This window comes from Muntiacus reevesi, chromosome 3, assembly GCF_963930625.1.
Source record: "Muntiacus reevesi chromosome 3, mMunRee1.1, whole genome shotgun sequence".
Classification (NCBI taxonomy): Eukaryota; Metazoa; Chordata; class Mammalia; order Artiodactyla; family Cervidae; genus Muntiacus; species Muntiacus reevesi.
The window spans coordinates 108,422,262-108,547,154 of NC_089251.1; the positions used below are offsets into that span (position 1 = coordinate 108,422,262).

The window sequence follows — 124,893 nt, forward strand, 5'->3', positions numbered from 1 at the left end:
GGGAAAGTGCAGAGAATCGAAGCTCAGGAGGGCAGCAGAGGCCAGATCTTGTTCACTTCCTCACACATCACACACTGCCACTGGCAATGGAAAACATGAGAAAGTTTTGCACAGAAGAGTGGCAAGAATGGGTTTGCCCTTCAGAAAAATCATTCTAGCTGCAGCTAGGGAGAATAGTTGGAAGGGGGTTGAAAATAGAGGAGACTCATTAGGAGGTTGTTTCAGTAAGCAGGATGTGGCTTGGGGATGGTCTAAATAATTGCAACTAATATTTTGAGCTCTATTATTTCATTTAGTCTTTGCAATTCTGTGAGGTAGGTATAATTACCCATCACTTTACAGATGGGAAATCCAAGGAACAGAGAAGCTAAGTAACTTGCCCAAGGTTACATGATAAGTGGGGGGCAATACAGAAAGCAGGTAGACAGATTTGAGAAATATTTAGGAGGTCGCAAGGTAATGACTGGAAGACTAATTATGCAACTGATTTTCATGCTTCCTTTTGGAAGGGTGGCTTAAGGAGCAGTTTTCAAATACTGAAATACAAGTTTCTAGCATGGATGACTAGACCATGACTGAGTTTGGAAGTACAGAAGAAGCAGGTGAAGGGTGATGGTGGTGATAGAACAAAGTGGTAGATTCAGTTTCAGGTCTGCCTGGGTAATTTCTGAGTGATGTCTAGAAGGCAGCCATAGGGGATGCTATGAAATTCAAAGTGAGATTTTGATATCATCAGCCTCAGTCTCTCCCAAAGGGAAAAACAAAAGCACCTTTGAAGAAGGTAAAAATGAAACAGACTTTGTGTACAAACCGTTTAGGAAAACAGATAAACACAATGAGATTCACCATAAAACCATTTTAGGTCATTACAGGGTAATTTTCTTCAATCCATTTTACTCCTCAGTTGTTTTTCACTAACAGCCTTTTTATCTTGAAGTCTCCTAGAGATAAGGCGGTCCCAGTCGGCAGCTCCTCTACTGTACAGATATGGGCATCTAACCAATGCTTCAAAGAGTAAGTTTCTCCTGAGGCACATAATTCCTTTTTCAGCAGGAACACTAACCTTTGAAACACTATGGAACCATTTAACAAATTATCATTTCAATGGACTCAGTGGAGTCCTAATGGCCTAGAAGCACAACCCTAACCAAGGGCTAGCCACCTAGAGAAAATTCAGAGAAGGAAATGGGCCTCTATTAGAATAATGGTGAAAGATTAACATATTAAATACCCTGAAGGAGAGGTGCCAGGTCAATTTCTCCAGCATTTTCCTTGAACTTTCCTTTCCAGAGATAAAAAATGCTGAATGTGTAGGAAGGAGAAAAAAAGTTTTAAGAAATGTTTATGCCAACTGCTTGGACATCCAGTGGTTAGATTCTGAGCTTTCACTGCCAAGGGCACAGGTGTCATCTTTGATTGGGGAAGAGCCCAGAAGCCATGTGGCACAGCCCCTCACCACTCCCCCCCAAAAGTCTGACAATTTATAAAATCTCTTTCAAGTCTTGGCTATTGGGTAAATTAAAATTTTTCTTTCATATTTGCATTTTCCCCCAGTTTAAAGCATTTCTACTCCCTACCTCTGTCTAAATTGGTCTTCCATTAAAAAAAAAAAAAAAAAAAAAAAGACTTCCTAAGATAAAATTACTTGTAAGAAATTTGAAGATTGTGGCCATAACCTACTAGAAAATAATCACTGCCTTAGGCAGACTGTGAAATTTTGTCATGAATTGAGAGCCTTTGACTATTTTTAAGACATATCTCTGTTCTGGGATCCTAATACTAATTTAGTAGAAACTGTTTTAGTATTAACAGATACCCAAAAATATCTCCTTCAAGCAATATGGCCTCCCCTCATTTTTTCCTTTTGGTTTTTTTTTTTTTTGCTTTTGTTTTCCTTCCCCAAAGTTAATGAGTTACCCATACCAAATATTTCCATGTTGCTTTGCCATCAGCCTAATCTTCATAGGAAATGCCCAGGTTTTTGCATCTCCCCAAAATATGGCAATATCCAAAAGGTTGACCAATATGTGAAGACACTTCCCAGGTTCCCACAAGAACATCTGTACAAAGGCATCAATATAAAAAACCAATTGTGCCCAATTTTAATGAATCCGATGAAAAGTTGTTTTGTGAATTGGTGCTGAATTACTAAAATAATTCTCCGCTTTTTGATTTTAAAAATTTTACTTTTAATTACAGAATATTGTTGTTAGAATAATACAGATGTAGATAGACACTAGTATAACTGTGACCAATACCAGAAGGAAAACTGCGCTACATACTTAATTTGTTCACTCACTCTCCACAACCATAGAAAACAGGCACAATGTGTTCAGGGTATGTGCAGAAGCAGCCAGAGACTTGGGAGCAGAAGGCATGCAGAAAGCTTTAGCAAAGAGAGACTGACGGATAACTTTACACAGAGTTCAATGCAGCAAATGGGCAACAACTGGCAGGAAGAGAGGAGATAGAGCTGGTCTGGCCCTCTGCCCTTTTAACTTCCCAACTGGAGTGTACATGTCTGCTGAGAAGGCTGGGGCACTTAGAAGCCAAAAGGAGCAGAAGGAACAAGTTGGGGGTAAGGCAGGAGAATAAAGAAGGAAAAGCAGGTAAAATGCAGTTAGGTCATGGAGATGATATCTTCTCTGGCCATTCCAAAGCTAATGCCCCTAGCAGCTCACAGAAACAACAGGAGAATTTTGGTATTCATTAAAACCATCAGCAATACTGATATGGGAAAAAGACACGTTTGACTTTAGTCATCAAGAACATGTAAGTCATCCAACAATTAAAATAGGAATACTAACAGCTAGATTTCGTATAGAACAAAGAACATGCTCCCTGCCCAAATCTGTATTTAAATAGGAGTGACAACATAAAGACATCTACTTGGTGGAGTATTTCACTGTTACTTCTGAGGTTGTGTTACTGCAAGGGATGCAGACCCACAGGGCGGTGGATCACAGGAAATCACTATAGTACACTACCCAAGAAAGACCACTGGCTCTTTTAACACCAAGTCCCAAAGAGTTATGGCAAAAGTTTTTCAAATGTTACAACACTCACAATAAAGCACAGTATTTGGGGCAGACTCAAGAAAAAATATATTCCTTACTCTAGCCCCCATTCCTGGACATTGATTCCCTCCCACTCCCACCCCCAAATGCTTGGATATGCATCAACATTTGGGATATTTCTTAATTCCTATTTGAACTGAGATAAGGAGAATTGACATTACTGGGCTTAAATTGGGTCAACGCTGACATAAACAGGTTAAATTTGTAAGCTGAGAGAATGGAAATACATTCCTATCTAGGTTTATTAATTCCTTGTGACTAGGGCAAAGAGAAGATCATTCAGTCTGAGACTAGGACAATCAACCTATTTGGTAATTATCTCCAAGACTAATACATATAAACAAGTGCTTGGTTCTGTACAGATCTTTCAGGAGAGTGCACACAAGAGCACTAGTGTTTAAATTTTTTTCATAAAGAATGAACAAAAGGACATTTCTCACGTTGGAGTTATGTCGGTTTTTCTGTCACATGATCAATATCACCCAAGAGCATGCTAATTCAGTGTGAATTCAGTTTCTGCTATTGGAAAAACAACAAGAATACACATTTCACTGTACATACACATGCCCTTATGCAAGCTAAGATAAACACTGGGATGTGGCCCTTATCAAATCCTAGAGTTAGCAGTACAGGGAGATTTGATCTTAAAGGGTAGAGGGAAAAGAACACAGAAACGACCTGATTCCTTGGGAAGGAACTCTATGCTTCCTTCCCCAGTCAATTCCACTTGCTCCTTATGCTCCACCATCACTTATGGTCCTAGCTTTCCTTGAAGATATTTTCCCTACAATATTCCCTACATTGATCCCCAAAGAAAATTCTTAAATTCTGATCAATGGCAATAACAACAGTGGGTATCTCTTGCTAAAATCACCACTGTTGATGAGTCCTTGGTCCCCAAATCTGTGTCTCATTTTTCCTTTCAATCTGAATCTTCAGTTAGCTTTCACAAAGAGGAAAGCTTTAAAAAAAGTTAATTAGAAACAATGAGGAGAAAAGCGATGATCATTGCCTTCACCGTGCAGAATCCTGCTCTCAGGAAGATAGAAAGATACAAATGCATGAGCAACTCAAGGAGAAAGCCCTTTGAAGGGAAGATGTGTGTGCCCAGCTACTATGGTGAGTGAATAGGTGTGGCAATTCAGGCAAAGTCTCTGGTTGTTTTGTTCCAAAGCAGCTGTGACCACCCTATCACAGTTCAACATTTCTCCTAGTATAGCTCTTTGGGTCAAGGATGGGAGAAATTACTTTGAAAGATTTACTCCATTTCCAGGCCTGAGCATTTACCAGCATTTATCACCTGGTCTTCAGATTTCCAGTTATTTGTGAGGCTGACTTTGATTAAATAATTCGCTAGTACTGAGGGAATACAAATCACTATTTTGCAAGAGAGAATATTCCCAAAGCCATGGGTCAGAATTTCAAGTGGCTTGTCTTCTGTGATATTTTAAATGGTGACCCACAAGAAAGAAATTCAGCACAGTAAGAGAAGCTTCAGTCTTGACAGAGCTCTTTGATACAGAATACAATTGTACCTTCAAATGAATCATTCCCCATTCATAATTACAGGACTTAGTCAGTGTGCACTCTTTTATGTTTAATAAGAGCTGAGCTCCGGCTGAAACTCTTCTCACATTCTGTACATTCATAAGGCTTTTCTCCTGTATGAACTCTTTGATGTGTGATGAGGTTGGAGCTCTGGGTGAATCCTTTTCCACACTGCACACACTCATAGGGTTTCTCTCCTGTGTGGGTTCTCTGGTGTTTAATTAGGTCTGACCTTTCACCAAAGCTTCGCCAACACTCGTTGCACTCGTAGGGCTTCTCTCCAGTGTGAATTTTCTGGTGTGTGATGAGGTGAGAGCTCCGGCTGAAGCTTTTCCCACAGGCATTACATTCATATGGCTTTTCCCCAGTGTGGGTTCTCTGGTGCTGAACCAAGTGTGAGATGCGGCTGAAATTCTCCCCACATTCATTACAGTGGTACGGCTTTTCCCCCGTGTGGGCTCTGCGATGGCGCACAAGGTCAGAGTTCTGACTGAAATTCTTCCCACACTCATCACACTTGTAGGGTCTCTCCCCTGTGTGGACGCGATAGTGTTTGATGAGATCAGATCTCTCACTGAAGCCTCGCCCGCATTCGTTACATTCATAAGGCTTCTCACCTGTGTGGGTCCTCTGGTGCTGAGCTAGGTGAGAGCTCCGGCTGAAGCTTTTCCCACACTCCTCACACTCGTAGGGTTTTTCCCCACTGTGGGTCCTTTGGTGCTGGATGAGGTGAGACAGCCGGCAGAAACTCTTCCCACACTCATTACATTTGTGAGGCTTTTCTCCAGTGTGGATTGTCTGATGCTGAATGAGGTGAGAGCTTCTTCCAAAACTTTTCCCACATTCATTACAGTCATAGGGCCTCTCCCCAGTGTGTGTTCTTTGATGTTGAATAAGGTGGGAACTCCGACTAAAGCCCTTCCCGCATTCATAACACTTATAGGGTCTGTCACCCGTGTGAGTTTTCTGATGCCGATTAAGGTCTGAGATCTGACTAAAGGCCTTTCCACAATGAGAACATATATGATATCGGATGCTTGTGTGGACTTCTTTGTGGACAAGCAGATCTGTGACTTGCTGGAGAGGATAGCTTACCCACTCTTCTGCCGTTAAATCTCCCCATTGTCTTTCTGATCTATCCCTGTTGTCAAAGGCCTCTTCACTTTCAGGATTTTCCTCAGTATTACCAACAGGTCTTTCAGATGCAGTCTCAAATTCCACATCTTCACTAATCTCTTGCTTTGGATTCACCTCGTTTTCACTCCTGATTTCAAAATCTGTAATCAAGGGTAAAGAATATTATTGGTAAACACACACAAAAATGATCTACTGTGTGCTGGGCACTGTGCTAAGTTCTTTATGTAAATTACCTCAACCACCCTCAGCACCAGACATCATGATGATTTCCACTTTATGAATGAGAAATCCAAGGTCCACAGAAATGGTTCACAAAAGGTTAAACAGTAGTAAATTGTGAAGCTAAGATACAAATCCAGGTGTCTGATAAAAGTTAATGCTTTGAATCACTACAGTTAATGGTTCTTTATTCAAATTATATACGTTCCTGGTGTTTCAAAAGAAGAAAACCAGAAATAGAAAATATAAAAGACTCTAGGAACTTCCCTGGTGGTCCAGTGGCTAAGACTTCAAGCTCCTAATACAGGGGGCCAGGGTTTGATCCCTGGTCAGGGAACTAGATCCCACATGCTGCAATTAAAACCGTGTGCCACAACTAAGACCCAGCACAGCCAAATAAATAAATATATATATATAAAAGAAAATATAAGACTCTAAATTAGAACTTCTAAAAGCAAAGAGCCTACATATTTTGTATGTGAATGCATGTGTGTGTATATTGTATGTTCTTGTCAAGTCTTCATCATTAGCATTATTTAATATCCACTAAGCACCTACTAGGGGAAAAAAATGGACTTACTGGGTTAGCATGGAGAGAAAAACAGATTTTTATCAATATATAGCAAGTCTCACTTGACAGGAAAAATGACTGCCAAATGTTACTTGCTGCTTTTCTGTGGCTTTTTTTTTTTTTTTTTGTACTTTTTTTTTTCTGCCTCACCATGCAGCTTTTGGGATCTTAGTTCCCTGACTGGAATTGAACCCATACCCTCTGCATTGGAAGAGCAGAGTCTTAAGCACTGGACTGCAAGGGATGTCCTCCTCACTGGCCTTTTAATGCAAACAGAAGTGAGACAGTTGGAGAAGGCAAAAAAGATGCCTGGTTCAGAATGCTTTTGGCATTGACTAGGTAAAGACTTTAAAAGAAAATCAAAATACACAAAGTCACTGTGTATAAGAAACTTTCTACCAGTCACGTCTTTTCCAAGTTGTGTCTCTTGGTACACTTTTTATAAAGAGGTTACTAGGTATTCTGGGGGAAAAAGGTCCATGGACAAATTAGTTTGGTAAATGGTGCATACAACATCCTCTTCCTAGAAATTTTAAATGCCCTGATACCAGATTATAGGTTCTGAGGAGTCTGAAGGTAAAAAAAAGTCTTGTAAACATTATTTAACCCATTCCCAAACTTATTTGGGCAAGAAACTTTTTTTTTTTTTTTGGTGTTTCCATCTTTCCAACAAGCATTCCTTGGGCTGGACCACTGACGTATAAATTCACATTTCTTTAAGATTCTCATTTCTTGTTTTTGTTGGGTTAAGTGGAATACTTGGGTTGCTGACTACAACAGATCTGGGTAGACAGAGTCATTTCTAGTTGCATTTCTAAAGGAAGGATTCAAGAAAGTTGAGACATCAGAAAGAGTCCAGGTTAAATAGGAAACCCTTCACAGTTGCCATTTCTTTGTTAAAAGCTATGGGGATAAAGCTTTCAGAAAAAGAAATAATCCTAATGAATGGCAGAGAACCTAGTGAACCATACATGGTTGCTAACTTCTGTCAAGTCCTGACAGGAGACAAAGTGAGTCAAAAGACTGTTCAGCTCAAGAACAGCTTATTCTAGTTGTACCCAGACAAAAGGGTATCTCACAGAAAAGACAGGTTTGCAGGCCATTAAAAAAAAATTAGCTTCCCTCTTTAATAGAATTTGTGATCTCATTTAGTTCAGGATTCTCCTGGAACAGCATCTGACACACTCAAAATCTATGATCAACTCTGAAACATCTCTAGACAAGTACCTACTGTGGATAAATAAAGGACCCGAGGCAAAGCTAGGGCTCTGAAGCCAAAACAAACACAAAAAGGTGGCTTTTGCCCTCCTGTCAACCTCGGTCAGCACCCCTTCATCTTCTAGTAAAAGCACCATTTACAGGGGCATTTATAACCTGGCAAGTACCATTATGTCAGACCTGTTTGGTCAGTGATCTGTACAAACAGGCTGGAGAATGGCAAATGATTCAGGGCACAAGAAATCTGAGTGTTTCTAAAATGCACAGAAACAATCTTTCATCCTAGACGATATGACCTTGATATTCCCTCACTCAAAGATCTGCCTGAGGACTCAGCCCACACCAAAATCCAATTAGGTGCTTTAAAAATCAAGTAACTAGGTTGTGTTGAAAGAGCTAAGGCATTTTTGACAGTCTCAAAAAACGTGGGGTGGAGAAAGAGAATTCTTACCTAATGAGACAACATTTCCATAATTCTCCTGCATAACATCCCTGTAAATGTCCCTTTGTGTGGGGTCCAGAGGTCTCCATTCTTCCCGGGTGAGGTACATGGCCATATCTTCAAATGTCACAGGTGCCTGAAATCACACATTGCTTCCTCAATACTTGGTATCTAGGAAGTTAGTACCAATTTTTCTTCTTGAAACGAGAGACATGGCTAGAATTGTTGAGAAGGCAAAAGGCATTAGGTCTGATATGTAGAATCCAAAGGAGAAATAAGTAAGCAACAAAGAGATGTGGTTCAGGAGAGAGCAATTTATGAGCAGATTGCTTTGGTCCCATGGCCGGATACCCCTGCCCTCCTCTTAACAGTACTCTTCTCAGAACACATCGAACATTTACATCATTCCATACCTTTACCTACAACGTTCCTCTTTTCTTGGAGTATCTTCCTCGGACTACTGAAATCCTACTCTTCCTTAAAACCCTGTTCCAGCACCAGCTGTTCCTCAGTGCCCTCCCCCCCTCCCCTCCCCGCCGCCCATTCCGCGCTCTGCTCCACTCCTCCCTCCCACACCTCAGAGAGAATACTCCCACTTCTTGGTTCCCACAGCACCTTGCTCCTACAGAAAATAGTGCTTTTATCACGCTAGTTTCATGGCTAACCGCATGCATCTGTCTTCATACAGACTGCGAGCAGACAGGGAGGGCACGTTCCATCCATCTTTGTCTCCCTAGTATTGAAAGGCAAACAGCAGGTGTTCAATAAATGCTTGTTTGTGGCTATACTGTCCTGATACTGGGTCTCTGGAGGCAGAATGGCAAAGCAAGCGAATTACTAATCCGGGGGAATTTCCCATAGGGATTTGCAGAGCAAAGAAACGCGGGGACGAGGTGGTTAAGCACAGGCAGGGTCCGAGAAGCCACCCCCGGCTTACCTGGGACCCAGCCATGAGCAGGGTGGCTGCCATCTCGGGCTCAAGGATTCGCCTCCCAGGAGAGACAGCAGGAAAAGCAGCTAGCAGACAGCGCTAAAGGAGGCGAAAAGCAGGGCGTGAGGCACAGAAACAGGCCCTGCCCACTCCCCGGGGCTGGAGTTCTGGCCGCCCAGGCGGGTGGGGAGGGCCCTGAACCCGGGCCGGGTCACTCTCCTCCCTGACCCTCGAGCGCGACCCGCCCTCTGTGTCTCCGCCACCAAGGGGTGGAGGCTGCCAGAATTTAATAAGACAACCCCCTGGCTCGGTCCCTCCCGGACCCGGGGGTCAAGCCGATGCTCTCTCAGGGAGGAGGCTCTCAGCCCAGCCCACAGAACGCCTCTGCTCCTCCATGGCGAGGCTGGGCCCTTTCCGGCAGCTGCCTCGGCCAATCAGCGAGCGAAGCTCCCAAAGCACTCTGCCAATTAGATTCCGAGTATTAGGCCCGCCTCCCGTAGCCCGGCGGAGCCCCTTTAGCGCGCCTGCGTCCGACCCCGTGGCCTGTCGGGAGTTGGAGTTCCATTCTGTCGTACAAAGGCCAGTCAAGAGGCCAAAAGCCACGGAGGGAAAGAACAAAAGGGTGAAGAAAAAAAGCGCGTCCTCCTAGCCAGGGCGGAGTATCTTTCACTTTCTTCTCTTGGAGAGAGCAGCCGGATTAAGCCGGAGAGGTTGCCCTGCTTCTCCTCACACCCCTAGAAGTTTATCTTGAGTCGAGCTTAAGTTGAGGTTAACTGCGACATTGGGCCTGATATAGGTGCTGGCCTGTGTTGGGTTCCTCTGGGATTAGCTCTCATCTGACGACCCGGACTTGAGAGGAAAGCAGCAGCCGCCCACTCCCCTGGGGAGACTCGGCGGCCGCGCTGGAACTTTGAGCTCCACCCACGCACTACATCTCCCAGCAGCCACCGCGGCATTCTCACACTGCTTCGCAGACTACAACTCCCAGGAGGCACCGCGCAGCCCGTCCGCAGGAGAGTGAGGTCCGCGGCACGGCCCGGCTGGGTCCCGGCTCCATCGCTGTTAACCCTGTAGGGATATCCGACCGCGTCCTTAAAACAGGCTCCCCTTGAGCGGCCGGCTGATTTGCGCCTAGCGGAGGGGAAGCAAAAGCCGGAGCGAAGTCAGAAGCGAGGGTGGGTTATAGGGCGCGTAAGGTGGAGCGAGCCGGGCCCGGGGGTTCGGAAAGCCTGTCCTTGTTATCCGCGAGGGCTTGCCTGCTAAAAGAGTTCCTGGCGGCCTCCCGCGTCGATGGGATCGTGGGCCTCTAACGGCCTAAGCCCAACGGGCTCTCAGGATGTTACCAGCCCTTGACTGACTTAAGGCAGGAAGCCGAAAACCCGAATTGAGAAGCAACAGACTCACCTCCTGACCCGCAAAAGATGCGTTAGGTCTCCGGCTTCAAAAGATCCAGGAGGCCTCAAAACAGATTTCAAATCCGCAGGCAGAGTTCTCTTGAGACTGCGGACGTTTGGAAAGATTCTAGGGATCACCGGCAGATCCTGGGTATCTTAGACCTGCAGGTAGATCTCGAATCCGTAGACATGCAGGCAAAGCCCAGAGATGGTAGGCGGTTCCCAAAGACTCACAGAATTCCCGAAACATCAGACTCTCAGGCAGCTCAGAGAAACCACAGGCTCCTAGGGAGTTCTCTGAGACCACAGCAACTAGCCAAAAAATACCACCAGGAGCTAAGCTGCATTCAACTGGAGCTCTTCCGAACGGAAGGACTTGAAGCCTTCCCTTTCCCCAGCCAGGATGAGAAAATGAGACAATGGAAGCGGAGCACTAGGGAGAGCAGGCATTCTGCGCGAAGGAGAGCTCCGAGCTCGCTGTAGCCTTGGAGAGGGAAGTGATGGAAAAAGAATATAGCAGCTTATTAGGGACTCCCACCCTCTTCAAGTTATAAATATCCCCAGAACCTTGGCCATGTGCCCAGAAGCCTGTTGTCTCTAACTGTACAGGAGACTTCTCTGCCTGGGCCGGGAAAGGGGCTTTTCTTTTGTTTTGCAGATATGTCCACCCACCAAGTGACTTGAATTTTTTTCATCAAACGTGACTCTAGGCTACGCTTTTATTAGTGAGTGTCCTGTTCCCAGTGCCCAGTTATTTATGGTTAATTACTCAAGTGTTTAGAAAGAACTCAGGACCCTACCCAACCAGGAGGCAGACACCCCCACTCCCCACTGCCAACTGTGAGGTAAGAAATTTTTTAGATACCACAGAATTGTACCATCCCTCCCCCATCTAAAATTAATATGGGAACCACACACACAAAAACATAGAATCGTAGAGGAGCCCCAAGAGGCGGTGTCCTGAGTGGGGGAAGTGTGTGGGCATCAAGGTCAGACAGACCTAGGTTGGAATCCAGGCTGTGGATCTCTTTGGAAAGTCATTTAATCGCTCCAGGCCCGCTTCCCTTTCTGGTGAAATTGGGTAATCCATACCTAAGGTGGTGGTGAGCAGTAAGATGATTTAAAGCACTCTATACAGAGAGAGCACTCAGATGATCGTTGATATTACTATTAATCCTGCCTTTGGTGGCAGGAGAGACTTTCAGAAAGCCTGTGGATATTTTCACTGGCTCAGAACATCTGAGAAGTCAGAGTGGCTGGATAGCTGTGGAGATCTGCTGACTTTATTATCCAGAGTGTTTCTGCTGAAAATCCAGAGGGAGCTGGCAGTTGAGTCAGTTTGTTGAGTTCAAGAGAACTGGCGTATTGAGCCAAGTAGAGCATAAGTATTTGGGGCTACCAAAAACTCAGCAAGGTGAGGCCTCACGCTCCCAGGGAAAGCTCTGGGACAAGGAAGAGAGAGATCAGCTCAGAGATTGCAGGTTTCTAACTGGGTCGAAGGTGAGGTGAGTGCCGAGCCCCTCGGCTCAGTGGGGCTCCCTTTTCATCCCTTCTCTGACAGATTGCTTTGAAAACTTTCTTAGGCCTTTTCTTTCCCCTTGTTGCAGAGCTTTAAGTCCTTCTTTGTCCTCTCGCCCGCTGTTCCTTTATTCCTCAGGCCTGCCTCGGGGCAGGACGACTCTCCAAGCCCAGCTTGGCTGCTTGCCTCCTCCTATGAGTAAGTGCTTTTCTCTTTTCACCTGGGACCCTCTGAGGGTTGAGAAGAAGGGGGGCTGAGAGTGGATGGAAAGCAAGAGTGCATTTGGTGCCCCTGGGGGGGTGGGCAGTGGGGAGGAGGGGGAGGAAAGACTCTGGGTGAGGGCTTTCCTGTTGCAGCCTTCAGCTGGACTCTGAGGGTTGGGGTCACTGGAGAAGGAGGTGGCTTCCTGCCCCATTGTTCAGGACTTCATTGTTTTTCATGAATACGTACTGTGGGTGGGTTTTCAGTAAGTAACTTGGAAAGCTGTGTTTGTTCCCATTTTTCAGCATGCAATCAGCGCCTACTGTGTGCAGAGGCAGCAGCACAGCCTGCCACTGGAGAAAGGGGCCAGGAGAACAGTTTCATTACAGTCTCCAATTTAGGCTTTTGACAGTGTCTCCAAATGGGGTTTTACATTATGTCACATCCACTGACCAATTTGATCAAAGAGCCTCCTTGCATATCCTGAAGCTTGTTTCTTATTAACAGACTGCTATGCCTACTGAGCACTATAAATTATTATATCTTAATAAGTCTTTAATATATATAGTATAATGTATAAATACAATATATATTTATACAAATATAAATAATATAAAAGTATATTTTTACACTTTAATAAATTATATATATTTATTCATATATCTTAATCCTATAATTATCCTGTGAGCAGCACAATTATAATTTTTTGTATCTGGAAGCATTCGTTTGCAAGACATTGAAAAAGATGCCTCAATATTTGTGATCTTGTTATCTCTTCATTTTGAAATATACCAGGAACATGAAAAAAATAAAAATCAGTGATCTAAAATCCTCTTTACCCGTGCTGGGAGCAGAGATAAAGCCTCATCTTAGCACAAGGAGCTGGGAGCGTGGGGGACACGTTGAGTTACAGACAGTCACTGCAGCCCAGACGCGAGAGCACTTTGACGCGAACTAGTCTGCTCCAAAGAGGGGCGGACTCACAGCTTGGGGAGGTGGGTAGGGGAGGAGTCTTCACAGAGGAGGCCACGGCGGAGCTGGCTCGCAAAGACCGTAGGAGTCTTGGAGGTGGAGAACGAGGGAAGGGAAAGCATTCCAGTCTTCCAGAACAGCATGTGCGCAGCCACGGAGGCGTGAAAGGACAGAGCGTGTTTCAGAATGGTCAGGATTGGGTCTGGTTGGAGGGAAGGACGTGGGGGTGGAGTGGCAGGGGAGAAAGCAGAGCAAGCACAGTCCCTGATGTGCCTTTGCCCGCCCGCCCGCCTCTGGCCCTGGCTGTGACTCAACGATGCTGGTGACAAGGTGCAGATGGGGTTGGGGGTGGCCTGGGGTGAGAAGAGCAGATTGACTCTGCGGGGGCGGGACTGGGAAGCTCTTTCTGACCTCTTGCATTTCAGCTGGTTTTCTCCTGAGTGTCAACACTGAAAAAAATGTAAACAATTGCTTTAAAAATGTGCCACAGGCTTATTTCGTATTGTTTAATCTATTGACAGGCATCAGGCCTGATCTGTCCTGTATCAGCTCTGCGCTGGGAGATAGAACACTGCCCCTCAGTGATTGCAAGGGTGTCGTGAGGATTACATGTGAGAATGGCTGCAAAACGCAGGGGCCCAGAGGAGGGCCCTGGCACATGCTGGCCACGATGGTCATGGGGCAGGTAAACGCATCACAGATGCGGTCTCAGGTGACACCATACTTCAGAGTGACTCCGAGTGTGCATGGGGCCCCGAGTTCAAGTCCAGATTCTGTCTCCTCGAAGCAGATTACTCTCTGAACCTTGGATTTCTCAGTCTGTAAAACCAGTATAATAATACAATACATAGAAACATAAAGTAGAATAGGGCTTGCCAGGGACTAGGGAAGGAGGAAATGGGGAACTGTTTAATAGGAATAGAAGTTTAGTTTTGCGAAACGAAAAGTTTTGGAGATTGGCTACACAATAGTGTGAATGTTCTTTATTACTGGACTGTATGTACATTTAAAAATGGTTAAGATGGCTAATTTTTTGTTATGTATATTTCCCCACAATTTTTTTTTGTTTTTGCACACAACTTCATTTAAGACCCACCAGTTCTCAACCCACATGTTTAAAAAAAAAAAGTATAATAATAGTAACCTAGTTCAGGGGGTCTGAGGGTTAGTTGAGACAATATAAAGTACCGCCGCCCCCCCCGCCACCGCCTCATACTCACACCAATAGCTAATACTCACTAATTGGGTGCTTTGTGTCAGGTGTGATTCTAATGAATCCTCACAACGACCCTATGAGCTCAGTGTTATTATTTCCATCATTTTACAAATGAAGGATGAAGGCATGATATTTACATAATGTGCTCAAGATACTCAGCTAGTAAATGCTCAATAATTAATAGATAATATTGACACTGTCCCGGGATGGGGAATACGTGTAACTCTATGGCTGATTCATGTCAATGTATGACAAAACCCACTGAAAAATTAAAAAAAAAAAAATATTGACACTGTCATACAAAGAAATGATCTTTGTCATGGTACAATGCGGTGTAAAAATTATTAGCATTTTATAGTACTGTAGAAGTTCTGAGGAGCCATATCTTTCAGCCAGGGGATCAGAGAAGACTTCATAGAGAAGACATGAGCCTTGAAGAAAATGTAAGATTTGGACTGGGATGGGGGTGGGGTCAAAATAGGCAGCCATAGTTGGGAAGGTCCATTAGGTTTGCAAGAACAGGACAAATACCTCCCTTAGGCTGGCGTAGCATAAGAGGCAGCAAGGGTGGAAGATAAACCACTAAAAGATAGGAGAAGAGGAGCTTTTCAAGTCAGACCAAGGACAGCTGGTGAAAATCCACTGAAAATGAGGGACTGATGCTTAGAGCCATGCATGGCTCATGCAGTTAAGGTAGGGGGTGGTTTTGTTGTTTTTTTTTTTTTTGGCCATACCGCACAGCCTATGGGATCTTAGTACCCTCTCCAGGGATTGAGCCTGTGCCCCCTGTATTGAAAGCCCAGAATCTTAACCTCTGGACTGCCAGGCAAGTCCAGGTGGAGAGTGTTTTGAGTTGGGAGTGTTTTGAGTTGGGAGTGTTTTGAGTTGCGTATGAGGCCTTTGCATCAATCCCCACCCCCGCCAAAAAAAAAAACGTGAGAGAAAATGTTGATGGTGGCAGTGGAGAGAAGGAATGGGTAAGGGAGACTCTAAAACTGATAAGATGAAGAGGGCAAGGGGTTAAACCACGTGTTCCTGACAACAGTGAATGCAAAGCCCACGTGGTAAGGAGCACAGCTTGACCAGTGTGGCTGGAGCACAAAGGTCGGGGAGAGGCCGAGGCCAGCACTGCAGGACGTTGTGGGCTCTGCCACAAGCAGTGGGAAAACATGGAGGGCTCTAGACAGAGATGATGGAGTGGGGGGCTGCAACATGATCAGATCTGCAGTTTCAAAAAGCCTATTCTGGTCACTGCAGTGGACAGCATGCCTTGGAGGGGGTCCCAAGTGGATACAGGAAGCTTGGGAAGGTCCTGATGCCTGCTGACTGACAGTCCGAGGCCTATTCATGCTTTTCTGTGTCCTCTTGTGAACGTAGATGTGAACTGTATAGATATGGGAACTGGAGACGACTTGTTCTTCTGCTGTTTACTCTGACTCATCTTTGTAAACAGTAAGGTTATTGAGGGTGGAGATTCAGTTTTGTGTTTTTTCCTTTGCTGTAAATCCCTGACACCAGAAGCACAATGGATATTCAGATGGAAAGTGAGTACTGAAGATCACCCAGGCTACCATCTTTAAATAGCCCCAAAGTAACATTTATTGACATTATTGTATTAATAGTGGTTGATATTTTGTTCTGCATTTTTTTTGTTGTTGTTGTTTAATCCATTTTGGGCCACCTGAGCCACCTAGGAAACCCTCTGCTTTTGATTTGTGGACATTTGGAAGAAGGCTGAGATATTGCAGAGAAAAGTCTAGGTATCTCAACCATGACTACTCAAAGTGTGATCTGTGGATCAGCAGCATTGGAATCACCTGGGAGCTTATTGGAAATGAAAAAAATCTCAGGTCCCAGCCCAGACACACTGAATCAGAATCTGAATTTTAACATGATCCTCAGGGGATTCCTACCCATATTACAGTTGAAGAAGTACCTGGGTATCTTAAGCAATGTCCCTCTGCCTTTTTGCGGGTGACACTCATACCTCAGGCATGTATGACATCCCCCTATCCCATCTGGTGTGGAAGTCTGTGCCTGTGGGTTTCTTTCCCTGCCAGGCTGAGGGTTCCTGGAAGGTGGGGGCAGAGCACTGTGTCTGGCCCTGCATCTCTCAGCCTCGAGCACAATGACAGGAAGCAGAAGACCAGAGTTTCGGTCTTGGATCTGATATTTATGAGCTTTGGGTATTATATCTTCTGTGAGTGAATTTTCCATCTTCCCAAAGGACCCATCCCAAATCTGACTGCTGAAAAGCTGGAAATGGTGGCAGGTACACGGTTTATTTACAGGCTTCATCTATTGGAAGAGGCAGTTGGATAGAAAGAGGAAAGTGATAAATTCCAGAATGGATGACGCCAGGGCACATAAGAAACGTGGGCTGAAGTTACCCCAAAAACTGCCCTAAGAGAGAACCCCAAGGCAGATGGAAATGCTCTGAAGCAAGCATAGGACCACTCCCATTTTTAACAAGGAAGTAAATGACTCAGAGAGGCGAAGGGACTCGCCCAGGCTCCCAGGAGTTCACAAGCTCCTGCGTGTTCAGTCGTTAAGTCGTGTCCTACTTTTTTCGACCCCAGGGACTGTAGCCCGCCAGGCTCCTCTGTGCATGGGATTCTCCAGGCAAGAATACTGGAGTGGACTGCCATTTCCTCCTCCAGGGGATCTTCCCGACCCAGGGATCGAACCCGCGTCTCCTGCATTGGCAGGCAGATTCTTTACCACTGAGCCACCCGGATAGCCTCTTTTTGTTTCACAAGCTCTTACGAGTTAGTTATTTCAGGAAACAAGTGTCCAGGAGGCTCAGCCTAGGGCTGCTGGAAGGCCAGGGACAGTCAGAGACTGAGACTCAGGACAGATGCACCAGACCTGCTCCCAGGGCTTTTTCAGAAGGTTCCAGCTTCGCCTAAAGTTTCCTATTGGCTTAAAAAGCAAGCCAGCTTCATCGTGGGAGAAGCACAAGAGGGGCCTTGTGTCCTGCAGACTTCCTCTGTAGCTCAGGCCACAACAGAGCTGTGAGGAGCGCATTGCCTGGGCCTGGACGGGTTCCAAGGCTCAGGATCTCCCGGGGACCGCCAAGCTCAGGCACTTCTTCACTCAGAAACCCTGGGCTCAAGATGATGTGTGGCCTGTCTGGAGTCCTGAGAGCCCTGCACCCAGATCAGCTAGAACAGGGAAGAGCAGAGTTTGAGAAGAGATGATGGGCGGGGAAGAGATCTTCCTACATGGCGTGGAAGTCATGTCTGCCTTAGCCAAATTTGACGCCGTGTGCCAACTGTTCTGCACGTGTGACTCACAGTGGAGTGGGTAAGATCTGAGTCAGTCTGGTATTTTTCAACTCAGAAAAGGCTGAGAGGTTCAGATGTGAGGGAAGGGACTCAAAGCAAAGGTCTGCCAGCTACTGCAATATACTGCACCTTAGCTCTGGGGCTCTGAAGTCTTGAGTTTCTGCAAGAGGCCTGTCTACGTGGACTTAGAACCACACCCCACTTAGCCTCCCCGATTAGTCAGTGCCCATCCGTGTGCTGCTGCTGGGCCGGGCTCAGTCGTGTCCGACCCTTTGTGACCCCATGGACTGAATCCCACCAGGCTCCTCTGTCTGTGGAGTTTCCCAGGCAAGAATACTGGAGTGGATTGCCATTTCCTCCTCCAGCGGATCTTCCTGACCCAGGGATTGAACCCGAGTCTCCTAAAACTCCTGCATCAAAAGGGGGATTCTTTACCTACTGAGCCACCTGGGAAGCCCATCTCTATTGATAAATGATTATTAATTTGCAAAAGAACTCTCCCTCTGATCCCTAATGCCCCATTCAGAGTTCAGCATTTCTCTTCATTTTCATTTTTATTTTTCTCCAGTTTACGAAGGGCTTGGTGTCTTCTCTTTATTCTTCCTCACCTTGTTCACTGAAATCCTGGTTGGTGGTTCTGTCAGCAGAACTACAAAACCAAGAAGGCAACAGCATTTTAGAACTTTCTTTGCGCCACTCAGAGGGTAAAGGCACGTGGAGGGGACGTGAAAGGGAAGGTGGGGTCTGGAGCCACGCAGGATTGTGTTCATTCACTGTCGTGTCTGACTCTTTGCGACCCCATGGACTGTAGCCCGCCAGGCTCCTCTGTCCATGGGATTTTTCAGGCAAGAACACTGGAGTGGGTTGCCGTTTCCTCCTCCCTCAGCCCAGGGATTGAGCCTGCGTCTCCCACGTTGGCAAGCAGATTCTTTACCACTGAGCCACCTTGGAAGCCTGGAGCCACACAGACCAGTCCAGATCCCCGCTCTGTCACTATTAGCGGTGCAACCCTGAACAAATTACTCATCTGTAAAATGGGATCATAATGCCGATCCATGATGAAAAAGATAATCAAGCAATGAATGGAAATTTGATGCCGGACATGTGGTGGGCGCTCAATTTATGATCAGAAACATCACCATGACTATTCCTCATAGCTTGGTTAGACAGCAGGCCTCCCACATGGCAGCGGACACTACCTGGAAATTTTGTCCAAAGCCACGTAGCTGCCACCTCTAGTGGGACCTGCCTCTCCAACTTTCAAATTCCAGTTTCTCTCCAGGAATCAGGGAGGAGGAGCTGGGTTTGGAGCATGTAGAATGTCTTTTGCCCAAGAGTAATACTCACAAAAGTTACCGTTTATTGAGCACTTACTCTGGGCTAAGCAGTATTAACACATATCAACTCATTTCATCCTCATAGCTACCCTGTGAGATAAGGACTATTATAATACTTGCATTTTCACAGGTAAAGAAGCAGTTCAGACAGGTGAAATGACTTGCAAGCTCCCATAATACTAATAGGTAACAACTGGGAATAACAAGAATGGCGGTTTCTATGTACCAGGCACACATGTGCTCAGGCCTTTTTTGTGTGGTTGTACAGGTTGTTCACAAGACAGCCTCCCCACAGGGGCAGGTTGGGCCTGAAGCTCCATCCCTGCTGTTTCCCAAGTTCTGGACCCAAGTGCAAGGCTACGTCTACCTGGAGGAAGAACACCTTTCCCTAATTTGACAAAGATACCATTTGAGCTGTCAGAGGCCCTGTTAATTTTTTACATGTATTACCTTCTCTAATCCTCAAAATAGCTCTGTGGGCTATATTCCTACCCTTGTTTTATAGATGAGGAAATCCAGGCCTAGAGAGGTCAGGGCATTTGGCAAAGTCACTTTGTGAGTGATAAAGCTAGGATTTGAGCCTGACACCCAAACCCATGCTTGAAGCCAGTAGGCCATTATCCTGGCTTCACCTCTAAGTGCTCAACAGGTGAATGAAAGAAAAAAATACACAATCATCTGACTTTTTACCCTAAAAAAACATGGCAGTTCTTATGAGACCCCGGGGCTGTCAAGGCCCTTCATAAAGTCACAGGTCAATCGATCAGGAATTTGGAGCACTGTCTTTTCATGCTCTAAACTTCGAGGCTTTATGCTCGTTAACCATTTCAGCAGCTCAATTTCCTCATCTGAAAGTGAGAGTAATATTATGAAGGAACATTTCTCGTAGTTGTTGCAAAGCATGTGTGCATATGTAATAGTCCTCATAATCAGCCCGGGAGAAAGGCATTAGTATCACCCTTTAGCTCAGGGAGGTGGGTGACATGCTCAGGGTCACAGTGAGTAGGGCAGAGGAGACGGGAAACCAAGGCTCCTGACTCCCAGTCTCATGCTCAGTCCTCGATAAGTACTTGGCAACTTTTGAAGCACCCTGCCGGCTGCCCGGTGACCCAGACATCGCACAGCACACATGCAAATCAGATGGCACTGGAAGGGGACATTAACCATGTGACCACACTCGGGTGGTTCAGAAGATGAGGCGGGCAGGAGCACTCCCGGAGGAGCCTTTGCTTGGCTCCCACGCCTGAAAACAAAACCACCGCCTTTGTGGGAGCTGGGGCTGCCTGGGTTACAGCCTTGGGTAACGTAAGGCTTTCCCAGAGCCGCCTTAGGAGGGAGGACGACCTGGGTGCATTTGAGAGCAGTGCCCGTTTGACAGGGCTCAGTCGTCCCCACCTCCCTGGCTGTGGCTGGGCTCAAAGGAAATAGCATCTGTGGAAGCACTTTGCAGAGAGGTGTGGTCCAAGTGCAGAGGGCTATTGTTTTTCCTTCCCCCTCCACCCCCGCCACCAACCCCGGGGATCTGTGTTCAAATGACAGACTTGCCCATCCTGTGATAAAATGCCGGCTGCTGTCCCCACCCCCTCTGGGTGCTTTCCAAAACAAAAACACGCACACACACGTGTCCTCTGGCTTTGCCTTCCCAACAATGCACCACTATCTCCAGCTCTGCAGACCTGCTGTGTGCAGGCTGGCAAGCCCCCCTCCCCGCCTCCCCTGGTTTGGGACTGTGGGCCTACTACTCCTTAACTGAGGATGACAGGGGAGGAAGAAAGATACAGACATACAGACCTTCCAGCGATTGCCACACTCGTTGCATAAGACAAAGGTCGTCATGGGCTCATCAGCGCTGCGTGTCTGCACCTGAGAGAAAAAAAGAGAGCGGGACCACTCGTGAAGTCACCCGCCCTGCCCTTGGACCTGCCATGGCTCCCACTGCAGAAGTCGGTCAAATCGCAGAGGCTGGCCCCATTATTCCCACGCCACGTTGGCAGTACCCTCATCACTGAGCGCTCCGTTCTGTGTGCCTATGTTTCCCTCTCTCCTCACAGGCCCATCGGCTCCCTTCCAGGATCTCACTGGCTCAGCCTGACCTCTGCACTCTCACTCTTCTTGTTGATCCTTCTGAACTGATCTTTATTCTCTTGCTTCAAGACTCATCGCCTACAGGAAAAATGAACACATCCTATTGGTTGTACCTCTCTGATCAGAACTGAGTGAGCTGGAAGCACTCTTAGGGATCATTCCGTTTCTTCTTCATTTTACAGGTGGAAGAACGGAGGCCCAGAGAGGAAAGAGGATTTGAAGGTCATGGGGGATATTTAGTGTTGTTTTCTGGTTTCTCATCCCTTTAACTAGACCGTTCAGATGCCGAAACCAGGTCTGCCCCAGCAAATCCCAGGCATTTCTGGATTTAACAACTCCTGTTCTGATTTTCTGCAGCCCACCCTGGATGGCCATGACATGTAACAAGTTGTGGCTTTGCAGACTCTCAGCTGTGAACGGTGTCAGCTGGTGTCTATGGGGTGGGAGGGAGTCCCCTGGCTAATGAGTGTGCCCAGCCACGGGCCAGGAGGACATGGCACAGCACAGCCTTGTCCCTGCAAAGCAATGACACCCCAGGAGAGAGAATTCTGCAGAGAGCAGGAACCTGCACACGCATCTTCGGATTCCTGAGTGGGAACTCTCCGAGGGACTCCTGGAAGGCAGGGCCGACCACTGTATTTCTGCTGCAGCCACACGCCCCCAGCGGCAAGGGGCTTGACAAGCAGACGGGGGAATGAATAGAGCTCTAGAATAACAGCGCACTAATCCAAATCCAAGAATATTGGTGTCTCAAGGGTATAACCTGTGTAACCCAGATCAGGAGGCCAGGCCAGGGCAGTGGTCTTCACCCTCAGGACTCAGGGCTCGGTCCCTTAGGCTTTACCACCAAGGTGGCTGGACTACAGGCAGGAAGGTCTGCATCTGGGTTTATTACTCTCTCTGCCACTAACCGTCTTTGCCGCTTTAGACAAAGCCTGTCCCCTCTGGAACTTCAGTCCCCCTGTGTGTGAAATGAGTAAGCAGAGTTTTTATTGCCAAGTTCCCTTCCAATCATCTGTGACTCTGCAGAAGTTCTGGGCCCCTTTTAGGTCTGGTCCTTCTTATTCTGGCTGCAGGTCAGATCCTGGTGGCACCTCACAGACATAGCTCTGGGTGCTTCTCTCTGCATCTTTTCTAGAAGCCACAGATGTATCACGCTGGTGAACCAGGACGTGCCCCTCTCCGCAGCCTAGAGTTCTAGCCCCTTCTCCCTGCCGGCTGGTCCCTCAGCTCCTTCCGGTCCCCGCCCCACGCCATGCCTGGTTATAGGTGCAGTTCTTCTTCCTGCATTTGCTGCACTGGAAGAGGTCGGTCGTGGTGCCGCCTGTCTTGGCCATCTGGTGCTCGCGGATGGCCTCCTGGGTCATGGCATTCCTCAGTTCCCGCAGCTCATCACTGGCCATTTCCTACAGAAAAAGGAGTGTGCCCTTCAGGGCTAGGGAGCCCCCAGGAGCCCTACCCCACACCTGGGTTTCAGGGAGCTTGAACAGAGGAAGGGGAACATTCTGGACTGTGTATGAGGAACTGGAGGGAAGCCTGGCCCTGTCCCAGCTGGGACAAGGCTTCACCGGAGGAGTCCCCGTTCTGCCTCTGGGTAGCAGGTCAAACCCTGGGGCTCTGATCAGGCCAAGTACAGCAGGGCAAGTGTGGGAGAGCACAAGACAAACAGCTTCTGCCCGGAGTCAACAATCTCGTGTACATTTCCTCAGCTCTGGCGCTCACGACGCCCGCCAAGGACCTCGGGAACCTGCCTGAACTTTCCTGCTTAAGCTTATTTGACCACTGACCCTGTGATCTGTGATATTCCCCTGGTCCTTCCGGGCTGGACTTGACTCAAAGCCTGTCTGAGCTAGTATCATCGTTCAGCCAGGCCATTCTGCCTGGTGGGAACCTTGGCCTCACATCTACACAACTTACAGCGGCTACCCCACCCAAGCAGGACCTGAGGTTCCCGGGTTCACGCCACTGACTGCTCACTGGTGATTGCATCATGGAACATCTTTTTCTATAATGTTCCTGCAGAATGGAGCCTCCCATCTCCTGTCAGCTCCCTGTGGACACTCAGTCTCTGCATTATCTAGGCCCTACCCCCCCCCCCTTTTTTTTTGTCTATCTCCCTAGCCATCTGATGTGCCTTGACCTTCTTCCAGAAGACAGAAGGACACTCAAGCTGGAGAGAGCTCTAGTTAGCCTCGGTTTAGGGGGAGGAAGATGGCTGAAGCTAATTTTTTGGGGGAGCTTCGGCACATAGCATGTAGAATCTTAGTTCCTTGCCCAGGGATTGAACCCATGCTCCCTGAAGTGGAAGTGTGGAGTCCTAACCACTGGGCTGCCAGGGAATTCCCCGAACCTAATGTTAAAGGAGAATCTGGGGGTTCCTTGGTGGTCCAGTGGTTAGGACTTGGTGCTTTCACTGCTGTGGACAAGGTTCAATCCTTGATCGGGGAGCTGAGATCCTGCACATCCTGTGGCATTTACCAAATTAAAAAAAAAAAAGAGGATTTGGCACTGGCTAAACATTTTAATTACTACCATTTAGCATGACCCCTTAAACTGTGGAGAACAGAGTTGGCCCGAAGGTCAAACAACTTTTGTGTGCCGATTTCTGCGTTATAACCAATTGTGTTTCCTGATAAAATGCAGATTCCCATGAATCCAAAACTCTAAGGGTAGGCCCTGGAAGATGCATTTTTACTAGTGCCCCCAAGTTATCCTGTGTACACGAATGCTTAACTCCCACTGTGTCAAATGCGAGGACTAGGTCCTAACCAATGGCAGGGGTATATACAAAACAAGTCATCATGCTCAGTGGTATCCGACTCTCTGCGACCCTGCAGACCATAGCCTGCCAGGCTCCTCTGTCCATAGGATTTCCCAGGTAAGAAAGCTGGAATGGGTTGCCATTTACTTCTCCAGAGGCTCTTTCTGACCCAGGGATCGAACCCACGGTTCTTGCAGCTCCTGCACCGCAGGTGGATTCCCTACTGCTGAGCTACCAGGAAAGCCCACAAGTCAACCCCGGGCTATATAAGCAAAGAGCAGCTGACTTTAATGTTGGGGGACTTTCCAGAGCATAATATATTTGCTCTTTCAAAGTGTATTGGATATCAATCTCTTGAAGGCTTTTCATAGCACTGATGTGCTGGTAAACTGGCTTTGGCCGCAGAGGGTGGTTTATTTGTAGCATCTACCAGTTTCCATGGTGTAAACACTCCCACCACAGCCTTTCAAGCTACTAATGTGATGGAACTGAACGCAGAGTTGGGAACAGCTACACACAATCAGCTCTCTGGAGCTGGTAGGCAGGGACAGCCCACCACTGCCTCTAAGCCCTGTGAACTAAGATGTGATTTGGTTCCTGTCTCCAGGTAATGACATCTAGTCCAAGAGCCAAGCATTCACCTAAGATTGCAAGATAGTGTTGTTGTTCCATCGCTCAGTGGTGTCTGACTCTGCGACCCCATGGACTGCAGCACACCAGGCTTCCCTGTCCTTCACTATTTCTGGAGTTGTTTCAGACTCATCCATTGAGTCGGTGATGCCATCCAACCATCTCCTCCTCTGTTGTCCCCTTCTCCTGCCTTCAATCTTTCTCAGCATCAGGGTCCTTTCAGATGAGTCAGTTCTTTGCATCAGATGGCCAAAGTATTGGGGTTTCAGCTTCAGCATCAGTCCTTCCAATGAATATGCTGGACTGATTTCCTTTAGGATGGACCGGTTGGATCTCCTTGCAGTCCAAGGGACTTTCAAGAGTCTTCTCCAACACCACACTTCAAAAGCATCAATTCTTCACCGCCCAGCTTTCTTTGTAGTCCAAGTTGTTATTTTTATTATTGGAGCGAGAATGGTCCTGTATTTCTTTTAATTATTATTATTTTGGCTGTGCTAGCTCTTTGTTGTTACGAAGGCTTTTCTCCAGTTGTGGTGAGTGAGGACTACTCTCCCGTTGCGGTGCCTGGGCTTCTCATTGCAGTGGCTTCTCTTGTTGCAGACCATGGGCTCTAGGGCGCACACAGGCTTCAATAGTTGCGGTTCCTGGGCCCGAGGGCACAGGCTCAATAGTTGTGGCCCACGGGCTTAGCTGCTCCTTAGCATGGGGGAGCTTCCCAGATTAGGGATCGAACCTATGACTTCTGCATTGCAGGCGGATTCTTTACCACTAAGCCACCAGAGAAGCCCCGATCCCATATTTCCTATAGAAATTTCCTGCCTGGAGCAGAAGTTGACCCCAAGAAGGCGGCCCCCTGGGCCTCTGCTGCCTGGGTTGCTGGCGGGGGCCCTTTGGCAGCTGGCACCGGCAGTCCCTGGGGAGGCCTGGTGTGGGCCTGGCTTGCTGTCCTTGGCCTGGTCAGCCTCTTCTTGGGCCTGCTGATCACCTGATTCTCTTGCCCTGTTCTAGTGAATAGTCCTTGGATGGGGCCAGAGTTGGCCGGTTGCTCTGCTGAGACGTCTGGGGCCTCTGTCCTAATTCCGGCACCCAGCTCTGTTCCAGCCTCCGGCTTCTGGGAACTTGCCAGGCTTGGCTCGCACTCGTGGCTACACCTTGCTGCTGCTTCTCCAGGGCCTGGTTTCCCAATGTCGCTGCAGCCGCCCGTAAGACACTCTGATGAGGGCATTCTAACGACACACACGCACACAGAGGCCAAGGACCCCAGGGCCACAGAGTGAGGGACAGACGGAAACGCAGGCTGGGTTCCCATCTAAGCTGCAGCGCCACCTCACAAGAAAAGAGGATACTCTGTTAAGCCAAGTTGCATGTGTAACCCTGGGTATATGTTGTTAGCAGCCTAAAAAGATCAGACATTTTAAATTAATTAAGCAAAAAGCCAATTCTGTTTATCTGTGCCAGATTCCCCATTTGTATCCTAAAGCCGGTGGGGGGGCGCTTCCCTTGTGGCTCAGCTGGTAAAGAATCTGCCTGCAATGCAGGAGACCTAGGTTCAATCCCTGGTTTGGGAAGATACCCTGGAGAAGGGAAAGGCTACCCATTCCAGTATTCTGGCCTGGAGAATTCCATGGAGTTGTATAGTCCATGGGGTTGCAAAGAGTCAGACCCAGCTGAGCGACTTTCACTTTCAGGACTTTTTGTTGTTTTGGGTATTTGAGGAAAGCAGTGAACACAATTCTCAGAAAAATGTTTGCATACATATTACATGGGGCTTCCCAGGTGGTGCTAAGTGGGTGGGGGGCTTCCCTTGTGGCTCAGCTGGTAAAAAATCTGCCTGCAATGCAAGAGACTCAGGTTGGATCCCTGGGTCAGGAAGATCCCCTGCAGGAAGGCATGGCAACGCACTCCAATATTCGTGTCTGGAGAATTCCATGGACAGAGGAGCCTGGCGGGCTACTTTCCATGGGGTTGCAAAGAGTCAGACACGACTGAAGCGACTGAGCAAGCACCGCACACATTATATAACACACACACCACATACCTACGTACACTATACATTAACTACACACACCACACATACAGATGCTACCTCACACACACCACACACCCACCCCACACACATGCACTACATCTCACACACCGCAAACACACAGAGGCACATCCAGACTCCAAGACATGTCTCTGCCCCTTCTCTGGGCCTCTTGGATTTAGTGGCACTTAAGCTGTGCCATCGCTGTGGGCCTTCAGGGAATCCCCTGAGTGCTGGCAAGAGCTACTCATACTTGAGGGTGTGCAAAGGTCTTTCCAAGACAGACTCTGAAATAAACAGATCTGGGATCAAATCCTCATCATCACTTATGAGTTGAGTGTGGGTGGCCTCAGTTTTCTCAGCCATAAAGTGGGGATAACATTTCACTGTGATGAGGGTTTCATGAGCTGGCTGGTGAATGGGCCTAAGTTCAGTTCAGTTCAGCCGCTCAGTCGTGTCTGACTCTTGGCGACCCCATGGACTGCAACAAGTCAGGCTTCCCTGTCCATCACCAACCTACAGAGCTTGCTCAAACTCATGTCCATACTAATTCTGGGGAGGGCTTTGTCTTAACCTTTTAAACACTTTAGATGTGTTAACTCATTCTGTCCTTCATGAGATAGCTGTTATTCCCAATTTACAGATGAGAAAACTGAAGCATAGAGAGCTTAAGTGGCTGATCTAAGATCACACAGCTCACGGCATAGGCAGAAGTCAAATCAGGGCAGTTTGGTGTAACCGCCGAGCTTCTAACCATTGCATATACTCCCTCAAACAGGCCTGTTTCCTTTTCCTTCCCTTACTGACCGCTTCATACTGGGTCAATCCTTCCCTCCTGTTAAGTTCCCACAGGGGCTCCATCACGGCAGCCACCATCTCTGTATGAAACATATTTGTATACATGTCTGTTATTCTCCATAGAGTCAGGGACTCCAGTTCAGGCTTGGGCCCAGAGCTGGGGAATGGGATGTAGGACTGAACAAGGCAGAAGAGGGAGGCAGAGCACAAAGCAGGGAGGAGGGACTTCCCTCGTGGTCCAGTCGTTAAGAATCTGCCTTCTTATGTGGGGGACACTTGCTCCGTGGAAGAAAAGCTATGACCAACCTAGACAGCATATTAAAAAGCAGAGACATTACTTTGCTGACAAAGGTCCGTCTAGTCAAGGCTATGGTTTTACCAGTAGTTATGTACGGATGTGAGAGTTGGACTATAAAGAAAGCTGAGCGCTGAAGAATTGATGCTTTTGAACTGTGGTGTTGGAGAAGACTCTTGAGAGTCCCTTGGACTACAAGGAGATCAAACTAGTCCATCCTAAAGGAAATCGGCCTTGAATATTCACTGGAAGGACTGATACTGAAGCTGAAGCTCCAATACTTTGGCCACCTGATGCCAAGAGCCCACGCACTGGAAAAGACCCCGATGCTGGGAAATATTGAGGGCAGGAGGAGAAGGGGGAAAGAGAGGATGAGATGGTTGGACTGTGTCACCGACTCAATGGACATTGGTTTGACCAAGCTCCGGGAGACAGTGAAGGACAGAGAAGCCTGGTGTACTGAGGTCCACGAGGTCACAGAGAGTTAAATCCTCTGAACCTCAGTGTCCTCACCTGTAAGACTGGACATGATAAACTTTTCTCCCTCGGTTGGTGTGAAGCTAGAACCGGCCCATGCGCCTGAAGCGATGAGCACGGAGCCGAATACCTGGGCGCTGTGTTCACTGTTCTGACGGTGCAGAGGTCCTGAGGGATAGGGCGTCCGAGATGGTCCCCCGCTAAGGAAGCCTTGGCTCATCGCTGCTTCACAAGCCTCCGCCTCTTAGACTGGAGGGGCCCGGGCCCCGCCCTCACCTCCGCCGTCATCTTGGCAATGAGCCCCGCGGAGATGGCCCCGCTGAGCACGTTCCGCCTCAGGCCGGGGTTCCTGGGGTCCTTGAGGTTGCTGATGCGGCTGCGCACGCGGTTCCGGTACTTCATGTCGGTGCTCTTGAGCTCCTGGTAGATATGTGACACCGTCAAGGGCCAGCCAGCCACTCACAGAGGGCCCGGAGGACGGGGAGCCCCAAGGCCACCTCTCCCTCTCCTTGGACTTGGCTCACCCCCACGTGCTCGAGTGAGTACCCTCAGCTTGTACAGGGGTCAGGCCCCTTCACGGCCTCTGACTCCCCAATCAGGGTCCTCACGCGGGCATGTGGGATCAGTCACATATCGGGGATAGGAAACAGCTTTCAAGGTGAGATCGGGTCATCACAAGCACTGTGGGGCCAGGGACCCCAGGAATGGGCAGTCTGAGTTTGTCTGAGCCTCCTGTGGGACCTCAGGTGAGCCCAGGACCTCTTTGTGCCTCGGCTTCCCTCTTCATAAAATACAGGTTGTCATGAGGATTCCCTGAGCTAAGCTGCACACTCTACTAGCGTGGTGGTCGGGGCGTGTCAAATGCTCAGCCTTTAGGGGCTAAGATGATAGTGATGACGATGACCCCCTAGTTTGGAAGGGCTCCTGGACACTTTAAGTCCAGCTGTCAGAGGAGAACATCAGATTGGGGGCCACGTGTCTAAGGCTCTAGGAGGTATTACAATAAAGAACGCATTGGCTTTTGTTTCATCTGGTGTTTTCAGCATATTAGAACACAGACCAACCTCCCCTTCCCCTCTTTTTCTCTAGGAATACCTATCGCAGAACCCACTTTGGGACTTGCTGGTCAGTTAGTTTGCTCATTAATAGATGAGGAAGCTGAGGCTCAGAAAGGGTACAGGCCCTTGCTCAAGGTCACAGGGCGCATTCCCGGCAGAGGCAGGGCTGGAAGCCAGACTCCCTCCTGACGGTAACACTCTCTTCTCCACTCACCCGGCAGGAAGTCACCCCTGGCCACCGACCACAGGGAGTTCTCTGTCCAGAAGCTGCATCCCAGATGGGCCTCCTTCCTCCTCCATCTCCACCCCCTCCTCCCTTCTCTGGAAGAGTTCAAGGAACACAGCCGCATTTTCTTGGCCTCTGCGAAGCCAAGAAGAATCAGGAAGATGAAGCCTTTTCTGGGAAAAACCCTATACGAGAAAGAAGCTGTGGGGAATGTGGAGAAACGGACACAGCTGGCTAGCTCCAAGTGGTGGGAGGGAAGGTGGTGGTGTTTATTTTTTCGGTTCATCTTGTTTGTATAGTACAATAAAATGTGAGAAGGAAGAATATGCTCTCATGCACTTGAAAGCCCCAGTATTTGTTTAAAAATCTTCTGTGTTTGGGATCCTTGGAGGTGGAGATGTGCTTGATAAGTGGGGACAGCAGGGCTGAGGATCCTTTCGTCCGCGTCTTCCTTAGTCTGCCTCCTTTCATCAAGGTTGCAGAGGAGGATGAGGCAGAGCACACCTGGGCATCACTGACCTCCCACCTCCACTGACCTCCTCCCCACCCTGACATGAATGCGCGAGAGCCCCACGGCTGCCATGTTGGTCCAGGGTCGCTCCAAAGAGGTCCTACCTTTTTGAGGACATGGAGCATTCAAGCCCCCAAACTCATCCTCCCTCTGACCTCCCACCACCTACGAACAAAGAGCTGAAAGGTTGTTGGTGCAGCTCTGATGGCCTTTCCTTCAGAAGAGAGTCACTCAGAGGATGGAAGGCCAGCAGTGGAGACTGTACACTGGCCCATTCACCTTGCGTCCCAAACTGGGCTTGAAGGTGGAGGGACCTTCTCAGAGGGACAACTGTTCGGGAGAAAACAAAGATGAAGCTCTGATAGTTCTGATGCCTTGTGTTCTGTGATCCTGAGTTAATTAGAAATTTTGAAAATGTACTTGGAGAGGTATTAGATTAGTTCAAGAAGTGCTGGTTAAAAACTAAGTGATGGTGGAGGGAAACTCCCAGGAGATGTGTTGGAGGATATTAGGGTGGTTCTTAGGCAAGAGATGGAGGGAGGCAAACCTGTTTTCTGAGATTGGCCCCTGTACCTTCCCTAGCCTGCTGAGCCACTAGATAGAGCCCAGGAGGCCAGGAAAGGGCCTTAATGGGACATTCACACCCCTGTTCCCTGGGGAGTTCATCCCCACCCTCCACACTTCTTTGATATGCAAAGCTTTGTCTCCAGTAAAAGGAATTCTATGCATTCCTTCAGAGCGGCACTGGGTGGAGGCCTTTTTTCTCTCAAGGCCGAAATCTTGGGACTTCCCTGGTGGTTCAATGGTTAGAACACCATGATTCCACTGCAGGGGACCTGGGTTCTATCCCTGATTGGGGAACTAAGATCCAGCAAGCTCAAGGCATTGCTAAAACAAAACAACAAGTAAGTGTTAGTAAGCAACTGTTGGTCACTCAGTCGTGTCTGACTCTGCGACCCCATGGACTGTAGCCTGCCGGGCTCCTCTGCCCGTGGGACTTTCCAGGCAAGACAACAGAAAAATCTTTCAGTTCCACTGGCCGTACCACACAGCAGTCATCTCCTCTGTCTATACAAGGCTGCTTTCAGATGGTGGGAGCATGGGGCAGAGGGGAAGAACTCAGGACATGGAATCCAAAGACTAAAGTTTTCAGTTCAGCTTTGACATTCAGTAGTTTCTGAGCCTGTTTCCTGTTCTGTAAAATGGGAACAACAGCCCCTGCCTCACAGAGATTGTTGTAAGTGTTAACACAGGTGGTTCCTCTTCAGCCCCTAAGTCTTGTCTGACTCTTGGTGACCCCGTGGACTGCAACTCGCCAGGCTTCGCTATCCTTCACTATCCCTCGGAGTTTCCTCAAACTCATGTTCACTGAGTCTATGATGCCAATCAATCATCTCATCCTCCGTCATCCCCTCTCCTCCTGCCCTCAATCTTCCCAGAATCAGGGTCTTTTCCAGTGAGTCAGCTCTTTGCACCAGGTGGCCAAAGTACTGGAGCTTCAGCTTCAGTATCAGTCCTTCCAATGAATATTCAGGGTTGATATCCTTTAGGATTGACCCGTTTGATCTTCTTGCAGTCCAAGGGACTCTCAAGAGTCTTCTTGAGTACCACAATTCAAAAACATCAATTATTTGATGCTCAGCCTTTATGATATAACTCTCACATCCTTATGTGACCACTGGAAAAACCACAGCTTTGATTCTATGGGCCTTTGTTGGCAGTGACGTCTCTGCTTTTTAATATGCTGCCTAGGTTTGTCATAGCTTTTCTTCCAAGGATCAAGCATCTTTTAATCTCATGGCTGCAATCACCATCCTCAAGGATTTTGGAGCCCAAGAAAATAAAGTCTGTCACTCTATCCACTTTTTCCCCTCTCTTTGTTATGAAGTGATGGTACTGATGCCATGATCTTTATTTTTTGAATGTTGAGTTTTAAGCCAACTTTTTCATTCTCCTCTTTCACCTTCATCAAGAGACTCTTTAGTTCTGCCATTAAGGTGGTGTCTGTCTGCATATCTGAGGTTACTGATATTTCTCTTGGCAATCTACAGAGATAGGAAGTGTCAACTGACCAAGACACAGGGCCTGGTACATACTTGGGGCATCAAAGATGGGAGCTGTTATTGTCAGAGGAAGAAGAGAGGGAAGGCTGAACATGAGGAATGCTGTCCTCTATTTCTGTCTCACTTCCGCGATGATGTCACAACCCAGACCTGTCCAGACACAGCCTGTCTGAGCCCTCGGGTTCTTTCTTTTTCGGCGGTTACAGCTTGCAGGATCTTAGTTCCCTGATAAGGGATTGAAGACAGGCCCTTAGCAGTGAAAGCATGGAGTCCTAACCACTGGGATGTTCAGGAAAGTCCCAGCCCTCAGGTTCTAGAGTCACACTTCCTGGGTTCAAATCTCAATTCTGCCAGTACCATTAGCTGATGAGCCTTGGCAAGGCTTTAGCCGCCCTGAGCCTCAGTTAACCTCACCTGTAAAATGAGGGAAGCTTCCCTGTGCGATTGCTCTCAACATGAAATGAGGTACTGCTTGTAGACAGCCTAGCCCACTCACTGTCCCGGATCCGCTGCACTTGGGACACGTGCTGCTGGACAGTCTAGGCACCCACAGCCCTGGCACAGCTCAAGGATATGATCTTCAATTTCTGATGCCATCTTGTCACAGTTGACTCCATAGTCCTTGTAATCATCTAAAAGAGATTTGGGAAACATAGGCATCAGTTGAAGATGACCTTGGCAGTGAAGCCTGTTTGTACCGAGGAGTCTAGCATCTTGTACCGCTTTTGTGGTGTGGAGAAAAACCACCTCTCCCAGATCTTGGGAAGCCCTTCCCTCCCCAGTCGCTGGCTCAGGCCCTCTCACCATCAGCCTTCAGGGCCGCAGAGAGCATCTCCACGCACTTGTCCCGGACGGAGTCCCCTGTGAGATAGCAGGGCGCCAGGAGGCAGACGGAGGGGGCGAACGTGGGGCTCGAGGGGCTGCTGGGTGTTCTGGGAGTCTCCGCTTTTGATTTGCTGCTGTTTGATCTGAGGATGACAACCAGTAACAGACATTTTGACAACAAGAGAAAAAGCATTTTGTTGAGCACCAGTCTGGTGTTTTCATCGATGATCTCCTTTAATCCTCATAAAAACTCTATGAGGAAGGTGCTATTTTAGGCACTTGACATGGATCATCTCATTTAATCCTCCTAACAATCCCATGAGGTCGGTACTATACTTATCCCCACTTTAGAGTTGTATTTTAAAGTGTGTTTTAGAGAGAAAGAGAGAGAGATGTACACATCTGGAAACCAGTAGAACCAGAATTGAAACCCAGGTGGGTGAACTCTGGTACCCAGGCACTTAGCCAACCACTCTGCTTTGCTGAGAGGTTGCAGAACATTGGTTGATGCCAATAACTCTATCATCCACCATGCTAGCTGTTCTCTCTTATCTGCTCTCATAGAACCATCTGTTCACTCCTTCAATAAATAATAAGCATCTATTCTCCAGGTACTGTGCTGAGAAGAAGGGATAAAGCAGACAAGTCAGAAAAGTTTCTTCGCTCAAGGAGTTATGCTGCTGCTTCAGGCGTGTCCGACTCTGTGCGACCCTATAGATGGCAGCTCATCAGGCTCCCCCGTCCCTGGGATTCTCCAGGCAAGAACACTGGAGTGGGTTGCCATTTCCTTCTCCAAAAGGAGCTATAGTCCAGTGAAAAGTGAATTTACCACCACTTAATTGGCTTTTACCATGTGCCAGGAACTGTGCAAGGCCCTTTAGAAGCATTTTCTAATCTGGTCCTCAAAGCAGTCCTTGGAGGTAGATACTGTAATCATCACCATTTGCAGATGAAGAAGCAAGAGAGTTACACCACTGAGATCTGCCTAAAGTTACATCGCTAAGATCTGAACCCAGATCGATCTGATTCCAATGCCTGTGCTCTTAACTCCTATGATATACCACGTAAGAATCATCCTGTTTTGGTTTGGGCTTAAAAGGTCACAAATATATACGCACTGGAGGGATAACCGTGTTTCCTAGTCAGTTCAGGCTGCCGTAACAAAATACTATAGGCTACAAGACTTAGCAGCAATTCATTTCTCACAATTCTGGAGACTGGGAAATCCGAGATCAAGGTGTCCCTTAATCTGGTTTCTGGCCAGAGCTCTCTTCCGGGCTTTATGTAGCCACCTTCTTGCTAAGCCCTCACATGGTGGAGAAAGAGCAAGCGCGTTCTGATGTGTCTTTTATAAGGACGCTAATCCTACTGGATCAGGGCTCCATCCTTATGACCTTCTTTAACCTTAATTACCCCCCTAAAGGACCTGTGTCTAAATACAGTCACGGTGGGGGGCTGGGATTTTAACATATGAATTCTGGGGAATCACAGACATTCAGACAATAACACCATTTCAAAAACTTTTTTTTTTTTGGCTGCACTGCCTGGCATGCAGGATCTCAGTTCCCCAACCACCGATTGAATCCGCAGCCCCTGCAGTGGAAGCTCAGAGTCTTAACCACTAGACTGCCAGGGAAGTCCTAACACCACGTTAATAGCAATTATCTCTCTTAGATGGGATTATAGGAGATTTTCATTTTCCTCTTTCACATACATATTTTCTAAGTCTGCTATAAAGAACATATCTACTTTTGTCATGAGAGACACCTTTTGTTTGGTTTGTAATATTTGATAATCATGAGCGGTGATGGCTCAGACAGGAAGCTTCCTGTCTTCCTGTTCTCCAGCAAAAGTGGAGGCAGCCTGAGTGTCCAAGGCTTCCCAGGTTGGCATGGTGGGAAATCCACCTGCCAGTGCAGGAGACACAGAAGACGCAGGTTCAATCCCTGGGTCAGGAAGATCCCTTGTAGAAGGAAATGGCAACCCACTCCAACATTCTTGCCTGGAGAATCCCATGGACAGGGGAGCCTGGCGGGCTACAGTCCACGGGGTCACAAAGAGTCAGACAAGTCTAAGTGACTGAGCACACACATACAACCTGAGTGTCTGTCCATCAATAGATGAATCTATCAGCAAACTGTGTTATATAATACAATGGAATATTATTCAGCTATTAAAGGAATGGAATTCTGAAACATGCTACAACTTTGAAGACATTATGATAAGTGAAATAAGCCAAATACGAAAGGACAAATACTGTAAGCTTCCACTCATATGAAGTCATACGAAGCCCCTAGGGTAGTCAAAGTCAGAGTCAGAATGCAGAATGGTGTTGGGGGGAAGGGAGAATGGAGAGTTATTATTTAACGAGTATAGAGTTTTAGTTTCGAATGATGAAAAAGTTCTGGAGATGGATGGTGGTGATGGATATAGAACAATGTCAAGATACTTAATACTAGTGAGCTGTATGCTTAAAAATTATCACAATGAGTAAATTTTATGTTATGTATATTTTACCACAATAAAAAAAATCTGCATAGTAAGTTCAATGAATAAGAGTACCCAGAAACCCTGAAATAAGCGATGGTAACTAACCTGTTTTAAATACTGGGTTGGCCAATAAGTTCATTAGGCTTTTCTACAAGACATAACTGAGAAATCCAAACGAACTTTTTGGCCAACCTCCTATTTGGCAAATCTTTTTTTTGATGTGGACCATTTTTTAAAAAGTCTTTAGTGAATTTGTTACAACACTGCTTCTGTTTTATGTTTTGGCTTTTGGGCCACAAGGCATGTGGGATCCTAGTTCCCCAACCAGGGGATAGAACCTGCATGCCCTGCATTTGGAAGGCAAAGTCTTAACTACTGGACCGCCAGAGAAGTCCCATTTGTCAAATCTTAGTTCATTTGAAATGATGAAATATCTTTTTTATTTTCTCACACTGCAGGGAAAAGAAAAAAGGTTAAAGTGGGGAATTCTCTGGTGGTCCAAACTTTAAGGACTTTGCACTTTCACTGCTGAGGGTGCGGATTCAATCCCTGGTCTGGGAACTGAAATCCCATCAGGCTTCGCGATGGGCCAGAAAAAGGGTGGTGGGTTTGAAATGGTAAGTTTTGTTATATATACTACTTTGAAGTGAAAGTCGCTTAGTTGTGTCTGACTCTTTGCGAGCCCACGGACTATACAGTAAATGGAATTCTCCAGGCCAGGATACGGGAGTGGGTAGCCTTTCCCTTCTTCATATATACTACTTTACCACTATATAAAAAAAAGAGTGAAGTGCTGATACATGTAACCAAAAAGACCAGGCCGAGGCTCAGACTCCAACTGCTTATGGTCCCTTTCGGTTCCTGTGACCAGGTGCTCGGCGATGCAATGAGAGCATCACCTAGATTCCTGGTGGTGGTCCCAGGCCAACTGGCATTAGCATGTCAGGCCTTCCTGAGTGGCATAAGAAAGGTCAAACAGGTCATTCTACAGTGTAATTTGGCCCAAGAAATTCAGCAAGGGATGGGGGTTGGGAGTTGGCCACCAGAGGAGTGGATGGGAAAACAAATCCTCGGCAGAAATTTGTGGATGCGTGGAAGTCCATGGTTTGTAAGGGCAGCTCTGAAGGGCTTGGGGGCACTTGAAGGGTGAGGCCGAGGGAGCTGGGGAGAAAGGATTTCTGGCCAGACTCTGGGGCGTGTTAAAGATGCTAATAACAAAAGCCATCATTTACTGACTGTTTGCTATTTATTCCACTCCGTAACCCTGAGAGTCATAAGTAACTGGCCCCATTTTACATATCAGGGGATGGAGAGATAACTGTACAGCTCTCCCTTTCAGAGCTGTTTCCACACTACTCTTGGGGTCAGGGCCAGTCAAGACCTCTCTGCCTCCTTCTCTTGGCTCTTCCCATTCTCCTCTTTCAGTAGCCCATCAGGATCTGCCAGTCAGCCCTTGTGCTTCCAAGGAAAAACTGACTCATCAGAGTCGAAGAAGTGAGAGTCACTTCTTCCACTCCACCACACTGACCCCTTGTGGAAGGGCCCAAAGGACTGCTGTGTTTCCCAAAACTCCAAGGGGCACCATCCTCATTGTCACCTGGGTACCTCTTGAGTTGTACAGTTCACAACCTGGGCAGCTGTCCTAGGCAGCTCTGGAGATATGGATGCACTTCTTTCCTTCAGGAAAATGGTGCTGGACTTCTCAAAGGTCAAGCCCAAGAAAACTGTGTCTTGGAGTGAGGCTGGCTGAGTAGCCCAAGCTTCCCAGTGTTAAAAAACCTGGGGTGGGACTTCCCTGGTGGTCCAGTGGTTAAGAACCAGCCTGCTAAGACAGGAGACACAGATCTGATCCCTGCTCCAGGAAGATTCCATATGCCGAGGGACAACTAAGCCCATGCGCTACAAGTACTGAAGCCCCAGAGCCTGTGCTGGGCAACAAGGGAAGCCACTGCAATAAGAAGCCCATGCACCATAACTAGCTCTCCGTAACTAGAGAAAACCCGCACGCATCAATGAAGACCCAGCACACCCAAAAATAAACAAATAAAAATTTAAAACCTGGGGTTACAAGATAATCCCATTGTTCAGTGTGAATTCTGCCACCCACCTCCTTGTCCCCCAACTCCTGCTGTTTTGGACTGACCTTGACACAGGGGGCTCTTGTCGCCATGGATATCCTTGGGCCTCTGGGAGTTTTGTGTTCTCTGGAGCCGTGAGGTTCCTGAAGGTGGCTCAGTGCTGCCACAGAGTGGGGTGGTCTGAGGAGGGAAGGCTCTGCCCTCTTAAGGTTTATTATTTATTTTTTGCCTCGCTGCAGTTTGCAGGATCTTAGTTCCCCAACCAGGAATTGAACTCAGACTCATGGCATTGGAAGTCCTGAGAACTAACCACCGGGTGGCCAGGTAACTCCCAAGGTGTACATTTTGAATTTCCCCAAATTTTGTCCAAACGGATTCCCTAGTTTTATTATTTTTTAAAAATTCAGTTTGAACTTCACCATTCTAGATTAATTCGCCCTGGATTTTGCCCAGCTCTGCCTCACAACTGGTGGCCTGGCAGCAGGGCCCAGGGACAGAGGAGCTGAGATCCAACTGGATCTGTCCTGGAGTCAGATTCCAGGAGGAGTAAAGGTGTGGGTGAGGGAAGGCTGGGAAGGGGGTAAACTCGCACGTCCAAGGGGCTGCCTGCAAACCAACACCAATCTTCCCACACCCAGCCCTGGCCACGGGCTCTCACCTGAACAACCACAGTAGCCCCCAAGCTGGTCTCCCTGCACACCACCCCCGAAAATCTACAAAAACCCACAGCTGATGCCATCACTCCCCTGCTTCTGATTCTCTAACAGCTTCCAGTCATTTCCAGCGTAAAGTCAAACTCCTCACCATGGCCTCCTATCCTCCCCCCAGCATCTGGCCGGGGCCTCCCCTACCGACTTAATCTCACCCCTCACTCCCCTCACAGGTCCCTGAAGCCCCCCATCCTGCACTGCTGCATTCTGTTTCTTAAGCACACCCATCTCTCCCACCACAGGGCTGGTCCCCCTCCTCCTGGAAGGCCCTTCCTCCTGCAGATTTTCTCATGATGGGTCCTTTCCTGCTCGGCAGGTCTCAGCTCCAATGTCACACCCTCAGGGAGGCCCTCCTGGACCATCCCAGCCAAGCCAACTCTCCTGCCCTGGAACTCTCCAGCACATGACCCAACTTCTTTCATTCACAGCACTTATCCAATCTATAATTAGCTTGTTTGCATGTTTATAAACACTGTCTGCCTCCATCTCCAGATTACAGGTTCCAGAGTACCAGGACCCCATCTGCGGGTTCACCCCTGTCTTCCAGCACCTGTGACACGGCCCTAGGTAGACACCTGATGAATCTTTGTCAAATGAATGAACAGATGATGAATTGAGGGAGTGGGCCACAGAAATGAAAAGCACATCCAGGGGTCTAGACAGCGCTGACTTGGGCAGGAGACAGATCCTCTTTAGAAAACCAGCTGCCCCACTTCTCTGGGATTAACAGAGGGCCCTCTGAGCCAGCATCTGTCAATTCCCACAGCCTGGACCAACCCATCTCCTACAGCTGGGATGGAGCCCAGATTCTTCCTGGTGTTGCTCCTCACTGGCCTGTGTGCCCATCACCACATCCTCAGCGTCTAGGACTCACCAGTGGAGAATCAGGGACGGAGGAGTCAGCCGCACACTGCTTGGAAGCAGGCATAATAATAACATTAATAAAAGTTGTCATTTTGGGGGTAGTATATTTAAGAAGAGCCCAGGCTCCAGAGGAGAAGGGGGCAACAGAGGATGAAACAGTCAGATAGTATCACCTCTACTGGATGATATGGTTAGATAGACTCAACAGACACGACTCCAGGAGATAGTGAAGGACAGGGGAGCCTGGCATGCTGCCGTCCATGTTCTTGCAAAGAGTCAGACACGACTTAGAGACTGAACAACAACAGGTTCCAGGGCCAGACTTGCAGATTCAACCTCTGACACCACCACTTTGTAGCTTTTTGACCTAGGATGAGTTCCTTAACTTCTAGGTGCCTCAGTTTACTCATATGTAAATAGAACAACAGTGCTCACCTTATAGAGTTGCTTAGAAGATTAAAGCATCTAAGAGAATTCCAGCACCATAATAATTTACACAGATGGCCACGTTAAGTGTGAGTACTCTTACTCAGCATTGTGCATCCACCGAGCACCCATTTGGTTTAGGGATGGTGCTGAGCATTTCATCACCTCATTGAGTCTCAGAGGGACCTTGTGGGGGTCATAGTTATCCCCAACTTACAGGTCAAGAGACTGAGGCTCAGAGAACTGAATTTACATACTCAAGGTAATCCAACTTGCAAACGGCAGAGAAAGACCACACATCTAGGTCTGTCTGCCTTCCAAATTCTTTTCAACACATCTCACTGTTCCTCTAAAAGGCGGAGAGCTTTCCAGAATCCCCTTTCCTGGGCCAGGCTAGGCTGCCTGTTGCATTTCCCCCCTCACCTCCCTGGCAGGGCACTCTCAGCCTTGGTTCCTCCTCTTGGAGAGGAGCTGGCTGGCTGGCTGGGATTCGTGTCTGGGTGGCAAATCAGGCAGCCAGGCTCATTTTGTTTTCAGCGCACGTGAGTGGGAACTGTGCCAAGCTGCAGAGAGGGCATCATGAGCGGGGGTGGGGGTGTTGGATTTGTCAACAGCTTCCTTCTGCTCCCCGGATGTACCAGGGTCAGCACCAGCCTGTGGTCTGACATCACCAAGCTCTGAAAAAATCCTCACTAACCAGGTCTGAGCAGAGTCACCTGGAGGCCGGTCTGGCTGCTCCTGTGCGCCACCTCGAGGGCATTTTGGTTACTTGCACCACCAAGCCAGCCGAAACTGCTCGGGTGAAAGCAGAAGGGCAGCTGGCAAAGCGGAACCTTCTGCCTGTCACACGGGTGCCCTTCGTGGTCTGTCTCCTGATACTCCTGCTACAGTTCCTCAAGCACCATGCTCACTCATACCACCACACCTCTGCACGTGCCATTCCCGCTGCCTGGGATGCCCTCCACTGGCTGGTCGACCAGGCAATCCATCTTTCAGTTCTCAGCACAAATACTCTCTTCCCTGAAGTCTCCTTGAACTTCTCCAGTCATGTTGAGACACTGTGTTCCCATTATGCAATAAGAACTTCAAAGAAGCAAGCATTTTGGTGTCTCTTTGCCTAGCTTTGGCAGTCACAAACTGATGGGCTACACATGAGTTTTGTTTCAGCTGCTGTGTCTTAGGAAAATAGGAATACGTTGCTAGTACGTAAAACTGGGCATTTCTTAGGAAAATCTAGTTGGCCAGCTTTCCTTAAAAAATTGGAAGGGATGGTATGCTGGGTCTCATATCCATAAAGCAACCACCAGCTGGGGCTGGGTAGTGGGTGCCCCCTTCAGATGGGCAGGTATTCTCCACTAGTCACCCAGTGTGTCCACATGCTCTCGACCCCTGGAAGATGTTGAGTTTGTAAGGAGGTGCTCAACAAATGTGCTAGCTGGGAAGCTTCCCTGGTGTTCCAGTGGCTGAGACGCCTCACTTCCCATGCAGGGGGTCCCAGGTTCGATCCCAGGTCAGGGAGCTAGATCCCACATGCTGAAACTAAAGATCCTGCATGCTGCAACAAAGATCAAAGACCCTGAAAGCCACAACTAAGAGCCAGTGCAGCTAAAAATAAAATATTTAACAAACAAAACCATGTGTGCTTGCTTAATGAATGAATGCATGAATGAACGAATGAGTGAATGAATGGAAGACAAAGATGAAATAGAGGTGAAGAGTGCAGAAACAGTCTGAGTGGTGGAGAAAGTGAGTTTACAAGACCTGCTTCTCTCCCTCTGGGGGTGCCCACCCCCAATACTGAACCAGCAGGAAACAGCACAGCTGTTGGAAGGACAAACATACTCTGCCTGACCAACCCTCAGAGAAAGAAGGCATTATGGAAGGCAGACAACAGACTTCCAGGTCACAGGGCACAGCAAGCAGAGGAGCCTGAAGGTATAAACCCTGAAACAAATGTCGAACGTGCTTATTATAGCATCAAACCCAGAAATGGGTTACAGGCCAGCGTTTCAATTTTGGATAAGACAATCCTTCTGGACGCAGGGCTGTCCTTCACATTCTGGGACATCTAGCATCTCTGGCTGCTGCCTACTAAATAAATGCCAGCAGTGCCTCTCCCTGCCCTCCCATTATTACATTGCAGTACAGACTGTGTCCCTCGGGCAAAAATCCACATGCTAAAGCCCTAACTCCCAGTGTGATAGTATTTGGAGGTGGGGCCTTTGAGAGATTATTAGGTTTAGATGAGGTCAAGAGGGTGAAGTTCCATGATGGGATTAACGTCCTTAGAAGAATAAGAGAGACCACAGGGAATTCCCCGGTGATTAGGACTCCAGGCTTCTACTGTCAGAGGCACAGGTTTATCCCTGGTAGGTAGAACTAAGAGCCCACATGCCGCATGGCACAGCCAAAAAAAAAAGGAAGAGAGACCAGAGCGTGAAATCTCCCTCTCTCTCTCTCTCTCACTGTGTAGAGAGAGTGTAGACACAGTGAGAAGGTGGCTGCCTGCAAACCAGGAAGTTCAGTTCAGTTAAGTTGCTCAGTCGTATCCAACTCTCTGTGACCCTGTGGAACTGCAGCACTCTAGGCCTTCCTGTCCATCATTAACTCCCAGAGTTTGCTCAAACTCATGTTCATCGCATTGGTGATGCCATCCAATCATCTCACCCTCTGTTGTCCCCTTCTCCTCCTGCCTTCAATCTTTCCCAGCATCAGGGTCTTTTCCAAAGAGTCAGTTCTTCACATCAGATGGTCAAAGTATTGGAGCTTCAGCTTCAATATCAGTCCTTCCAATGAATATTCAGGACTGATTAGTTTAGAACCAAGAACTATGCTGGATCCTCAATTTCGAGGCATCACCTGTGGCAGACAATGCCAAATGACCATCGAACTCTCTTCTCCCCTGATAGGATGCAGCCTCAGATTCATGCTCCAAGCAGAGAGCCTCCACTCATTGGCTGGAGCTGGCACTCAGCTGCCACGGTGGGGATGTTCAACACAGCTGCCCCATCAACATCTCAGGCCTGTTTAATCTTCATAAAACCTTAAATGACCTAACTTTTGAGCCCCTTTTTTTCTTTCCAATGTCAGTTTTACTGGTGCATGCGTGCTTAGTTGCTTCAGTTGTGTCCAACTCTCTGCGACCCTACGGACCATGGCCTGCCAGGCTCCTCTGTTCAAGGGATTCTCCAGGCAAGAACACTGGAGTGGGTTGCCATTTCCTTCTCCAAATCTGACCTAGTCTTACTGGTACATTAGGCCTAAAAGATTGAGGGCAGGAGGAAAAGGGGATGACAGAAGATGAGATGGTTGGATGGTATCACTGACTCAATGGACATGAGTTTGAGCAAACTCTGGGAGATGGTGATGGACAGGGAGGCCTCGCATGCCGCAGTCCATGGGGTCGCAAAGAGCTGGACACAACTGAGCAACTGAACAACAACAAAAACGCCCAAAATAACTGGGCAGCTTCCAAACATACTCCTCTAGAAGTCAACACACTTACCACTCCTTCCAGTCACCAGAGCACCCAGTATGGCTCATGGATCCTAATCACCTGCCTTGATCCACCTCTAACCTACTTCCTGGCCTGGCCTGCTCCCCCTTTGCTCTGATTCTTCCACTCTGACCTCTGACCTCCCTCCCGGGCCACAACTCACACTCCTCTATCCGCAGTCTCTCCTTGGTGATCTCATCCAGATTAGTGGCTTCAAATGTGAGCTACACATTAATGATTGAAATTTGTATTTCCAGCCCAGGCTTTCTTCCTGAATTCCAGCCTGGTATAACCTACTGCATATTCAATTTCTTCACCTGATGGTTTGTACACCCATAAATCCAACATATCCAAACCTGAATCCTTGATCTCCCACCTCTAGTCTGATTGACACAGAGTCTTCCCCATACCAGTTCATAGCATCTCCATCCTCACAGACACTCACGTGAAATGTCTTGGAGGCATCCTGACACTTATTCTTCTCTTGTACTCCACATCCAATCTGTTAGGAAATCCTGACAGCTCTCCTTTGAAAATATATCCAGGGTCAGGACTTCCCTGGTGGTCCAGTGGTTAAGACTCCAGCTTCCACTGCAGGGGGCGTGGGTTTGATCCCTGGTTGGGGAACTAAGATCCCACATGATGAAGTGTGTGGCCCCCCTAACATATATACCCGGGGTCTCCCACTTCTCCCCACCTCTGTGCTGTCACTCAGATCCAAGCCACAATCACAGCTTCCCTGAATTATGGAAACAGCCTCCTGGCTGGTCTCTCTGCTTCTGTCTGTGGCCCTGACAACCTAGCACAGTAGCAAGAGGGATTCTGATAAATTCACTCCTAGAAAGCCCACGCTCAGTACCCTCCAGGGGTTCCTGTTTCACTCCGTATCCCAACTCCCACCTTCACTTCTTCACTCCAGACCCACTGGCCACCTCGCTGCTCCCCGACCCTGCCAAGCACACTCCCACTTGCAGGCCATCTGTTTGGAGTGACCCCAATGTCTGCCCAGCTTACTCCTCATTTCTTTCATGTTTTTGCTCACAGGTCAACTCTTCAATGAGTGCTCTCGTGACCACTGCAGTGACCACCCATTCCAACTGCCATCCCCCCCGATTCTGCCCTATTGCTTCCCACAGTATTTATCATCTTTTGAACCATCATATAATTTACTTGGGCTTTCCTGGTGGCTCAGTGGTAAAGAACCTGGCTGCCAATGCAGGCAGATGTAAGAGATGTGGGTTTGATCCCCGGGTTGGGAAGATCCCCTGGAGAAGGGCATGGCAACCCACTCCAGTATTTTTGCCTGGAGAATTCCATAGACAGAGGAGCCTGGCGGGCTACAGTCCAAGGGGTCGCAAAGAGTCAGACACGCCTAAGTGATTAAACAACTACAATATTTACTTATCATATGTATTACCAGTTTCCCCCATTAGAATACGGGGCTTCCCTGATAGCGCAGTCGGGAAAGAATCCACCTGCAATGCAGAAGACCCTGGTTCGATTACTGGATCAGGACGATCCGCTGGAGAAGGGATAGGCTACCCACTCCAGTATTCTGGCCTGGAAAATTCCACGGACTGTATAGTCCACGGGGTCACAAAGAATTGGACACGACTGAGTGACTTTCACTTTCACCCATTAGAATAAAGGCCTCACGCCTGCGAGGATTTTGTCTCTTTTGTTCACTGCTATATCCTTGACACCTAGAATACCTCTTGGCACACAGTAGGCCCTCAATAAATATTTGATGAATGAGTGACTTGATAATTTAGGGTCAATACCAGTTCTGCCCCAAACCCAGAGATCCCAATCCAGGCACAGGCTCTCAAGACCTGTTTCACTGGATTCAACTTGACTTTGAAAATATTCCCCAGAAAAAACAACAACAACAACAACAAAACAAACAAACAAACAAAAGAAAATGTTCCCCAGACATCAATGGGATAACAGCAATTGGTCAGGCACCCCATCGAAGGAACCATACCTCTGATTCAGAGGCCTCTGATTCACCACCCCTGCCAGCCTTACTGCGTGAGTCCTAGAAACTGGAGTCAGTGCAACATATGAAGCTTCCTCCTTTCCCCTGCCTCGGGATTCCGCCAGTAAAACAGAGAGACACGCGCACATGCTGAGCAGGACTTCCGGGGCGGAGAGGCCATGGCTTCCTTTACCTGTCCATCGACGGTCTTTTTGGAGAGGAGGTGGCTGAAGACTTGGAGTCCACGGAGTCTCTCCTGAAAGGAAGAGAAACTGGAGATGAGATGCTTTGGTCGACGAGCATCAGTGCTGGCCTAGAGAGATCAGAGTCTGGGGAGGAAGTATCCCGGAGCCAGGCCTGCTGGGCTGGGAATGACTAAGTCCATCTGGACCCCAGCTGCCTGGGAGGGGAGCCCCAGGAGGTGCTGGCTGGTCCCCTCACCTACCCACCATCCAGTGAGGTAACAGGGGGGAAGGAGACCAAGATCTGCCAAGCACCAAATACGCGTCAGATGTGGTTCATGTGTTATGTCATGTGTCACTAATAACTAATTCTCAGCAGGCCCTTCCTCCTTGCTGTCAGGCAGGCCTTGGCTAGCTGGAACCAATGGATTGGAACTCCTTGGATGATCAATTCTCATGAGGAGCTGGAGTAGATCAGCCTCAGCCTCCCCTGTGGGCACCTTAAGAGGAAGGGAGAAGCAGGTGGGCCTCAGAGCTGCCAAGAACTGGGTTTAAATCGGCAAGTGAGAAAGGAGGGTACAAACTTAGATACATGCTGTGTCTGAAGCCAGGCAAGAGAACTAACGCCTAGGAGAGGAAAAGGTGAAAAGAAAACACATCCAAATGCTGAGTGAGTGAAGTCACTCAGTCGTGTCTGACTCTTTGTAACCCCGTGGACTGCAGCCTACCAGGCTGCTCTGTCCATGGGATTCTCCAGGCAAGAATACTGGAGTGGGTTGCCATTCCCTTCTCCATTTTTGAAAGTCGCTCTTTGCAACTCCATGGACTATACTCCATGGAATTCTCCAGGCCAGAATACTGGAGTGGGTAGCCTTTCCCTTCTCCAGGGGATCTTCCCAACCCAGGGATCGAACCCAGGTCTCCCGCATTACAGGTGGATTCTTTACCAGCTGAGCCAGAAGGGGAGCCCAAGAATACTGGAGTGGGTAGCCTATCCCTTTTCCAGCAGATCTTCCTGACCCAGGAATCGAACTGGGGTCTCCTGCATTGCAGGTGGACTCTTTACCAACTGAGCTCTGAGGGAAGCCCATAACCAAATGCTAGCCGTAGTGATATCAGGGTGATGGGATTAGAAGTGAAAAATTCCTCCCCACCCCCATTCTATGAAATACATGTAGCTACATTCTTTTTAGGGCTTCCCATGGTGGCACAGTGGTAAAGAATACACCCACCAATGCAGGAGATGCAAGAGACTCGGGTAAGAACCCTGGGTTGGGAAGATCCCCTGGAGTAGGAAATAGCAACCCACTTCCGTATTCTTGCCTGGAAAATTCCATGGGCAGAGGAGCCTGGTGGGCTACAGTTCATGCGCTCGCAAAGAGGTGGACACGACTGAGCGCACATACACACATCCTTTTTATTGTGTAGAAGGTATTTCCCCCTTTCATTGGTTTTGTCACATTAATCTGCTTGTAAATTCTAACCCCTATTCCCCATGTCACTTACCCAGCTCTCTCTCTCTTTCTTTTCCCTTTAAATCATTTATTTATTTCTCTTTGGCTGCACTGGGTCTTTGCTGCTGCACTCGGGCTTTCTCTAGTTGCAGCGAGCAGGGGCGACTCTCTAGTTGTGGTGCGCGGGCTTCTCACTGCAGTGGGTTCTCATCACTGAGCACCGGCTCTAGGGCTGCGGGCTCAGTAGTCGTGGCGCATGGGCATGTGGGATCTTCCTGGGCCAGGGATCGCACCCATGCCCCCTGCACTGGCAGGCAGACTCTCAACTAGTGGGCCGCCAGGGAAGTCCCCAGCTCTGCTTTTTAATTTCAGCGAAGGGGTCACCATCTAACAGACCACATAATTTGCTTACTTACTTTATGCATTGTCCAAGCAACCTGCCACGTAAATTTCACAAGCGCAGAATTTGGTGGGCTTTGTTCCCGGGGGTGGACGCTGTCTATGCTGAGTCCCCATCATCCCTTGGGCACTCCTCCCAAATGCCCTGGGACTCAAGGACTTCCTTCTGCAAGATCCCCTGGGGCTCTGCCTGTCTCAGCCAGCGCCAGCAGGCTGGTGGGCAGAAATCGCAGGGGAGTTAACAACCCCAGGAGCAGTCCTCAACCAAACAGGTGCGAACAGATGGGCAAATACTCCAGCTTCCTCGGCCCTCTAGTGGGTCGACTGAGGTGTATCCTCCACCGTCTCCAGCTGGATTTAAGCCCTGGCTTCCCTTGTAGCTCAGCTTAAAGAATCTGCCTACAATGCAGGAGACCTGGGTTCGATTCTTGGATTGGGGAGATCCCCTGGAGAAGGAAATGGCCACCCACTCCGGTATGCTTGCCTGGAGAATCCCATGGACAGAGGTACCTGGCAGACTACAGTCCATGGGGTCGCAAGAGTCGGACAGGATTTAGTGACTACACCACCACCACTCAGGCAGTAACCTGCTCAGGAACACACCCCGTGCCCGTTCCCCTCCCCTCCCTGCCCCACTTCCTCTCTCCTCTGTTTGCATTTCCTGAAATCACTTCCCAAATAAACCTCTTGCACTTAAATCCATGTCTCAGGGTTTGCTTCTGGGAAGCCCAATCTAATATACTCAACTCAACTGACTTCTCCTAAGTGAACAGAACAGTGCCTGCCACAGAGTAGGTGCTCTATAAATATTTGTTGCTGAAGGCTGTGAAGTCAAACAGTAAAGAAATGATTTTTTAAAAAGTGGAAAAAGAAACCTCCCCAGAGGTAAGAACTGTTTACATCTAAGATCTTTTTCTCCATGCATACAAACATACGTGACATTTACCACTCCAAAAAGGGAGGCAGTGACATGCTTCCCAGGTGGCGCAGTGGTAAAGAATCTGCCTGCCAATGCAGGAGACGTGGGTTTGATCCCTGGGTCAGGAAGATCCCCTGGAAAGGGATGACAACCCACTCTGGTATTCTTGCCTGGGAAATCCCATGGACAGAAGAGTCTGGCGGGCTGCAGGCCATGGGACTGCAAAGAGTCGGACACGGCTGAGCGGTTGAGCTCGGCAGAGAACACAGGGCAGTGACAGGAGCTGTAATCCCAGCCCCGCCCCAGGCAGGTCATCTTCTTGGAGCATCAGCTCCCTCATCTGTCAAATGTTGGAAAAGGACCTGTGTTTGTGGGTTGGCTAGAAAGAAGACTCTAGATCATTAACATCCCTACTGCAGTTCCCACCAGGAAGAGCTCCTCAATGCTCCCTAATCCTAGGTATCTGATTTCTTCTTTTCCAGATAATAATAAGGCTCTTGCATGGTTTTCCAGCTCCCATCTCATCCTCCACGTGGCCTGGGGGACAGCGGGTAAGAAAGTTTCAAGTGCCAGCTCTAATGATCCCGTGGACCTTTGCCCCCAGCTTAAACACGGGGGGAGGCAGCAGGGGGGGGGGGCAGAGACCTTCCTTTGCATCCCCCCTCCAGTCCCACACTGGGCCCTGGGAGCTCCTCTGTGGGGTTCCCCCCTGACTGCCCCACGGGGATGGACAGGTCCAGAGCTGGGAGCTGAAATTCTTGCGGTGGGAGAAAGGAGGGGAAACATGATCTCTCCTCTCCCTGGGACTCCCCATTTTCTGGCCTTTCCTCATTGTTTTTCTTTTTAGAACAAACCAGAAAAATTCTGCCATTTTTTTTGCAAAGGATCATTATGAAAACTATTCAGGAACACACACAAAAAATGCCTAGAATACATTAGAAAGATAAATAAACAGGGATGTAATTGTCCCCTGTGTCTACAGGAACAGTAAAATTATGTAAGTAGATCAGGACTGGAAGGGAAGAGGAAAAAAATACAAGCTGTTTCCTTTTTCAGAAGCAGCACACTGTAGAGAAATATTTTAATTCTTATTTTAAATTTTAGTAATGTGGTTACAGTATTTATATAATAATGTGGTTATTGTGTTTATATATGATAATAAATTGTCAATTTAGAAAATTAAAAAGAAGGGAAGTTTGCCAACAGAACTGACAAAGGACCCCTGTCCACTGGATTCTCCCAGTAAGGTAGGGGAACAGCCACCCCACACTCTGCTCAGCCATGGAGACAGCTTCATCTCATAGCTCCAGCTGTGAAAAGTGAGCTGGCATCAGCACCAGTTAGCATAGTTAACACCCCAGGATGCTGTTAAATGTAAAATGCTGGTTATAAAACAGTATTATAGTGTGATTCAAGTTCCTAAGAAAATATAACTCTATTTATATACATATGTTCTTAAAAAGATGAGAAAGATATACATCAAGATGTTAACAGTGATCATTTCTGTTATTTTCTTCTTGTGTTTGACTTTCTAAATTTTTACTCTAAATGTGACTCACTGCTGGAATAAATATATGATGTGAAAAGGCTACAAAGTAGTATATGGGATTTAATTCCATTTTATTAATACAGTAAGTATTTCATGGGTAGATGCACAGGAAAAAGCCTAGAAGGATATATCCATATATACACATATTGGGAATGGCAACCCACTCCAGTACCTTTGCCTGGAAAATGCCATGAACGGAAGAGCCTGGAAGGCTATAGTCCACGGGGTCGCAAAAAGTTGGACACGACTGAGCGACTTCACTTATCACTTACTTATAGTTATATAAATTTTAGGGCTTCCTAGGTGGCTCAGTGATAAAAGAATCTGCCTGCCAATGCAGGAGATGTGGGTTTGACCCCTGGATTGGGAAGATCCCCTGAAGGAAATGAAAACCCATCCAGGATTCCTGCCTGGAGAATTCCATGGACTGAGAAGCCTGGTGGGCTACAGTCCATGGGGGTCATGAAGAGTCTGACATGACTGAGGGACTGAGCTCTGCAAATAAACTTTATTTAATGAGATAATGATGTTCATTTTTCAGGTCACAATAGTGAATCTCACAGTCTAAGGATGTAAGTGATTAAGTTTGGCCTAGAAATTTGCTTTCTGCTTTCCAACTGTCCCCTTGGCCATACCTGTCATCTCGGTAGGCCTTTAAGGAAACCCCTTTGCTGATCATTCCGGGGGGATTTGGGGATGGAGCAAAAGGAAACACCCGTGCTCAAGCTGCCATCTGTACGCAGATGTCTACACTCCCTATTCCACAGGCTAGTTCCATGGTCCATTTGGTCTCCTCACCCAAGAGTTCAGCCTCTAGTCTTTCAAATGTATGTCACAAAATCCTGTTCTTTCATTTATTTGCCAAGGTATTCAGAAACAAACTTCCCTGGTAGCTCAGATGGTGAAGAATCTGCCTGCAGTGAAGGAGACCCAAGTTCAATGCCTGGGTCAGGAAGATTCCCCTGGAGAAGGAAATGCTAACCCACTCCAGTATTCTTGCCTGGAGAATTCCATGGACAGAAGAACCTAGCAGGCTATGGTCCATAGGGTCACAAAGAGTCAGACACAACTGAGCAACTAACAATTTCACTTTCAGAACCAAACAGGTGCTCCAGACATGGCCAGACCAGCCAGAGCATGAAATTTCCGCAGGGGATTGCACTGGTACAGCTGGGCCTGGCAATGCTCAGCAAATGCTCACTCCATGCCAGGCACGGGGGATCACAGGATCCCTGGAGGCCAACCTTTTAATCCCTTTGGGAAAACCAAACACACCATGTGAAACACTAAATGCCAACGAGGATTCTCCCAGTGGGATACAACTGCAAAATTAGCAGAATGAAAGGAATGGAACATTCAGAAGATTCCAGAACCACGTGACAAGTACTGCATCTTAAAAAGCAGACGATAGCATTGACGATAACTATAGGAAACTGAGAAAAATATATACCAAAACATTAGTAGTGATTATTTTTGGGTGGTGGGAATGTGATTTTTTTCATACTTTTTAAATATTTTCCATTATTTCTACAACAGATTATTTAGTTTTGGCTACGCGGGGTCTTTGTTGCTGGGCGTGGGCTTTCTCTAGTTGAGGCAGGCAGGGGCTACTCTCTAGCTGTCGTGTGCAGGCGTCTCATTGCAGTGGCTTCTCTTGCTGCGGAGCATAAGCTCTACGGCACAAGGGCTTCAGTAGTTGCAACACATGTGCTCAGTAGGCGCAGCACAGCACGTGGTCAGCAGTTGAGGGTTGTGGGTTTGAGAACTCAGACTCAGTACTTGTGGTTCACAGGCTTAGCTGCCCCGAGGCATGTAGAATCTTAGTACTCGGATCAGGGATCAAACCCAAGTCCTCTGCATTGCAAGGCAGACTCTCAACCATGGACCATCGGGGAAGTCCCAGAATAACAGTACTTTCAAAAAATAAACAAGGGTGATAAAAATATGTTACAGGGTTTCCCTGGTAGTCCACTGGTTAAGAATCCACCTGCCAACGCGGGGGACATGGGTTTGATCCTTGGTCCCGGAAGATTGGGACAGAGCAACTAAGCCTGAGTGCCACAGCTACTGAGCCTGCACTCCAGAGCCTGAGAGCTGCAACTACTGAAGCCCGTGTGCCTACAGCCTGGGCTCCGAGACAAGAGAAGTCACCGCGATGAGAAGCCCAAGCACCGTAACTAGAGCACTGCCCCCACACGCTGCAAGTAGAGAAAGCCCATGAACTGCAATAGATCCAGTGTAGCCGGAAATAAATTAATTAAATAAATACAAATTTTAAAGTTTAAAATGTTGGTATATCACAAGTCACACTCTAACTACCCAGGGCCATCGGTTACTATTCAGTGTCATCTAGTCTCACTCCCTTATCTATTAGATGACCTCCTCCCGAAGGAATTAAGTGATCTGACTAGTCATGTAGGGAATAGGTAGGACCAACTAATATGTCTGTGAAGGCTTTTATCTACTTTTACGGAAGACAATGGCCCCCCACTCCAGTACTCTTGCCTGGAAAATCCCATGGACGGAGGAGCCTGGTAGGCTGCAGTCCATGGGATCGCTAAGAGTCAGACACGACTGAGCGACTTCACTTTCACTTTTTACTTTCACGCATTGGAGAAGGAAATGGCAACCCACTCCAGTGTTCTTGCCTGGAGAATCCCGGGGACGGGGGAGCCTGGTGGGCTGTCGTCTATGGGGTCGCACAGAGTCAGACACGACTGACGCGACTTAGCAGCAGCATGGATAAGGCCATTTGGGTCTATAGCAAGTCATGCATTGGGGCTTCTCTGGTGATCCAGTGGCTAAGACTCTGTGCTCCCAATGCAGGGGCCTTGGGTTCAAATCCTGGCCAGGGACTTAAATCCCATACACTGCAATGAAGACCTGGCGCAACTAAACAAATAAATATTTCTAATAAGTCATGCATTTTTTGAGACCCTGGCTGGGGTGGGCAAGGGGGAACAGACACAGAGCTGAGGCCTCAGCAGAGGTCTGGGGGTCTGACAAAGATGGGGCTCCCACTCTGTCACATGATGGCTGTGTGACCCTGGGAAAGGCCCTGCTCCCGTCTTCAGCTTCCTTATCGCTGAAGGCGATTTTGACTAAAAAGCCAAGAAACACTCCTTCTCTGTGGACAAGTGAGTTCCCAGCCCCGTTTACCTGGAACCCTGAAGAAGGTGGCCCATCAGCTGTATTCCTAGGTGACACTGTGTCTAGAGCAAATGAGCCCTGATTGGTAAACTGTGTCTAGATGGGAGAGGACTATGAAAGAACTATCAATGATTTATGGAAAAACCACAGTTTTTTGGGGGCCACCCCGAGTATTGTGAATCTTGTAACTGGTCATTGCCCTTGCTGGAATTCTGGAGCCCTGGTTTATGGGACTTAATCAATTGGAGGATGTGGCGCAAGTTCCCGCCCTTGGTGGTCTCCTTCTTTGCACCTGGGAATGTCGTCCGGGTGGGCAGGAGAATAGCTCTGGACACAGCCTGGTCCCTAGGACACGGGTCCCCAACCTCCAGGATCTAAGGCCTGATAACCTGAAGTAGAGCTGATGTAATAATAATGGAAATAAGAGTGCACAATAAATGTAATGTGCTTGCATCATCCTGAAACCATCCTCCTCTCCCCTCCTGCCACCCCACCACCCATGGAAAAATTGTCTTCCATGACACTGGCCCCTGGTACCAATAAACGTTGGGGACCACTGGCCTATGAGAAGTCTTGGTGATGAGAAACACCTTGGTGATGTGTTCTCATCACCGTGGTGATGAGAAGTTGCCCTGCTAGCACACTGCATCTCCCGTCCCTGCATCCTTCGAGGTGAAGCCCTGCCAGGGACGGCCTATTTGAGTTTCGTGAGTCAGTCTGGTGGGGCCAAGAAGGCTCCCAGGAAAAAAAAAAAAAAAGAAGGCCCCCAGAAGGGACACTGTAGAGGGAAATAACAATACCCACCTCCTGGTGTGTGAAGACGAAAAGATGGTATATAAACAGAAGTGCTGTCAGAGGAAACGATGAGCGTCAGCCCCCTTCTCGCCATCCCAGAACAAGTACCTGTCTTTGGGCTCTTCCACCCGTTTTTTCCTTGGTGGAGAAAGACTTGTCTCTGGCTTCCAATCTGAACAGTCAAGCCCTTTTTCCTTCTTCTTGGCTTTTACTCTTTCCTCTCTTTTTTCTCTTTTGGGGGTTGCTGGGGAGTCTAAAAACAGAATCATGACATTGTTCCTCAACTCGCTCTGTCTCAGCCAAATCCAAGACTTTGGGGGAGAAAGGACTGAAGGGCAGGGACTGGGGCAACCTCACCCCTCTCCCAACAAATGCACGTTTATAGACAAATTGTGCACATGTGGGTGCAAGCTCAAGCTCACGCATGGGGACAGAAAGACATCTCTGCACACCAAAGTGTATATACAGATGTGTACACACACATGAAGCACACAGAAATTCACACATAGGGACATGGACACGAAAACTCACCCATCTACAAATCCCACATTTGTGGCATAGACAAACCCTGGCACTCCCACTGGGGGTCGTAACTGAGTCACTCAACAGCCACACACTGGGTACCTGCTATAAGCCAGCACCCAGGTGCGGGGAGAAACACTTGGCCCTGGGGACCCTGCCCCCTCACCCAGCAGCTGCTTCCAGTTCCTGATGAGGACTTTGGCCAAGGCCACCACCTCCTTGTTGGAGCAGTGCTTGCGGACCCCGTTCACGGCGACTCCAATCCTGGTGGTCTGCAAAAGGGAGAAGGTCAGGAGCCAGCCTGCGAATCGGGACACGCTGGCTGTCCTAGTTGGCAAGACCTGCCCCGGGGCACCCACCCCCTTCCCCTTGTCCAGGCTCCCCAGGGCTTTGGCCCGGAACTGTGCCTGAGGTTATCATCCTGACTTTGTAATGGACCTACTGTCCTGAGTGAGGTCAGTGCCCAAGGCCTGGCCCCCCACCTGCAGGGGTAACTCCAGCTTTGAAGTAAAGCTGGGGTGGTGGTGGCAGCCACGGGCCTGGCTGGTGCCAGGACTCCTCCCCATTCTCTGCCCTCCGGTGTCCTGGATTTCAAATTTCAGCCTAAGACACAACTCTGGCTACTACAGCCTGGGTAGGTGCTACCTTTTCAGGGCCAAGAGCTTCGGGTAGAGTTTTGGAGGCCACATGGGTAACACACGGAAGATGCAAAAATGGAGGGGCTTTCACCTCTCCCCGAGATGCTGATCTTCTGGATCCCATAGACCTCGGGTCTTGGGAACTTGGGGTTCAAGGAAAGCAGGTCAGTCTTGTCCCCAGACCCAGAGGGCCCCGAGAGCTTAGAAAGCTTCCATTGCCATCTGCAGGCTTCTGTTCCCACGCCTGGAGTACCTCAAGATGCCCCCTGCTGCCTTCCCTTTAGAAATCCCTCCCAGACCCCTCCTGGGAGGGCTCCCCCTCAAGGGTCTTTCCTTCCTGCACAAGGTCGCCCTCCTGCCCCGGGGGCTGCCCATCGCCACCCACCTGGAGCAGCTGGATGGACATCTGCCAGCTGTTGAGCTTCTTCAGGAGGTCCAGGGCCCCTTCCTGCGGGAGGCCACAAGGTGAGGGCCGAGGCCTGTGGGGTCGGCCCAGGCCCCTCTCTGACCATCGTGCCGTCTTGGTGGGAAGGACGGCGGCAGGAGGTAAGGAAGGAGGCTGTTCCAGCGGCAGATCCGGTCAGACAAGCAGTCAATGGAGAGGTGAGGAAGAGGCGGAGGAGAGAAGGAGCAGCTTCTGCCCCAAACCAGCCCTCTGACTTCACCTCCCGCCACCCATCTGGGTTCCAGCCCGTCCGAGCAGGGTCCAGCCCTACCCACTCTCCCTGACCCCCTGACCCCCCGGTTCTGCTGTTCCTGCCACTGGGAATGCTCTCCCCTTCCCCATCTCTTCCCCTAAAGTTAATTACCTCATGGTTTACTGCTTCTTTTATGTCTGTATCTGCCTCTCTTCACTTCCCAACCGTGACCTTCTGTAGGTTGAGGACTGCAGCTTTTTTTTTTTTTAAATAGCTTTATTGGGGTATAATTGACATACAATAAACCACACATATTGTAAACTACAATTTGGTGAGTTTTGACATAACGTGTACATCCATGAAGCTATCGCCACAATCAAGATAAGAACATAAGTCAGGGAGTTCCCTGGTGGTCCAGGGGTTAGGCCTCTGCACTTCTACTGCAGGGGACATGGGTTCAATTCCTGGTTGGGGAAATAAGATCCTGCAAGCTGTAAATCGAAGCCCAAAACAAACATAGCAGCCCCGACATTTTCCTTGTGCCCCTTGGGAATCTGTCCCTCTCTGCACCCCCAACCCCAGGCACCACTATTCTGCTTTCTTGCATTTTGAAGGATTTTACAGAATGTGATTGTGATGGACTTTTTTGTCTGGCTTCTTCACTCGGTGTTATCAATCTGAGGTTCCATGCACATTGCTGCACAGAGCCACGGTTCTTTTCGTTCCTGGGTTGTTTGCCATTGTAGGCAGAGACCACAGCTTGTTGATCCATTCACCTGTGAGTGGGACTGTTAGGGAGTTTCCAATTTGAGGCTGCTACAAACAAAGAGTTTTTGTGAAGATACACACTTTCTTTTCTCTTGGGTAGAGAGGACTGTGTAATCTCTGAGACCTCTGGGTTCAGCACACAGCCCAGTGCTCCCTGAGTGAATGAATAAAGCAGAAAGCAGAGGTGGGAAGGGGAAGAGGGAGGAGAAGACAAGACATACAGATGTGAAAACCTGTTGGTTGCCAGGCCCTGAACCACCCCTGCCCCCTTTTGGTTCTCTCTTTCTTTCCACACACTTCCTAGAAGCCAGCCCCAGCTTCCTGTCCTGAGGTCAGGTCCCTGGGAAGCACCAGCTGACTGTGTCCTGTATGCCCCGGCCCCACTGTGCAGTACCAGCTGCCAACCCCTACCCTACCAGGCTTCCTGGGTCTCACCCCCCACCTGCCCTCTGCCAGTGCTCAGTCTTCCTTAGAACTTGGGTTCACAGTATGCTCTATAGGACTGACTTGTGGATGTGTGTGCATGTGGACTTGCAGGCATATAACTCTGCATGTACCACTAACTAAAGGCTTATTATCTGCTGGGCACAGTTCTAAATATTTTACATGCACGATCTCTTCTGACTCTCGAAATGATTCCCTGAGATAGGTCCTATTACTATTCTCATTTTTAAAGAATCAAGATCCCATTTTCACAGAAGAGAGATCCAAAAACAGAAGTGAATCTGCTCAACGTTATAAGGAACTGAGCTGGGAGTCAAACTCGGGCCCTTTGGGTTTGACCCACTATACAACCGTGCAAGTAGGCATGGACATAGGTCTGGCGAGATGTGTGCAGTCATGAAATATCAACATGGGTAAGTGCAGTGGTATGTTGGTCAATGTTTAACAGCAGGTTCTCAAAGGAAAAAAATTGATTTGCAGTGTTTGTCAATTTCCGTGGCATCAATATTCTCCCTACAGCAATGTCAAGCTAGAGCATGCTGTCACTGAACTGAAGGAGACATTGGGAAGAAATGAGTGACACAGACCATATTTATGCTGTGCGGTACTTAGTCGCTCAGTCCTGTCTGACTCTTTGTGACCCCATGGACTGTAGCCCACCAGGCTCCTCTGTTTATGGGGATTCTCCAGGCAAGAATACTGGAGTGGGTTGCCACGCCCTCCTTTAAGGGGTCTTCCCAACCCAGGGATCGAACTCAGGTCTCCTGCATTGCAGCAGATTCTTTACCAACTGAGCCACCAGGGAAGCCCAAGAATACTGGAGTGAGTAGCCTATCCCTTCTCCAGGGGATCTTCCTGATCCAGGAATTGAACTGGGGTCTCCTGCATTGCAGGCAGATTCTTTACCAGCTGAGCTACCAGGAAAGTCCCATATTGATACAATACAGTATAATAAATAGCCTCCAGACCATAGATGGCTGAAAAAAGTAATAAAATAATAAGGAAGCGATGACTCTGGAGTATTTATGACATTTGTTTTTAACAAAGTTTAATCATAAGCATACAGTTTAACGTTAAAAACAATCGCTGTATTTAACAACTGGCTTGCAAAATCCCTGAAAGTTCAACAATCAGCATTAAGCCAGTTCCAGCTCACCACTGGGTGTGTGCCTGTGTATGTCTCACTGTATATACAACTGGGTCATGTTGGAGAACAGCCGTGAGCGCCAGTTGTAGCTGGACTCACAGCGCCATGGGCAAATGTTGCCAGGCACGTCTTTCGGCATGCATGTATGGGACAGCAGTATCTCCAGTTCAGGTGGGGAGCTGCTGTGTGTATGCCGCTCAAGGACTGGGCTGACGGAAAAGTTCGTTCAGGTTTTTCCAAGAAAAGCTGTCATGGAAACCCGAACGAACTTTTTGGCCAACCCGATATAATGTGTCTATTTGTCTTTGTGGGATGACGTTTATGTCACAACCCGTCTGGACACGTAAGTGCAGCTGTTTGCTACGTTTATAGCTTTGCACATCGGGGTACAGCTTATGGTGCACATGCACACGTTTAAACATGCGCACAGTTGTCTTTGTGGCTTTTTCTGAAAATACAATGGTCTGTGTGTCAGTCACGTCAGGGTCAGGAACCACATCTGTCATGCAGTTATTTATGTTCACAGTTGCTTGTTTACACGATGTGTGGCTGCATGTAGTTATGTCTGTGTGTGTGATCGTGTGGTGTTTTGCTGTATGTTTGAGGCTGGTACAGTAGCTGTGTGCTCACAGCATCTGACAAAAGCCTTAAGTTGCTGGGACTTCAGTAATTTGGCAGTAAACCTCGGGTCTGAGCTGCAACGTGGAAGATCCGTCTTCTTACAGGAAGTGTGTCCTCTCCCTAACCACCACTGGGCGGGCCCACTTTGGCTCCCAGAGCAGGCCCCACCTTTCTAGGTTACATGCCCAGAGCTCTGTGCCCACCCAGATGCTGCCAAGAACCCAGACGCAGACGTGGCTGCAGACCGGCTCTGTGCTCCAGGGACCCTGTGGCCAGACTTGCATCTTTTCCTGGAGAGAGCTCTGGGTACTTCCACAGGACTCCTCGCCAAAGGACACTATTTCTTCTTCCCATTTCACAGAAGAAGAAATCCAGGGCTAGAGAGAGAAAGCAGAGTGGTGGGTCTACAGCCATAAAAGGAGTGAGGGGAGGCCAGGGCAGGTCCCTTCCTCCTCAGCCACTCTGCCTTTCTCAGGTCTCCTAAGCTTCCCACTCCTGCCCTCTCACCAAGAGGCCTAGAATCTCCTGGCCCAAGTCGGGGGCCAGCAAGGGGCAGGGCTGGGACAACTTGTCTGATTGAGGTGGAATCTGGTTCAGGAGAACCGGGCTGGGCTCTGCCACCTCCAGCTGAGTCTGATGACTTGAGGCTCAGTTTCAACTGACTTTGGAGCATCCTGGAATGGAGACTCCTTAAAATTTGCAGGTTTCTGCATTTCCTCTGGCTGAGCAAAAGCAGGTGTCACTCTCTGAGCCTTCCCAAGCACCAGTCCAGATCATCCCAAAGGTTTCACATCTCTTCCACCCTCACCATCACCAGCAGAGACAAAAAAATCCAGTGACAATCCTTCCCAGGAGATAGGTCATCTCATCTTATAGATGAAGAAACTGAGGCTCTGGTCTTCATATGGACACCAACTCAATACTGCCCATGTCTTACTTGAGGACTCCCTGTCACTCCATGGGTCCAGCAACCCCTCCCTTGTCCCTGCTCTAAAGACACCCTTAGGGTCTGGCGTTTTCCTGAGCTTCTAGGATTACAGAAAGTGTTGGAAATGCAAGTCCTGCTTCCGAACGTGCCCCTGGATGGCAGAAGGAGGAGGGTCCTGGGACAGGGTCGAAAGGGAGGGGGGTAGGCCTGCCAGGCTACCCACCCCCCCTCACCCCACTCTGGGTGACTCCCAGCCCTCCCTGTCCCAAGGCCAAGTTTGCTCGGCTAGGAATCGGGCGGCAGCCAACTTGAGGCAAAGATCACGGGAAGGATCAAATATTAACTTCAAGCCGGCCCGCGCTAAGGGCTCCGGGCACTGAGCGCTCAGGGGTCCGCAGGGAGGGCCGCCAGCCCTGATTCCCCTCAACCTCCGGGCTCCGCTGTCCCCGCCGCCGCCGCCCCCGCGCCCTGGCCGCCAGCCGGTCCCCGCCTCCCCCGCCCGTTGGGCCCCGTGGGCGCAGCGGCTGCCCGACACCTGTTAGGCCCCCGCCCGGGGCCCGGGCCCCACCCCGCGGCCAAGGAAAGCGAGAGTGGCCAACAGCTCCTGAAGCCTCTAGCCGTGCGGTTGCGGGAACCCAGGCCCTGGGCTCTTTCTGCGTCAGCTCACTCCCGGGGTGCGGGGTAGACACGGTTCAGCACCCCTCATCAGTTCAAGTTTCTTCCCGCTTCTCGAGTCACCCAGGAGTTCTTTCCACCACTATCTCCGGGTCTCCCTGTCCCGCGATCACCACCGCTCCCCCCGGGCTTTTGCACACGCCGAATCCAGGGGCTCCGAAAGTCCTTTTCCAGCTCCTGTCTCCCATTCTTTCCCGGGCCCCGTACGACCTACCCGGGGGCCCCCAACCCTGCAGGTCCAGACGGACGTGCACAAGAAGCCTTCGGGTCTTCGGGGGCTGGCTCGGTGCTCCCCCAACCCCCACCCGACGCCCCTCCCCTCCACCTCACTCCCCGCGCCCCGCGGCCACGCACACGCCCACCCTGAGATGCCAGTCTTCCCCCCCGGGGCGCAGAGCCCGGCCCCAGCCGCGCCTCCCTCGGTCCCGGAGTCCCGCGCGCGCGCCTCCTGGGCGCCCGGCCAGCACGCGCCCCCGGGACTCCTCGGGGCTCGCACGCGCCGCGCCTCCCCGGGGGTGGGGGGCGGGGGTTGAAGCCCGAACTCTGCAGCCTCACCGTCTTCTTCCTGGCCACCATCTTCTCCAGCTTCTTGGCGATCCTTAGCAGCTCCTCTTCCTGGCCCATGTTGGCCGGCGACGCCCGGCGGGGCTAGGGGCGCAGGGGCCGCAGCCGGGCTGCGGGGGGACCGGAGGCGTAAAGAGGGAGAGGGCGCGCCAGCCGCGCGGGCCCCAAACACACCCGACACACACGCCCGGCGGGGGCGGGGCTCCCCCCACACCCCCCACCCCTCGCCGCGGGCCTCCCGACGTGGGGGAGGGGCGGCGTGCACTAAATATAGACTTCAAGGACTCGCCCGGGCAAAGATTGCCCGCGCCCGCCAGCCCGGCCTCCCCGGGAGAGGGACGCGGCTGCGAGAGCCCGGCCGGTCCTGGAGGAGCGGGGTGGGGGGCCTGGAGCGGAAGGAAGATTTGGGAAGAAGGGCGCCCGGCGAGTGGGGGCAGCCGTCGGCCCCTGGCCCCTGAGAGAGGCCATCGAGGCGAGGAGGGCTCCTCTCCGCAACCTTTGCAGCTCAAACCCGGCGCACCTAGTTCGCGCCGATATCCAGGTGGAGGCAATTTGGTATACTCGAATCCCCTTATTTTTGCATGATCGTGAAATCCAGTTCTGTCCCATCCCCGTTCTCACTCATTGGTGCACACGGCCTGTGCACATGTGTGTGTATCCAGGCCCACCGTGGCCTTCAGTTTTGTATGTTGAAGCGAGGTTTTGCATTTCTGGTCCCACGACTGCACTCTAGTGAGGGTGAGGGCTTGGGAGACACCTAAGTGCGCCCGACTTTGAGGACTTTGGGTCCAGATGCATAAGTGCCCTTTATTTATTCAGGGTCTGCACGCTGCCTCCCCAAGGAGATTGGGTCTGGAAACAGAATTGTGCCCCCACAGCTGTGCACACGGCCGTGTTCCTGTGGAAGGACCCTTCCAGTGCCCCCAGCAGACCCACGTCCCTCCCTAAACGAGTGAGTTTAACTGATAGAAAATGATCTATGCGTGTGTGCAGTGTGTGTGTGAGGGTGTTTATGGGCCTGGAGGGGAGTCAGGAAAAATGGTTCACAGTGTGTGGGGTGTGGGGAGTTGTAGCTGGGGGTGTTCAAAGGAAATCTTGAGACTTTCCTGAGAGAACATTAGAGAATGGATGACAGAGTGGACTCATCTGGCTTCTGATGACAAATTGAAATCAAAATAGCGTGATCACAGTTCAGGCATACACATATGGAGTTGGGTGGCCACTGAGGATCTGGTATCAGACACATTTCTGCACCATTCAATGCTTGAACTTTCAGGACTTCCCTGGCAGTCCAGTAGTTCAGACTCTGCTTCCACTGTAGGGGCCATGGGTTCAATCCTTGGTAAGGGAACTAAAATCCCATACGCCATGTACTGTGCAGCCAAATAGAAAAAGAAAAAAAAAAGATTAAACAAAACCCTTAAGCTCTCTTTGAGCTGTATGAGCTCCAAGAACATCACCAGAGCGCTCAGAACAATACCTGCCAGCCTTTTTGTCTCAAGGCCTCCCCTTGTAATTACACAACCATTCTGGATCGCAACCAATCTTTCCTTCATAAGCACCTTTACTTCTGTCCAGCTCCAATTGTAATTCCTGATAAACAGCTCATGTAACTGACTGTAACTTTGCCATTTTCTCCTTTATACGCCTGCCCCATTTTGAAGTCCTGCAGAACACAATTCATGCACTTCTCCAGGACGACAGAGCTAATAAAGCCCAAATAAACAACCTTTTTTCCCAACCAGGGCTCCATTTCTAAAATTGGGCTAAAACTTCTAACTGCTGCTGTGTGACCTGGGACCAAGGTATGAAGGGTTGGGTTTTTCACTCATTCAACATATACATACTGAATGTCCAAGCAACGAACAAGACAGATCCAGTCCCAGCAAGCTTGAGGCAGTCTCTGGATAAGAAAAACCTTAAACAAATGTGGACACCATCACTTCTGTGTTATCACAACTTGGGTAAGGATCAGAAAGAAGTAGAGGATACATTACAGACATATCTAAGGGGTTTTATACCATTTGGCATGTCACATTCTCTGAAGAAATGAAATTTAGACTTTGGGCAGACGTGCTCAGTGGGAGTTAGGGGGTCAGAGGAGAGTGTTGAAATAGAGAAGAGGGACTTCCATGGTGGTCCAGTGGCTAAGACTCTGCGCTCCCAATGCAGGAGGTCCAGGTTCCATCTCTGGTCAGGGAGCTAGATCCCACATGCCACAAGTAAAAGATCCCCCATGGTGAAATGAAGACCAAAGATCCTGAGTGCCACCCACTAAGACTCGACTCTTTGTGACTTCATGGACTATAGCTCACCAGGCTCCTCTGTCCATGGAATTCTCCAGGCAAGAATACTGGACCCAGCACATCCAAATTGATAAGTATTAAAGAAAAGAGAGAGAGAGAACAAGAAACCTTCACTCATACATGTATTTATTGAGCGCCTACTAGGTGCCATGTACTTTTAGCCTTGAACATCCTGAGGTACAAATCAATTCTGTTGGAATTCCAAATGTGAAAAACTTATGGAAGGGAGAGTGTTTGGCCTGTCAGGGTTAAAGAAACCGAGAAACTGGTGTGGCCATTCCACAGAGGTGAGAGGAGTGTGCAAAGAGGGAGCGGCCTGATCATAAAAAGCACCATGAGCCACTTTTAAGAGGTTAGACTGAACAGTCTTGACCAACCCCCAAGCAAGCCCCTCTTGGTTGAAGAGACAGCTGTCTGCAATTACATAGGACTGGTCGTTTTAAAAAAGCCCATAAAAAATCTTAAAAAAGATTTGAGTTTCCTCAAATTTCCACCCAAATCCCACTGTGAATTGAGTGACATCAAAAGAAGCCAGGACTTTCATCAGGGACGCTGATGAAAACATCAAGTCCTACCCTTTCTTTGTACAGATGGGAAGATTGAGGCCCAGTGAGGGCCAGGACTGCAGTGCTCAGCCGTTATCAGTCGGTACCCACTACCTCCCCTCTGCGCACCCACCCACCTTGGAGGTCAGTTCAGTTCAGTTCAGTCGTGTCCGACTCTTTGCGACCCCATGGACTGCAGCACACCAGGCCTCCCTGTCCATCGCCAACTCCTGGAGTTTACTCAAATCCATGTCTGTGGAGTCGGTGATGCCATCCACCATCTCATCCTCTGTCGTCCCCTTCTCCTCTTGCCCTCAATCTTTCCCAGCACCAGGGTCTTTTCAAATGAGTCAGTTCTTCGCATCAGGTTCCTGAACACATCTCTGACAGCTTCCCACATCTGACTGAAGGCTTCAGAGCAGCCTGGAAGTTGAGAATTAGGAACTGGCACTCCTAGAAAGGACCCCTGAACCGGTGAGAGGCTAGAGTTGGTGGTAAATACACCAGTTCTTCAGTCTCATGGGACAACTTGAAGGCATGTTCTAACCAATACAGTCTGTCAGCGGTTCCCTTCATTTCTCATGGTGGTAACTGCTCAATAACACACTCTTTACTGCTTTTTTTCTTCTTTTTAAAAATATTTATTTATTTATCTGGGGGACTTCCCTGGTGGTCCAGTGGCTAAAACTGTGTTCCCAGTGCAGGGGGCCAGGGTTGGGTCCCTGGTCAGGGAACTAGATCCCACATGCCACAAGTAAGACACGGTAGAGCTAAATAAGTACTTTAAAAATATATTTATCTATTTATTTGGCTGCCTTGGGTCTTAGTTGCGGCAGGTGGGGTCTTCGTTGGGGCATGCGGGCTTCTCTGTAGTCCCTTCTCTCTAGTTGTGCGTGGGCTCTGGAGCGCAAGGGCTCAGTAGTTGTAGCGCGCAGGCTTAGTTGCCCTGAAGCACGTGGGATCTTAGTTCCCCGACCAGGGATGGAATCTGCATCCCCTGCCTTGCATGGCAGATTCTTAACCACCAGACCACCGGGGAGGTCCCTCCTTCACTGTTTTTTGACTTTCTGTTTCATATCCCTGCTTCTTCACTGTGCTTCCTGGGACCACCTCACAAATAAACTACCCTCTCCAATCCCTGTCTCAGGGGAGATAAAGTCAAACCAGGGACTGTAGCAGAGCTACATTCTAGGTCTCCAGACTCCCAGTCCAGTGCTCTGCCTCACACCGTCGTTTCCCAGCCTCGGCACTATTAACATTTTGGAAATTCATTGTTTTGATGGGCTGGCCTGTGAACTGAAGGATGTTGAGCAGCAGCCCTGAACGCTAGCCACTAGATGCCAGCATCGCCTTCCAGTCGGGAACAGTAAAAGATTTCTCTGCCTTGCCATATGGCCTTGGGGGGAGAATCACTCTGGTTGCCATCTACTGCTCTGCACCAGGCTGTCTCTTTTCCAAGTCTAGAGCAAGAATTCCAAGCCCTAAGAATCTCTCCCCTTCCCTATGGCTCTTTAGAGCACATAAATGAAACCACTGAAATATACTCCAAAAAATACTTTATTAGAGATGAGTGAAATAATAACAGATCTGAGATGAATGAAACCAGTCACTGGGGGCTCTGAAGACAACCCTGCTCCTGTGGGATCACAGCCCCGCCTCCCTGGCCAGGCTGCCACGTTGGCCATTGGCATCTTCCAGCCTCCCTCACTTGTGCCCGTCCATCCCTGCCAGGAGCCAGTGCCCACAGAACTGATGTGTTACAGACTCATGACGGCTTAGGTGTATCTGTTTTCCAATATGGGCCTGAAACGATGGTGGAATTTCTGGTGCTAGGAAGCAGAACCTTTAAGTCTCCACCCTCCATTTCTATCACTCTCCTTTCTCCTTTCTTGGCCCTTTGCTTCCCCTGAGACTGGAAGGCTCCTGAGCTGACCACGAGAAACAGGAGAGAAGTGATGATAATTATCCTAGACCATGCCTTTCCTTCTGGCTAAATCAAGGAGAGTAGGCAAATCGGGGGTGAGCCCTACCCTCCCTCCTGGCTGGGGATCTAGCAGAGGTCCACAGCAAGGCTGTGCTGTCCCTCAGAAGGAGTGATATTCAGAATATTTATTTAACAGTCAGTACAGCACGGGCATTGACCAACCAGGATGGAAACAGGCTGCAGACAACTGGAATACCATTCGGGTGTAAGCCAGCTGATTGTCAGTCTGTCCCTGAGCCCAGAACCATCCTCTGGAATGGCCCTGCCCATTCACAGGCCTAACTCTTGGGACCAGCTGCTGGGAAAGGGACCTCAGCCGCAGGACCTGTATCTTATTCTTGTGGCCTCTGCAGTGCCTGGCCCCAGAATGGACAAAGAGCCAGAACTCAGTCAAAGAACACTAGGCTAATGAATGACTGAGAAGACAGTCCCCGGTCTGGCAGAATCCCTGGCCTACAAAACGATGAAGGTGGGTTAGAGTCCCCCAGACTGATGGAAGAAATACAGTCCTGCTCTGATGAAAGACTTAGGGTTCTGCAGCTGGAGCTAAGTCAGGAGCACTAGGGTCCAGACGTAGGGTTCCCTTGTCCCTGGCAGGTATGAGATAGAGGAAAACAAACCACCATCAGCCCTGACACGGAGGGCCCAGTGTTCCTGGCAGGGGCATGGGCTCATGGCAGAGAGGAAGGCCAGCCATAGAGGCACAAGGGACAGAGAGAACAAGACCCCAGGGCGTGAACACCTCAGCTCCTCAGTCTTATGGGCTGAAGTCCTAGCTCTGAATGCTGGGGTTCAGCACAAGGGTGGTTCAGGCATGCAAGAGCCAGCAAGGAGCTAGTCCTGCAAAAGCTGCACAGAACTGGGCGGGAGAACCCCAGTCCTCGAGCCGTCTCCTTCAGGGAAGCCGACCTGGGGAGGAAAGGATGAAAATCGACATCTTCTAAGCACTGGGCAAGGCAACCCACTGTAGTATCCTTGCCTGGAGAATCCCACAGACAGAGGAGCCTGGCAGGCTACAGTCCATAGGGTCGCAAAGAGCCAGACACGACTGAAGTGACTTGGCATGCACACAAGCACTTATATCCCAGCTGTTTATCTCACTCAGTTTCAAACAGTTCTGTTGTAGGTAAATGAAATCATCGTGAATGAAATACCCAATTTTAGAGAATGAAACTGAGGTTTGAAGAAGTGAAACACCACTTCTCCAAGACCTCCACACACCAAAGCCCAGGTCCTTATTCTCCCCTCTCAACAACGGGCATCAAGCGGATAATGGACGATGATGGCCATAGACACACAGTCGTGACTGGTGCCTGCCTGCCTTTGGTGGACTGCGGATGACGCTTCCCCAGAGAGAGCCAGTTCCTCCCATCCCTTACTGTCAACGTAGACAACTGACGCCATCCCTGGTGAATCCCCAGGGGAACCAGGAACAGAAGTGGCTTCCTTCTTGGCAAGTTTGCCTCTGTCCTCTGCCCACCCCCAGGCTTCTCATCTAAAGATGTTGGATTGTTCAAGACTCTGATTCAGCAGGAAGAGCTGGATTAACTCTTGCTGTGCTAACATGGCAAGAGGATGATAGCACTTCCCTGAATGCCTAGAAGTTACAGCGGATTCCCGGAGACTCCTGTACAAGGGGAGAGTCTGGCAAACCAAGGGCTGGTACCCTAATCCTACCCTAATCCTAATCCTAATCAGCCACCTAATTAGCCATCCTAATCCTACCTCGTCTGCAGGGAAGCAGTACCTCTTCTCAGCAATCAGGCTGGCTGACACTGCTTTGCTTATCCTTCCCTGGGGAGAAGCCAGAACTTGGGCCTCGTCACCTCTGCCACCTCTCAAGGCCTCAGCTCTCCCCAGCTGCGCCCATCAAGGGCTGCAGCGGGGGAGGAGGAACAGGAGGAAAGGGACTGGTCAAACAACTGCCCCCAGTGCTGGAGAGAGATCTCCCGCCCTAATACACTCATTCTTGACCAACTCTGCCTCCCAGGCACCCTGTTGTGCATGCATGCCTGCTCAGCCGCTCAGTCGTGTCCAACTCTCTGCAACCCCAGGGACTGTAAGCCCACCAGGCTCCTCTGTCTATGGTATTTTCCAGGCAAGAATACTGGAGTGGTTGCCATTTCCTCCTTTAGGGAATCTTCCCCACCCAGGGATCGAACCCACGTCTCCTGCATTGGCAGGTGAATTCTTTGGCACTTCGTCACTTGGGAAGCCCAGGCATCCTGTCACTACCCTGCAAACCACATATCCTACCATCATGTTCCTTCCGGGTACAGGCTGCCGGGCTGAGGGACACTCTTCCAGGCTCCGCCCCCGCGCCGATAGGAGCGCGTGCTCTCGGAGCTGGAAGACAGGGACAGGCCAACGTGACCCCCGTGCCCAGAGAGCCCCTTGGAGCTGGGGGAAGAGGCTCGGGGAGAGAGCGAGGCTCGGGGCTTGGGATGGCTGGGTAGACAGTCCACGAGGCCCCCAGGTGGCATCACAGGCCTCAGAGGCCTGGAACTGACCTCCACACTGGAAATTTCCCCATGCCTACTCCCCAAACTGAAAGGGTCTGCAAGGAAGGGAGGACTGGATCCTGGGTTGGAGGTGAGAATAGAGTGAAGATCCCACTGTGAGCCCCCAGAACATGTACACAGGTGGGATGAGGCCTTCACTCTTCCAGCCTGAGCCCTAGACTCGGAAGCAGATGTGTGAAGGGAGGAATAGGTCCAATCACCCTCCACTTAAGGTCTAGCATTTCCACATCGTTCATGGGCCTCAGAGCTGGGAGGCAGCTCAGGCTTCAGGCAGGCATCCTTTAGAGGTGGGGAAGTAAATGAAGGCTCAGAGAAGTCTGGAGACTTGGCTACGTTGCACAGTGGGCTTTCACCAACCTGAACCTGACGGGGGGATACATCTCTGCAGGGGAGGTTCCAGATGTCAGGCTGGGGCGGGAGGGCCCTGGGAGCTCGCAGGAGCCCTCTTCAGAGCTGGGTAGGGTTTCGTTGGGACCCCCAGGTTCCACGGAGCTTGTGAGGCTGGAGGAGGAGGAGGCTGGGCTGCTCAGGTTCTCAGAGGCCCCAGGGGACTCTGAGCTCAGGCTGGGGATTTCAGAACGATCTGAAATCAGAAGTGATAAAGCCTGTCTTCATCACTTACTCAAAGGAACTTCTGACCTTGGGGATCTATTATGGTTCTCTCCCAAATCCGCACCCCCCCCCCCCCAGCACCCCTCCTTCCTCCCACCTCTCCAGCACTTAACTCTTCCCCATCACACTTCAGTATCATGGCTCACGCTGTTCATTCCTGATGGCCAGAGCCATGCTGACTCACTGTTTTGATTCTGGCCACACCCTCTCCTCAATCTGGACTCTCCTGCTCATCCGTCAGGCTCAGCTCTGATGCTGCCCTCTCCAGGAAGCCTTCCTAACCCCCGCACCAATCCCAATAGGATTGGCTCCCTTCCTGTCCTGAGTTTCCAGAACAAGCTTGTTCATTCATTCAACCAACAGTTCTTGACAACAGCCAGGCACTGTACTAGGTGCTGGAGAAATAGTCAGCAAAGCTTGCTTCTTTCCTTTAGGGATTTATGTTCTATGTCACACTATGCATTTATATTATAATGACCTATCTTCCAGTTCTTATCTCCCTCTCTAGTCTGTGTCTCAGTAGACCCCAAGGGACTTGAGATACGGTGGATGCTCAAAACATTCTTCCCTCTCTTTTATTAAAGTGAAGCACTGAGGAGTCTGGAATAAGACATACCTGGATTTGAAGCCCACATCGGGGTTTAACTGTGGGATCTTGGGCATGTTACTTAACATCTCTCTGCCTTTACCTGTAAGGGGGAGATGATAACCCCTACCTGCCAGGTGATAGTGAGGATAACATGGACTAACACAGCACTCTTAGCTCAGTCCCCCAGCACATAGCAGGCCCTCAATGAACGGCATCAGAGCATTTTTCTGGGCAACCAATCATACCTCCGCTGGCGAGTCCCACACGCCCTTGGGCCATGGTCCGAGAAGGGTTTTTGACTGGCAAAGGTGGGGGGCAATCCTCACTCTGGCTCTTAGGCGCAGCTGGTCCCAGGCTGGTGATGGTCTCATAGGTCTTGTTGCTGATGTCCAGCCTCCCACTGGTCCAGCGGGCCTGGGCTGGGGGCTTCAATGCGCAGCGCTGCTGGGCCAAAATTGTGGTAGGGAAGATAGCCTTGGTTCCCCACGCTCAGCCCTGCCCCTCCTCACATCAGGGCCCATCTGACTCTTCCCTGGGGCTGTCTGGAGACCCGAGAGGCTAGGACGCACCTTCTCTTCCTCATCCTCCTCACTGTCAGAGCCAGGCTCTGTGGAAATTCCCCAGGGATAGTCCAAGTGCAAGGGGAAGGTGAGGGTCCCGGCCTGAGCCTGCTCCAGCTGCCAAACACAAAGCCTTTGTGGCTCAGAAGGCCAGGGGCTCAGTGGAGAGAGAAGGGGTCAGGGACTCCCTCTCCTTCCCTAGATCTCACCAGGTTCTCACACTCCTTGTGCTGCTTCTTCCTGGCTATGTCCAGTGCTGTCTCTCCTGCCTCGTTCACTGGGAGGGATAAAGGCAGGGGTCATGGTTAGGGTCAAAGAGGCATTACAGCTTAGAGGTTAAGATGAGTCTTTGGAATCAAGATTGTCTGGGTTTTAATCCTGGCTCTGCTACTTCATGGCTGTGTGACCTCGGACAAGTGACTTAACCTCTCTGGGCCTTAATTGTCTCATCTATAAAATGAGTATGATACTAACTACTGATGAGGTTGTTGTAAAGATTAAATTAGTTAATGTACATAGAAAACCTGGCACATTATCAGGTACACATTAAACAGTAAATTGTAGCTATTATAAGCACTATTATTCAGAGTTAGTTAATGTTTTGACTAGGTACTTTCAGAAACATTTTATTTTATCCTTTTAGCAGGTGTACTAGGTCAGTGATCTCATTCCCATTTTACAGATGAAGAAGCTGAGGTTCAAGATATGAACAGACAAACCCCAACATCACAAAGGTGGTCAGAAGCAAGCCAGGATTAGAACCCAAGTCTGTCTGCAAAGTCCATTCGCAGTGCTTGGACTCTGCAAGTGCTCTATGTCTGGGAATAAGGCAGGAAGTCCCCCACTGGGGTAGTCAGGAATGGGGGGGTTGATGGAGGAGTTGTCGGAGCCCCACCTGTGGCCACCGAGGCTCTCCCTTTCAGCAGCAGCTTGAGGCAGTCGAGCTGGTTGTAGAGGGCAGCACAGTGGAGGGCGCTGTTGCCATCAGCAGCCTTGGCATCCAGGTGACCACTGTGGGTGTTGGGGGGTCAGGGAGGGAGGAAGGGAACAGACAGGTGAGGGGGTCAGAGTCAGGGGGAAAAGAGGGAGAGGAGAGGAGGGAGGAGATGGGGAAAAGAGGAAGGAAAGGGGAGCATGAGGAGGTGGGCATATGGGTAGGAAGGTTCTCACCCATTTTGGATGATGAAATCCACCAGGGGCAGGGAGGCCTGGTTGGCGACTCTGACAGCCAGGTGCAGGGCGAGCTCTCCAGGTGCCTGAATACATGTCCACACCTCTGAGTTTCCCCCAGTTCACCTGCCCCCGCAACATTACCCTCTTGAACGCTTGCTGCCCCCTGACACCTCCAGATATGAGAGGGCCAGAACCCCGGTGAGAGGAGACTGAATGGGGAAACCTCAGGTTTCAGAGTGGGGTGCAAGGCCATTCCTTCACTCCTTCCTTCAGCGGTTCTACCTCCTCCTCCCCCAGGAGAAGGTGTTTCCCAAACTTGGTTCCTGGCCCTGCACTCCTCTCTGCTCCTCCCTCTCATGACCCCCAAGACCTCAAATAACCTTGAGCTCTCAGCTTTCATTTGCATGTAAGTTGCTCCAAATTCTTACCTGTCTAAGTGCTGCACCCACCCTGACCCCTGGACAGCCCCCCCAAGATATCAGGCAGGAGGCTCAAAGACAAGGCGCCCAATTTTTGATGTCCAATCAGTGTCCATTTAATCTTTCAAAAGTCTGTGTTATCCTTTCCTTCCCGGCTCAAGTGATGTTTGTTACTGGAGTCACCAATGCGATGGTCTTCCCCTGCTCTGATCTCACCACCCCTACCCATCTCTAAGGCTTTTCAAGAAAAAAAGAAAAGATTCTACCATTTATTGCACATATATTATGCACCAGACCCTTTCATACATGACTTAATTCTCACCTCAACCCTGTGGGTGCTATCATTAACCTGTTTTACAGATGAGGGAAAAAAGACTCAGAGAAGTTAAGTAACCTGCTCAGGAGCACACAGCTAGGAAAAGACAGAGCCAGGATCTGGCCTCAGGATTGCCCGACTGAAGCTGTGCTCTCTCCCATTTACCCCTCTGATGGGCGGGGTTTGAGCAGATGTCAGAGGGGGTCCCGGGCTTCACTGGTAGCTCAGATGGTAAAGAATCCACCTGCCAAGGCAGGAGAGCTGGGTTCGATCCCTGGGTCGGGAAGATCCCCTGGAGAAGGGAATGGCAGCCCACTCCAGTATTCTGGCCTAGAGAATTCCATGGACAGAGAAGCCTGGTGGGCTTGAGTCCATGGGGTTGCAGAGAGTTGGACACAACTGAGTGACTAATACACACACACACACACACACACACACACACACACAGAGGTGGGGGCAGGGGGAGTAATAGCCAGTCCTGGAGGAGGACAGGATGTGCTAATTGTGTCTGGGTTGTAAGTGGTCCTTGGAGAAGGTTCTCACCTGCCCCTCGGGCCCTGTCAGTGGCTGTCCAAAGTCCTGCCCATTAGCGAAGGCCTCCAGCACAGACAGGAGATCCCGGTTGCAAATGGCTGTCCAGAGTCTCTGAGGCTCGGGCGTGGACCTCCGGGCAAACCTGTGTTCCACATACTTGGCCACAATATACTCCCTGCGGGCGCTCCTGCCAAAAATAACCGCGGGATGTCAGAGCAAGGGCTGTTTCCACCCAGCTGACCCTTGAGACCATCCCACATGTCCTGGACTCTTCCAGCCCGGAGGCTCCTCTCTTTCCCCAGACTTCTCCCTGGGTTCTGGGGAAGCAGAATTTCCCCGGCCGGCATCCGCCCCCACCTGAGAATCTCCTTACATGTCACTCTCAGCTGAGGGTTTAGGGCCGCCGTGCGAGGGCAGCTGGGCCTCCATGACCTCATTGAAGCGAGTGTTTCCGATGTTCAGGGCCAGCTGGGTTCGCGGGAAAGTGATGGGGTTGAGACCCGGAGCTTTAGGACAGCGCCCATCCCTGAAAGACTGAGCCTCCAGAGGTCCCGCCCCTCAGCCTCCCTCCTCGTCCAGGCCCCGCCCCTGACCAGCCTCTTTGGGGATCGAGCGGCCCAAGCCCCGCCCCCAACCAGGCCCCGCCCCGAATCCCCGTCTGGCCCCGCCCCGCCCCGCCCTCACCAACAACTCCGAGGGCCCCAGCAGGTCCAAGGTAAGGGACTGCATGCGTGAGAAGCGCACGCCCAGCTCGCGGTGGACGCCCGAGCACTGGATGCAGGTGAGCACGCCCAGGTTGGTGCTCAGCCAGGTGGGGTCTGCAAAATAGAGCCCCTCGGGCCTTAGAGGCGTGGGCCCCGCCCCTCCGCTTCCACCCGCTTCTCGTCGCCCCGCCGCACCTGCAGCCCCGCAGTCGCAGCACTGGCCATTCCCCGGCCTGCTCTCGACCTCGGCGATGAGCAGTTTGGTCAGGTCCTGGGGCTCCCCGTCCGGCCCGGCGGCACCCCAGGGCCCCGGGCCGCTGCCGGGCTCCCCGAGGAAGGCACTGCTCAAGGCTTCGTCCTTGCAGTTCTGCAGCACTGACACCCACCTGCGGAGCCGGGCGGGCCAAGCGTGGGGATGACGCCGCCGGTGCTGGGGGGCTTCCGCATCAGGCCCGGAGGCTGGCCCCCCGCCCCCACCCCCAGGTTGGCCGTGCGGGGGCACTCACGCCTCACACTCATGTTCGTCCTCCGCCTGGAAGTGGTACGTCCTGTTGTCTGTGGGGAGAGGAGAGGTTGTCTGGGCCACAGGGATCCTGCTGGCCTTACCTCCCTGGGCCCGGGAAGGTCTCATCCCAAGTGCTGGGTCCAGAGGGAGCTTTTGTCCCTGAGGGGCCAGGCTCCGCTAGGCTACCAGGGGAGGGTGATGACAGTGGCCAGCAGAGGGGGCAGTTTCTCAGCAATCTCCTTCAAAGTCCAATTCCACCCCTCTGTGTGAATCAGCTTCCAGGATCAGGTGCCGTTTCCCAGGGCAAAAGACCCCCCTCAGCCCACAAGCAGAGTTTCCTCTGAACATATAGCCACCTTCCCACTCAGCCTCAGGTCCACAGCCTCCCTTCTGGCCTTCCTGGCCTGTCACCCCCCCCACCCCCCAGCCTGCACCAGCTGCCAGATGGTTGGGCCCAAGGTTCTGCCCTGATCCCTGCCATTTCACTGCTCCAAGGTCCTCTATGGCTCACTCCTTCCAGGAAAGAAGGTCCAAATCTTTAAGAGGTATTCCCAGGGACTCCCCTGGTGATCCAGTGGCTAAGAATCCACGCTCCCAATGCAGGGAGCCCAGGTTCGATCCCTGGTCAGGGAACTAGATCCCACCTGCCGCATCTAAGACCTGGCACGGCCAAATAAATACAATAAATATATTAAAAAAGAGAAAGTCCCAGGCTTCATCTTCCACTGCTATGTGAACCCTGCACCCTGGCTAAACTGGTGGGTCCACCCTCCTGCTTCCATGCCTTTCACCACACCAGGTCCTGTCTCCCGAAATGTCCTTTCCTACACATGACGTTCTGGGTTCTTCAAGATCAGACTCTAGAGCTCTCTTCTCCCAGCAGCCTTTCCTCCAGGCAGGGCAGGGCAGGACTTCTGTCCTCTAATCTCTGAGGGGGCTCTATCTGCACCTCTCTTCTGGACACTGCCCATCCCGTTGCAGTCCTGGGTCTCCACATCACACCCCTGCCAGGCAGAGCTTGCCAAGGATCAGATCTAGGTCTTTCTCAGCCTGTCCTGGCCCCCGTAAGATGCCTGTCACCAAAGACTCCAAACGATGAAAATGGAACATTTTTAAGTAATAATAATTTTGAAAGCCAAATTACCCAAATCCATTTAAATATGTTTTACAGAAATAATCATATTCAGAGTGGTGTGTAGATATATTTTGGGCTTCCCTGGTGGCTCAGTGGTAAAGAACTGCCTGCCAATGCAGGAGATGAGGGTTCAATCCCTGGGTTGGGAAGATCCCCTGGAGAAGGAAATGACAACCCACTCCAGTATTCTTATCTGGGAAATCCCACGGACAGAGGAGCCTGGTGGGCTACAGTTCATGTGGTCAGAAAACTATTTAGTGACTAAGCATGCATGCATGCATGTGGTGCATTTTAATCTTTAATGTGATATAGGGTGAAGCCTTTAAATATTCTGTCCAGGGCTTAAAGAGTTGTATGCCTGTAGTAGGCTATTTGATAAACACTTGGGGCTTCCCCAGTAGCTCAGTGGTAAAGAATCTGCCTGCAGTGCAGGAGACCCTGGTTTGATTCCTGGGTCCAGAAGATCCCCTGGAAAAGGGATAGGCTACCCCTACTCCAGTATTCTTGGACTTCCCTGGTAGCTCAGCTGGTAAAGAATCTGCCTGCAATGCGGGAGACCTGCGTTCGATCCCTGGGTTGGGAAGATCCCCTGGAGAAGGGAAAGGCTATCCACTCGAGTATTCTGGTCTGGAGAATTCTAGGGTTCCAAAGAGTTGGACACAACTGAGTGACTTTCACTTTCACTTGTGGAATTGGACACAGAGCCCTAATCGGCCTCCCAGGACTGACTGGTCTCTTAGAGAAGCCTTGGCCAGTTGAGGTGTAGGGGGCAGGGACTACTCACGGGTCACCAGGTCGAAGCACTTTTTCTCCTCGGGATTTGGCCTTACTTGGCATGTCAGCAGGGTCAGCTTCACTGGGGGCCGGTTTATCTGTGGGAAGTTGCAGATGGAGGATGTACAGTTACCCTCTGGGCCTCCCAAACTCTGAGGCCTTAGTTTCCCAATCTGTTAAATGGGCATAATAATCGTGTTCCAGTTAATGTCTCCCCTCTCCCAGCATCTCAAGGATGTGGAGGGTGGACCAGGACCAGCTTGGGGGCTTTGGAGCCCATCCTTCCTCCCGCAGGGGGTCTCCAGCTCCCTGGATCCAAGTTCACGTTTTAGAGGGAGGGCTTGCCACCTGTCTGTTCTGAACACCAGGAGCAGAGGACCATCATGCCCCGAGACCCCCATCCTCCAGGCTCACCGTGCTGTGTGAGATGGTCAGGCAGCCATACTTGACTCCACACTTCCTTTTCTGCCAGACTCTTCGAATTCTAGGGCCCAGAGGGATAGAAAGACCATCACCCAAGGCTCAAACCTAATATCAGTGGACAAGGTCCTGGACCAGGTCTCTGACCCCACCTGTATGACCTCCAGTCCCACTTCTTTACCTTCTCGGTCCCCTGACTCCGACCCCTACACTCCGCACTCCCTGGCTCCCTTCTGATGGAGACACAGCCCTGCCCTTAGAAAGCTCCCAGTCAGATAGGGGAAACAGCCCCACTCCCTGGGAGTCTTTATTCTAAAGGGGACCATGTGACCTTGGCCCTCTGAGAGCTTCCAGTCTGATGGAAGAGACACAGCTCGCAACCTTAGGGACCTCCTAGTCTGAGAGAAGGAATAGGCTCTTGACCACGAGAGATGGATTATGGTTAAAGACAAGGTAATATAAACACTGAGACTCCCAAAATAAGATGGACTTTCCAGGTGGCACTAGTGTTAAAGAACCCGCCTGCCAATGCAGGAGATATAAGAGATGTGGGTTCAATCCCTGGGTCGGGAAGATCCCCTGCAGGAGAGCATGGCCACCCACTCCAGTATTCTGGCCTGGAGAAGTCCAGGGACAGAGGAGCCAGGCAGGCTACAGTCCACAGGATTGCAAAGAGTTGGATACGGCTGAAGCAACTTAGCATGCAAAATAAAATGAGCAAATCCATAGTCAAAGCTACTTAACACTTTTCCTATAAGAGGTAAATATTAACTGGTTTAACCAAGTTATTTTTCTCTGATGAAAACTGACTAGTTAGTAAAAAAAAATTAATGAATGAATCCCATAAAGGCTTTTGCACTTACACCTGATTTCTGTTTTTCACATGAGGGAGCAAGGCACAGCCAACATTTTCATGTCCAGGCATATTCAGTATATTACAACGGTTAAAAGTGAGGCCATGGAGACTGCCCCAAAAGTGTTTGGCACTGCTATTCTCCTTCTTTACATTAAGAACTGCAACATTCAGCAGAAGTTCATGAGCCCAGGATTCTGATGATTTTGCACTGCAGCATGGAGGGCCCTGGAACCCTCAACAAATAATAGGAACAAGCCCTTCAGGCACCTACCTCAACCCTATCATTTACTCTCTGTGTGGCTTCGGCAAGTTACTTGAGCTCTCTGAGTCACTTACCCATCGCTTTTCTTGTACAAAAAGCCGACCTTCTCTGTCCCAAACTGCTTGTTGCCTTGGTGCTGGTGGATGCTGTAGCCACCTCCTGAGTTCTTCCGGCTCAGACTCTCCTGTTGCTTGGACACATGAAGGAGACCTCAGGGCATGTGGGGCAAAGAGCCCTGCTCTGCAGCAGTCTCGTTCAGGGAGACCTTTTCAAGGGGACCCTGTGGGGTCTTCCTTTCTCTCCCTCCCTCCAGGGTGTGCACTTGTTCGGGGATGATTTGGGGGCTGACCTCTCTGCTCTCGAGCTGCAGCATCCCTCGAAGGGAGTCCCGGAGCTGGGTCAGCTTCTGTAGCTCCTCCTCCTGGGCTTGACGCAGCTATGGGATGAAGGGCAGGACCCGGTTATCAGCTGGCAGCTGTGCCAGGCACGGAGCTCATGCCCAGAGCAGCAGGGCAGCAGCCTCGCTCTCTCGGCAGGAGCCAGCTCTTCCACAGACACAGATTTTCCGAGGAGGACAGAGGGCTTGACTACACGCTCGGGGGTGAAACCCGACTTACTGTGTGTACCGAGGCTGCCAGCTTCTCGATGAAGGGGGACAGGCTCTGAGCTGCCTTCAAGCCATCTTGGAAAAAGCTAAGAGTGTAAGGCCAAGCATGGGACCAGAGAGAGGGAGAGATGAAAATGTGAGATGAAGTATGAGAGAAGGAGCTCTAAAGATCCCAGGGCACCTGGGGGTGGTACAGTGTGATGGTCCAGATCCCACTTTCTAGCTATGTGATCTTAGTAAATCTGAGCCTCAGTTTTTGCATCTGTAAAATGGGAATAATATCAGTAGCCGCTCACAGAGGGGTGTGTACAGTACTTAGTGCCCAATACCTGGTGGACATTCAATAAACAGCAGCTGCAAAAAGCATTACCAATGAGGTACATTCACATGTAGAAACTTTGAGGGTCTGCCAGACACTGGGGATGACCCTGTTCTGGGTCGCCTGAAGGGTTAAGGGGCAAGAGACTGTGGGGATAGGGGTGGGACATGGGGGGAACCTACTTGTGCTGAGCGTGGAAGAACTTGATGAGGCTCTGCAGGAAATCAGGACCTTGCTTCATCTGGCTCTCCCCGGCTTTCAGCAGATACTGGGGAGAGGGCGGGGCAAAGTGTGTGACATGAGCAAGAGAGAATCCTGGGGACAAGAGGCTGCTGTCTCCATTCCAGGCTAATCCTTCTGGCCAGGACTGAACCTGGGTGACATCTCAAGGGCCATCTGGCAAGGACCTGGGCTAAGACAGTGACTGGGCCCCCGAGGGTTCAGGGATGTAGACTGGAAGGCACACCCCACCCCGCCCTCGCCCTGGGGCCCCCCTTACCTCACACATGTGCAACTGGAAGACGCGCCGCTCTCTCTGCGTGTCCTGGGCCACCTCCCCGGTGCTCCCTCCTATCACCCTGGCCCGGTCCCTCTCCTTCTCCAGCCTGGCCCTAGGCCCCAAGGAAAGAGAGGCCTGAATAACTCTCCCTAAGCCCCTGCATGTCCCACCATCCCTACATGCTGCTCTCTGTGCGGGCACACCAGATGAGGGGGACCTGCCTTTGTGCCAGCTCTTGGGGGACAATGGTCAGCAAGGTGGATGCAGAGAACCTACAGGCGGGCAGCGGGGAAAGACATAAATCAAATCACAGCCTTGCAGAGAGTGAGGGGAGAGTAAAATGGGCATCCAACCTCATCTGGCCTCTCAGGAAGTGATGCTGGAGCTGAGATCTGAAGTCTAAGGAAGCTAGGGCTGGGTGGGAGGATCAGACCACGTGACAGCCAGGAGGCAGGAGAGATAGGGCTCAGCAGGGATGGAGGGAGGTGCTTCCAGGTGCCAGACCGCACAGGGCCTGATTCGGACCTTGCTGAGGTTCTTGGTCTTTGTCCCAAGAGCAATAGGAAGGAGTTAAGTGTTTCTATGCAGGGAGTGGATGGGCTCCCATAGGGCCAGGTGGGATTGGGATTAGAGTTTGCTGGAAGAGATTTAGGACCATGGGGGTTAGAAGGCCCCACAAGGTGCCTTCATTCTCCTAAACCACAGAGCTTCCATTTAGAGCTTAGAAAACCTTGATTCTTTTCTTTTGTAGGTGAAGAAAGCACTTCCCACCCTGTAGCTGAGAGTAAGCGGGGCCTTCCCCTACTGATCTCAGGGCTGGTGGTTTCCCCTGTTTGGGGTTGGGTGGAACTGTGGGCAGATAGTTTCCTGGAAATCCCACACCCATTAGACCACCCACTCCCAACCAGGAGAGTATTTCCACACCTGGGGCTGGACGCATGAGCCTATGTGAAGGAGACAACTTGCATACGTTTTGCTTCCAAGTGAGTGTCAGAGAAGACAGACGTGGAATAACGTTACACCTGCATTACTTCCCCTCTCTAAGCCTCAGTGTCCACATCTGGAAAATGGGGCTTTTTATCTGTACCCAGATGAGATAAAGGATGCAAAAGACTTAACACAGAGAAGACACCGCAGCTGTGTTAGAGGTCTCTTTAGGCTGCGGGTCTTCCATCTATAAACAGAGGAAGCAATGGCCTAGACCAAATTCTCAGTCTTAAGTTCTAGGCTTTACTGACTTCAGACCTCTGGGATGGTGCTTATTTGCACAATCTGTCTCTGGAGACCTGAAGAGCGGTTTATCAACCTTGGAACTACAGACATTTTAACTAGATACTTCTTTGATGTGGGGGCCATTCTGTGAATACAGGTTGTTTAGTGGTATCCTTGACCCCTGCCCACTAGATGCCACGAGCATCTCCCTTGTTGTGACAACCAGAAACGTCTCCTGGGGGATCGGGTGGGGGTGCAAAATCACCCCTGGGCGAAAGCCACTGCTCTAAGAGCAGGCTTTTGCAGGGTTTTTAGTGGTTTTGTCTTTAATTTTCTTTGAAGTGGTGATTCTTCATTTCCCTAAAGCTTTATAATACCCGGAGAGGGAGTCTGTGGCAGAAGAGTTAGGTGGAGTGGAGTTAGGTGGGGACTGACCCTGTGAACAGGCTTGGGGGTCAGGGCAGATGCTTTTTTTTGGGGATCTGAAGATGAGCGGCAGAGACAGAGGCGATGGCCAGGCCTGAGCAACAATGAGCCTGGCAGCTCATTAAGCAGAACGGGACTGTGGGGGCAGAGAAACAGCGGGAGGGCAAAGGAGCTCCTGCCTCCACTGTTACCATGTCTGTAAACAGGGAAAATGGAAAAAATAAGCTAAATATCTATCAACGGGAAGTGGTTAAATAAATTATGCTATGGCCACATATAGGGATACTATGCAGCTGTTAAAAAAGGATGGGGAATACACTGACATGGAAAGCCTGCTCCAGAGTAAACGGACCAAAAGAAAGCCACAGTTCAGTACAGTGTCGTGTCCAACTCTTTGCGACCCCATGGACTATACAGTCCGTGGATTTCTCCAGGCCAGAATACTGGAGTGGGTAGCCTTTCCCTTTTCCAGGGGATCTTCCCAACCCAGGTGTCGAACCCAGGTCTCCCACATTGCAGGTGGATTCTTTATCAGCTGAGCCACAGGGAAGCCCAGTACAGTGGCTAGAAATGTGGATTTTGGATTTATGGCAGCTCCCTTATTTAACCTTTATGCATCTTTCTAAACCTCACTTTCCCCATTTCCAAAAATAAGGCTAATACTGTCTAGGTCTCAAATGATCTAACACATTGGAAACATTTAGTACAGTCCCTGGTGTGTGGTAAGGCCCTTAATAAATGGCAGGACTATGATGCTGCTAATAACACTGATGATTAGAGTAATAACCTGGTGATTCCTTCAGATACTCTTTTTTAGTGTAGGGTACTTCCTATTTAGGGCTGCCCTGATGGCTCAGCTGGTAAAGAATCTGCCTGCAATGCAGGAGACCCCGGTTTGATTCCTGGGTTGGAAAGATCCGCTGGAGAAGGGATAGGCTACCCACTCCAGTATTCTTGAGCTTCCCTTGTGGCTCAGCTGGTAAAGAACCCGCCTGTAATACGGGAGACCTGGGTTCTATTCCTGGGTTGGAAAGATCCCCTGGAGAAGGGGAAGGTTACCCAGTCCAGTATTCTGGCCCGGAGAATTCTGTGGACTGTATAGTCCATGGGGTTGCAAAGAATCGGACACGACTTTCATTTCCAATAATTTTTTTTTTTTTTTTATGTAGGGTCTAATGGAGATTAAAGGATAGAGGTTATTTAGTTCAGGATGAAGATAAGCCGTAAAGTATGATACAGGGCCTTGTGAATTATCATAGCTCTGTCCTTCAGCCTTAGCTATGGTAATTATAGACATTTCCCTACAAAGTCTGATACAGTCACCCAAGATGACCTCACCTCACACTAATCACACTAATCACCTCACACTAATAGCTGGGAGTGCTTTTATTGCAACACACACACCCCCACCAAGAAAATAACAAGTTCCATTCCCTCCCTGTCCTCAAAGGATCACTAGTGTTTTTTTTAAACATTTCAAACCTTAAGAATATTTTTTAAATTTCCTTTGAATGGAGTTGCAGCAGGAGTGAAATAAAATAGTGGAAAGTGCTGAAATGCCAGTTACTAAGAAGGCAGAGACAACTGGAGAAGGGGACCACAGCCATTGTCTAATGTGGTCCAGGGGATGAAAAACAGGTACCAGCAGAGTGAGGATGGCGGGGGCGGGGGTGGGGGAGATGGGAGAGGAAAGGAATCAAAAGGAACCGTGCACCTGCCAACCTGACCCCTTGAACCACCTCTCCTGTGATGCCTTTTCCAATCACCCTTCTCTTCCACCCACCTGCCTCTTCTGCCGCCTCTGTGCTGATACCATCACTAGGGCACTTTTACTTTGTATTTTCATTATTTGGGGACTTTCTTCTTGTTAACAAGCCAGTGGGATCCACTAAGGCAGGGATTGTGGTGGTATTTTTTTCCCCTCACTACTCTACCTAGAAATTGGGGATCACAGCCCCTTTCCCTTCCAAGAATGATAACTGATGTAAGGAGCTTATCACAGCAGCTGGCACAAAGGAAGCTCTTAAGGAAGTATAAGTATTAGCTGCTATTATTAATATTTATTTTGAAAAAGATCTATTTATTTGGCTGTACTGGGTCTCAGTTGAGGCACGTGGAATCTTTAGTTGTGGAATGTGGGACCTAGTTCCTTGACCAGGGGTGGAACCCAAGTCCTCTGCATTGGAAGCATGGAGTCTTAGCCGCTGGGCCATCAGGGAAGTCCCTTAATAATTATTTTTAAGCGATAATTTTGTGCTGTGTGCTCTGCTAGACCCTTCACACACTAAAGCAACAACCCCGTGAGGCAGGAATCATGACTTTATTTTATAGACAAGGAGCCTGAGGCTGAAATGATAAGTGACTTGTCCAAGCCACACAGCCGCTAAGAACTAGAGCCAAGACTTGAACCCAAGTCAGCCTGACGCTAGAGCCTTAGGGAGGGTGCTGGCAGCCAATGCTGTGGCTCAGATTCATTCCATCCCTCCTTCCCTGCCTGGCTTCCCCCAGCTGGTGACGGTCACAGTGTCTCTTCTGATAGATCATGGTCAGAAACTATTTTACAGAAGGTGAAGCTGAGACCCAGAGAAGGGAGGTAATGGCCCCAGATCCCAGGCTGGTGGGGGAAATGCTAGGAGCAGAGGTCTGGGCTTCTGCCTGTCTAGCCTATGCTGTTATTCTGGCCCCAGTTCTGGCTCAGCAAGAGGGCAAATAAGTACGTGTTGAACTGCAGTGCCAGGCGCTGTCTGTGTACTGCATCTCATTTCATCTCCACATCAGTCCTGGAAAGTAATGTTGGCTCCATTTTTCAGATAAGGAAACACCCCTGAAAATGGAATAGCCTAGATAACTGTGTCCCTTGCCCAGGGCCTGGGATGCCTTTCTTAGCCACCCCAGGTGGGGAGGGGACCCTCCTATAGGAACAACCCGTGCGTGAGAACCTGGTGGCTAATCAGCAGATGTTATCAGGACCCTGGGTCCTCGCAGCTGCTACCCAGACTGGTTTGGTAAGAATGAAGTGGAATTACACAGCAACTTCTGGCTTGCTAATATCCAGCTACACCTGAAGCCCTCATAAAAGGAATGTACACAGTCACCTGTGCTAGGACATATGGCTCAACCTATGTAACGTGAGGAGGAGACAGGAGGCTACGTGGGGTGGCAGGAAGCGCGCCAGACTCAGAAATCCCAAGTTCTAGCCCAGGCCCTGTTGATAACTCACGGCATAACCTCAGCCAAACCTCTCTCGCCGTCGTTCCACAGTCTTTTCTTTAAATGAAACCTCATGCAAGATCAATATATCAATCTGGTAAAAGCCCAGCTGCTTGGGGAGGTCAGCAACATAGTGCTTATTCTTTCTATTTAGTAGATCGGTGATCCCCAGTGTTTTTGGCACCAGGGACAGGTTTTGTGGAAGACAATTTTTCCACGGACCAGGGGTGAGGATAGTTTGGGGATGGTTCAAGTGCATTACCTTTATTGTGCAACTTTATTTCTGTTCTGTGGCAATCTCAGGATATTCTGCCTTGACTTTAGGGTTAGGGTTTGCCCTCCCATGAGAACCTAATGCTGCCACTGATCTGATAGGAGGCAGAGCTCAGGTGGTAATATGAACGATGGGGGACAGGTGTAAATACAGATGAAGTTTCACTCTCTTGCCTGCCACTCATCTCCTGCTGCGCAGCCCAGTTCCTATCAGGACTGGTACTGGTCCATGGCCCAGGGGTTTGGGGATCGTTGGAGTGGATGATGTCTTGAAAGGCTAGGGGCTCAGTCAAGGTAACCCAGGAAGACAAAGGCTTTGTGATCCCACACCAAATCATAAAGAGTAATTTGACATGATGAACTCGAAGGAACCGCTGAGCTACAGCCAGCCCTAAATCATAAAGAGAAAGGTCTTCCGTCTGCGTGTCCACACCCCTCCCCGGGCCTCTGATGAGAACGGGTAGCCACGCCCATCACAGTCCCACATCCTTCACCACCAGCTCTACACCCACAGCTGGGGCGCACATGGAGACCCTGGTGGAGGAGGCGTTTCAGCCTTCCATCGGACTCAGGGAGGTCCCCGTGGTGCTGGGAGCTTGAAGAACAATAAAGCTCCAGGAACTACTTCTTGGAAAGATTCTACAGAAATAATCATGGGTGGGAGCAAGGATGTAGTTGCAAGGATGCCTCCCGAACAACAGGGGCAGATTAAATACATGGTGGGTGGTGCATATGCTGAGACACAGTGCACCCATTTAAGCGACCTTGTTAGACTTCCTGGTGGTCTAGTGATGAAGAATTCGCCTGCCAACGCAGAGGACACAGGTTCGATCCCTGGTCCAGGAAGATTCCACGTGCCACAGGCAACTAAGTCTGTGTGCCACAGCTACTGAAGCCAGCACACCCTAATGCCTGTGCTCCGCAACAAGAGAAGCTACCGCAATGAGAAGTCCACACACCGCAACCAGAGAGGAGCTCCCACTTGCCACGACTAAAGAAAGCCTGAGCGCAGCGACGAAGATGCAGTGCAGCCAAAAAAATAAATAATAATAATAATGTAACATTGTATAAAAACATGTAGTGATGTAGAAAGATGGTCATGATGTATTTTTAAGCAAAGCCCCCCAGTATAATTATTATGATATTGATTCTGAAAAAATAGTTCTTTATACATAGAAAAATGATTAGATAGATGTTAATACTTTAGGCTTAGAAACAAAGGGTCAAAACTTCCCTGGTGGTCCTGTAGCTAAGACTCCACACTCCCAGTTCAAGGGCCTGTGTTTGATCCTTGGTCAGGGAACTAGTGGAGAAGGCAACGGCACCCCACTCCAGTACCCTTGCCTGGAATATCCCATGGACAGAGAAGCCTGGTAGGCTGCAGTCCGTGGGGTCGAGAAGAGTCGGACACGACTGAGCAACTTCACTTCCACGCATTGGAGAAGGAAATGGCACCCCACTCCAGTGTTCTTGCCTGGAGAATCCCAGGGACGGGGGAGCCTGGTGGGCTGCCGTCTACGGGGTCGCACAGAGTCGGACACGACCGAAGTGACTTAGCAGCAGCAGCAGCAGGAGGGAACTAGATCCCATATACCACAACTAAGAGTTTGCATGCTGCAGTGAAGACCCGGCACAGTTAAATAAACAAATAAATTAAAATGAATGTCCAAATAAAGAAAGAAAAGAAATGAAGGTTTTTCTTCCGGGTTTTTGGTCCTTCCCCCTCTCCCCACGTTTTTGTTTGTTCTGGCCAAGCCGCACAGCTTGTGGGATCTTAGTTCCCCAACCAGGGACTGAACTGGGTCATGGCAGCGAAAGCACCAAGTCCTAACCACCGGCCTAACCCAGGAACTCCCCTTCCACCACTTTTTAAAAATGATGAAATTGCAGTGCTACCCACACTATGAAAAAAATTCTAACAATAGAGGAGTGCTAGATATCTCCCTGCAGGGCCCTAATCTTCTCCTAAGGATAACTTAAATTTTTTCCTCTTCTACTTCCTCATAGCTTCCAAAGTTACTCATAATGAACACATACTGCTTTCGAAAAATGCAAGAGAAGCCAACGTTTTACAGAGAAGAGTAAACAGTGCCTTGAGGTTCAGTGGGCCCGGCTGGGCCGGGGCAGAGGGCTGGGGCAGGGACTTGGACAGAGTTTAGAAGGCAGAACCCAAGGAGTCCCCACTCAGGGAGAGTTGGTCACTGGCCACCTGGGGCTCCTTCTGTCGCCATAATGTCCCAGCAGCTAGTGAGAAACCCGGTTGGTGCACCCAAGAGGCCTGGGTATGGCCTTTCCTCCTCTGTGTCCAACTAAATGTTTACAGATACTGCCTGGTGTTGCAGAAAAGAGGATCACTGAACATGAGTCCCAGGTCTGCCTCTGCCTAACTGTATGGTCTTGGGCAAGTAACTTAACCTCTCTGAACCTCTAAGTCCTCCTGTGATAACTGGGATACTAATATCTCCCTCAGAGGGCTGGGTGAGTGTGAGCAGGGATGTCTGGCACTTGGAGGTGTTCAGTGAATGGATGCTCCTTTCTGTCTCTCTACCCACGTTGGCATCACCAAGCAGGAGGGCCTCTGAGAGGAGCATCTTGGGGTCCTTTCATAAAAGCTCCTCCTTGGTTGTCTCGTGGTCAAGCCCCCAGACTCCTTTCAAGGTCTGGGCATAAACCACCCCCTCCTGTAAACATTTCTGGAGACCGAGATGCCATGCACTTCCAGGTGACACGCCCTGGTAGCACTTGGGTTCCTCCCCACATCCAGCCTCCTGCTGCAGCAGAAGCATCACTCTCCCAGCCAAACCACCCTGGCCACAGTCACTTACATTTTGGCTTCGTAGTCCTTCCATGCCTTCTCCAGCTGCTTTTTGGAATCCTGTAGTTCAGAAAAAAAAACAATTTGCCTGAAGAGGGTCTTGGGGTCTGGAACTGACAGGACACTTTGCTACAATTAGGGGGACCCTGTGTCTGCAGGCTGAGAGCTACCCTCCAACCAACCCATGTTCACATTAGCCCTGACTGCAAACCTCACCCCCAAATTAAACCCCGCTGACCCACTTCTCAGAGTGGAGTTCCTTCTGCCAACTGACCTCTTCCCACAGTTGCCAGTAATCAGTCTGAACTGGTAGGCTCAGGCCTAGGTTATTGGGGCTATTTGGGGGGGGGGGGTCTGCCCTGAGTCCCCTCCCTTATAAGATGGAGATCACTATGAGGGAGAAGAGGGAGGATAAAGATCAGAATCCTTCCTCTAACTTTGTCCCACTATTTTCTCCTGCCTGGTTCTAGCTCATCCTTTCAACCGAAAGGTAGGGGTTGAGGGACATATGCACAGAGAGGCTAAGATGTCTACCCAAGGACACACAGCAAGCCAGAGAGACCTGGCTGATCCCTGGCCTAGTTTGCCTGGGCCCCATCCAGAGGGCTGCTCACACCCTTCAGAACATTCAGCCCCGACATTTAAGGTGTCTCAGTTCGCCAGGTGAAAAAGCTGCCGGTCTGGTTTGGTTGGTTTCCAGGCTGTTGCTTAGCCAGGGGCAAGGAGGGAAGCCTGCGGAGGCTGGGGTGGGGAAGGGGGGATGACTCCTCCCCTGGGCCTTCTGGAGCAGACTTCCCAGGGAGATTATCCTGTCACTTTCTTTGAGCTCCGGTTTGCCTCCAGCCAGGGGTTGCCTGGTACAGAGAGCACAGTAAGTATACTGGCTCCTCCACTGACCAGCTGGGTAGACTGTAAGCAGGTTATCAAACACCCCAGGCTCAATTTTCTCAACCGCAAAATGGGGATGAGAGCACCTACAGAACACACCTCATGGGGTTGTTGTGATTCCTTGAGCTATTTTCAAAAGGGCCCTGGCTCACCTAGGCTCACCCTAGACCTGGGCCCTCCTGTCTTCCTGGGGGTCAATAATAGGGACAGCTCACCCACTGTGATGGAGAAGGAAATGGCAACCCACTCCAGTATTTCTGCCTAGAGAAACCCAGGGACGGGGGAGCCTGGTGGGCTGCCGTCTATGGGGTCGCACAGAGTCGGACACGACTGACGCGACTCAGCAGCAGCAGCGGCAGCACCCCCACTGTGACGGCTTCACTTGGCCTCCGTCCTCAGCCCAGCCCCGTCCCCTGCTATGGTCTCCTGCCTGCCCCCCTTCTCGCTCCATCTCACCGCCTCGGGGCACCCCTCCCCACATGGAAACTCACCTGTCGTCCGTCTCTCAGCTGCCCCTTCAACAGAGAGTCCAGGGGGAAAGAGACAATGTTGTTCAGGTTCTGAACCTGGAAGAAGCAGAGACCCCCATGCCCCACCTTGAGCGAACGTCTGTTCAGCCCCAGAGGGCCCAGGGTACAGTGAAGCGTCACCAGGACAGCACTGGGGTGAAGGAGGCAGGGAGAGAAAGACAAGGGAGTGGAAGGGCACAGGGGGTGGCGGCTCACACTCCTGGGAAAGCTCTTGCCCTCCCCCGACTGATGGGCCTCCACCGCCCGCTCCACTGCATCGCGGTCAGCCCTTCTCTGCTCCTCGGCCAGACTCCGAGGTCCACCTGTGTGGCCCACCTGTTGTTTCTGTCTGGCGAGTTTCTCCACTCCCCTGTAATGTGAGAACCCCTTCCCTATGGTCACGTGGGTTGACCATGGAGTCCCAGTTGACCAGAGTGCGCCATCGGGGGGCCACTGTGATTGGCTCAGGAACAGTCATGTGATACTTTCTGGGACTTTTCTGCCAAAGTCACAAGAGAAAGACTGTCTTGCTTCTGCAAGGTGTGAAGCTGGGCCTGCTGGGCCATCCTGCCCCCTGAGCAGAGACAGAGAGAAACCCTAAGAGAAAGAGAAGGAGCCTGAAACCAGCTGCACGTCTGGTCTTCCCATTACAGGGGTCAGTGAATTCTCTTTTTGAAAATCAACCTCGAGGGGCTTCCGTTCTGGCCCAGTGGTAAAGAATCCACCTGCCGATGCAGGAAACACGAGTTAGATCCCTGATCCAGGAAGATCCCACATTCCCGGGAGCAACTAACCTGTCCATTACAACGATTGAACTTGTGCTCTAGAGCCTGGGAGCCGCAACTCCCAAGCCTAGGTGCTGCAAGTACTGAGGCTCAAATGCTCTGCAACAAGAGTAGCCACTGCAGCAAGACACCCAGGCGCAGCAACTAGAGTAGCCTCCGCTCTCTGCAGCTAGAGGAAAGCCAGTGCGGTAACAAAGACCCAGGACAGCCAGAAATAAAACAATAATAAAATAAAACAAAAAATTAACCTGAGGAGTTCCCTGATGGTCCAATGGCTAGGACTCAGGGCTTTCACAGCCAGAGCCAAGGCGGGCCCAGGTTCAATCCCTGGTTGGGGAACTAAGATCCCACAAGTCGTGTGGCATGACCAAAAGAAGTAAAAAAGATTGGAAGAGAGAAAAAGACTTTTTTAAAAAAAGGAAAAAAAAAACCCAAACAAACCTAAGTTGAGTTGAATTTCTGTGATTTGGCAACTTAAAACAGCCTATGTGATATTTCAGCCCCCCTGTCAAGATATAGCTCAAGTTTCTCCTCCTCCAGGAAGCCTTCCTGACGACTTCTTCCCATGGCCTAAACTGATCTCTTTTCTGAGCCATGGCAGTTCTAGGCCTCTGACCCAAGCTGCTGGGTCCTTGAGTTTGTGCCACACTGCTGATCTTGCTTGGAGTCATCTCACACCTCAGTTTCCATCGCTTGGACTATATGGCTCTCCAAGACAGAGCCTGACTCTTCCCTGTGTCACAGGCCCTGGTACAGCGCCCACCACCGAGTAGACACTCAACAAACATTAGTCTGACCAAAACAAGGGGATGGGGAGTAAAGACAAAGGAGCCCCTGTTCACTGGCCCCTGTTCACTGATTCAGTTGAACCCAAACACTGTTAAAGGCCTCTACTTGCAGGTCAGGGTGTAAGACAGGGCTACACAGAGTTACAATGATAACAGATGGCATTAGCTAACGTTTACTGAGCACTTTCCCTGGAGCAGGCACTTAACTTGAGAAGTCCTCATCCTTGCTCTGTGAGGTGGGAACCATTGTTATCCCCATTTTAATTCTTAAAAATATTTATTTATTATTTGGCTTGCCAGGTCTTGGTTGCAGCACGTGGGATCTAGCTTCCTGACCAGGGATAAAAACTTGGCCCTCTGCATTAGGAGCACGGAGTCTTATCCACTGGACCACCACGGAGGTCCCTTTCATCACCCTGTTACAGATGAGGCTCAAGCAGACTGAGTGACTTGCTCAGAGTTATACACCTCGTGAGCAGCAAAGCAGAGATTCAAGGCCTTAGTCTAAGCCTGAGGTCTGGGTGCTTGATCACTAAGCAACTTGCTTTACAGAGATGATGTGGTCCTCGCCTGCCAGGGAGGGCCCTGGTGGGTCTTCAGCCATGAAAGTCAGCCCTAAAGCTATGAAGCCTGGGGCGGGGAGAGGGGTTTTCCTGGGAGGCAGTTCCAGCAGGCTAATTATGCTCGGATGCTGGGTTCAACTCCACCTGTGTGACCTCAGGTGAGGCAATTAACCTCACATCCTAGTCTCCTAACAGGTGCAGAGGGGACAATGGTGAAACCAACCCCACAGGGCTGTGCGCCAGGATGGATGTGAACACACGTGAAGTGCTGAGAGCCGTGCTTGTGTCCGGGAAGAGCTGGGGTCTTGGGGTGGCCTCGAGGTACGGACTTGGGAACAAAGCCATCTCAGGAAGGACCCAGAAGCCACCGGGCCACGTGCAGGAGGGAGAGGTTTACTGAGAGGAGGCGCGTTCTAGGCTTTGAGGGCAAAGGAGGTGTGCTCAGGAAAGCAGAGTACAAAGCCGGTGAAGGAGCGGCGATGGTGCAAAGACAGGAACCAGAGCTTGCCTTCCCCTCTCTCAAGCCTCCTCCAGGGAGCCCTCCCTCCCTGGGCTCTTCCCGACTGTGAGACCTCTCTGCTCCTAGGTGCTCACCACAGAGGAGGAGGAGGAAGGCAGGGAGGGAGAAAGGGGAGGGAAGACACCGACAGGAAGTCAGGGAGGACGAAGAAAGCAAATGGGAGGTCAGAAGTGGAAAGGGACCTCAGGTCATGGGTCAGAGGTCAAGGGGGGCTAGAGGTCAAGGGCAAGCTGAAAGAAGGATGGAAACCAGCCCTTTCCCGGTCAGAGTTTTAAGCCACCAGATTAGATTTGCCCTGAGCCTGGGCTGAGGCCGATGGGGAGGCGCAGGGCCTCACCAGGTTCTTGAAGAGCGCGGCCACCTCGCGGGTGAACACGGCCAAGTTCAGAAAGCCGGTGGACAGCTCATGACTGTTCTGGGACAGGTGGCTGTTGCCCAAGGACTCCACGGCCTCTCGGTACTGCTCCTCGTTCTCCACGTGGCCTGTGGAGGCGCAGAGTTAGGTCCGGGCTGAGGCCGGGGACGGGGCTCCCTTGGCCAGGCTGCCACCGGCAGGCTCACTCACCAAGGCCGGAGCTGTGGATCGCACGCATGGCCTTCTTGATTCTCTGCAAGATGGCTTGGTCTCCTTCCAGCACCTGGAAGCAAATGTGAACAGAGGTTCAGGGACGCTCGGCTGGGAGGGCTGCCCGATTCCGTGATCCCGCCCTCCAAACACACACAGAGTTTCCTCCCTAGGGCCCCCCTGCACCCTCACCAAACGTAAACAGACCACCCTCCCTCACCCAGACCACACAAGAAGCCACGGGCCAGTCACACCCCTCCAGGAAGACTTGCGGGACAAGTAAAGGCAGTGATTCCCAAGGCACGTGGCGTCGTGGGGTGTGTCCGGCTGGGTTTGAATGTCGGCTCTGACACTAACTGGTGTGTCAACCTAGACACATCTATTCACTTCTCTGAGCCTCGGATGCCTCCTCTGCAAAATGGGGATGACACTAGGGAGTTGCTGAGAGAATGAATAGTTTGCTGAATATATACACGAGACTTAGCAAAATACCAGAGGAAAGAATGTGTCCATCTCTATATACTTATTTACTATTTTATTTGGCTGGGTTAAGTCTTAGTGGTGGCATGTGGGTAATTTTGTTGCATCATGTGGGATCTTTCGTTGCAGTGTACCAGCTTCTCTCTAGTTGTGGTGAGCTGGCTTCTCGAGTTGGCGGCGCGTGGGTTTAGTTGTCCCATGGCATGTGGGATCTTAGTTCCCCGATCAGGGATTGAACCCACATCCCCTGCATTGGGAGGCAGATTCTGAACCACTGCATTCCCAGGGGAAGTCCCGACATCTCTATATTCTTGAAAGATTCAGCTGGGGAACACTTGTTCCCCACACCCCAGGCTCAATAAGCAGTCATGTGAGGATGAGGAGGAAGAGGCTGGGATACCAGTGGAGGGGGGAAGGTGAGGAGGATAGAGGGAACACTGAGCCCCCCCTGGACAGAACTGGTGGGACGATATCTGGCAACCTAACCCCAAAGTCCAGGGGTTGCAGAACAAACAGTCAGACTGTAGGGTAGCCAGAAGATGTAATGGAGAGAAGCAGGAGTCACATTTTCCTGAGGGCTCAACCCAGATGGAAACCTCCCAGACCCACTCCTGTTTCAGTGGGGTAGAGAAACTGCCAGTCTCATGAAACCCTCAAGAAATGCAGTCAAGTGGGAAATGACAGAATTAGGGCTGCAAAGGGCCCACAGGTCCACAGGTGAGGAAACCAAGGCCAAGATGGGGGGAGTCTTGCCCAGAGTCAAACAGTGGGGCAAGAGCTGAGCTGGGCTTCCAGAGGGTGCCCTGGGACAGTGCTCCATCCACACATGATGGCCCCATCTTGATCCCAGCCCCGCTACATTTTTTCCAGTGACTATAATGGGATCAAAATGTGATCTCCAAAGAGCTACTTCAATGTGCCAAGGGTTAGCGAACATATTTGGAATGGAATCTGCAAAGATTTTAAACGAAATTCATAGGACACAGATCTTGGAGGCAACGGAGTGTTCTGGAAGCCTTGGGGATGTGGGAAGCCTCTGGAGGGAGAGGGGTCTGGTCTTGAAGGGCAGATCCACTGCCCAGAGGCTGTGTGACTTTGGGCAAGCTCCTATTCTTTCTGAGCTCCCTGATCAGCTGTCTGTAAAATGCAGCAAATAATAATGCCCACCTCTCAGGACAATTATGAGGATTGTACGTATGAGATGATGCACATAAAGGGTTTAGTTTGGGTTTTCTTGATAGTTCAGTTGGAAAAGAATCTGCCTGCAATGCAGGAGACCCTGGTTCGATTCCTGGATTGGGAAGATCCGCTGGAGAAGGAATAGGCTACCCACTCCAGTATTCTTGGACTTCCCTTGTGATTCAGTTGGTAAAGAATCCGCCTGCAATGCGGGAGACCTGGGTTCGATCCCTGAGTTGGGAAGATCCCCTGGAGAAGGAAATGGCAACCCACTCCAGTATTCTTGCCTGGAAAATCCCACAGACAGAGGAGCCTGGTAGGCTACAGTCCGTGGGGTCACAAATAATCGGACACGACTGAGTGACTTCACTTTCACTGTTTCACTTTCTGGAAAGCTAGCTAACTGACTGGAAGTGTTTAAGCTGGGACACCTTCCCTACCATGGGCAAAGAGAAAAGAACAAAGCAGATGTGTAGAAAGAAGCAAATGAGGCCCACCCTGCCACAGAGAGGCACAAGAAAAGAGCTGCCCTGGTTTCCGACAACTTTCCAGATCCTTCACTCTCAGAGGCCCTTCCATGCTTCCTGTCCTTGGGCCTCCATGAAATACCCCTGAATCTACCAACAAATTCCCCTTACAGCTCAAACTAGTTTAAGAGGGCCTCTCTTCCCTGCAGTAGAGCAGACGCTGCTGGTTGGCTCTCCACCCATTCTCTTTTCTTCCTTTAGCAATTAGAACCCTGACTTTTCAAATGGCCACTTGGCCAGTCACAGTAAAGACTACACTTCCCAGCCTACATTGCTGCTAAATGTGGTCACATGACAGAGTTCTGACCAATGGTATGTAACGGACATTTCATTTGTTAGCTTCCAGCAAGTATATTTTAAAAGGAAGGGAGGGACTACACACCTATTAGAATGACCAGAACCCAACACACTGACACCACCAAATGCTGGTGAGGAAGTGGAGCCACAGGAACTATCACACATTGCTGGTAGGAATGCAAAATGGCACAGCCACTTTGGAAGACAGTTTTACAGTTTGCTACAAAACCAGAGACATTTACCATATGATCCAGCAACTGCTCTCCTCGGTATCTATTCAAATGAGTTGAAACTTATTTCTACTTAAAGACTTGCACATGGATGTTTATAGCAACTTTATTCATCACTGTCAAAACTTGGAAGACAATGGACTATTATTTAGTGCTGAAAAGAAATGAGCTATCATGCTCGCTTCAGCAGCATATGCACTAAAATTGGAACGATACAGAGAAGATTAGCATAGCCCCTGTGCAAGGATGACATGAAAATTTGTGAGGTGTTCCATATTTTTTGATGTTGGTGCATGGCAAAAACCATCACAATGTTGTAAAGTAATTATCTTCCAATTAAAATAAATAAATTAAAAAAAATAGAAATACTAACATTTGCACATGAGTCAAGGAAATTGAAAATAGGACAATAAAAAAGAAAACAACAAAAAAATGAGCTATCAAGTCACAAAAGACATGAAGGAAACTTGAAAGGAAAGAAGCCCATCTAAAAAGGCTACATACTATATGATTCCAAGTATATGACTTTCTAGAAAAGGCAAAACTATGGAAACTGTAAAAAATCAGTGGTTGCCAGGGGTTGGAGGGAGAGAGAAATAAATAGGTAGAACACAAAGGAGTTTTACGCAGTGAAATTATTCTGTATGATGCTATGATATTAGACACATCTCACTATACATCTGTCAAAACCCATAGAATGTTCAGCACCAAGAGTGAACCTTAATGCAAACTGTGGACTCTAGGTGATAACGATGTGTTAGTGCAGGTCCACTGATTATAACAAATATTCCATGCCAGCGTGGAATAGTGATGATAGCGGGGAGGTTGTGTATGCATAGGGCCGGGAGGTACATGGGAACTCTCTACACTTTCCACTCAGTTCTGCTGTGAGCTTAAAACTGCTCTAAGAAATAATGAAAAAAAAAAAAAAATAGAAGAAAAAAAAAAAGAAAGGAAGGAGTGACCTCTGTCACGTGTGTGTATGATCAGTTATGTCTCTTTGTGACCCCTTGGAGTGTAGCCCGCCAGACTCCTCTGTCCATGGGATTTCCCAGGCAAGAATACTGGCGCGGGTTGCCATTTCCTATTCCAGGGGATCTTTCCAACCCAGGGATCGAACCCGTGTCTCTTGCATCTGCTGCATTGGCAGGTGGATTCTTTACCACCTGGGAAACCCATTTTTAAGGAGGAAATTCTGATCATAGCCTGGGAATGGGATGGGACTTGGAGAAAGGCACAAAGGTTTTTGGAACTCCTGTAACGAGGCTACCATAGTATGATGAGTCACAAGCTGAGATTCTAGCCCCAGTCTCCTTGAAACTATCTCCCTGGGTGACAGTAGCCCAGCCACATCCCCCCTTCTTTAAAATAGGAGAAAGATAACATCACATGGGGAAAAAATCCATTCTCCACTTAACTCACAGAGTTACTGTGAGGCTGAGATGAGATCGCAGACAAAACAGCATGTGCCAAGGCTTGAGGCATTTGGAAAATATGAGTATGATTTTTACTGTGGTTTGTTTTCGGCCTCTGTATGAGATCAACCCTCATTCCTCATTCCTGTGACTGGATAGGTTAGGAAAAAACAAAAATTAGCCTCTGGACTCAAGGGGGTCTATTTGATCCCCAAGTCAGTGATTCTCAAAGTGGGGTCAGCAGCATCGCATCACCTGAGAACTTGTTAGAAATGCAAATTCTTCAGCTGAATCAGAAAACTGGAGGTGGAGTCCAGCAATTTGCGTTTCAACAAGCCCTCCAGGTGATTCAGACACAAGCTAAAGTTTGGGGATCACTGGTTTAATTCTACCCTTCAGAGATGCAGTAAATCATCATGGCTAAAATTATGAGGCTGGTCCCAAACTACTCGGTCTTGAATTCTAGCTCCATTTAGATATTTGCTATGTGACCTCTCTGTGCCTCAATTTCCCTATTTGAGAAATGAGGATGATAATCATTTTTACTGCATAGGGTTATTGGGGAAATGAAATGAACATACAAAGGTGAAATGTTAGGATACTATTATTTGATTGCTAATAATACTATCCATTTCAAAATGAAACTGAATTTGATTGAGGATTTCTCAACTTTTCCTTGAGCTAATTGAAGATACCTCCCCCCAAACCCATGAGCCTGCTCAGCAAGATGTGGGAACCACGATGCCGAGGGAGCACAGCGCAACCTCTGCCACTGGGCAGCCCCAGAGTGCGAGGTGTTAGAGGTCCTGAGTGCCTGAGGAAGCGTCCTGGGCCAGGCTCTTGCTTGTCACTCTTCCAGTCACACTTTGAGGTAGGCATCACCATCTGCATTTTGTAGATGAAAATGCCAGGGGAAGGAACATGTCCAGGTTTGTCCGGGTCACATAACACTGCAGAGCGGCAGAGTCATAATTTAAACCCAGGTCTGGCCAAGTCCAGGGCCAATGTTCTTTCATTATGAGCAAGCGGCCCCACAGAGACATGGCTCCTTTGATCCTGGAGCTGGATCTGCCTTTGAGCCTGAATCTCAGCTCAGGCATCTTTACCACATCCCCTCAACATCCCCTGACACAGGAAGGGAGGAGGAGCGACAGAGACAGACCTGGCCAGAGAAAAGGAAGTGGACAGTAGCGGCTGGGCCCCCTCTGCAAACACGCCAACAGCTGTCCTACTAGAGAGAAAACAGATTGGTTGAAGTTGATTCTGAAGAGGATTCCCTGGACTGACAGGTAGAAGTTAGAGAGACAGAAACACACATCAGCTCAAACAGAGGAAGAAGTTCCTAAGGAAGAATAAGCGACCCTGGAAACAGTGAGCTGGAAGTATTCAGGAACTTCGGGTGGTAGAGTGTGGTTCAGAGTTTGGGTCAGCAGGGATGGCCATTTAGATTTCTCTCAAAGCTAAGAGTTCACGCAAGAGTCTGGGCAGGGACTGGGCAGAGGGAGGCGAAACTCAGAGAACTGGGGACATGTCTGAACTTAGAAAATCAAGCGGAGTCCTTCGGGCAGCCTTGCCTAGCTGGGCTTGGACAAAGTCTGAATTCCAGTTGGTGAAACAGCTCCATGTAGGCCCACACCCCATCCCAGACATAAACACACACACACACACACACTGTGCTCTCCCTCACTGCATCAAAAGACCACAGATGGCAGCACTAGGGCCATGCCCAGCTTCCCTGCTTGGAAGGGCCCTCTGCATGTCCCCTTCCTGGGTCAGGATTCATCAATAGGAGCCATTCTTCAGTCCTGTGGGTTCTCAGAACCAGCTGCGGTAACCATGGCGACCCAATCCAGGGGGCAGAACTGCTAAAGCTAAGGCCTTGGGAGCTGCAGATTAAATTTCACCATTGGACATTCATTCCTTTGGACTATTATAATACAGGGCATAGGCACCTCTTTTGTGGGATTTCATGACCATTGGAGCCATGATTAATCCACCACAGTATTTTCCCCCACTGACTGGCTTTGTTTCATCATTCTGTTAAGGAAGTTCTTCAGGTAGCCTCTACCTATCAAACTATAATTGGCACAGGAGATGAAAACCATTTTCTACCTTTGGTTTGGACCATGATGTCGTCCCTTGAGAGGCTAAATCACAGAATATGGAAGATAATCTAACATGATCTCCTCATTTTACAGACTGCAAAACAAAAGCTCAGGTCAGTTTCTGGCCCCAGCTCTCACTGGAAATGCAAACAAACTAAGGAAAGAATAAATCCAAAACTTGCACATGGCTTTACAGTTTGCAAAGCAATTTGACATCCACCCTTTAAGACTCACAACATCCCGATAAGGCAGGTATTGCTTTTATTCCCATCTGGCTGATGTCAGTGAGGCTCAGAGAGGTGAAGAAAGTTGGCTGAGCTCACGCAGCCAGAAAGTGGCAGAGACCAACCTGGGACCCAAACTGGACCCTGTGTGCCATCACTAGAGAGTCCAAGCAGTGGAAGATCCCGCATGACCTGAGTCAGTCAATTAAATAAATAAATATATATATATATATTTTAAGGGAATGATAGTCACTCCTGCTTCAGCTGCCTTCCACTGAGATTCGGATCATAAAGACTGGCTAAGTTTGTAGCCCTTGCAACTGTGAGCTGTCCTGTTCGTGTCATGCCCTAAGTTTGCTTTTGCTCACCCTCCTGCCCAACCAGCAGATCCAGAGGAAGGCAGGGGGCCTCACAGGGCCCTTCATGGGTGGCCAGCAAGGAGGGGCGAGGCTGGGACTGGGAAGTATTCGCTAGCATCCCACCTCCAGGCAATCCCAGCTCAGTTCTACTCCCTGAACGGCATCTACTCTGGGACCTCAAATCTGAAGGCTACCCCTCTCTGCCCAGCGGGGCCGAGGCAGGGCTGGGGTAAGGTCTCCAGGAGACTCGCCGGCACACAGTAGGGGCTCGTCCACACATACTGAGTGTCCAGCTGTGCTCTGAGAGGAGACGGTCAGGCCAAACGTAGACAAGGATGTGCTTAGCCAAGGGCTGAGGTGGCCTGGGTGAGGCTGGAGCAGAAGAGATGCCTGTTAGGGGGAGGTGGACACAGGAGTGCCCACCCTACCCTGGGATGAAGCAGCGCTTCACCGGAGCCTTGAAAAGATGAAGAGACACTGGAGAAAAGCAAGATGGGGAAGACAGCTCTAAGAGGGGAGAGGGAACTTCCCCGGTGGCCCAGTGGTTAAGACTTTGGGCTTCGAGTGCAGGAGCCTGGGTTTGATCCCTGGTCAGGGAACTAGATCCCACAGGCTGCAACTAAAGATCTCACATGCTGCAATGAAGATCGGAGGTCCCCTGTGCCTCAAGGGAGAACCAGCACAGCCCAATTAATTCATTTAAAAAAAGAGAGAGAGAGAGGAGAGGCGCCTTCGCAAAGTCCCTGGGTAGAAGCGTCAGCACATTTGGGGAACAGCCTGGAGCTTAGGTGGCAGGCACCTACCAGGCTGGCTGGGGAAGTGGTGAGTAGTGAGGCCTCAGGCTAAGTGGGACCCCGCATGACCCGCTGGGAGCCCAAGTTCCTAGTGAGAAGCCAGGGGATGGTTTTACATCACCACCACGTGCCAGGCTTCTTCTAAGAACGTGACAGACTCTGCGTTATTTCACGAAATGCTGTCAACAACCCCAGAAACTTTTACAGATGAGGAACCGGAGGCCCAGGGAAGTTATGGCATTTGTCCAGCTCACATAGCTGGTAAGTGGTGGGACTAGACAGAAGCCCAGGGCATGGGGCTTCAGAATCCATGCGTTTAACCCAAACCTCTAGGTTTTAGCCCACGAGAGATGGGGAGGTCCTGCAGATTTCTGAACATGAGAAGAGTGACCTGATAAATTCTCATGATAGATGGGACTTCGCTCATGGTTCAGTGGTTAGGAGTCCGTGCTGCCTCTGCAGAGGGCATGGATTCAACCCCTGGTCAGGGAACTAAGATCTTGCAAGCTGCATGACTTGGCCAAAAAAAAAAAAAATTGTGGTAGAAAGATTGACTCAGGGACACATCTGCAGACCCAGGCCCAAGCGGGAGAAAAGGGGTGCAACCTTGAACCTCAGGCTTGACTGGGTGATGGGAGAGCCTAAGCCCAGCCCAGCCTAAAGCAGATCACCAACAGGAAACGCTTGGGTTCCAAGCTCCCAGGAGGATCCACTCACATGAATCCAGCCACCACCCCCACTTACTGAATGCTGGTTTATTTCTGTTACCTTGTTTATTCCCATGAGGTAGTTAATATCCTCCCCATTTTACAGATGAGGAAAACGAGGCTGGGGGAAGCGAGGCAACTGGCTCAGAGTCATGTAAGTAGCACCCTCTGCTCCAGAGCCTTCTCTCACTTGCACCCCTCTCTGAGCCCCACTCAGCTCTGTAAGGATGGCTGTGAAGATTATTAATAAATTAGGCCATGTTTTTTCTAACGGCGGATGTCAGGCATCTTTGGAAGCAATGCAGAAACATTTTGAGGGAAAGGAGGGGAAGCACTGAATTTTAGGCTCAATTCTGCCATCAGCCCCTCTGCATCCCTCTGAGCAAATTCCTTCCTCTGTCTGTGCCTCAGTTTCCCCACCTGCACAATCTAGAGCTGACAGACATGACCCTTCCTGGTCAAAGCTCTGGGACTCAGAGCTGAGTTAAGTATCTTGGGTAAGGCTTCCCCAAGCTGGGCCACCAGCAGGAGCGGGCATGAGTGCTAAGTTGGCTTTGGTCTTGTCTGACTCTTTGCAACCTTGTGGACTGTAGCCTGCCAGGCTCCTCTGTCCATGGGATTCTCCAGGCAAGAACACTGGAGTGGGTTGCCACGCCCTCCTCCAGGGGATCTTCCCGACCCAGGGATCAAACCTGTGTCTCTTACATCTCCTTCACTGGCAGAAGAGTTTTTTATTTTTTCTTTTTTTACCACTAGCGCCACCTGGGAAACCCCACCAGCAGGAGCAAATGTCTCCAAACGACTTTCATCTGGAGAAGCCCCCATCCCCAGCACCGAGCATCCAGGCTGGGACAGTCAGGAGGAGGGGCTCCGCCGCAAGTCCCAGGTCTGCCCGGCCCCCGCGGTGACCTCAAGCAGTCAGGCTCCTTCCCTCCCCGGGCCGACTCCTTGTCTGGAACGAGGGGCTGGGCGGTGACACGGAAGGCTCCCGCCAGCTCCGGCATTTATTATTTCAGGGTCCCTCAGTCTCTCGCCGTTTTCCTTCCTGCGCCGCTGGAGCCCGTGGCTGGCCGTGTGCCCCCGCGGTCGGGCCCCTGAAGCCGTCTCCCCAGCCCGGGCACCCGGCCAGCCCTGCCAACTCAGCCTCACCAGCTGCCCCTTGCAGGGTGGTGGGATGGGAAGCGGGCTTGGGGTTGGGGCGGTGGGGAAGAGGGGTTGCGGGAAGGGAGCCGCACCCTCTGTGTGCACCGAGGCCTCCACAAACCCCAAGTTTCCTGGCTGGGATTTTCCTCGGGAGACTGCTCGGCACAGATGAGCTAAGAGAGCAAGAACTCTGCCCGAGGATCGCTGTAGATTCCCATCTGACCTCTGGCCCCGAGCCCTGAATTCCACCCAACCCTGAGGAGAATGCAGCCTGTCCCCACCGCCACCCCGGGCAGGGCAGCAGGGGCCCCACGCCTCTGGTCCTCTGGGGTCTCCAGTGGGCCTGGGCGAAGCCTTCCCTGCCCCCACCTGACAGTCACCACGAACCCCGTGAACCCGGGTCCTCCCCAGCTCTGCAGCTTCCTCAGTGCACCTGGCTGTTTCCAGCTGCTAGACCTTTGGCCATGCTGCTTAGTAAACACTCCATCCTTCCCCGCTCAGCTTACAAGTCATTGCCCCCCACCACAGCAGAACTGGCTTTAAGCCACCCCGGGCCCACCACAGGCTTCTATCAGAGCAATCGTGGCCCGCCCTTACCATTTCTGACTCTACCGGTGCTGAAAACACTAAAAGGGCAAGGATAAGAATTTGCCAGCAGGTGGGCTGGGGTGGGGGCGCACCGGGGTTCGATCCTGGTCGGGGAAATAGGATCCCACATGCCTGGAGCTACTAAGAAAGCCACAACTAGAGTGTCTACTTGCTGCAACTACTGAACGGGCGCTCTAGAGATTGTGCTCTGCGATAAGGGAAGCCTGCGCGCTGCAAGGAAGACCCAGGGCCGCCAGGATTTTAAAAAATTAACTAATTACAAGGGGGGTGGGCAGGGATGGGCTCGTTGGCTTTCATATCCACAGCACCCAGCACAGGGCCTGGCACATGAGCAGCAGTAAGCCTTTGTGGAATGAATGAATGAGTAAATGAATACTAGCAGGGCCCTATGGGAACACAGAAAAGGCAACAGGTTAAGAACTCAGGACATCACACTGTTCTGAGGTCCAAATTCTAGTTCTAATTCTCTTAGCTGTGTGACCTGTGGCGAGTGACTCAGTTTCTCTGAGCCTTCATATCCCTATCTGTTCGAGGGGATAAAAATAGCACTCATCTCATAAGGCTGAATGCCAGCAGACATTTAAGCACCTAGCCCAGTGTCAGGGACATAGGGAGGCCTGCATGATAGTCATGGGAGATAGCCAGGAAGAAGAAGCATGGAAGAAGATAGCAGACATCTCTGCATTTCCAAGGCCTGAGACACAACCCCAGGCTATCCGGGGAAAGACCTGGGATGCTTAAAAAAACCAGGGAGCCAAGAGCCTCACTTCAGACTTAACACCCTGTTAGGTCAGAGTCCCTGGGGGAGTGAGAGGTGAGGCACTCCCACGTGCTTTGACCTGCTCAGGTCCAAATAACTGGCTTGGCCACTTACTGCTAGCAGAGTTGCCTGATGTATCAAAAATAAATACAGGACCCGCAGTTACATTAGAATTTCATATAATCAATGAATAATTCTCAGTGTAAGTATGCTGCAGATATTGCATGCACATCCTGTATGTGCTTTGGCAATTCTGCTTCCTGGGCTATTTCATCTCTGTGCCTTTGATGGGGATTACAAGAGTTAATACGTACGTGGGAAATGCTTATAACATTGCCTGGTGGGTATGGAAGAAGCTGGAAACATTAAGCTAACTGAAAGAAGCCAGATACAAAAGTCCATATACTGTAGGATTCCACTGACGTGAAATGTTTGGAATAGGCAAATCCATAGAGACCGAAAGTTGCCAGAGGCTGGAGGGAGTCATAGTGGGGAGTGACTTCTAATGAGCACAGTATTTCTTTTTTGGCCTGATGCAAATGTTCTAGAATTAGACAGTGGCAATTATTGCACAACCCTGTGAATAAAGACTGCTGAATACTACATTTTAGAATGATTAAAATGGTGCATTTTGTGTCATATGAATTTTATCTCTATTAAAAAAACAAACAAACAAACTACCTAAAAGCAACCCAGGGGACTGTAATGTGCAGCCAGGACTGAAAATGGAGACGGTTCTCAAGAAATGTTTGATGTGGAAAGAAATGGATGGGAGAGAGCAAAGGGCAGAGAGCTGAGGGGATAACCCGTCTCGTCCAGAATCAGGCTCAGTTACTCATTCCCGGACACCCACAAGGTACACAAGATTTCTCATTTTGCTCTGATGCCAGAACTACATAATTTTAGTGCTTACTCACAGTAATTACCTCATCCCTATTGCAATGATCTTCCCCTTTTCTCTGTGGTTACAAATCTACTTAACTATTCTATAAGCAGGGATACTTGTGTTTTCAGTAAAAGAGAATTTTTAAAAAATTAAGTATCTGTTATGCACCAGGTAGATGCTAGAGGCTTTATACGTAATCCCCTCAAAAAAAAACCCATAAGACAGTTATCACCACTCTGATTTGCAATGAGGAAACTGAGGTTCAGACAATTCTAGTCATGTGCCTGAGGTCACATAACCCATAAGAATTCAAACCCAAGGCTGCTTGACTTCAGTTACAGGACTCTCTCCTTCGATCTCAGCCACACCCCTATATGCTGCCGGCTGTCACTCATCTTTCCACGGGCATGAGTTCTTCTCCCTCCCAGGTGGGTACCTTGTCATCTCTATGCCTTCAGAGACCACCATTTCACCTTCGTACACAGCAGATATTCAATAAACAGTGCTTAATGAGTAACAAACCTTAAGCGAGCACGCACAGCTCACCCTAATTGTTTTCACTCTGACTGCTCATCAGAGTTGCCTCAGGAACTTCTGACTGTTCCCTTGCCCAAGTCTCACCGCTGTGAGATTCTGATTGGTCGGTCTGGGTAGAGCCAACAGCATCTGAAGTTCTTGAAAGCTCAAAGTCAAAACCAAGCCCAGTTAGAAAACCTTTAGCAGGGGTTTCTCTGGTGGTCAGTGGTTAACACACTGTGCTTCCAAAGAAGCGGGTGCTGCTTTGATCCCCACTGGGTGAACTAAGATCTCACATGCCATGCAGTGCAGCCAAAAAAATAAAACACTTTTAAAAAAAGAAAACCTTTAGCAGCTGTTCCCAGCTTAGCCCCCTGTACCTTCATGGTGAGGCCCACTCCCCAGATTCCCAGGACAAAGGGGGCACAAGGCCCTGCCCCAGAGTCTGGGGAACACACTGTGTCCCTGTGGGCTTCACTGCTGCACATACTCTGAGCCTATCAAAGGAATCTTCTAGCAAAGATATCTGAGGACTATACTACCAAACTGACTTTGCAGAAAGCATTTCCCTTCTACTCCGACCTAAAACTCCAGTTTCTGTCCCCAAACCTGCCTGTGTCACCTTGGTGGCCAGAAACAGCTGAATACCAAGCAAGGAAGTTGGGCCCAAAGACTGAAATTTGGGGAGGCAAGGAGACTTTGCGAGACTGGGCTTGAGGCTGACACTCCAGGAGGACCCTGTGTCCTTGTGCAGAGGCAGCCTGGAGTGGGAAGAGGCTGGGCTCAGATGGAGCTGGGTTCTAAGTCTGGCCTGGAAAACCATCTTGGCCCAGGTCCCTGGTCAGCATCCCATGTCTCTACTTCCCTTCTCAGGAAAATTTCTCATCTGTCTCCCCATCAAATTAGTCCAGGCCGGTGGGGAGGGGAAAATAGCACTAAGGTCACTTAAGGTGACCTTAAAATAGCACTTAAGGTTCTTAAGGTCAACAATGACCTTCAAGTTACCAACATTAGGAGTCACGGCTCTATCATTTTCCTATTTGACCTCTGGACATCTGACAGAGCTGAGCATTGCTCCTTCATCGAAACATCCCTCCCCTGGCTTCTGAGGCACTGTACTCTCTTGATTTCCTTCCTTCCTCCCTGACAGCACCTCTATCTCCCTTATTAACTATTCTTCCCATCCTAACCTGTCAGACCTGGAGCTCCCCAGAGCTTGAGTTCAGACTATTTTCATTCCTCTCCCTGGGTGATCTTATCTATTCCCACTTCTTTAAACACTAGATGCATTAAATGCAATAAATGCAGTATGTAGTTCATAGACCACTTACATGAGCATCTCCTTGGGGTGCTGGTTAAGATGCAGATTCCCAGACATTCTCCTGCAGGCTCATGAACCTGCCAAGGACATTTCTCATTTCTGCCAGACTGGTATCTAAACCTCTTTCCTACACCTGGGAAATTACTTGCTACGCAAGCCTCAGCAGAGCTTGCCTTTTACAAAAGCTATCAAGAGCAAATTCATGATTCCCAGACTCCCTGGAGGCTAGGGTACAGGAATGCAGGAGTTAGGCTTGGCCAGTCAGAGGCACTCAATGCAGACTTTGAATCAGGAGCAGAGAGAGTGGAAGATCATTCTGATACTGATGGCAAAATTGGACAGCAAGGAGATCAAACCAGTCAATCCGAAAGGAAGTCAACCCTGAATATTCATTGGAAGGACTGATGCTGAAGCTGAAGCTCCAATACTTTGACCACCTGATGTGAAGAGCCAACTCATTGGAAAAGACCCTGATGCTGGGAAAGATTGAGGGCAGGAGGAGAAGGGGGTGACAGAAGATGAGGTGGTTGGATGGCATCCCTGACTCAATGGCCATGAGTTTGAGCAAACTCTGGGAGATAGTAAAGGACAGGGAAGCCTCGCACACTGCAGTCTGTGGGGTCACAAAGAGTCTGACATGACTGAGTGACTGAATAACAAACAGTAGCAGCAGTGAAGGTCCCCAGTCCCCAGGGGACAGCGGTGATACAAGCTGTGGCATTAATGCATGTCAGCAGTGTCCTCGCCAGGCTGGCTCAGTAGAGTGGCTTGGCTGAGATCCCGCCTGCTGCCTTGCCCCAGTTCTCCAGCTTCCCAGAAATCCTGTGAACTACTGAATATTCCCTTTCAGTGAACTTCTTTTCTGTTTAAATCAGCTCAGGTTGGTTTCTGTTACTTGCAATAAGAAGGCTAAGTAAGAAACAGCTATTCAATAGGACTCTCTGGGAATGATGCCAGGTGATGCTTACACAGATCCAAGTTTGAAACCCATTATCTCAATGCTGTGTGTGTATGTTAGTCACTCAGTCATGTCCAATTCTCTGCGACCCCATGGACAACAGCCCACCAGGCTCCTTTGTCCATGGAATTTTTCAGGCAAGGATACTGGAGTGGGTTGCCATTTCCTTCTCCAGGGGATCTTCCTGACTCAGGGATCGAACCCAGGTCTCCTGCATTGCAGGCAGACGCTTTACTGTCTGAGCTAATAGGGAAACCCATTTCAATGCTGACAACTCTCAAATGTGTATCTCCTGCCTAGTCCTTTGAACCTTCAAATGAATATATCTAAATGTCTCCTTGACTTCTCCACTTGAATGTTTCAAAAACATATAAGATGTAAAAACAGAATTCTTGACTACCCTCCAAACTTGTTCCTGTCTCAGATTTCTCTTCCTAGGAAGGGGCAATAGCATTCTTCTGTTAGGAATTTGGGAACCATTCTTGACCACTCCCCACATGCATTCCATCAACAAATCCTGCTGTCACTACTTATAAAATCCTTCTAGAATCTGCCCACTTCTCCACCAACCACAGCCCCAACCACTTCTCCCCACAACCACCATCGTCTCTTCCATGAACAACTGCCAACAGCCTCCCTGGGTCTTCTCCCGACTCCTCCAGTCTAGTCTCCATGCAGCAGCTGATAACGATCTTTCTAAAATATAAGTTGAGGGGGACTTCCCTGGTGGTTCAGTGGCTAAGACTTCTTGCTGCCAATGCAGGAGGGCCCTGATTCAATCCCTGGTCAGGGAACTAGATCCCATATGTAGCAACTAAGAGTTCGCATGCTGCAACTAAGACCCAGGGCAGCCAAACAAATAAATAAATATTAAAAGAAGCACATGTTAAAAATAAATAAATAAAAAGTATAAATTGGGTCATGTTGCTTGCCTGCAAAATAAATAAAATCCAGATTTGCCACCAGGGCCTACAAACTTGAAGATCATCTGGCCCTTGCTTCCCAAATTCATCCGGGGTGGCTCTTCCATTTGCCAGGCTATGCTTCTGATCCTCTGGCCTGCTTTCAGTGTCACAAACACTTTAGGTTCTTTACTAACTCAGATGTTCCCTAAGGTGCTCCCTCCAACTGGAGCACCCTCACACCATTATTCCCTATTAATGCTCCTTTTCAGGTTTCTTCTTTTCATTATTTGTTATTCCACTGATATTTTCTGAGCTCCTGCTATGGTGCTATGGTCAACACTAGGGATCCAGTGGTGAGAGAGGTTCTTGTCTCATGAAAGTCGAAATCTAGTGAGAAATCAGATTTTAATAACATAATTACGCAAATAAATGTAAAATGTATCTAGGATGTATGCTGCCAAAGACAGCAACACAGTGCTGTTAGGGAGAAAAGAGCCAGAGTAAAGGTGGAAAGACAGGTTAGGAGACCAGCGCAGCATTCCAGAGGAGAGGTGACAGTGGCGTGGACCAGCGTCGTGATGTAGAGAAGCAGACAGAGATGCTTAGACGTTAGCACCGATGACCTTTAGTGATGAAGGACATGGAGCTTCTGGCTTGTGTAACAGAAGAGAGGGAAGGACTTTTCTCTGAAAAGGGAAAACTGGAAGGGCTAGCCTGGGGCAGAAGTTGTGAAGTGGCTTTGGACACACTGACCAAGTGAAAGTGAAACAGCCATGCGAGCAGCTGGACATGAGGGTCTGGGCTAAAGGTACACATGCGTGAGTCATCTGAAGACAGAAGACTGAACCCATGGGTATGGATGAGACTGCCTGCAGAGATGGGGACCCAGAACCAAACCTCAGGGCAGGCCTAGACAGGGAGGATGAGCCTGCATGACATTTATTACATGTGCAATTACTGACCTATTTACTGTCTGTCTTTGCCAGAAGACTATAAGCTCAGTAGAGCAGAGACTGTGTCTCTTTCAATGAGCAATGTGTCTACCCAGGGCCTAATGTGGGGCCTGGCATGGAGCAGTTTCCCTGCACGACGCTGGCCACTCTGTCCCTCGGCAGGGACAGCCTCATCCAATCCTTAGACATGACTGGTCCACTTGTCTCTACTGTCCAGCAAAAAGCCCAAAGGCCTAAGTGACACTCAAGACCCTCCAAGTCACGCTGCACACCTCAGCTCTCAATCTTTTTACTTGCACTACCACTGAGTTTTCCAAACTGGGGTTCCTCTTCACCTGGATAACCAGAGGCACAAAACAGTGTGAGCCTAGATTGTGCCAGATGGATTGCCATGGACCAGTAGGGGTGTGGGTGGGGACTCTCCAGGTCCTGCTCCTCTCCTCTGAGAAGTGTCTGCTCCCGCAGTGCAGGCCTCTGGGGCTCTGTTTCCCTGCCCAAGTCTATCCCTTCATGACCTCTGCTGATGAAACCAGGGGCGGAGACCCAGCTTCCGGAACCAGTCCAGAAGGTTGGTGGGCTGGGCCACCAAATTACAGGAACTTGGAAGTGGGACACAGGACTGGCTTGGTTGCCTTGGACCAGTGAGGTCACGTGAAGGTGGGGGCTAAAGATGCCTGGCCTCCCAGAAGACTGTGTGATACCCTTGGGGGCCCGGGTGATGATGAGTGAGCAAAAGCACTGCTCAGAGGTGCAGAAAGAAGCAGAGGCAAGAGACACTGGGGATGACGAAGCAGTTGCTTTTGTTCCTGATGACTTTTCAGCCTCAAGTGGGGCCTTGGGGAAGCCCGGGTGAGGTCTACTGCTCCTCAGTACCACAGGCACCTCTAATCCCTTAAAACAAGTTTCCCTTCAACATAACTTGAGAAGGTTTCTGTTTCTTGCAAACAACAAAAAATCTCTAAGATTACATAATTTTTACCATTTTTTTAAAGACAAAAATGTTATTATTTGGGTAAAACGAGTATCGACACATGACGAAGCAGAATGTAGAATTCACAAGAATACTGAGAATTAAGAATGAAATCCTTTCTAAAATAAGATTCAAAAATGCTAAAGTTACAAAGGAAAAGATGAGTTTGACTCCAAGGAAACTTAAAAGTATGCATTATAAGACATGATATTGATTTAGGTGAACATCCGTCTTCACCACCACCCGTTTACTGAGAACACATTTTCTCTGAGGACAGATATGGGAAGCATGCACATTTACATAGCAGTTACCTCTGGGGAGAGGACAGGAATCATGAGACACGGTCAGAGGTGACTGTAGCCTTTTCTGTTGTCTTTAAATTTTTTAATTAAAAATCAGTATGTCTTTTGTTCAATGAAAACTTCATTAAATTTCCAAAAACATATTCAAAACACAAATGTATTTGTGGGGGACTGATTCATCCAAGACCCACTGTAACTTCACTGGTAGTTTAAGACACACGACATAGCAGAAAGTCTTAGCATTGTCACAGTGAGACTTCGTGGCTTACTACAAGTCATAGTGGGTTACCTGGTTCCTGAATATGCTTTCTTCCCATCTGTCTACATATTCAGTCACTTGTCCTGTCCACTTGGTGGAGTTCTTCCAGCCTTCAAAAATCATCTGGAAGTGTCACCTCCTCCAGGAAGCTCTCCCTGACTACATCAGTCTCTCTCCCCACCCTGCTCCACTGGTCTCTTATGGCACTAATCAGATCTTTCTCTGTGTACTCTGGGTAGACTCCTGGGACTCCACTTACCAGTCAGCAAACCTGAGTAGCATCTTTATGTTCTCGGTGCCTAGCAGAGAAACAGCATGGGGAACTGACACAGAACAAGCCTTAAAGCCAGACAGATCCACTATGTGACACAAGGCAGCTGCCTTCATCTCCCTGGGTCCATTTTTCCCTGTGTTACTGTGAATATCAATGTAACAATGGCCCAGGACAGGAAGAAGGTGGTTGATAGAATGATTATCTGTCTTCTCCCTTATATTTGAACAGTTTTAAATTAAAAACAAACACCTTTACCAGCCCAGAGAGGTAAGCAAGGAAGGATTATTAGACCCATCTTAAGGGTAAACAACTGAGGTTCAGAGAAATTACATAGGGACTTTAGAAGGAAAGCAAATAGGACCAAGGGTTAGAACATTTGGGTGGAAATACTGATTCTTCCACTCCCCAGCTGTGAGTGCTTAGACAAGTCTATAGGACTCTCTGGATATCAGTTTCCCCATCTTTTTTTTTCAGATTTATTATTTTTTTAATCTTAATTTATTTATTTTTTAATCGAAGAATAATTGCTTTACAGAATTTTGTTGTTTCTGTCAAATATCTGACAATAATCAGCCATAGGTATACATGTGTCCCCTCCCCATCTTAAATGGGAGTTCCTAGGTGATCTTGACCTTCAAGCGCTTCTCAGCATTGATATTCTCATTTCCTGTAACCTACCCAGGACCCTTCTTAGCAGGACAGCAAAAAAAGACTGCATGTCCCAGGGCAGAGCCCTTAGTTACTTCCAGGAAACCAGCTGGAGGACTTGCTTTGAGAATCGGTCAAATTTTGATTCGGCCAAATGGAGCTTCAAGCCTGGGGGTCAGTCATGCCCAGAACTGAGACTGGGGGAATGCCAGCATCAAACTGCATGTAAATATAAACACAAACGCAAAGCCAAACAGGAAACCTCAGGAAAGTCCAAAGGTCAGAGTCTAACTTTTGAGGCACTGACACGCTGAAGAAAAAAGCTGGATTTGGGTGTCGGAAACCTTTCTGTCGCAAAAATGAACCGTTGCATGCACCAAACTAAAGTCTCGAAGGCAAAGATTTGGGTTTGGTCAGGCCTACACTGGAGCCAAGACAGAGTGCTTATAGGAGCCTGCGGTGGCCTCCAGATCCATTCCAAGGACTCCCTCCCCCAGGCACACACAAGGGCTTACCCACACGGAGCCAGGCAAGGCCAGATGCACGGGCATAAATGGGCATTTCTGTCCCTGGAGAAAGGTTCATAGTACAGCCCTTTCTCCAGATCCTGCTCTGATTTAACATTTTAATGAACAACCCCAAGAGGAGTATGAACTGTCAACGCCCTAAGGATGCTGATCACACTGACCTCTTCCAGGTCACAAAATGAAGACAATCCTTTGGAGGCTCTCTCTCCTCAGGAGGAGGTTCTGGGCAGTTTCCCTGTGAGCCTCCAGGAAAATACACCCTACATTCACTGGTGGTACGTTCCAAGCTACTGGTTCGGCTCAAGGAAAGAAGCAAAAAAGGTCATCGCTGCTTCAGATAGGTACTGCCCCTCCCCCACTATATGCAAAGCATTAGGCTAGCCTGGGGAAGACAGAGGATGAGATGGTCGGATGGTATCACCAACTCAATGGACATGAGTTTGAGTAAGCTCTGAGAGTTGGTGATGGACAGGGAAGCCTGGCATGCTGCAGTCCATGGGGTCGCAAAGAGTCAGACACGACTGAACGACTGAACTGAACTGAGAGAGACATGAGGACAAAAAGAGACCCAGCCCCGTCTAAAGAGGTCTGTCAATTAACCCTATAATCATTCCATTAATCAAAACGCATGCGTTACCTACGTGGCCTCATATAATACCATAGTCCTGTGAGGCAAACATTATTATCCCCATTTTACAGATGCCAAAAGTGGGGACACAAACAGATCAGGTCACGTGCCCAAGCTCACACAGCTGGCAAACTGCAGAGCCAGAATTTGAACATATGTCCACCGCCTCCCCCAAAGAGGATGATCTTTCCACAGTCCTCTATCATCACTACTCTAGGATTGGGGTTCAGACTGCAGGGGAGAGGAGGAGGAGGAGGAGAGATTCCCCAAGACATTGGCCCAGAGTATAAGGAACTACTAATCTTTGTATCTGCTACACAGTAGGTGCTCAATATTCTCAGGGTGAAGGATGGAAGGTGAGAGCCACTTCTGAGGTCCAAATCACCACCTAAATTCAGGGCATCTTCTTAAAGGGAGCTGCAAAAACACATTATTCTCCTTTGGCCCAAAGCCTCAGGGTGTCTGCCCTAGAATATTCCGGCAGAGGAGGCCCAGGAAAGTGCGGTGGGTCTGGAGAAAAGGAACGAACTCCTCTGAGCAGGGGAATGGGGTGGGGCAGCCTGCAAAGGCCAAAGAAAAGGCCTGGGACGGCAGTGCTGGAAAAGACAAAGAGGAGAGGGGAGGGGAGAGGAGATTGTAAACTCCTGAACAGCCTGGCCAAGGTGAACCCCGGCTCCTGGCGCCTTCTCCTCCGCATTCATTCCACAACATCAGCCAAATCTCAGAACCAGCAGTCTGGGGGAAGGGGGGCCTCCCTGTTCCCAGCGAGAAGTTTCGTTCAGGACTGTGGCGGGAAGGTCGGCTTCCCAGAAAGGGAGTGACTTAGGAGACGAACTCGTGGGGCTCCAAAGATGAAAACCCAAACAGATGCAGTGAGGCGCTCAGCAAATCCGCAAACGACAAGGCAGAACAGAACAATCCAGAACATTGGGGGTACCTCCCTTGACCTGGGAAGTCTGTCGTCGAGGTGACTGCGACGCCCCCCAAATGGTTCCTCGCCCACCGCCCCCCGCCCCCAGGCACTCGACGGGGAGGACGCAGATGGTAGTGATGCACTCGGTTCTCAAAGATTTAGGGAAGGGGCAGGTTTCTGGGGCGCGGTAAGGACCATCACTGCTCGGGTCACGTCTGTGAAGGTCAAGGAAAGAGGCGCTGTCGCGACCCCAGACCCCTCCCATCTCGGCCCCGCTCTCACCTCCTCCCGCGCCAGGGCTGCACCCCGGCACCGGGGCATCTTGGCAGCGAAGGCGGCAGCACCCGCCGGGGAGCTGAGGTCCTCTGCCGTGACGGCCAGGAACTCGGCGACGCTGAGCTGCTCGGGCATGGCGGGCGCGAGGTGTGGGCGCCGGGGCTGCCGGAATGGGGCCCGGGGGCGCTTGCTGCACTGCGCGGGGCCGGCCTCTCCTCCAGCCGCGAGTGCCGTCTGGGACTCGGCGCGCCCCGCCCCCTTCGCCCGGCACAGCGGCGTTCCCCTTCGCGTCCCGGGAGCCCCGACCTTTCCCACCCCGCCCGCTTCTCAGCCCCGCCCACGGCCTTCCAGCCTCTCTCCGCACCTTAGCCGGGACTGCCCGGCCGCTACCCTCGCCAGGCTCCTCGGCCCCGCCCCTGGCCTCCCGGCTCCTGAGAACCCCGCCCCTGGTTCACTGCCCCGCCCTCGGACCATCGGCCCCGCCCCTGGCCTCCCGGCTCCCGAGAGCTCAGCGCAGGGCTCACTGCCCCGCCCCCGGCCCATCAGCCCCGCCCCCTGGTCTCCCTACTCCTAAGAACCCCGCCCCTGACTCGCGGCCCCGCCCCAAGCCCATAGGCCCCGCCCCCTGGCCTCCCGGCTCCTGAGAACCCCGCCCCTGGCTCGTTGCCCCGCCCCCTGCCCATCGGCCCCGCCCCCTGGCCTCCCGGCTCCCGAGAGTTTAGCTCCTGGCTCACTGCCCCGCCCCGGGTTCGTCGATCACGCCCCCTGGCCTTCCGGCTCTTGAGAACCCCGCCCCTGGCTCGCTGCCCCGCCCCCGGCCCTTCGGCCCTGCCCCCTGGCCTCCCTGCTCTTAAGAACCCTGCCGCTGGTTCACGTCCCCGCCCTTTGCCCTTCAGAGGGTTCCGCGTCTCCTCTCCCTGCCTCTCTGCGGGGTCCTTCGGCCTCCCTTCAAGCTCCTCCGTCCGGCCTCGCTCTCGGCGCGTCTAGGGCTCCGCCCCTTTGTCGGGCTCCCGGGCCTCTGAACTTACCCTCCCTCCCAAAGCCCCGGGGCCCCATCTCCGCACCCCTCCAGGCGCCCTGTGTCTTCCTCTCCTGTCCATTGGTTCCCAGCCCGATCTCACCCCTTCAGCCTTATCCCCACCCCGTCCGTCATCTCCCTCTCGAGCCCAGGATCGGAGGACTCTCGGTGCCCTGCCTGCGCCCCGGATCGCCCCACCCCTCCCTTGCCCGGCACACCAGGCTCCGTGCCTCTGCTCGGCCAGGACCGCCCACACCCGCCCCTTCGCTCAGTCCCTAACCGTGGACCGTGCCTCCGGGATCTGTGTGTCTTGGTGACCTCGCTAGCTGTGATTTAAGGAAAAGTACGTCCCTTCTTGGAACCTCAGTTTCGATCTCTGCAGAATGGGAAGTCTAATTCCACTTGGTTGTGATTTGGGGAGGAGGGAACCTCACACGTGCGTGTATCCAATAGGCGCTCAGGAACTGGTTCCCCATCACCCCTTACCCCGCCCTCTCACACAACTTCATTCTTTCTGGGCTCAGGCTCCCGCCTTTCACCGACTCACCATCCCGACCAGGTTAAAGACTGCCACTCCTTCACACCTACTAACCTCTGCTTCTTGGGAAAGGACGTATATATTTGGGTGGATGAGGGATGGTGTTCAGGATAAAAAATCCACTTAGGTTTAGTTCTGGAGCATGAGGTCCTCTAGAAGATATCAGAAAGCACTGAGCTGAAGAACATTGACTTTGGAGTCAGATAGATCTCAGTTCCCATTCTGGCGCTGCTGTGGACCAAGTTGTATACAGCTGAGTAAATTGCTTGCTTCTCTAAGCTTGAATATTCCCCCCTTTGAAATGACCCAGTGGTATTTCACCCCACTGCCTTTTTGAGGGGATTATATAGCCAGCCAGTAGTTGCAGCACATGGGCCCAGTAGCTGTGGTATATGAGCTTCGTTGCTCCATGGTGCATGGAGTCCTTCTGCACCAGGGACCAAACCTATGTCCTCTGCATTCGTAGGCAGGTCTCCATCCACTGGGCCACCAGGGAAGTCCCTCTGGGTGTATCTTAAAGGCTGGACCCCTTGCTCTTCTCACTCTACCCAGGCTTCCTGGACACCTTTATGCAACCCCAACAGCTCTCCTAACACCATTAATGTTGATGCCTTCTATATTCATTTCCTCTGTAACAAATTATTGCAAATTTGGTGGCTTAAAGCAACACCTATTTATTCTTTTATAGTCCTGAAGTTCCGGAGAAGGCAAAGGCACCACACTCCAGTACTCTTGCCTGGAAAATCCCATGGATGGAGCAGCCTGGTAGGCTGCGGTCCATGGGGTCGCTAAGAGTCAGACACGACTGAGCGACTTCACTTTCACTTTTCACTTTCACTCACTGGAGAAGGAAATGGCAACCCACTCCAGTGTTCTTGCCTGGAGAATCCCAGGGACGGGGGAGCCTGGTGGGCTGCCATCTATGGGATCACACAGAGTTGGACATGACTGAAGTGACTTAGCAGCAGCAGCAGCAGCAGTCCTGAAGGTCAGAAGTCTGAAGTTTATTGGACTGAAATCAAAGTATCAGCGGACCACACTCCCTCCAAAGGCTCTAGAGGAGAATCTGTTTCCTCACCTTTTCCTGCTTCTAGAACTACATTCCTTGCATTCTTTGGCCTGTGGCAAAGTTCACATCTTAAAGGCCATCTTGTTTCTGTGTCATATTACCTTCTTTTCTGTGGTCAAATTTCCCTTGATCTCCATCTTATAAGCATGTTTATGATTACATTTTTGGTCCACCCAGATGATCTAGGATAACCTCCCCTTCTCAAGATCCTTAAATTAATCACAGCTGCAAAATTCCTTTTGCCATAGACAATAACAGGTTCCAAGGATTAGGACCTGGGTATCTTTGCGGGCCATTACTGAGCCTATCACATCTTGCAAGACTCTTTCTCCAGCCTGGAACTTTCTCTGGCTTAAGCTCCATGTATATAACCATTTATGGGATGGTTTCATGTGACTATCTCACAAACAGTCTATGTGTCCAAAACTGAACTGGCCATCTTGTACCTCACTCCTTCTCTCCCTGTCTTGGTGGAAGGTACCACTGTGCCCCCTGAAAATCATACTGCCCATCTCCTTCCAGCAGCTTCCACTCAATCATTATCACTACTTCCTAAATGTCTCACAAACATGGTCACCTTCTCCATCTCCTGGCCAACCCTAGTTCAGATCACACCACCTGTCATCTCCTCACCAGTTTCTCTGCCTCCAATCTTGCATATCTGGTCAGCTGCTCCCCTCCTTAGAATTCTCCAATGACCCCCATTGCTCTCTGCGTGAAAGACAAATTTCTTCATGGCTCTCTAGTCCTATATGATCTCTTTCTCCTGCCATTTACATCCTTACCTCTCATCTCTCCTTGCCTGCCATTAACTGAAAAGAAAAGACAGTAGAAAGTGAAGTCGCTCAGTCGCGTCCGACTCTTTGTGACCCCATGGATTGTAGCCTGCCAGGCTCCTCCATCCATGGGATTTTCCAGGCAAGAATACTGGGTTGCCATTTCCTTCTGCAGGGGATGTTCCTGACCCAGGGGTCGAACCAGGGTCTCCTGCACTGCAGGCAGACACTTGACCATCTGAGCCACCAGGGAAACCCAGCTCTCTCATTATTCTTCCCATAACATACCCCAACCTCCTTTCAGCTGTTCAGATAAGATGTCAATTCCTCCAGGAAGTCTTCCCTAATGTTTTTCCTGGGACTCCCACTGAACTCAGTACCCTCTGCCCCAGCACTTCTCACTGAAGTCTGTAGTCACCTGTTTGCTGGTCTGGGTCTCTGGCCCACTTATTTATTGAACACTTACTATGTACTGGGGCTTCCCCCATAGCTCAGTCAGTAAAGAGTCTGCCTGCAGTGCAGGAGACCTGGGTTCGATCCCTGGGTCAGGAGGATCCCCTGGAGAAGGAAATGGCAACCCACTGGAAAATCCCATGGATGGAGGAACCTGGGAAGCTACAGTCCATGGGGTCGCAAAGAGTCGGATACAACTGAGTGAATTCACTTTCTACTTTCTACTATGTACTAGTGACAGAGCCAAGGGCTATACAAGTAATACCTCACTCAATACCTACAACAACCCAAGGAGGTGGGGAACATTATTCTTCCTGTCTCTGTGTTAGAGATGAAAAAAACCAAGGCTTAGAGGGGTTGTTAATTTGTGAAAAGTCAGAATGAATGACCCACTTATTTTGGTTTCCCTGGTGGCTCAGAGGCTAAAGTGTCTGCCTGCAATGTGGGAGAACTGGGTTCGATCCCTGGGTTGGGAAGATCCCCTGGAGAAGGAATTGGCAACCCCACTCCAGTACTCTTGCCTGGAAAATTCCATAGATGGAGGAGCCTGGTAGGCTACAGTCCATGGGATTGCAAAAAGGCGAACACGATGAGCAACTTCACTCTCAGAATGAATGAATAATGTAACCAAGACTGCAACCCAGGTCTGCATGACTCCAGAGCTTTTGCTTTAGTTTTATTATTATCACCAAACTATGCTACCTAACTAGAAAATATTGCCTTTTATAAATTAAGTAGATATACAAGTTCCAAATAGTCTCTCCTATAATTAAAACATGACATCCACCAGAGGCAGAATATGATCAAAATACCTTGCGGGCTAACAAATTCCTCACTATTTTGTAAAGCAACCTCTTCAGTGTCAAATCCTCTAACAGATACTCAAACCAAGAGACACGTCCTTTGGGGATGGGTCACTTTCTGAAGTATAAGTTCTATTTCAAGACTTCTGGGAGAAAATGAATAATAAATAATAAGTAAATTGCAGTATTATTTGGAAATAAAATAAACCCAGAGCAATATCAGGGTAGGTTAAAAATTTTGTTTTGTTTTGGCCACACTGCACTGCATGTGGGATCTTAGTTCCCTGACCAGGGACTGAATGTGAGCCCCAGCAGTGAAAACACTGTCCCAACCACTGGACTGCCAGGGAACGTTGCAGGAATTTTCAAAAGAAACATGTGCCTTCAAGGAAATTTCCAGTTGCTTCTAGTTATTTCCCCAGACCACCCTACATAAACATTCACTTTACTAAGTTCATTTCAAGAGAAGAGTTTGAGACACACTACTTATAAAATCGCTGTTTCTAGGTCCCCGGATCAGCCTGTGTAAATTCAGCTCCCTGGAATTCACTCGTTCACTCAATAAACATTTAGCAAGCAGTTCTAGGTGTACTTCTGAGTGGAAAATGAGGAGTGGGAAGGGTCTGGATACAAAGATGGGCAAGATAGGGAGCGATTCTCAGAGAACTTGTTCTTAAAAATGCCCTTAATGAGATGTTATGGGAATTAGGAATGGGGAAGGGAGGAGTCCTTTGGTGTCTGGTTCAGGGAAGCTGGGGAGGCTTCAGAGAAGAAGGGCACCTGACCTGAGCCCTGAAGGATTTGAAGGAGTTGGGACAGAATGAGCAAATACAGGGAAGAAAGTACAGAAAAGTCCATTCCCATCAGCATGGACACGTGCTGCAGTGCCTCCCGTAAGAAAACAGTTCCTCTTGGATTCTAACTTCTCCCTGTAGATCCTGCCCCATTTCTCTCTTCCTCTTTGCAACCGAAGTCATTGAAAAGTCACCACTATATTCACAGTAAGTATCCAGTTCCTTTCTTCTGATATTTTTCTTTTCAATAAAATAATGCTTTGTTTTTACTTAAATATTATGTGAACAATTCAATTACATTGAAATTTTCCCTAAGTTTCTAGGTTTGGGGTAATCGTTAGATGTTTGCTATCATATCATGCTTTCGAACTGCGATGTTGAAGGAGACTCTTGAGAGTCTCTTGGACAGCAAGGAGATCAAACTAATCAATCCTAAAGGAAATCAACCCTGAATATTCATTGGAAGGATTGATGCTGAAGCTGAAGCTCCAATACTTTGGCCACCTGTTTCTAAGAGACGACTTACTGGAAAAGACCCTGATATTGGGAAAGACTGAGGGCAAGAGGAGCCGGGGGCGGGGGGGGGGGGGGGGGGGGCGGCAGAGGATGAAATTGTTGGATGGCATCATTGACTCAGTGGACACAAATTTGTGCAAACTCTGGGAGATAGTGAAGGACAGGGAAGCCTGGTGTGCTGCAATCCACGAGGTCACCAAGAGTCAGAAACAACAGAGCAACTGAAAAATAACAATCATATCATGCCCAAGATTATATTTATATTGGATGTATATGGAGGATAAAAATGTAAGAATTCCAGCATCTGATGTACCTACTGCAAAACTCTCTCTTAGCTTCATAACTTTTTAAACAAAAATCCTAAGATAGCTTCTCTTTGTCTCTTTATCTATACCACCAGTAGTATAGAATTAGGAGTAATTGAGCACCAGCCGCATTGGATTACTGTGCTTGATTTTGGGTCATGGGCAAATTGCCATCTGTCAAGAGGAGAATCAAGCATGTTACTGGGACTAAGCAGTGGGGAGGGTGAGAAGCAAGCTCACTGGGCAGAAGAGGAGTTCAGGAAGGAGGCCATTCCTGCACGCTACTACTCTGCCCCCTCTGATCAGACTTTTGTTCCCACTGACCACTGAAACTGTTCTCCGATGATCCCCAAGCTTACAGCTCCAGGCTGGACCTGAGCTCCAGGCTGGACCCTGAGCTCCAGACTGGACCCTGAGCTCCAGAAGCCATCTCCAACCACCTCCTTGACATTCCCACCTGAAAATCTATTAGGGCATCTTGAACTTAATGTGTCCGAAGGTGAACTCCTGATTTCTCTTCCCAAACCTTTCCCTCCGCATCAGAAGACCCACTGGCTCTTCCTCAAAATGAATCTAGAGTCCACCACCCCTCACCACTTCACTGCTATCAGCCTGATCCTGGCCACCATCATTTCTTGCCCACATTCCTTTGGGAGTCCTTGAATGGGTCTCTCTGCTTCCACCCTAGCTCCTCTACGGGTTGTTCTCAACAGAGCAGCAAGTGAGCCTTTGAAATACCATGTCAGATTATGTAGTTTCACACCTCAAAACCCTCGAATGGCTTCTCATTTCACCCAGACTAAAAGTCAAGTCCTTGCATGGCCTGCGATTCCTGTAGAATCTCTCTCTGAGCTCATCCACTCTTCCCCAAGTTCCCCACCTCTGCTCCAGCCACACTGACTGCCTTGTTCCTTATGTTAAACTTTTATTGGAGTAGAGTTCCTTTACAATGTTGTGTAAGTTTCTACCATACTGCAAAGTGAATCAGCGATATGTGTACATACATCCCTCCTTTTTTCGGATTTCCTTCCCATTTGGTCACCACAGAGCAATGAGTGGAGTTTCCTGTGCTATGCAGTAGGTTCTCAATAGTTACCTATGTTATACCTAGTAGTGTGTATATGACAATCCCAGTCTCCCAATTCATCTCACACCCTTTTCCTCCCCCTGGTGTCCATATATGTCTCTACATTTGTGTCTATTTCTGCTTTGCAAATAGGTTAAGCTGTACCATTTTTCTCGATTCCACATGTTTGCGTTAATATATGATATTTATTTTTCTTTTTCTGACTTACTTCACTCTGTTTGACAGTCTCTAGGTCCATCCATGTCTCTGCAGATGACACAATTTCATTCCTTTTTATGGTTGAGTGACATTCCACTGTCTATATGGACTACATCTTCTTTATCCGTTCCTCTGTTGATGGCCATTTAGGTTGCTTCCATGTCCTGGTTGCTGTAAATAGTGATGCAGTGAACACTGGGCCACATGTCTCTTTTTGAATTATGGTTTTCTCCAGGGACTTCCTTGATCCTTGAATGCACTAGGCACAGTCCTACCTCCAGACCTTTGCACTGGCTGCTCTTCCTGCCTTGAATGCTCTTCCTTTGGATATCCACATGGCCAACTCCCTCATTTTTTTTCAAGTCTGAACTCAACTGTCACCACCTTAATGATGCTTATCCTGACCATCTCATTTACAACTGTAATCACCTCCTTTTCTCTCACCTCTCGATCACATCCTGCTCTGTTTTTTCCTACTGAGCACCTTTTAATATTGCATCTTTTCTAATTTGTCTATTGTTTGCTCCCTCCATTAGAATCTAAGTTCTGTAAGAGTAGGAGCTTCTTTGTCCTGATTGTGGCTTTCTGGGGAACCAGGATATGTGCCCAGGCTTTGAAGACAGACTGCCTGGATTTGAATCTTGACCTTGCCATCAACCTTGGATAAGTAGCTTAATCTTTATGAATCCCAGTTTCCTTATTTGCAAAATGAGGGGATAATGGTGTCCCCTTCATGGAGTTATACAAATAATTAAGTGAGATAATGCATGCACAGGATTTAGCAATAGTTCCTGGCATATAGTATACGTCTTAGCTCTATATGTGTTAGTTATTGGCCATTCTCACGTCTGGGCCATGAAAGAAAGTGTTAGTTGCTTAGTCATGTCTGACTCTTTGCAACCCCATGAACTGTAGCCCACAGGATCCTCTGTCCATGGGATTCTCCAGGCAAGAATACTGAAGAGAGTTGCCATTTCCTTCTCCAGGGAATCTTCCTGACCCAGGGATTGAACCTGGGTCTCCTGCATTGCAGGCAGATTCTCTACATTCTCTACATTCTCTACCAGGGAATGTCTGGCATGCAGAAATGTCTGCAGGGAATGTAGGCATGCAATAAACATCTACTCAACCAAGTAGGTGTTATTACCCCCATTTTACTGATGCCCAAAAGTGACATGACTAGTGAGTGGCAGGGGCAGGTTGAGGATCCGGGCTTATTTGAAGTTAAAATCCCTGCTTCGTCCATGATCTGTAATCTACCTTCTGGCAGTAGGTTCTAGGCTCAGCTTCAGGGTATGGAGAATTCATGTTTCATGTTATGGGGCGAGATGACCAGAGACCAGAAGAAGTGAAAATGAGGAATGCCAGGGGAAGAGGATGCAAAGAATGGCTCCTCCTCCCTCCCAGGATCAAGCCCACGTTCCTTTGCCCCTTCCCCATCTGTCCCCATCTGCCTCTGCAGTCCTCTCTCAGGAGAAGAAAGCCGACCTCAGCCCAGTTCCTGAGGCCACCTCTCTGCTCACGCATACCCCGCTCCTTCTGCCTGCATTTCCCTTCCGGCTTCTCTGCCTGGCGACTTCATCTTCGTTCTCATAACTCAGATGTCACAGAAGCCACTGCCTGGAAGCCTACCCTGGTGTTTTGAGACGGCTTGGGGCCCTTCCCTCTGGTGTCCTTGAGCTTCTCCATCATGTCTCACTTTGTTTCCTGGCAACCCCCTCACTCCCTGTGTGTGAAGACCCACCCCCACCCCTTGTTAGACCGAGAGCTGTATGATCCTGTGGCCTCAAGCTGTGCAAGATATTCCCTACCCAAAAGTCCTTCAGGAACTGGAGAGTACCCAAGACCCAAAGGCAGCTACCCTTTAGGGCCAAATGGTCTTTGCATTTCCTTTGTTCAAGCCACCAGCTGAGATTAATCTCAGAATTTCAACTCTTAAATACCTTTGAGGACTTCCCTGGTGGTGCAGTGGATAGGAATTTGCCTGCCAGTGCTGGGTACAGAGGTTTGATCCCTGGTCTGGGAAGAGTCCACATGTTGCAGAGCAACTAATCCACAACTACTGAAGCCCTTGCGCCTAGAGATGGTGCTCTGCAACAAGAGAAGCCCACCCACCGCAAAGAATACCCTTGCTCGCCACAACTAGAGAAAGCCCAAGTGTAACAGGGAGACCCAGCACAGCAAAAAAAAAAAAAAAAAAAAATTCCTTTGAGAGTTAGATGGCCCCTGCCTACTGGTCGGCAGCCTTTGACTGTGAATTACATTCTACATACTGGCGACCCCTAGAGGGGAGCCGGGCACAGCAGGAAGGCTGGGCGCAGTAACCCGGAGCGTCCACTAGGGTGGGCCAGGCTGCCTGTGAGCTAGGGGCACTGCCCACACCCAGAATGCAAACCGAGCCTACAGAGCATCTGCAGGGGCAAATTTTCAGAGAAAGGTGTGGCCTGATCAGATAGATATACAGAGATCTGTCGCTGTCATCAGATTCCCAGAGGGTCCACAAGCCTGTAAGAGGTTTAAAACTCCTAAAGAGATATTTGGTGAACACATAAACAATACTCATACTGAAAGTGTATCCCCGTGAATCCATCGGCACAGCCCGCCACCACCTTTGTTTCAGAGAAGGGGCTTGAGGTGGGGTGGGTTTCCCAGGATATATTTAAGGATGTGCGTGTGGGTGTTAGTTGCTTAGCGGTGTCCGGCTCTTTGCGACCCCATGGACTGCAGCCCACCAGGCTCCTCCGTACATGGGATTCTCCAGGCAAGAATACTGGAGTGGGTTGCCACTTCCTTCTCCAACATTTAAGGATATGAAATAAAATGAAAATAGTATCAGTTATCCAACTTACTCAGTGTAGGTACTTTCTAAGCCCATTACATACAACAGCTCATAGAATGCTCTCAAAAGTGTGTGTGTGCGCTCAGCTGTGTCCAACTCTGTGCAACACCATAGACTGTAGCCTGCCAGGCTCCTCTGTCTATGGAATTTTCCAGGCAAGAATACTGAAGCAGGTTGCCATTTCCTATGCCAGGGGATCTTCCCGACCCAGGGATCAACCTGCATCTCTTGTGTCTTCTGCATTGATGGACAGATTCTTGACCACTGCATCACCTGGGAAGCCCACTGTCAGAGGCAGGTACTGTTTTACCCCCATTTTACAGAATGGGAAAGTAAGACGGGAAGCAGTAAGAAACTTACCCAAGGTTACAAGTCCAGAAGTGACAGGACCCGGGGACAAACGCAGGGACTGTGGCTGTGAACCAGTGTCTGGGTTTCTATCTCCCTGCCTAGATGAAAGCAGACTCAAGCGGGGTGGATGACTAAGTCCAAGTTGTCTTCACCAACTTCCTCATTAGAGGAGGAGGATAGTCAGGGTCCTCCAACCCTCTGCCCCTGCTCCAGCCAGGAAGGGCCCCTAGCACCTTTGGCTTCACCAACTTCCTCATTAGAGGAGGGGGATAGTCAGGGTCCTCCAACCTTCTGCCCCTGCTCCAGCCAGGAAGGGCCCCTAGCACCTTTGGCTGAAGCCCATCCAAGCTACCTGGAGTAGAGACTGTCATACAAAGCCTTTTCTCAAGCCTGGGGGAGACAACCTTTGGAGACAGGCCTGGGTTTCCATCCTGGCTGTGCTCCTTGTTAGGATGGGGAAGCCTCTGTCTTCCAAATAGAAAATGGAGAGAATAGTGCCTGTCCGTGGGGTTGTTGTGAGGATTAATGGAGAGCACACTCATAAAGTACGTGTGTGCTAGGTGCTAAGTCGCTTCAGTCGTGTCCGATTCTTTCTGACCCCATGGACTGTAGCCCGCCAGGCTCCTCTATAGATTCTCCATGGGATCCTCCAGGCAAGAATACTGGAGTGGGTAGCCATTCCCTTCTCCAGGGGATCTTCCCCACCCAGGGATCGAACCCATGTCTCTTACATCTCCTGCATTGGCAGGTGGGTTCTATACCAGCAGTGCCACCTGAGAAGCCCTCAAAAAGTATGCAACACTGTAAACACTCGGGAAATGGTGATCGATTTTGTTATTCATCTTTGGTTGAAGAACAGAGAACTCCTTGCAGTTTTTTGGAGGTCTGTCTCATAGCTCTAGATGTCGGAAGTCTGAAATGTGTTTTACTGGGCTAAAATCAAGATGTTGGCTGGACTGTGTTCCTTCTGGAGGCTCTAGGAAAGAATCCCACTTCCTTCCCAGCCTCTAGGGGCGGCCTGCATTCCTTGTCTTGGCCCCTTCCTCCGTCTTCAGAGCCAGTGCCTTAGTACCTTGAAATCTCTCATTGATTCCAACACTGACTCTTCTTCCTCTTTCACTTGTAAGGATTCTTGTGATTCCACTGGGGGCCACCTAGATAATCCAGGATGCTCTCTCCACCCCAAGGTCAGCTGATTAGCAACCTTAATTCCATCTGCAATTTTAATTTCCGCTTGCTATGTAACATAACATATTCATAGGCTCTGAGGAATAAGACATGGACATCTTTGGAAGGCCATTATTGTGCCCACGAGAGTTAAGAAAGGAAATGTTGTTGGGCAGTGACATCCTGGGACTTTGAGCCATGAGTACACCTGTTCTCAAAAACCTACATGGCTCCCTCTGCCTCCAGGAAAAGGGGCCAGCCCTCACACCCTGGCAGGGCCTTTCATCAACTGGCCTCCATCCCATTTATGAACAGGCAGTCTCTGGTCTCCTCGCCTGTGCTCCACCTGAAAGGCCTTTTCTTCCATTTATGATCTTTAAAGTCCTTCCATTTATCATCACCAAGTTCAAATGTCATCTTTTCCATGAAACCTCTTCAGAACCCCCAGAATGACTCTTCTTCCTCTAGCACTATTACAGAATGTCTGGACTGGAGTTATTTGTGTGTGTCCAGGTTTGGGTTGGCCCCCATCTGACTGTGGGCAGCTGAAGCACACAGACTGCTGTAGCAAGTGTCTGGGGTTTTCACATTTGAGTGTGCATCAGAATCACCCGGGAGAGGGGAAGCTTGTTAAAATATCAGTACAGGCTGCAGGGCCTAATATCCAGGATTTTGGATTCAGTAGATCTTCAGTAGGACCTGGTAGTCTGCATTTCTAACAAGTGTCCAGGTGACCCTGAGGCTGCTGGTATGGGGAATACACTTCAAGGATCCTAGGCTCAGAAGTTGAGGTGATAGCATGAACTTAATCTTGGGCTCTGGTCTCAGCTCCTCCCCTCACCACATGACTTTGGATACATCCTTTGCCCTCTCTGAGCTCCTTTCTCATCTCTAAAAGTCTTCTCTTCCCCCTCCACTGGGTTGATGCAAGGAGTCACAGGCTTAGGACAATGCAATGCACCTTAATGGTAATGAACAGATGGCTTAGAACTCTACCTCTGTAATTTTGCTTTTCCGTGTGTTTACTTCCTAGTGGGAGTTCAATAAAAATTTGTGAATTGGTTTTAGGGAAAACTAGTGACTTGGACCCTAATGAAAAGTGCTGGCAAAATGCGAAGAGCTAAAATAGCCAAGTTGCATAGGTCTGGGTCAAAGGAATGCTAAGTACCTTCACGCTGGTGAGCGTTTTCACACTGGTGAGGGTTTTCTTTCCATGTCCGATGACCACACAGTACAATAACAATCGTGTGTAGTGTCACAGTGGACTGCAGATCAACTGTGTTCTAAGTTCATGGTTATTTAACCAACAAATGCTTCCTGACCACCTCCAAGGGGCCTGTAGGGTGCCCTCTGATTTGGC

The 124,893-nt window shown here is 49.6% G+C and overlaps 3 protein-coding genes, 1 long non-coding RNA gene and 1 other non-coding gene across 13 annotated transcripts; 2 read left to right on the forward strand and 3 right to left on the reverse strand.

Moving 5' to 3' along the window:
- Positions 1-2,120: 2,120 nt before the first annotated feature.
- ZNF436 (zinc finger protein 436) lies at positions 2,121-10,933 on the reverse strand. 7 transcript variants are annotated; one of them, XM_065930033.1, is made up of 4 exons: positions 10,548-10,933; positions 9,150-9,242; positions 8,222-8,348; positions 2,121-5,902 (listed from the first exon to the last, which is right to left on the reverse strand). In XM_065930033.1, the coding sequence occupies exons 2-4, from the start codon at positions 9,180-9,182 to the stop codon at positions 4,650-4,652; spliced, it is 1,413 nt and encodes a 470-aa protein (XP_065786105.1). In that variant the 5' UTR covers positions 9,183-9,242; positions 10,548-10,933; the 3' UTR covers positions 2,121-4,649. The 7 variants fall into 7 exon arrangements, with proteins under 7 accessions (XP_065786105.1, XP_065786104.1, XP_065786103.1 ...); XM_065930032.1 differs by lacking the exon at positions 10,548-10,933 and adding an exon at positions 10,106-10,123; XM_065930031.1 differs by lacking the exon at positions 10,548-10,933 and adding an exon at positions 9,443-10,033.
- Positions 10,934-16,730: 5,797 nt separating this feature from the next.
- Positions 16,731-60,486, reverse strand: TCEA3 (transcription elongation factor A3). Of its 2 annotated transcripts, XM_065930040.1 has the most exons (12): positions 60,251-60,486; positions 54,860-54,922; positions 54,003-54,108; positions 53,423-53,567; positions 45,060-45,122; positions 32,804-32,967; positions 32,570-32,631; positions 28,418-28,567; positions 22,414-22,560; positions 20,861-20,932; positions 18,341-18,381; positions 16,731-17,609 (listed from the first exon to the last, which is right to left on the reverse strand). In XM_065930040.1, exons 1-11 carry the CDS (start codon positions 60,317-60,319, stop codon positions 18,373-18,375), a joined length of 1,050 nt encoding a protein of 349 aa, XP_065786112.1. In that variant the 5' UTR covers positions 60,320-60,486; the 3' UTR covers positions 16,731-17,609; positions 18,341-18,372. The 2 variants fall into 2 exon arrangements, with proteins under 2 accessions (XP_065786112.1, XP_065786111.1); XM_065930039.1 differs by lacking the exon at positions 16,731-17,609 and having other exon boundaries at positions 17,636-18,381.
- Positions 60,487-60,600: 114 nt separating this feature from the next.
- On the forward strand, positions 60,601-99,918 carry LOC136164697 (uncharacterized). Of its 2 annotated transcripts, XR_010662395.1 has the most exons (4): positions 60,601-60,800; positions 61,079-61,211; positions 98,878-98,925; positions 99,528-99,918. It is a non-coding gene; the product is annotated as an uncharacterized lncRNA (long non-coding RNA). The 2 variants fall into 2 exon arrangements; XR_010662396.1 differs by lacking the exon at positions 98,878-98,925.
- Positions 64,650-112,014, reverse strand: ASAP3 (ArfGAP with SH3 domain, ankyrin repeat and PH domain 3). The gene is given in 26 exon segments (XM_065930041.1): positions 64,650-66,003; positions 67,351-67,409; positions 67,412-67,440; positions 67,974-68,199; positions 69,063-69,258; positions 69,387-69,494; positions 69,587-69,654; positions 70,273-70,388; positions 70,548-70,633; positions 71,829-72,006; positions 72,193-72,287; positions 72,504-72,637; positions 72,719-72,909; positions 73,030-73,078; positions 74,948-75,035; positions 75,352-75,421; positions 76,550-76,659; positions 76,825-76,911; positions 77,093-77,168; positions 77,584-77,669; positions 77,901-78,012; positions 85,847-85,896; positions 87,216-87,290; positions 90,227-90,372; positions 90,455-90,527; positions 111,626-112,014. Coding segments are annotated over 26 exon segments (2,712 nt in total). The 5' UTR covers positions 111,755-112,014; the 3' UTR covers positions 64,650-65,928.
- On the forward strand, positions 93,342-93,448 carry LOC136165646 (U6 spliceosomal RNA). Its single transcript, XR_010662651.1, has one exon. It is a non-coding gene; the product is annotated as a U6 spliceosomal RNA (small nuclear RNA).
- Positions 112,015-124,893: the final 12,879 nt, after the last annotated feature.

Excerpts from the sequence above, each read along its gene's own strand:
- ZNF436 (XM_065930033.1), bottom strand. The coding sequence starts at position 9,182 with ATGGCAGCCACCCTGCTCATGGCTGGGTCCCAG. Across the intron at positions 8,349-9,149 it reads TGCTCATGGCTGGGTCCCAG|GCACCTGTGACATTTGAAGA; the intron begins GTAAGCCGGGGG and ends GTGTGATTTCAG. Across the intron at positions 5,903-8,221 it reads TGGAAATGTTGTCTCATTAG|ATTTTGAAATCAGGAGTGAA; the intron begins GTAAGAATTCTC and ends CCTTGATTACAG.
- TCEA3 (XM_065930040.1), bottom strand. The coding sequence starts at position 60,319 with ATGGGCCAGGAAGAGGAGCTGCTAAGGATCGCCAAGAAGCTGGAGAAG. Across the intron at positions 54,923-60,250 it reads TGGTGGCCAGGAAGAAGACG|GAAGGGGCCCTGGACCTCCT; the intron begins GTGAGGCTGCAG and ends GGCCTCCCGCAG. Across the intron at positions 54,109-54,859 it reads TGTCCATCCAGCTGCTCCAG|ACCACCAGGATTGGAGTCGC; the intron begins GTGGGTGGCGAT and ends TCCCTTTTGCAG.